The 144,179-nt window shown below is 38.8% G+C and overlaps 1 protein-coding gene and 1 pseudogene across 1 annotated transcript; one reads left to right on the top strand and one right to left on the bottom strand.

Moving 5' to 3' along the window:
• Positions 1 to 22,717: 22,717 nt before the first annotated feature.
• On the bottom strand, positions 22,718 to 88,582 carry Tmem200a (transmembrane protein 200A). Its single transcript, XM_048354070.1, has 3 exons — positions 88,356 to 88,582; positions 40,089 to 40,231; positions 22,718 to 25,577 (listed from the first exon to the last, which is right to left on the bottom strand). The coding sequence occupies exon 3, from the start codon at positions 25,559 to 25,561 to the stop codon at positions 24,089 to 24,091; it is 1,473 nt and encodes a 490-aa protein (XP_048210027.1). The 5' UTR covers positions 25,562 to 25,577; positions 40,089 to 40,231; positions 88,356 to 88,582; the 3' UTR covers positions 22,718 to 24,088.
• On the top strand, positions 78,916 to 79,564 carry LOC125357584 (annotated as a pseudogene).
• Positions 88,583 to 144,179: the final 55,597 nt, after the last annotated feature.

Here is a 144,179-nt window from a genome sequence, read left to right as displayed (position 1 = left end):
TCAAGGTCTGCTCTCTGTGAGTATGGGACTCTATTGGTAAGTAGTTACAGTCTTAATTATTTAAAGCTAGGGCTCCTGAATATCTCTTCTTGAGTGTGATAGGGAAGTTTGGAAATGAAAGTCCACTTTATAAATTTACATCTTCTTTTTCTCTTATTTTTTATTATGTCTTCATCTTTTGAGGATATTGTGATTGCAGTTTATTATAATCTTTCAAATTTTAAATGATTATGGCTTTTGCAGAAATTGTCATGCTTGACAGAGCCTTGCCAAACCATCAAATCCATGATACTGTTATCAAAAAAGTCTATTACTGGATAAGAAGAAAGTGTTAGTGCTCCAACAAAAGAGTTCTTAGTGGAATGTAGAGACAATACAATAATCTTGTTACATGGCATAACTGGGAAAAGATTAAGCTGTACTGGTTTTAAGAGACAATAAGATCATCAATAAAGACACTTTCCCAATCATAGACTTCTCTGGGAAATATTAACATCAGAGGGAGACATAATAGTAGAAATATCTATGCTTTTCAGGTAAAAAAGAATTAGGGTATAAAAATACTCTAGAAAATTGAACAATTTCAGGCTGGGGCATAGCTCAAGTAGGAGAACACTAGCCTGCCATGATGTGAGGATCTGGGTTCAATTTCCAGTACTGAAAAACAATGAAAATGAAGAATGTCAGAGATGATTGTTCTGATGCCTATAATTCACTCTGCAATACTTCCACCTGGCCAAAGTGATGTTAGTATAGGTGGTCTGGTAATGAGTAATTTGACTGCTGTCACAGGAAGCCCTAGAAATCTTAAACATTTAATTAAATAAAGTGCCTTTTTCAATTCCAACACAAGCTATGTTGACATTCCACTCATCAATCTAATATCTCAGCAAGAGACCCTGGGAATCATGCACTCCCTAAGGAGATTCAGTGTGAGAATGTAATACCATCTATAAAATGCTCTCGGCAAACAACCTAACTGATCGGATAATCCATGTGCCCCACATAGGCAGCAGAGAAACTTGTCAACAAATAAATAAATAAACAGTGGGGAACTGCAATCAGCTAAACCCAGAATGTAGAAATAATATAGATCCAGTTCTTCAACAAAGAAATGGTAAGGGGGGAAGAAAAACCCACCAAAGGAGGAATTTCTAAGAGATTTAGGAGACATGTTAACCTCCTATCAGCTTTAACATGTGGACCTAAGGGACACTGATATGGAGAAAGCAACAGAAAATGATCAGAGCTGTGAAAGAACTGGGGAACTGATAATAATAAGAAATTAATGTTAAATGTTTTGTTGGAGGGCTCGTATAATGGTTAAATTTCAATGCAAGGGAATTTCTTTGTGGACACATGTTGAGATAAGTACATGTACTGTCGCTATACTTTGGATTAGTTTCAAAATAATTCAATGTTCATTAGTTGTAGAGGTGAGGACCTTCACTTTTTTATAAATATCTCTTATTAACAATGGAGACATTACTAATTAGTAGAGTGTTGTTAGAAATTAATTTTTCATGGTTAAAATTAATGCTTTCTAAACACAAACCAGACCCAAGAGACAGTTTTCCACTCCTGAAATACACATCATTTATGACAAATGGAGTGGCAAAAAGCATTTCTAATTTTCCTCTCACTTGCATAGATAGGCTTAAAGTCCTAGTATCCCTTTATCTTCTTGATTCTTATTATCTATCACGCCAAGAGAAGATGCTTAATCTATCTGTCTATCTTCCTTTTCTTTTGTCTCTTCCTTTTTTAAAATTTAATTTAAAAAGTGAAATATAGAGGAGTTACATACATACATATATACATAAGGTAGTGAGCACATTTCTTGTCAAACTTGTTACCCCTTCCCCTCATTTTTCTCCCACTTTCCTTCCCCCGCAGCCCCCCTCTCCAAGTTGTACCATTAATTTCCAACAAATTATCTTTTGTATATTGATGTTGCATTGGTTCGCCCTTTGTCCTTTGTCTCACCATTTTGTTGTTTCCCTTTCCTTCCTAAATTCAGATAAACATATATACAATGCCCAGGGTACCAACATCAAATACAGTGACAACAGGGGATAAGCCATAGGGGGGAAAAACAAGAAAAAAGAAATAACTTTACATAGTATATTAAAAACAATTGCAACAAAGAAAAACCTCTGGTTTCCATATCTTGGAGTTCATTTTGCTTAGCATCATCTTATATGATCATATGTACATAGCTATTGAGCTGTTGTGATCCTCTGCTAGGACTATGCTAGCCACATACTAATTATTACAATAGAAGGAAACCATGAAATCTATGTTTCTTTGGGTCTGTCTTACTTCACTTCCATTCCCCCTCCCTTCCATCTTTCTTTCTTCTTTTTTGTGCAGTAAATTTGCTAATTTAGCTGGCATTCTGCCACTTGAACCACGATTCCAGTCCAACATTTGCTGGACTACATCTTGGGGATGTAGTCTTTCAGACTCTTCTGCCGGGGCTTGCTTCCAACAGAGAACCATTGGATCACAGCCTTTCCCTATTAGCTAGGATTTCATGTGTGAGCTACCAGCACTCAACTCATTCTTTTTTTTTTTTTTTTTTTTTTTTTTTGGCCAGTCCTGGGCCTTGGACTCGGCCTGAGCACTGTCCCTGGCTTCTTTTTGCTCAAGGCTAGCACTCTGCCACTTGAGCCACAGCGCCACTTCTGGCCATTTTCTGTATATGTGGTGCTGGGGAATCGAGGCGAGCTCTCTTGCCACTAGGCCATATCCCCAGCCCCTCAACTCATTCTTAAACTGTTTTACATCCAGATAATGGCCCTGAGGATTCTGTTGGCCTCTGCTCATTCTTGAATAACTGAAATCAGACTGCACTGATTCTCTAAATGTAGTTTAGAGACTTCCAGGGGCTTCAAGACATGGCAGGATTCTCTGAGGTAGTTTATTTCTACTCATTTTCAGATTGTGTTTGCTTTCTACCTTCATTCCTGCATAATACACTGTGAAGTTTCACAGAGATGTGTGACATGGGACAATGTCATTCCTCTGGCAGCCAGTGAGATAAATGTTTATGTTTTTAAAAGTCCTCAGGTCAATTCCAAATTGGCTAAATATCCACAGATATGAAACATATAAATTTAATCTCTTCCTAGTGACTCCAATAAAATTTAAGAGAGTAAGGAGGTCCTGAGGCCAAAAGCTTGTCAATTACACGCCTGACTGAGTGACACTATTGAGAAAGGTTTATTAGGACCATATAAACTTTAAATGTTATTTTACTAAGAATTCAGAATATGCTTTTTCTCCTACTTCTTAATAGATTGTCTGCAGTGCTAAAAAAAGAAGTCTACATTGTCACAAATATGATAGTATCCTTGTCCTCATTATACACAACAAAAAATCAAATTACAACAATCTAATTGGCCTTTGATCCAGGAATCAGTGAAGCATCTCTTCTAGACATTCAGAACTGCTTCTTTTTATAAGCTCAAGAGAGAAGGTTGATTTCATAGGTAGAAAGAGGCTGACATTACTTTCTTTCCATAGTTAAATTAGAGGAGACCTCCTTCTAAACTTATATTGTGTGGGTTAAAACTGTCCTGTTTGAAGACTTGATTCTCTCTGTCTCTTGACTGTTCAGAAGAACAAATAATGTAGTTTCAGTGTGGTGTTATGGAAAGTTATTATGAGTGATTCCATTCTGGTTTAGTTTATTGAGACCAGTGCAAGGACTCAGTTACCTGAATGGCCTTCTATAAGATTAGTAACATGTAGAACATAAGAGACACCAGGTAAGAGACTAAGGTAAGACCCATCTTGGAACTATTAGTGAGTTTTGTAATTAGCCAAAAATAATGTAATGGTTGTGAAGAAATTGTCTAATATCAGTTTGTGCCAGTAATGAAAACATAAAGCATATGCTAAGGTGATTTGGAACAGAGGGTTAGAAAGCTTGAGGATCAAGGCTAAGGGAACAGAAAAGAGAATACAGTCCAAGTTCAGGCACAGAGGGAGGAAGAGGAATTTAGGGATGGCCTAGTATGTAGAGAATGGACAGAATCTGGAAATGTGGGACTCCTTCACTTCCAGCAGTTCCTGAAAATAGTACTCTGGCTGCTGTCCAGGCCAATGCTGACTCCTTCTTCTGGAGAAAGAAGTATAATGAGACAGAATAGAGTCTGCAGAAGTATAATTCCCCTATCACTTCTTGCAAAGCCTGCGATGATTTATTGGGAGAACAAAGACATTCATTTCACAGAGATAAGAAGCCTAAAAGTAAAATACAATCAATTAATATGCATGAACGGTCATCTTAGATCATTTCTCTTCAGGTCTGGGAGGATGGAGGTTGTTGCTCAAAGATTCAGTACACAGATGTAAAGAAGGAGAGAAAACAGACATCCATTTAAAATTTAAAATTTCCTTAGCATTTTCTCTGGGCTAGGTCAAGTCCATCTCCATGCCTGAGTTCTCCTATGTAGCTGGGAGTATATGCTACCCTACGTGTCCTAAGTTTTGGCATATTCTTTCTTTCTGTGTGTGTGTGTGTGTGTGTGTGTGTGTGTGTGTGTGTGTGTGTGTGTGTGTGTGTGTGTTGGCCTGCATGCTGTCCCTGTGCTTTTTTGATCAAGACTGGGGATGTACCACTTAAGCCACAGCTCTACTTGTGGATTTTTGGTGGTAGACTGGAGATCATTTGAACCTTGATCTTCATATCTCAACTGCCTGAGTAGCCAGGATTGTAGGCATGAGCCACTGATGTCTGACTCTTTTATTCATTTTAAATGATTCTTCTTTTCAGGTTTTTCTCTGAGAAAAAGAAAATACCTTAGAATACACTCAGAGCCATTCATTTGCAGGTGACATGACAATAATAACTGAGTTTCTCGATCATCTCACAAAACATCCTTCCGTAGCTATTCACCTCTAGTCTTCCTGCAGTTAACCTGACCTAACCTCTCCAGATTGAATCCTAATTTCACCCTCTCATTCTTCACAGTTAGCAGGGGGTTTGCGGCTCTTGTGAGACTGGAGCAGGCCACACAAAGCCACATGAAGCCACAGTGGCCATGCCTTGCAGTAGAGGAAGATTTGGTCAAGTCTCACAAGATCCTTGAAGGATAGCACAAGATCTTATTTGGTTTTATTTCTGCAACATGTTACACAATTCCTGGTGTATGAAGAGATTGTGTCAGTGGTTATCCGAGAGAAGACTGCATAGTGTATTGTACTACCTAAAGTTATGGAGTTCTGTTTCATTTTAATGTATTTTTTTTCCATTACTGGAGCTTGACCTCAGGGCCTTGCACTTTCCCTTGGATTTTTCACTCAAGACTGGACCACTTCAGCTATACCTCCACTGTGGCTTTTTACTGGTTAACTAGAAATAAACATCTCTTGAATGACTCTTACCAGGTTCGTGTTTTATGTATGCTTACACAGTGATCACATACTACTATTCCCATGACCACTAAAATCAGGCAAACATATGTTGTTATATTTGTGTATTAAGAAAGTGTCTTGCTATGGAGCCTAGGCTGGCTGTGAACTCTCACTCTTCCATGCTTCAGTTTCCTCAGTGCTGAGATCTTAAGTGTCAGCCACCATACCTGACCATAATTTAAGTGTATTTTTTTTAATTAAAGAAAGCTTTGAAAGCAGTGATGAGATAAAATCTTGGTGTGTTAAAAATAAGTCTCAGAACTTTCTGGATTTGCTAGTATATAATAATTAAGGGACATGTCTGGATGTCTTTTATGATATACTTAACACACACATGTGATATACTTAATCCTTCTCAACTATTCACCGCTTTCAGTTTCCATACCATTGCAGAATAGTCAGTACTCAATTCTAACTCACTTTTAACCCATCAATCAGAGAAAACCATTAAATTCAGTTGACAAAAGTAAATAAGAAGTTGAAAGAAAAAAATCCAGCATGGCCTAGATATTAAATACCAAGTATTTAAATGTTTTGAGATTTGGTTATACTTTTAGGACTAGATCATTTCGGCAGAATTTTGTAAACAACAATAATTTTGCATTGCTGCTCCTTGTATTTGCAGGAATCTAGAGTAAGAAGAATGGTCCATTTACTAATTGAATTGTTGGGTTTTAATTTGAGGATAGGTGAGAATGTTCAAAGGGATGACATTGATTAAGATTGTATTCATAAAGTGCTTTGTTAAATGGAGCTCCTTTAAATGTGGTACATATACACAATGGAATTTTATGCCTCTACCAGAAAGAATGACATTGCCACATTTGTAAGGAAATGGAAGGACATGGAAAAAGTTATACTAAGTGAAGTGAGCCAGACCCAAAGAAACATGGACTCTATGGTCTCCCTTACAGGGAATAATTAGCACAGGTTTAGGCAAGTCACAGCAGAGGATCACAAGAACCCAATATCTATACCCTTATGAACACATAAGATGATGCTAAGTGAAATGAACTCCATGTTATGGAAACGATTGTTATATCACAGTTGTAACTACTTTCAACGTGCCATGTGTAACTGTAGCTTCTATTACTGATGATCTTCTTGTATCACCTTCCTGTGGTTGTACCTACACTATCTCTATATCTTATTTGAGTATATTGGAAACCGTGTATACTGGTATTAGACCTAGGAATTTGAAAGGGAATACCAAAATTGATATACACAGGGTAAAAAAAGACAAACAACTACAAAAGCAATACTTGAAAAACTGTTTGGTGCAAATGAACTGAACAACTCATGGGGGGGGGAGGGAAAGGGGGAGGGGGAAGGGGAATCAGGGACGAGGTAACTAACAGTACAAGAAATGTATCCAGGGCTGGGGATATGGCCTAGTGGCAAGAGTGCTTGCCTCGTATACATGGGGCCCTGGGTTCGATTCCCCAGCACCACATATACAGAAAATGGCCAGAAGTGACGCTGTGGCTCAAGTGGCAGAGTGCTAGCCTTGAGCAAGAAGAAGCCAGGGACAGTACTCAGGCCCTGAGTCCAAGGCCCAGGACTGGCCAAAAAACAAAAACAAACAAACAAATAAAGGTGAGCATATTTAAAAAAAAAAAAAAAAGAAATGTATCCAATGCCTAATGTATGAAACTGTAACCTTTCTGTAATTCAGTTTGATAATAAAAACTTAAAATAAATTAAAAAAATGGATCTCCTTTTATAACTACTTAAAGATAGTATTTAAAAGTTAACAAAAGGAAATCATGTATCAAAAGAAGAATGGCTAGTAAGTTATTAAACTTCTCGCTAGTCAATAAAAAACACAATTCCATATTCGTATATCAAAGAGAATATGTTTTACTTTATTACTTTATAAGATAAATGTCATATTTTAAGTGGAAATGGACAAGCTGTGAAATAAAGGGTGATGGATTATATTGTATGTATAATATAATCCTGTTTCTAAATGTCCTCCATATTTTTGACCATATATACATGTATGCATATATGTATATATACATATATGTATAATACATATATGCATATATGCATATATGCATATATGTATATATACGTGTATATGTATATATACATATATACATATACATATACATATGCATATACATGTATATATGTATATATACATATATGTAAATATACGTATATGCATATAATACATACATGTATATATGTATTATACGTATATATACACATATGTGCATATATGTATATACATATGCATATACATATATGCATATATTATATATACGTATAGATATATATGCATATATGTATATATGTGCATATATATGTATATGTATGCATATATATACATCCAGTCCTGGGGCTTGAACACAGGGCCTGAGCACTGTACCTGGCTTCTTTTTGTTCAAGGCTAGCACTCTACCACTTGAGCCATAGCACCACTTCTGACTTTTTCTGTGTATGTGTTGTTAAGGAATCAAACCCAGGGCTTCATGTATATGAGGCAAGCACACTACCACTAGGCCACTACCCAGCCCTGTTCATGAATATTTTATTTGGCCCTCCTAATATCCTTGAACACAAATAGTCTTTCATAGCATGAAAGTCTCTCTCTCTCTCTCTCTCTCTTTGCCAGTCCTGGGGCTTGAACTCTAGGCCTGGGCTCTGTTCCTGAGCCGCTCTGTGCTCAAAGCTAGTGCTCTGCCACTTGAGCCACAGCACCACTTCTGGTTTTTTCTGTTTATGTGATACTGAGGAATTGAACCCAGAGCTTCATGCATGCTAGGCAAGCACTCTACCACTAAGCCACATCCCCAGCCCCAAAATGAAAGTCTTTGAAAGATTTTTCTTTGAAACTATTCAACTAATTCACTGATGCATTAATTTAGCTTCTCGGGTTATTAACATTGTAAATGACTTTAACCTTGGGACCTCAATGATGTAAAAGGAACCCATTTGGAATCTGGAAATATATTGGGTAAAAATACCTAATTAAGACACACACACACACACACACACACACACACACACTCATACACACACATACATACTCTGAGTATAGAAGTGATTTAAAAAAATAATATTCTCTGACTAATTTTTAACTACTGATGACTCATTAGCTGACAACTTCACATAAATGATTAATTGGGAAGCCCTTAGGGTGACTTCCTCAAATGAGCTGGATAATAAACATTGTTAATGCCTACTAAAATTTACTTTAAAATCAACCAAGAGCATTGTCTCACACCTCAATGATCAAAACTATGAGCCTGAGTTTATTCCAAAATAAAGTATAAATGGGATGCTTTTTGCTGCGTGCAGGTTTTCAATAAGCAGAGAAAACATATGGCATTCTCTCCTCCTCTCCTATCTTCCAAATCCCACACTCCTCTCATCTTCCTGTCTTCCTCTTATATAGTGGTTTATTGAATATGGATGGAAACATCTTTTTTTTTCTTTCTTTCTTTTTTTTTTTTTTTTGGCCAGTCCTGGGCCTTGGACTCAGGGCCTGAGCACTGTCCCTGGCTTCCTTTTGCTCAAGTCTAGCACTCTGCCACTTGAGTCACAGCGCCACTTCTGGCCATTTTCTGTATATGTGGTGCTGGGGAATCGAACCCAGGGCTTCAAGTATATGAGGCAAGCGCTCTTGCCACTAGGCCATATCCCCAGCCCGGATGGAAACATCTTATTTTAGTCCTCTAACCTTGTTGAAAAAGTGTGGAGGTATGTGAGGCTCAATGACATAATTTCAATTGCAGTATAGCCTCATTAAGACATAAAATACTAAAGTATAAAACTATATTTTCCAACCTATGCACTTTCTTTAAGATGTTGGCCTTACCATTCCAATTTAAGCCTTCAGCATATATAAAATTCATTAGAAATGTCAAAGTATTCTATCTCCCCCATGATTATGTCTTTATTGCTCTTAAGAAACTCCAAACTGAGGGAGGGAAGATGGCGCCGCCACAATAGGGAGGCACCCCAACTCGCTCCAACTGAATAGTGAGCTGGGAACTCCAGCACCCAACACCCCATCAAGAATCCAGCAAACCCAACAACCAGAAGCAACAGAGAAACACAGGAAATGAAAAAGAACAAAAAAAGAAGAGCCTATAACCTGCATAGAGCCGGAAAATCTCCGGGGTACCCCCGCCCCACCCGCCGACCCTGGCCCGAACAGGGCCAGCCTGGGAAAGGGGAACTGGTGCCGGCAAACCAACAGCTGAAAAGTCATGCCAGGAGTGCAGAGTCCAGACAGCAGGAGCTCCACAGACCCCAGACGGAGCTTAGTCTGACAGAGACAGATGGAGGCGAGGGACCGGAGGTGCAGGACCAAATGGCCGGGATCAGATGTAAGCAGCAGGGGAACCGGGTGGTGCAGAAGGGGAGAGCCAGGACCGCCACCACCAAAGGACCGATTGCCACACCCCAGCACTCCACCCCTGAACTCCACCCACAGCAGCGTGGGACATACACACAATCCAGGACCAGTAAGTTCCCCATTACCCCCCGCCCAATTGGAGACCAGCTCTAGCAGAGACCCAAAACCTACAAAGAAGCTAGAGCTCCCTCCCTCCCCCTCCCTATTCTGAGGGAAGAAAGGAGCCCCATATCTGGTGGCTATAGGACACTACAGCCTCTGGGAGGACAAGGGAGCTAGCAGAGGCGGAGCAGCGCCAAGGCATCCCTCCCCCAAAGCCCCAGCAGAGGAGCCTGAACCTGGCCACACCGGCCCTGACCCCTCCACAGCAGGGTACCGGGGACTGGTAGGCATTGGAAGCCCCACCTGAGGCGCCTGGTCCTCTCAGACTTTTTGAACAACAGTCACAGGCTTGCTGGTGTGCAATACCAGCCCAGCAGGGACACCTGGCCCAAACACACGCCCCCCCCCCACAGTGGAGGCGCAGAGAGTCTGTGGGCACCAACACACACCTGGACACTTCATCCTGCTGGGGACCACACATACCGCCCCCCACAGCAAACTTGAGAGAGGGCACAAGCACTATCCAACAACTTGGGGCAGCACGCCCCCAAAGGAAGCACTAGAGTGCACACACACGCGCCCCCTGGAGGGCCAGCGTGGGCCAGCGTACTAGCCCTCCAGCAAGAGGATCTCCTGCCCAAACCCCCACAGAACACATAAGCAGGCAAGCTGCAACACCTGCTCTGATAGGTGCACTCTGCACAGGTGGGAAGGGCCCCCCAGCGGCAGCATCCGCTCTGATAGGCACACCCCGCACAGGAGGGCAGAACCCCCCAGCGACAGTGCCTGCTCAGATAGGCGCATTCTGCACAGGTGGGTGGGCCCCTCATCAACAATACTGGCTCAAACAGGAGCAATCCACACAGGTGGGCGAGCTGCTTCTCAGTGGCAATTCTCAATCTGAGAGGTGAGCTCCTCTGACCACGGTACCGAGTGGAAAAAAGAACCAAAGAAGAGAAAAGCCTCCATGCCACGCTGAATCAGTGACCCGCAAACCCACACCAGGGACATGCTAGGGTCAGCACAACACAGCAGCAAGACACTATCCTGCAGAGAAAGACACAGACCTACCCACCCCCAAGTGCAGTGAGGGTGACCACCCCAGCAACAACCGAGATGGTCATGCTCACCCATTGGGCAGTAAGGTTCAACAGCCAAACTCAAACCCAGAGCCAGGACACAAACAAGTCTCCCACTGACAGACCAGAGAGAACCAGCACAAAGCCAACCCAAGGAAGCCACCTACAGATCTCCAGATGCAAAAATCACAAAGAAATATTACAAATTTCATGAAAGGGAAAGCCAACTCGCCAGCTCCAAAAAGCAGTACGACCGAAGAGGAGATGGAGAATAAAAAAACAACTGAGGCTATGATAGCAGAAATGATGGAAAGCCTCAGGAACGAATTTGGAAACCAATTCCAGGAGTTTAGAATGGAAGTCTCAAAGGACCTTCAGGAAGTCAAGAAAGAAATGGAAGCAAAAATGGATACAGTGCAAACCTCCTTTAAAGAAGATCTTAACATCCTGAGAAGTGAAATGCATGAAAAAATAGATTTAAAATACAACTCTTTAAAGGAAGAAATTTCTACCATCAGAGCTGATCTGGCAACCATAAATGGCTCCCTGACATCCATAAAAACCACACTGAATCCACAGCACAAAGAATTGACCATATTGAATCCCGAATCTCATCCTTGAACGATGATGCAACCGATAAGGACCAGAAAATTACCACACTCCAAAAAACGGTAAAACTCCAGGGCAGATTAATCCAGGAGCTAGTGGACAAAGACAAGAGATATAATCTGGGCATAACTGGAATAGAAGAAGGAGCCGAATAACAGAGAAGAGGGCTTCAACATATTTTCAATAAAATAATTGCAGAAAACTTGCCAATCTCACAAGGGACCTCACCCAGGTAACTGAAGCCTATAGGATGCCTGGCAGACCAGACCCTAGAAAATCCTCACCCAGGCACATAATAATCAAGACTTCAGATCTCAAGAATAAAGAGTAAATTTTGAATGCATCCAAAGTGAAGAAAGAGATTTATTACAATGGGAAAAGGATCCGAATAACAGCAGACCTCTCCACACAAACCTACCATGCATGAAGAGATTGGAAGAACACAATCCAAGTCCTACAGGCCAACAGTTGCCAACCCAGAATTAGATATCCAGTGAAACTAGAATTCATATTCGAGGGAAAAACCAGATCTTTCCAGAGAATCTAAAGGAGTATGTGACTAAAAAACCAGCCTTACAGCGAATTCTAAGAGGGGAACTCCACCCAACAGAAATCGTACAGGACACACAAACAGAAACAGAAAGAATAGCCAAACAATAGCCAGAGCCCAACAGAAAGAGCAGCTCATTAAAGACAAGGAAAAAAAAAGAGAGGAAAAACAGCCTAACAGGAAAATGGAAGGGGAAAAAACACTCTTATCCTTGATCTCTTTGAATATAAATGGTATAAACTCTCCGATAAAGAGGAGCAGACTGGCAGGGTGGATCTGCAAAGAAAAAGTTGCCATCTGTTGTCTACAAGAGACCCATCTTACAGCAAGGGATAAAAACAGGCTCCGAATGAAAGGATGGAGCAAGATCTTCCAAGCAAACGCACCTACCAAAACAACAGGAGTAGCCATCCTTATCTCAGACAAGCTGGACTTCTCATTAAAATCAACTCAAAAAGACAAAGAAGGATACTACATTTTATTTGTTTTTTGTTTTGGTTTGTTTGTTTGTTTTTTGTTTGACACTACATTTTAATACAAGGAAAAATCCAGAATCAAGACATCACAGTGATAAATGTATACTCACTGAACAAAAGAGTCCCTACATATGTCAAGCAAATTCTCACAGAACTACAGAACAAGATAGACCCAAACACAATCATAGTGGGTGACTTTAATACCCTACTCTCTCCAAGACACCCAGAGGATCCAACACCCAGAGGATTAGCAAGGGAGCTGAGGACCTAAGTAACACCATATCCCAAATGGATCTGACAGATCTATACAGAATCTTTCACCCTACAGAGACCCAATACACCTTCTTCTCAGCAGCCCATGGATCATACTCCAAAATAGACCATGTCATAGCCCACACAAAGAACCTCAGCAAATACAAGGGTATTGATGCCATCCCATGTATTATATCCGACCACAGTGGAATAAAGGTAACCCTCAATAACAATGGTTGCCACAGAGGCTATACACATTCTTGGAGGCTAAACTCCTCACTGTTATCTAACACTTGGGCCTCAGACCAAATTAAGGATGAAATTAACGAATTCATAAGCCACAATGACAATGAAAATACATCAAAAAGAAACCTAAGGGACACAGCTAAGGCAGTACTGAGGGGCAAGATCATTGCCCTCAGCACTGACATTAAAAGAATGGAAGCAGAGCAGGTGAATAACCTCACGATGAAACTAAAACAACTGGAGAAACAAGAAATGATCGAATCTAAAATGACTAGGAGGAGAGAGATCACAAAGATTAAGAAGAGATAAATCTGATTGAAAATAGAAAGACCATTCAACAAATAAGTAATACTAAAAGCTGGTTCTTTGAGAAAATAAATAAAATTGACAGACCCCTCGCAAGACTTACAAAAAAAAGAAGAAAAGAGACTCATATACGTAAAATCAAGGACTCCACCGGAAAAATTACAACAAGTACACACAATATTCAAACAATCATAAGGAGCTATTTCCAAAACCTCTACTCAGCAAAAACCAATAATTTTACAGAAATGGATCAATTCTTAGAGAAGTATAAACTGCCCAAAGAATCAAGAAGAAATAAATCAACTAAATAAACCAATAACTTACAGCAAGACACGGGGGTAATCAAGAGCCTACCAACAAAGAAAAGCCCAGGCCCAGATGGAGTCACCAACGAATTCTATAAAACCTTTAGTGATGAGCTAATACCAATACTCCTCAAACTCTTCCGCGAAATAGAAACAGAGGGAGAAATCCCAAACTCATTCTATGAAGCTAATATTATACTCATCCCCAAACCAGGCAAAGACCCAACAAAAAAAGAGAACTATAGACCAATATCACTCATGAACACAGACGCAAAGCTCCTCAATAAAATATTAGCTAACAGGATCCAGAAACTGATCAAGAAAAGTATACATCATGAACAAGTAAGCTTCATCCCAAGTCACAAGGATGGTTCAACATCTGTAAATCAATCAACGTAATTCACCACATAAACATAACTAAAATCAAGAATCACATTGTTATCTCAGTCGATACCCAAAAAGCCTTTGACAAAATACAACATCCATACTTATTAAAAGCTCTGGAGAGAACAGGAATAGATGGAACATTCCTCAAAACAGTAAAATCCATATACAACAGACCAATTGCTAATATCGTATTAAATGGGGAGAAACTAAAATCATTCCCCCTAAACTCAGGAACAAGACAAGGATGCCCACTCTCCCCACTTCTTTTCAACATAGTGATGGAATCCCTAGCCATAGCAATAAGGCAAGAGGAGGACATCAAAGGGATCCACATCAGCAAGGAAGAAATCAAGCTATCCCTATTCGCACATGACATGATCTTATATCTGAAGGACCCAAAAAACTCAGTCCCCAAACTCCTACACCTAATAAACCATTTTGGCAAAGTAGCAGGATACAAAATCAATCCAAAAAAGTCAGCAGCTTTTCTGTACACCAGCAATGTACAAGCAGAAAAGGAAATTATGGAAATAACTCCATTTACAGTAGCCAAAAAAAGAATAAAGTACCTAGGGATCAACCTAACCAAGGACATGACAGACCTATTTAATGAGAACTATAAAAATCTAATAAGGGAAATCAAAGAAGACACAAGGAGATGGAAAGACCTTCCATGCTTATGGGTAGGCAGAATCAATGTACTGAAAATGGCCATATTGCCCAAATTGTTATACAAATTCAATGCAATCCCCATCAAAATCCCAGCTATGTTCCTCACTGAAATAGAGAAAGCAACCTATAAATTCGTATGGGACAGCAAAAGACCTAGAATAGCCAAAGCAATTCTAGGCAAAAAAGCAGTGCAGGAGTTATAACAATACCAGACTTCAAGCTCTACTATAGAGCCATCATAACAAAAACAGCCTGGTATTTGTATAAAAACAGACCTGAAGACCAATGGAACAGAATTGAAGACCCAGAAATGAAACCGCACTCTTACATTCAGCTGATATTCGACAAAGGAGCTAAAGACATACAATGGAATAAACAGAGCCTCTTCAACTACTGGTGCTGGGAGAACTGGGCAGCCATATGCAGAAAACTCAAAGTAGACCCAAGCCTATCACCATGCACCAAGATCAACTCAAAATGGATCAAGGACCTCAACATCAGACCTGAATCTTTGAAACTTCTGAAGGACAGAGTAGGAAAGACGCTAGAACTTATAGGCACAGGAAAGAACTTCCTGAATAGAGTCCCAGGGGCACAACAGATAGGGGAGAGACTCGACAAATGGGACTACTACAAAATAAAAAGTTTCTGCACAGCTAAGGACTTAGCCACCACACTAGAAAGACAGCCAACCATATGGGAAAGGATCTTTACCATCACAGCAGCAGACAAAGGCCTAATAGCCATCATCTACAGAGAACTCAAAAAACTAAGCCCCTCCAAGCCCAATAAACCAATTAGGAAATGGGCAAAGGAGCTAAAGAGAGACTTTACCCAGCCAGCAGTGAAATGGGAATCCTGACTGAGGGGCAGCGAGGATTAAGGAAAAGGAAAAATAAGGCAAGAGAAAAAAAGACAAGAGACAAAGATGGGGTACGGGAGGTCTGCAGCCGTAAGGTTGAAACTCAAGACCACAGCCATGTTTATTCTTAACTTCCAGCTTATATGCAGTTTGAAAACCAGGAAACAGCATAGGCTTAAAATTCGAGAACACAAAAAGGCTTGGAGTTAGCATTACCCTCTGATAGCTAACACAGGATGGGGTTGGTTAACATAAGAATGGACTCCAGAGCAATATCTGATGGTAGCAAAGACAGGGTGAGGTTGGTTAACATAAGAATGGACTCATGGCAGACACAGTAAAGCATTTCCGATTTTCCATTAATCCATGTCTTTGCATGTCTTTGAAAACACAGCCAGAGGTCAGGAAGACTTTCGCTGCTAGCTCGGCTCCTGACACTTCACAAGAGAGGAGATAAAAATGGCAAAGAAACATGTGAGGAAATGTTCAACATCTCTGGCAGTAAAGGAAATACAAATAAAAACAACCCTGAGAGACCACCTCACTCCAGTTAGAACGGCCTATACTCTGAACTCAGGAAACAACAAATGCTGGAGGGGTTGCGGAGAAAGAGGAACCCTTCTCCATTGTTGGTGGGAGTGCAAATTAGTACAACCACTTTGGAGAACAGTACGGAGGGTCCTCAAAAAGCTCAACATAGACCTACCCTATGACCCAGCCATACCACTCCCAGGCATCTATCCTGAACAACAGGTCCCAAGATATCAAAAAGATATTTGCACTTCCATGTTTATTGCTGCACAATTCACAATAGTCAAAATATGGAAACAACCCAGATGCCCCTCCACAGATGAATGGATCAAAAAAATATGGTACCTATACAAATTGGAATACTACATAGCGACTAGAAATGGTGAAATATTGTTATTCTCAGGGAAATGGTCAGAACTTGAACAAATAATGTTGAGTGAGACAAGCCTAGAACATAGAAAACAAAGGGGCATGATCTCCCTGATATATGACTGTTAAGGTAGAGGGAGGGGGAGACAGTAGAGACCAGGTCTGTGAAACCAAAAACTTCTTGTCAAATGGTATTTCCCACAGATTTGGGTCAGCGACCCTACATTATGTAACTAAAATCAAACAACTACTCAACATATAAAGGCCAAAAATTGACCTCTCAGTGGATCACAATAGCTCAAAAGCTATGTATGTACATTCATATAAGACTATTGTCAACATATTGTCTATTGTCAACATTACATTTAAAGCCCTAGGCGAATTTTCTTGGGCGTAGGCCACGTGGCTACTGTATATGTTCTTGGTACACTGTGTATTGTATATATGTCTACCTGACCTAGGAAAGGGAAAGAAAAACAGGTGTAGGGGCTGGGGATATGGCCTAGTGGCAAGAGTGCTTGCCTTGTATACATGAGGCCCTGGGTTCGATTCCCCAGCACCACATATATGGAAAACGGCCAGAAGTGGCACTGTGGCTCAAGAGGCAGAGTGCTAACCTTGAGCAGAAAGAAGCCAGGGACAGTGCTCAAGCCCTGAGTCCAAGAACCTAGACTGGCAAAAAAACCCCCCAAAAAACAAAAAAAAACAGGGTGTAAGATATCACAAGAAATTTACACACTGCCCTACTATGTAACTGTACCCCTTTTGCACAACACCTTGTCAAAAAATTTTCATTTAATAAATTATAAAAAAAGAAACTCCAAACCAAATCACTACCACAAATTGAAGATATTTAAAGTAGTGTGAATCTTAAGATCACAGACTGTGTGTATATGTATGGGCCATTAATAATGCTCTTGCTCAGTTAGCGCGTATGAGGTCCTGCTTTCAGTCCCGTGTCTATAACAAACAAACAATTTTCAAGTATGAAGAATCGATAGTCTTTGCTGAGTGTATGTACAATGGCACATACCTGTAAGCCCAGCATTGGACAGGTAAAGGTAGGAGGACCTTAGGACAGCCTGGGTTACAACATAAAACTTTGTCTCAAAACAAAAATTAAAATAAAATCTGTCCTGCATTCAGGTTCTGGTTCTTGCTAAGAACTTGTATATTGAACTTATTGTCAGCTCAAGAATCCTCTTGTTTCTGAATTCCAGATGCTTATATTTCTATAAGCATATGGTCCTATCTTTTACATAACAAAGACTGTGGCATTGTTTACATTATCAACAACTGCACTGCCAATAAAATGTCCATATTTAATTTGTAGCTAGTAGTAAATAATATAAATTTAAAAGCCTTAAATCATGAGTCAATGAAGGAGACAAGAAATAAGCAATTTACTCAAAGATTTTTATAATACAACTAATGAACTAGTCAGAAATAAAAGGGGAAAGTAAGAATAGGAAAACCACACTGAAGGTCTCATATTCTGTCCAGTTGATTGAAAACTACTTTGAAGTTGGAAGAATGACAAGATGTACATGTAGATGTTTTACATATCCTTCTATTACTTACTTTATCTCCTCAAATACTGACAGTGTGTGCCAATGTGTGTATATTCAAATGAATTTACCCAAAATGTATTTCAGGAAGGGAATCACCTGCTGCCATTTAAAAATTGATCAACCTCATTCTGTCACTTTAATGAGTCCTGTTCTTGGGGAGATCTGTTTTTGAAGTTACCGGCCTTGTAGACTGAATTTTATTTCCACTTCCAACCCAGATATTGAAACCCCAAGCCCTAGAAGGTCAGAATGTGTTTGAATTTAGAAATAGACATGTTAACCAAGTGATTAATTTAAAATGAGTCTGTTAAGGTGGGCCTCACAGCAAACCCAACTGGTGACTTTAGGGGGAAAAGAAATCTGAATGTATACACATCAAGTGTGTACAAGACCATGTTAGGACACAGTGAGAAAAAGGTCATCTGTTAGCCAATAAGAGGAGTGTCAAGAGAACCAGCATGACCCACAAGATGATCTTGGACTCCCTCCTCCATAATTGTAAGAACTAATCCTGTTAAGCTACCTGGTTGTGGTCCTTTGCTATAAATGGCCTAGCAAACCGACACACTATCTTAAGACAGCTTCAACTATTAAAAGTCTCTTCAATCAAGAATGACATTTTTGTCTTGTGGTATGTTAGGATAAACAGTATATAGACTGAAATGAGTTACCTCAGTTTGAATTCAGATACCAAAGAACTTTAATTATCAAATGGAAAGGTAAAGATAAATATTGGATATTGGACTCCGTGGCCAATATCACAGCCATATATAAGTGCTTGTATCTAAAGTGTAAAATGGGATTCTGTGTAGGGACAGAGAAAGATAGAACGGGGCAGGGGTAATTCACTGAAAACAAGGCGCTGATAGCTTGGGTACTGTTCTAGAGGTGACTGAGATCTTGGAACAACCTGAATACCACTGTGTGTAGATATGTATCAGTGGGCAAGCCAGGACTCGAATATTTTATTTTGTTTATTTATTTATTTATTTTTTGGCCAGGCCTGGGCCGTGAACTCAGGGCCTGAGCACTGTCCCTGGCTTCTTTTTTGCTCAAGGCTAGCACTCTGCCACTTGAGCCACAGCGCCACTTCTGGCCATTTTCTGTATATGTGGTGCTGAGGAATTGAACCCAGGGCCTCATGTATACAAGGCAAGCACTCTTGCCACTAGGCCATATTCCCAGCCCAAGGACTCGAATATTTTAAATGTTACTGCTAGATATGTTAATAACCTTAAAGAAAAGCATGTTTCCTTCCTCTTAATTATCCATGGCATATTTCTGTGGTGAATTTAAAAAGATTCAATTTGAACTGCTAAAATGAGAAAGTCAAAATTTACCTTTATTAAATTCTTAAATGTTAGTTCTATATCCACTTTACTAAGAACTTTTGCTAAAGTTTTCTTTTTGGTTAAATTACCAGTTTCTTCTAAGATTGTAGAAATGGGAATGTATAGTTGAGCTTCTACAATTGATGGTTGTTCTTTAATAAACGACAGGGTTTTATATGTTTTTTTTCTCTCCAAACCATCTTCTGCTTCAGAGAAGTTGCAACTTAAAAAAAGTTATACATATAGAGATTATCAATTTTAGAAAACAAGGTTTATCTGATATTCTACTTAGAGCCTTCTGCCATAGTTGATGGCATTACAGATGATGCCTTTGATCCCATTCTAAGTTGCCGAGTATTGGTTCAATTTTCAAGAAGCTGTATATTCATTTCCAATGCCTGCTGTAACAAATCACCAAACATTACTGTATTGACTCTTCTCCTATGCTTGTTGAAGTCCAGAAGCCCAAGTCTATTCCCGGGGCTGGTTCATCTGGAGCATGGGGCTGGGGTCGGGGGCAGTATATTTTTAGTTTATAGTTCTTACCTTTCTTGGTGCTTGGTCCCTTTGTCCATCTTCAAAGTCAGGGCCTTAATAGCCGCATTTCTGCTTTGGTTGTACCACCACCTTTGTTGTCATTTCCCTTGGCTTCTCTTCTAAAGACCATTGTGATTACACAAACTCTTGTGATTAACAGTGGACTCACCTGAACAATCCAGGATACTCTCATTTCAAAACCCTACTATCGCAGCAGCAAGTCTGTTTTGTCATAAAAGGTAATATTCACAGATTCTAGGGATCAAGACAGACATGTTTTAGTGGATCATTATTAATTCTACTACAGGATGGATAAGATACTTGGGGTAAGGTGGGGATGGTGTGAGGATTGAAAAGCTGTAGGTATAATACTATTTGCATATTAATCTCATGATGTGCCCGCATGACACTATCCTGACCCTCTATCATAAAAGACCCTTTTTTCCCCTATAGAATCTGAAAGTAGGGTTGCATTGCTGGCACACATGTGTAAGTTTGCATGGGAATTAAGAAATATACTGGCACTGAGTGAGTAAGGTCTTCCTCAAGGCCACCTGGCTGGGGCGTCAGAGACATTGGGATTATATTGTGATTTTCTCACTCATCTTAAGCTAAGATTAGTCATGTTGTTCTCCACACCCATGTTACCAGCTGAATCGTACCTGCTAAAATTTGTGTTAAAGCCCTAACCTCTTGTACCTCAGAAGATAGATAATTAAAATTAAATGAGGTCTAAAGAGTAAGTTCTAATCCAGAATGTCTGGAGCCTTAGAAAAAGAAACAACAAGGATATTCACACAGGGGCTGGGGATATGGCCTAGTGGCAAGAGTGTTTGCCTTGTATACATGAAGCCCTGGGTTCAATTCCCCAGCGCCACATATACAGAAAATGGCCAGAAGTGGTGCTGTGGCTCAAGTGGCAGAGTGCTAGCCTTGAGCAAAGAGAAGCCAAGGACAGTGCTCAGGCCCTGAGTCCAAGGCCCAGGACTGGCCAAAAAAAAAAAAAGGATATTCACCCAGAGAAAAACAAAACAATAGTAATCAATGACAAGGCCAGCCATTTTGCTGGTCAACAAGAGCAATCTCAGGGGAAATGAATCTCAGTGACACCTAGGACTTGCACTCCTGCAAAAAAAATTAATTTCTATAGTTTAAGCCACCTAGTCTGTGGGATTTTATTACTGTGACCCTAAGGAATAAATAAATGGTAGGCTACAGGCTTCAGAAATGTTGGACTGGAGGTAGCCAGCCTATGGCTCAGAGTCCTGGAGTTCTTCCCAGAGGATGAAGTGAGGTTTCTAAGTTATTTTCAAAATTCATAAAAGACTGAGGGAAGTATACAATACACGATCCAATTCTAATTTCCAGTTTGGATACTTTAATGTAAAATTACACTGCAATCAGTATGGTGCATATGCTACCTTACACTCCTCTGAAACATTAAGCCACACATAGTTTTGATTAAGTGAAAATGAGAAAACTAGTCATCATTTTTTAAAAAGCAATTTTCTTGGTAAATAAAACCTCAGCCTTTTGATGAAGAGGAGGTTATGCAAGAACCACAGCTTTAGCCTGCCCTCACCCAGTCCCTTTATTTGGATCCTCTAAGATCCCTGCTGCTTAATCCTGTTCAGATTGCTAGGGCTCTTTCAGGAGGAGAGCTCAGCAAATTACAGAATCTTGGTCATTTGTCACATCAGGGTTGTTCAAAACCATTGCTTTCAAATCTGGTAGCGTTGCTGACAATCACTGAATGCTGTATATGACTATTTTCCTGAGTGCCAATGAATTTTATGTGAAAATGATCTTAACAAATGTGAGAAAACAAAGAAGAATCTAATAAAACATGTGGCTAGACCACACAGTTTAACCTAACAGAAACAAAATTAAAAAGCCAAAGCTTGTTGGTAATTGTGGGACAATTGGAGGGTTTGGCAGGGAGGTTGGGAAAGTTACAAGGTGAGCATCCGTGAATGAATATAGCAAAATGAAACACTGAAAGCTGTTGAATAATAGGGATAGTAGGGATGGAGAAAATGAGAGAGTGTTAACTTGATTAAAATACCTTATGTGTGAAATACTACAGTGAAACTCTTTTGAACTCTTAAACATACAGTAAAAATATCAAAGAAGGATAAGAATGTAAAACAGGTCCTATGATAGAGATTTTGTGTGAGGGAGGGGATAGGAAAAATGGAGATAATAAATAAAGAAAAGTGAATACAATCAAAATACTTCATCTACATGGGTGGAAATGGAATGATGGAGCTTGTTGATGTTGCTTTGTGAAGGGGTAGGGTGGATGGGAAGAGTAACAGTGGCTGATCAAGGTACGCTATATATATATTATGTGTATATATACATATATGTATATCTATTTATGTATATATGTAGTATATATATATACATATTGGGATACCTCAAAATGAAATCCCCTCAAACAATTGACTGACATGATAAAAATTTAAAAATAACTATTATACAATATAAATAAAAATGAAAGGAGAGACACATATATTGCTTTAAGATAAAGGTAAGTAAGTAAAATATGAATAAAAAAAAGAAATAAAAACACAAAAACAAAGCCCCCCAGGTGCCAGAGGATATCCATGTGCTCTCATTAGAATACATCTGAAAGCTTGAAAACCCATAGTTTAGACAGAGATGTATATTTTGTCTAAAAAATAGAAAATGTATGAAGAACACAAACTTGTATTAAGAACAGATATTTATTAAATGCTTTATAGTAAAATATTGAGCCTACTCTATGACAATACACAGGCTCCATGTTCTCATAAGAAGTGCAGGGCCTTGACTGAGGGAAGCTTGAGGTACAAACATAGATACAATTGTGGGGTGCTACACATACAAATGGGTCTTCTTGCTGCTCTTTCCCGAAACTGCAATACTCTTTTGCAGAAGTGTTTAGACTTTGGGCAAAACCTACACGTTTCCTGAGTATTTCACCAAACAGTTATTAATATTATTTCCTTTATGGAAAATATGATAATTTTCTGATGGAAACATCCATTTTAGTACTTAATATCTTCAATAATTGAGAAGAATAATCCTAAGAATTTGGTATACCACAAGAAAGTCTTTGGAGTTAGCATAAGGCTTTCTAGCACAAAGTAAATTTCAAGGCAATTTATTAAGGACTAAATATTCTTGAACCACCAAGCTGTTGGTATGGGAAGATGAAATGTCAAGGTTATCTACGTTTTCCAATTTCCAGGATCTAAACAATATCAGAGGTAAATAAGGATATGGGAGTGAGTGGGTATTGGTGGATAACCAATAATTAGAAAACAATACTAAGACTTGGTAGCATTAACTAGTAAAATCTGTATCTTCATTTGTTATTTCAAGATAGTATTTCTACAAATGATACAGGTTCATTTGTTTTCCAAGACAGTGTGCAAAGAAATTCTGGTTCTGAGTAGTTAGCATTTGTTCTAATAGTTATTTTGGATTTGTCTCTTATGTATACCTGGAATTTTTAGCCCTGGCTCTTGAATATATCATTCCTTGATAAGATATCACTAAAACAACTGACATTTAAAAAAATACTGCCTACCTAGAGCTCACAGTAAGAATCACAACCAACTTAACTAATTCATATTACATAGTCCACATATAAACTAGATCCTTCTTCTTTTAAACAATTTCTCCAGTCCTTTATAAAAGCAATCATTCACAAAATCACATCATAAGACCTTATATACAAACTTAGATTGAGAGTTGGGACTGAATGTTTGGTACCCTAAGTTTTCCCTTCTAGACATTTGCTTCTATGAATATGAAAATGAAAGAACTTAAAAGTAAAGAAAATTTTAATTTGGATGCAAGTACTTTTGTATTCATATCAATAAAGGAGATCATGCTTTTTAAAGAAATGGGGGGAAACTCATATGTGATCATCTAGAGTACTGTAATCCTCACTGACTGGAACCTATATCCATGTCCAGCATAGACTCAAGCCACCGGTTCTAATACTTTATAAACCATGTGATTGAAAAATGGTCCCAACCAATGCTCTCAGAAGGAAATCATTGGTGAAAATAGTTTTCAAGCATATACCATTGGAAAATGATCTACTTTGCCACATTAAAACCTTGTTTCAGAAGTTCCTCGCTTTAGATTGTTACTCAAAAACTCATCATGTTCAAAACTCAAGTTGTTATGAGATCTTGAAATCATAAGCAGCTTCTCCTTATTAGTGAAGTCTTTTTTTATGGCAGCGGGGGGCACCAGCAACCTATCCATCGGGTCCTCTTTGTTCTCTAGTTTCATATATCCTTTGCTGTTGCTTCGATCCAGCCGTGGCCAGCTTGGATGTTTCCGTTGCTCTGCCTGAACTGTGAGGGTGGAGCGACCTCGGTCTAAGTCTAAAGATTTTGAATGAGAAGAAAGGAAATGCAAGGATGTGTTGGATCCAAACTGTCTTCTAGCAGCCCCAGGTGATAGGAGCTGTCCAGCCCCCGGACCAAGAGCCACAGATGATTTGTACTGCATGGATAACGCCTCCCCAATGGAATTATTCCTTGGGAGCATTGTGCTGATAGGCTGGAAGGATTCGCCAGTACTGGGCAGAGGGACCACAAGGGAATCCATTGACAAGTTCTTTGATATACTTTTGAGGTTGTCAGCATCCTCAGTGATGTTATCTATACTGGGTTCATCAATTACACAGTTATTAAGTTTGATCACAGGCAGTGTAAAAGCACTAATAGATGATGACACAATTGACTTGGTTTCACATTTCTTAGAGCTGCTAGTCTTTTCCTCGTTTGTCTTGGAAGGAGGTGGGTAGAGGCCAAAGACAGAGACAGAGCTGTCAGAGAGCAAAGGGGGCATCAACCCCAAATTCTTACTTTCATTGAGCATCAGTTCATCCTCCTCCACAGAGCTGTCCATTCGAAAACTCCTCCTCAACCCTGAGAAAGAGGAGACTGTATTTGCTGCCAATCTGGAGGCACAAGAGCTCCCATTCTGCTTTACCTCAGGCTCACCCCCCAAGCCTGAGTAAATGCCATTCATCTGCTTTTGCTCCTTGATTCTCAGGGTGTGGATGTCAATGACGGTGGAGTAGATGTCCCGCATGTGAATGATTTTGGTTTCTTTGTCCCGGTTTTCATGAAGAATGGCGTTGGCACATATGAAAATGAAAATACCAATTCCCATAGTGAAGGGGCCAAGCATTTTCATTTTATCGGAGTGTAAATGCTGCTCAAAGAAGCGCACCACCACACCACCGTGGTTCCGAAGGACCTGAGTCTCATTCGTGGACAATGTTGTTTCAGCGTCGATGAAATGTTCTTTCTGAGGCCAGTAACCCAGGACAGCCATGACAATTCCTATGATGGAAATGAGCACTCCCAAGATGAGGAAGAAGCCAGAGGGAGAATAAAGGCGGATTTTTCCCCGAACCACCACAACATCAGCACGGGGCCTTCGCCTGACTGGTTTCTTTTCCTGGGTAGCAGGGGACGGGCTGAGATTGATGTGGTGCTGGGATCTGGCAGAGTCTTGTCTTTTCAAGGCGGCCAAGCCGGTGATCACACCTCCAGTGGCTATCATAGCTCGGCCTTTTGTACTGCAAAGAAAGGAGAAGACAAAGATCTCAATATGTTCCTGGGATAGGCTCATCAATTCATTTCAAACACTGATTATTCAGTGCTTTTGTTGTATTATTGTCTCACAGGGCTAAATGAGGCAGAAGAATTTCTTTTTAATTGTCACAGTTCAGGTTTTGTTGGCTGCCTGATATGAGATTTCTGGAGATTTTTGCTTTTTTTCTCTCTCTCTTTTTAATTGGATGAGTATTTCTAGTATTGATGAAGTGTGAGTTTAAAGGAATTTTTTAAATTTAATTAAAATAATGTTACTACTTATTGTATATTGCAGTTCTCTGGTTACAAGACTGTCTTTTTCACACACTGCCTGTGGGTGTACACACAGATAAACACATGGCTATCATTGATTGTGGTGTTTTTACAATGGAAAAATGAAGGATAGTTAACAAGCCAAATACAAATCCTAGACACAAAGACTATATATTCCAGAAATTGATGGTTTTAAGACCACTCTTGTGAAAGTGATAAATTTATTCTTAATTGCTACATAATCCTTCCCCTTCTCTGTCACTATTCATTTTCCTTAACCTCTCTGTTTTCATGGATACTTGAATATGCATGCTTTAATACTAGTGCTTGAACTCAGGTTCTTTTACTTTAAGCTCAGTTTCTTTTTCCTGCACTAGGCCAGCACTCTATCACTTGAACCATGCCTTCAGTCTGGCATTTTGCTGGTTAATTGGAAATCACGTCTTCAGGACTGTTTTGTCCAGGCTGGCTTTGGCCTGAGGTCCGCAGATCTCAGCCTCCTGAGCAGCTAGAGTATAGACTAAGTAAGGTCTTTTATGGTACATCCTTGGTTCTACCCCAACCTTGCCAGCTATCTCAATTTTGGCTCTTCTTTTCTTACTGAAAAGTAGACCACTAACCCCCTAGAGGCCTGTTCTTGGCCACCTTCTTTCTGCTCCTCTCCCTTGACTTTCATATCCACTCCTACAATTTCCCTTACTGCCTTTATGATGATGAGTCCCCAGTCTATGTTTCAGGTCATATCTTGTTTCAATTTCCTATGTTCAAATGTCCCCTGCTGAGCATATGTGCATCTATGCACCACTAACAAAGTTAAAGTCACATTCCACTACACCCCAGCCATCTGACCTGATTCATCTGACTTTTTCTTTTGTTGGGGGTGAGGGTCACTTCAGTCTTTATAATTGTCCTTTACACCTCCCTTTCTTCTTTCCTCTACTCTTTCTATCCACTTCTAAATCCTAGAAGTTCTCACTATACAGTTTCTGTTCATACCACTCCTCAGTTCCAATCCCTTTCTTCTCAGCATAGTGCAGCCCTTCTAATCCCTATGAGACCATTAGAATAGCCTCCCAACTTTCTTGCCAAATTCATTATCTTCCTTTACAATCAAGCTCATATGCAGATGGCAGATTATTTATCCTAAGAAACACGGTTGACATTTAAAGAGTGGGGTAATGGAGAAAATTATTTCCCACCACCCTCCAAAGTTTAATCTGGGATTTCAGACTTTCATCTCTGCTCACTTTAATTTACACACAACTAAAACTCATCCTGTATTTCTTGCTTCTCACCCATATTCTATGCTGTACTGTTTCTAAGACTGTGAGGGATATCTCAGCTTCCTGTTCGGACCTCCTCTCTGCCTCTCAGTTCCACTTTTCATATATGGACATCTGGCTAGTCATCAGAGCTCATACATCAAAGCTTTATAAAGCTTTTTCTGGAGGATTCCCAGATCCCATGCAAGATCTCATTGCTCAGAGCAAGTTTTCTATGGCACTTGACATACATTATATGTCTCAATTCTTCTAGCTCTTGAGGTCAAATGTCACATTTAATTAATGGTTTTCTTATCTGTAGTTCCTTTCACACAGCCAAGCATTCAAGAAATACTTGCTAAGGGCTGGGGATATAGCCTAGTGGCAAGAGTGCCTGCCTCGGATACACAAGGCCCTAGGTTCGATTCCCCAGCACCACATATACAGAAAACGGCCAGAAGCGGCGCTGTGGCTCAAGTGGCAGAGTGCTAGCCTTGAGCGGGAAGAAGCCAGGGACAGTGCTCAGGCCCTGAGTCCAAGGCCCAGGACTGGCCAAAAAAAAAAAAAAAAAAAAAGAAATACTTGCTAAGTTGCCAAATAAGAGAGTAATTCTTTTCCTAGCATTTGCTGAATGACCATTGTATTACTCTACTAACTCTCCTAGTTAAAATACGGACAAATAAGATTGATATCCAAACAAAAAGTTAACATTTTATGAGTTGGTAAGATGTCTGTCTTGTATAATGAATTGTTCTCAAGCTTCCAAATATGGTTCGTAGGGAAACACAAGATGTTTTAAGACCGATAAGGTCTTTGGCAAATTGCTGCAAGATATGAATTCCATCTTACAGAATCGAGTTCTCCTCTGAATTCCTATTTATGATTTTTGAACAGTGTTTAAGTAACAGGGTTGTGGAGAGCATGTGCAGCTTTAGCAAGCTAGTGAGTAAATCCAGCCCTCTGTGGAATTATAGCTAGGATTAAAATAGTTTAATGTTGGGAGAATACACTAAATGTCTCTAGTCTGAAATTTATCAAAGTATATATGCCATGGCTTAGAACCACTTCCAAATCTGGGTTTAAATGAAGCTTAGTGCCAACATTTTCTGGAACTCTAAACAGTTCCAAATGCTTAGATTAGACGGCAGCCATCTCGCCTAGTTATTTCTATATGCAGGCTAAGGATTTGATTTATGCTCATTTAAAATAGAGATTTGTGAAAGAAATCAAAAGAAGGGCAAAAACCTTTCATTTGGTTTATGAACTACCAAAGTGAATTGCATTGCATACAGATTTCCAGGCTTCCAACAATTGTGAAAATATTTCCTTCTAGCATTGCCATTTTCCATTCCTGAGGTTGGCAGAGGAAAGGAGGGGCTGGAATGGAAGAAAATATCTTAAGAAGGAAAGATGAATTTAGAAAGATTGTAGTTCGAAGTCGGCCCAGGCAGAAAAGTCCCCCTAAAGACTCTAATCTTCAGTTAACCATTCAAAACCTGTGACGCTGTGGCTCAGGTCGTAGAGCACTAGCCTGAGCAAAAAGAAGTTCAATGACAGAGCCCAGGCCTTGAGTTCAAGCCCTACAACTGACAAAAAAAAAAAAAAAGGTTAAGAAAAGATAGGGGAGGCAGAAGGTTTCTGTATGAGCAAGCAATGTAAGCAGGTGGTGGAGACAGGAAGGAAGCAGCACAGCAGAGGTCAGTTGAGACTTATAAATCACAGAAGAAGATTGAGAAAAGGGGTTCACAATTCCTTCAGCCAGTGTACTCTAGTGTGCCTTTTATAATCAACAGATGGACGTCTGAAGCCCATGTCCTCCTTTAACTTGATTCAAGACAATTCAGTACTGCAGGAGCCCCTGCCAGGACTCGAGGATCTGAACTAGGAGTGGTGCTAAAAATGCAAAGGTCAGCAGATTCAAGGCACTGCCTTCAGGAGTTTGAAACAGAATGGAGGAACTTAATTTAGCTACACAATCCGCACTCAGGAAACTCCCAGGATGAAGGTTTCCACTGAGGAGAACTTTTCTGGAAGACTGCATGTAGGAAAGTGTCTTGGCGCTTGCTGTGATAACACAATCAGCTGAGCATCATGTCAGGAGCCGTCAAGGGAAAGAAAGCAGGCTGGAGGAGAGGACCAGGCCTACCTTTGGCTCACAGCTTGGTGCTTCAAGAGGCAACTAGGCAAATAAGGCCAGGGAAGCAGGATCCAGGCCTTGGCAGATGCCAAATGACATTGCTAATTACATTGCTTTCACATTGACCTGTAAAGACCACCCAGGTAATGTGGCCAGTCTTATTCAACAGAGGAGAGCAATTCCAAGGGACTGACAGAGGAAAACCACATACACAAGCTAGAGACATATAGAATGCATTCTTGCCTGTCTTTTACTCATTGTCTCCATTCATTCTTCCACCCCTCTCCTCTTGACACCCCCCCTCCTCCATGCAATTACTCACTTCCTTGTACTCATTTTGTTAGGCTTTGACTTAGTCTTTCTAATGAATTTATACTATTTGTGCTTCTCCATAGCTTCTATTATACTTCAGCTAATTCACTTATAACCTCTAGGGTGCCACCCAGTGTGCTTACTTCTAGATTTAGAGGTTCATTCTAGTTCCCATTAATGAGGGAGACTATGTAGTCTGTGTTTCTCTGCATCTAGCTTACTTCACTTCACATAATTCATTCCATGTCTGTCCCTTTCCTTATGAATCATTCAATATCATTCTTTCTGAGTGAAGAGTAGACTTCCATTGAGAAAAATAAGGGAAGGGGTAGGTGGAAGTGGGGTGAAGATGTTGAAGGGATGATACAGATCAAGAGGCATGGTATGTATAAACTGCTTTGTTAAATGGCAGAAATTCAATACATAACCTAAAAATTATGAAAAGAGGGGGTGGGGTAGGGTACGAGGGGTGGGTGAGAAGTTTAGAAGTGGTGACATTGACCAAGAGGCACTGTATTTATAAACTACTCTGTTGAATGGCAAACTTCTTTGTACAACTACCTAAAGAAAATAAAAATATATTTTTTAAAATGTTAGAGACAGCTACACTGTTAATAAAAAACCTGAAGCAACTGTAAAAGTCAGATAAGGGAATCCATAGGTATTTTTGTACCTTTAAACTAAAGTTATTGGTCCAAAGTGCTCAATGTATGCAAAATTGGCCTAGATCTAAACTTCAAAGTCCTATTTGCTTTGCCCTACACTTTCATACCTGTTATTTCTTCCTTTTTGGGGGAGGGAGAGGGATGTTGTACTTTTTTGTGGAGGTGTTGGTGGTGTAAAGATGCTGTTAACAAACTTCGTATTGCTATAAATCATAACATTATTCTAAGTTTTAATAATAGCAACAGTAATTATGGCCACCTACTACTATTGGTCAGGCATTGTTCTAAGTACTTTATGTAGAAAACATATTTTCTCAAAATCCTGGATGTGGGTATGATAATTATGGTGTCTATTTGGCACAGAGTTTAGGTAACTTGCCTCAATCTCTATGGCGGTGGGGCATTCCACAGTCTGTGTTCTTACAAATGCTGAAGTGGGAATGTTTCTCCAAATTTTAACCTGAGATTTCCTTTATGCCTTTTCTTTTTCTGATTCCTGTCTCTACCAAAACACTATACCCAAAGAAATGCTTTCAATGTTATGATGACAGACTATATCAGTTTTCACTTCTCAAATTATAATGACCACCTGTGAAAAGCCAGTGGGGCTGCATAGGTTTAAGATTTAGCTTTATAGATGTATCCAGCCTCTCCAGTTATCAATCTGTTAGCGGCATAGATGTTTAAATAGGATTGAACTATGTGAGACATTAGGGATGAAAATTTAATCAAACTCAGTTTCTGACTGAAAGGAGAACAGAATCTTGTGGGAAAGAGGTCACAATCAATACTTAAGATGGAATGAACTATCGTGAAGGAGTTAGAAGAATGGTGTAAAAAGCTCTTCCATTCTAGCAGTTTCCAAGAAGAGGAGACAGTTTAGGGAGGCCTGGCACATCAGTGTGAGTTTGTTATGCAAACAGATCCAATTCATCTTTCTTCCTGAGTGTTTCACAAGGCTCCTTACCAGAGGATATTTCATCAGCTTTTCTCTTGTGCCTGTTATTTTAAATAAAATAAGCATTGTCTTATGTATGTATTTTATTTTTTTAATCTGTTTGCAGAGCCTTAAAAAAAACCCACCAGAAAACAAGACTATCTGCCCAAAGGAAGTAAAAATTAATTATGCCTTCAAGACAAAACAAAAACATTACATAAAACTCCATGTGGTCCCCACAAGTGTGACAGATGGAAACATTTCCTATTTAAGCTATAATAGTTTTAGGACATCCTTCTAGTAGAGGCTTTTCAAACTTTTAGAATTAGGTTTTTAATCTATAACCTTAGCTGAGTTGAAAGAGAAAATTCTTATGGGTGAGTAACAATTCTATCATATAAATAAGAATAGCATGAAAATCATCTTCTAATATATGGAATAATGGTTTTGCATATGGCCACAGAAAAAGAGGTCTTCTTGGTTCATAACTTGACAGCTAAGCACCTTGAACAAGTTATTTTAAACATTTCTTATCTGTTTGTTCATCTGCAAAATGATAAAAGACTTCTTTAATCTCTTTTATATAGACAAACATATAATATATTCTATGTACATATACACATTTATATAATGTATACTAAAGTCTCATGTAACAGGTGGCCAACAAATAATATCTATTATTAAACTATCTTCATTGCTTATATTATTCTTTGCATTGCTCAGCTAGACAAATTAAAAATATATTTAATTGTGGGAATAGTAAGTATATGAGTACTGACCTAGCATCTTGGAGGCCATGGATTGATCTCCAGCACTCATTTAAAAATACATGTATATGTATGTATGTGTGTGTACAATATATTGTAGATGTGGTTGTAGACATACACATTAAGTTAAATAACTAATGATGGCTTGCCATACTTATAGAAGTAGTTACCACTGCAAAATTGTGTAGGAACTTAAGGAGTACAAAACTGAATGGCGAATGTGTATTTTAGTGGCAGAAGCATTAATACTGGGTAGTTTCAAAAGAAAGTTGAGTTCATACGAGAGACATTCAGAAAATATGAAAGGAAAGGAATAGAGCTTGCCTTCCTTATTCATTCTACTTCTTTGAATTTTGTGAATCATCTTAAAACATTCAAGTCATAAAACAATGTAGGAAAACCCAAAGCTATTCATCTGATGCTTTTACAATGCAGGAATAATCTGTTCAATTCTGAAAACATGTTCTCTTGTTATAGGGATACATGGGCATTAGCAGACCACAAAGGAAGAAGCACAGGAGACCTCGGGAGCTGTGCCCTACAGTCAGTACCACAAAGGTGGTACAATGTGACAACTTGTAGAATACAATTCTGTGGCAAGAGGTGTAGCAAGATTACATTTTTTGAGAACTCTGTTGGTCTTCCTTGAAGACAGTATAGCTGTACTATAGCTGTGCTGGGAATGCTGGAACTAAAAGGAAATAACAAAATTCTTAATTAGCAGAATGACACGTAGGACATTAAAAATAAAATACAGCTTTGGGGTCAAGCACATTCCAAGCATTCAGACAAGGTGAGGAGTATGAAAAGCACTTGAAAATCTATAAATGTTCTTTGTTAGACATGCTTTCAAAACTTGCCAGTCTGACAAAGTAGAAAATATGGGCCCAAACCAATTACGAGCAGTGTAACAGTGACATGGAACAACTGCTCTCCAAGGACTAAAAGCCATGAAGCCCAGAACACAGACACCTTCAGGAGACCAAGCAAGAGTTCCATAATGAACTTCAAAAACACCCTGCTGGGACTTGGTGGGAGACATGTTCTGTGGGAACAGAAGAAATTAGAAGCGTATTTTCCCCAAAGTAGAAGTGTGCTTCCTGCCCCACATCCCAATTCCTCCAAATCTTAACATCTTCTTAATATCTGTCATATTCCCTATTCACTGCATCTCTTGATAGGAAGGAGACTTGAGACTTGTGTAAAGAAGCTACCACTAAAGAAATCACCCATTTACTAACAAGCAGGAAGCTGGCTGAGATGGGACTGGAGATAGAGCATTAAAAACACTCATCAGACTTGTGCTGAGACTTCTCCATGGCTGGAGGACATATATAGTAACTTCACTTAGAGGTATGGTCACCTCCATGGTTTTGGATTGCGATCATGCAAATTGAGACTCTAATAAGTATTAAAATCATTTCCAAAGATTTATTCCTGGAAAATCCAGAACACACTGTTGATATTCCCATATGACCATGGAAAAGCTGGAGGGCAATAGTAATTTCAACTCTCATCTCTCCTATCAAACATTCTGTCTAATTCTGCCAGATTTGCAAGGAACATAGCTCCGTCAGTACTGTAAGAGCTATTGAGGGGCTTATGTTCTTCTTGTTTTAAATTTTAAGTAGCTGTGCAAAGGAGTTTTAATTCAGCAAGTCTGATTGTGAGTACAATGAAGCTTGATCAATGCATCTTTTGCCAGAGCCAATTCTCACTTAAGTTAGCATTGCATTGTGCCATCTTTTAACCTAGTAACATACTATATGTTAAATTTTCATAATCTTTTCTAGATTATATCTCTATTATTAATAGTAAAACATTTTTAAAAGAATGATAAAAATGGTATGTACACATAATATATTCTTCATAATTTGGTCATAATGAAGAATGAAATACTATCATTTGGCTGGAAATGGGAGCTCATCATGTTAAGAAAAATTAGCCAGACACAAAAAAAAAACTCTTGCATGTTAGCTCTCATATGAGGATGCAACAACAGAAAAGAAGATTGTAAACTGGATGATGGACTATGAAGGGGTCAGAAATAAGGAGAAAGGGGAAAAGAGGGAGAACCAGAGAGAATAGGAAGGAAGGTGGACAATCAAAACACCATGCATACTTATATGGAAAATTGTAGTAAAGTGCTATGGTTAACTTGTACAATTAATATGTATTAATACTTATTAATTTAACAAGGGCATGCACCCATGTTCACAAAAGTATGTTTGTAGATATTAACTGCAATGCTACAAATTGATAACAAATTGAAAATGAGGTAAAGGCCCATCAGCAAAAGTTTGGCTGAATCAATTACGCTATATTTGAAATGTTATATATAGACAGGTAGAGAGACTGATGTATACTAATAAGTAAAAATGCCCTCATCATATTTTGAGATTTTAGGGCAGATATGAAAAGACCAAATGTTTATGAAATATATGGAGTTTGTTCAGATGCTCACTGGAGTAATAAAAAAGAAAGAATTAAGCTAGTAACAGGGTTACATTTAAATAGCAAGATTGTTGGTGATTTGTTACAGAACACATACTTCAAAGTATATATCTGTACTAATGAGCTACTTGCAAGGAATACACACAGATTTTATTTCATTTCCACTGGGAACTCTAATTTAATAGAGGGCAAAGAGAGACATTGAAGTCTAGAAAATAAGATTAAAAGGCAGATCAACCTGGTGCATACTGGCAAATTAAATGTGCTTCCTAATTTAAGAACAGGTATAATAAAGTCTTGGAAGCAAAAATTCAAGACTAGAAAAATTAGAATCACTAGCCAGAAAAGAAACCGATATGAAATAGAATAATACCAAAAGACAGAAAATAATGATGTCCACTTAGGCAATATCCACATTTATTGGTTAAGGATGAATGAAGAACTAAGGCTGACACTTTGTGGTGTGAAGCAATGAGAAGTGTTAAGCGTTTGGCAGGTTGATTAGATTCCTGTGCACTGGGTCACCTTGACTTCCCCATGGCTTTCAAACAGAGGTATGGTCTTACTGCCTCCAGACTATTTTTATGTCTATCTTCATCCCAGCCCATGAAGATCTTCAGTTGCTCTACCCTTACAGAGAGAAGCAGGTTTCTTTTGTAGAGCATCTTGCAGTATTAAAATAATCATTCTCATGTGCATGCAGCCAGATTCGTCCTGAGAGGAACATGAGCCGGGGCTCTGAACACAGTTCTTTCACTTAATGTGATTTGTACTCATCGCCTTATGGAGATGATGGAGCAAGACTGAATTTCATTTCATTTTCATGCTTCAAAATGAAATTGGTTCCACCTCCTCCATTGGTCCCTTTTCCTCCTTGTGTGCCATGTGGCCTTGCTTCTGCAGAGACCCACAAGCCATCCCATGTGTAAGGATCTGTGTGTCAGGACCCAAAGGCTGGGGAGGGATGGGACAAGGAAACATCATTTGGACTCAGGGGCTTCCTCACTTCAGGCTCCATCTCAACCACAAGAATGACTGCTTCCATCTGACCTTGTTTGAAGGCACAAGCTGCATGGTACTTTTTAAAAAAATGAGCTCATGTCAAGAGACCTGAAGTCTCATGTCTCATCAATTCAAATTTACTTAACATGAGGTTTGTGTTTTTTTTAAATGTCTCCAATCTCAATTTGTTTTTCAATCAAAACCAAGTATTAGTAGGATGATAAAGATGGGACTGTTTGATATGCGAATGGCATTGTTCACATTTTTCATCTTCCTTTGATATCAGCAACTTAAAATAATGCTCTAAGTATTTTTTTAGGTTTGTTAGAGTTACATGCTAAGGCCACAGATTTTATTTGTAGGTATTTGGAGATCAATTGAACTTTTGTTGGCTTACTTGCATATTGGCTCATTAAATCCTCACAACCACAATGAAAAATAGTAATATACTTTTTTTTTTGCCAGGGCCTTGAACTCAGGGCCTGAACACTTTCCTTACCTTCTTTTTGCTCAAGGCTAGCACTCTGTCACATGAGCCACAGTGCCACTTCTGGCCATTTTCCATATGTGTGGTGCTGGGGGATCGAACCCAGGGCTTCATGTATACGAGGCAAGCACTCTTTGCCACTAGGCCATATTCCCAGCCCCAGTAATATACTTTTATACAAATGGGCTAAGAGGGAAAGGGGATGTGAAATATGTATGCAAGTAACTACTCAAGCAAGTCTGACAATTCAACTTCTGACTATACAACTTTGATAGCCACTATGTTATTTCTTAACTGGCTGAATCTTTAAGATGAAAATAATGTTCAGAAGTAAGGTGATCAGCCTGCTTTTATTTTCAATTAAAATAAACACACACACACACACAATGTTGGGTTATTTTTTGAGTGGTAAAGATGACTTTCTTCGCCCCCCCCCCTTTCAATCTAAGTAAGGAATTGAAATCATCTAATGGAGTAAATCAAATAACAATCCTAATTCTTCTTTCAGAACAATACTTATAATGAATTCAGATTTCTAGCTCACTTTGATTAAAAAGCAGGGACTCCCACCCATCTTTCTGTAGCTCCGCTTGGATTGCTTCTAATCTATATCAGCAATTAGAACAATTTCTACCTTCTTTGCCTTTAGCTGAGGAATGTATGGGTTTTATCTTAAATTCTTGTAATGTTGAACACACACTAACATCTACATGCTTGCCAACTCCCAAGCCTGTGTCAGTGCTGTGTAACCGCATGCAATGGCCTCTACTTTCCTCTGGGATGAGCATCTGAAGGCAAGAAGAAAACCAGAACCCAGAAGAGCTGAAGGTAAGATAATGACAGTATTCACTGGGTACAGTGCAGGCCAGAGGCAGCAATGAGCTACCAGGACATGAAAAGTAAGGAAATGAGCAAGAGAGGTTTCATAAAAAGGATGAGCCTTTGCGGCTGCTGGTAGCTCAAACCTATAATCCTAGCTACTGTGGAAGCTGAGATCTGAGGATGACTGTTTGAACCAAGCCAAGGAGAGACTCTTATCTTTAATGAACCACCAAAAAGCCGGAAGTAGAGGTATCATTCAGGTGGCAGAATGATCTCTGTGAGCAAAAATAGCCAAGTGAGAGTATGAGATTCTGAGTTCAAAATTCAGTACCAGTACACACAGAAAGAAAAGAAGGAAGGAAAGAAGGAAGGAAGGAAGGAAGGAAGGAAGGAAGGAAGGAAGGAAGGAAGGAAGGAAGGAAGGAAGGAAGGAGAGGAAAAAAGTATACTTAAGTTCTTTTCAAAACAGGAAGAAAAGAAGAGAGGAAGAGAGGAAGAGACAGTCTCTCCCCTAACATGGAAAACAGGGAAGAGCTTCAGATGAACTTTCTAGATTCAGACTTTAGAAACATAGTCTTCTACCAGCAATCCCCAAGCAGAGGATGGAGTCCATTGATAAGTGCTGTGAGTTTTGCTTGGAGGGGATGCCAGGCACCATTAGAACCCTCTAAGCCACACCTGTGTGCTTAGTCTGTGATACCAGGAGAGTCATTTCTTTCCATCAAATGAGTTTTCTTCAGATAAGTGAGGGAGGAAAATATATCCTATCCCACTGAGGTGTAGAGACAGTTGGTAATTTCCTCAGTGTCACACACAAAGAATTGGAAGAACAGGGTTTCATATCACCTCATTCAGCTGAAAGAGCTCATGATTTCTCCTCCACTGCATTGTACATTCACGGAGATAGAGTTGAGAGAAGGAAGCGTCGTTGAAAATGTTGAGAGGAAACAGAAAGGAGGAGAAGGAGGTTTATGATTATGAATTTAGAACTCAGTGGGGGAAAATGTGTTATTTAAAGAAAGCAATCCAAAGTGTTAAAGAAAGAAATCATAAGCATCTCTAAACTGTATGGCTTCATGCCCTGCTCTCGGTAACTTGCAACAGTTGTTGGAGACCAGTCAGTCCAGATTCTCACCTTTGCAAACACTCACTGTGTTAAAACTGTATCTGAGAATTTCTCCAAAACCGTCAAAACCAAACATACATACCAATGTGCAAAGATCAGATACTGCAGAAAGCCAGTATGGCACCCAATGTGCAAAGATCAGATACCACAGAAAGCCAGTAACAGAGGCTGCACATAACCTATTTAGTTTCTTACATATGTTTTACTAATTAGAGGCATAATTTCTGCTACTTTATCCCTTTTTTTTACAACAAATTATACCATCTATTTCCAAAGCTAAGAGGATATTAAAAATAACCTTTGCCAAACTCATTCAGTTTAAAGATTTCATGTTTCTCCTAAGTTCATATAAGAAGAATATAAAAAAGAAATATAGTAGTAACAAAAAGATTTTTACTTGTTAGTCATACTTAGAATTTTTTTCTCTTTATGGTAACTTGGTGACACATTCTTGTTTTTACCCTTCAATTATGTTTGCACTATGACTTGCCACCTGGATTTAGGTACGTTCAAATAAAGAGAGAAATGTAATGACTTTGTAAATGGGGAAAATCATTTGATGACAGGAAGATATGTTAGATAAATATTTCAGATGGATATGAAATACAAGAGAGTAAGCCATCTTATTTATTTAAGATTTACACATGCACACACATATACCAATGGATATGGTTGAAGAATATATATCAAAATGTACACATACAGTCACACACACACACAAGGCTGGAGAATAGCCACCACAGCTGTCTTTACACAACAGCAAAAATGCCCTTATTGTAACCACAAGCAGACAGAGGAAAGACCTTAATCACCAGTGTGGCAGTATGAGGACATGAACCTTTAGGAGATGATAAGGTGATAAGACCTCACACTTAGGGGTACCATTTGTGTCCATGTGAAAGAGGTTTCATGCAGCATTCATCCCTTCTGCCTTGTGTCACATGAGGATCCAATGGCATGGCATCGCCTTGAAAGCCAAGACTACTCCTTTCCAGACATAAAATCTGCCAGTGCACCTTGCTCTTGGCTCTCTCTATCTCTACACATGTGAGAAATAAATTTCTGTTGTTTATAAGTCACCCATCTGTAATATTTTGTTATATCACTGGGTAAATGTCTTTTGGTTGAATATCGGATCATCTAGCTAATGATGCTAAAAGAGCCCTAAGTAGCTGATCCTACCAAGATCTCCTCTTGTGGTAGTCCCTCGAGTCCAAATACACAGTGTTATCACATGACTTGATCGGAGATTGTTTTAACGTGAAGAGATTGTCCATTGTGGCTCAGTATGAGACCAGAAAAGGGTACAATCTCAAATCTCTGTAGCTCGAAAGCCTGTCATTTTACTTAATACTTCATTGTTTCATGAACTGCCTAAAGTTCTTGTCTTAACTCTATCCTTAATTTCTGTGACCTTCAGGTAATAATTAATGTCTTCAGATTTCTACTTAGAATATAGGAATATTTGCTTTTCTTTCTTCATATGTTGCTATGAGTTAGATTGAGTTTAAAGGGTTTACAAACAGCACATCAGTAGAATTAAAATTAGCAAATAGTAAAACTTCAGCTTTCGGATACTTTCTATTTTATGATGCTTCTAGAAAACAAAGAGTACAATAAAATTTATATTCATCTCTCTTAGGAGAAAAGTCTTTTTGACTTTCCTCATTATAGATGGAACTATTTCTAAACTATAATACTTAGAATGGAGGGGGCTAGGAATTTAGCCTAGTGGCAAGAGTGCTTGCCTCCTATACATGAAGCCCTGGGTTTGATTCCTCAGCACCACATATATAGAAAAGGTCAGAAGTGGAGCTGTGGTTCAAGTGGTAGAGTGCTAGCCTTGAGCAAAAGGAAGCCAGGGACAGTGCTCAGACCGTGAGTTCAAGACCCAGGACTGGCCAAAAAATAAATATATAAATACTTGAATTGAAATAGTTTGTTCCAGATTCCTCAAGCGGTATTAAATGTTAATCTAATTTTCTCTTCATGACTCTGAGTTATTTTGCTTTGCTCTTAAACTGCATATCAATAATGACATGATTTTGTGTAATACTCTGATGGCAGTGTGTGCAAAAGGAAAAGAGTCCTGAAGAAGCTTCTGATTAAGAATGGGAAATTGGGTACAATTCAATGGTAGACCACATGCTTAGCAGGGTGATGCCCTGAGTTTAATGTCTCTAGCACAGGTGTACACATACATACACTCATGCATATAGATAGGAAATAACTTTTAAAAGCATAATCAGACCACCAAGCCAATATGGTCAGTGTGTTCCTATAAGTGAAGTTCCACAAAAGTCCAGAGGAGGCAGAGAGTTCACTAGGCCAACACCACCATCTGTACTGCAACAGATGCTCTTTGTCCAGTTCTTGTTTGAGGGTTCTGATTTTCTGGGGGCCTACAAACAATAAAAGCAAGTAGGTTTATTGAAACCATGTGCAAATTAAGAGTAAGCAAATCTGGATAGAAGCCTGAGGGAGTATATCCATCTAACCAGTGTTTTTCAGTGTATCTGCTTCCTGTTAGTTGTTTGGGGTGAGGAAAAGTCTGCAAATTATTGCTGAATATAGTTATGATGAATTAGCCTCTAAGTAATTAGAGAGCTTAGATATATGTACAGATATGTTGCAGTATTACTATAATAAAAAGATCCTAAATTTTTATTCCACACATTTTCATAAAGAATCCTTTCTTTTTCTTCAAGGCTTACTAATACTTCTAAATTTCTTCCCTTAAAAGCTATTTTCTCTGTACACTCATACATTCACAGCTCACTTTCAACCCAGGTACACAAAATTGTTGGTGACACTTTCAAACTACCTTAAAGTACACGGCTCACTTTTGCTCTAATTTTCATTATTGTTCAAACTCAGAGTAATTCAACACCCAAAATATTTGTGTGACAGTTAAGTCAATCTTTTACTTGCTTCATTTATTTTATTTTCACTCATCTAACAAGAATGTACTGAACATAGATCAAGGATTGTATTAGGGGACCAAGGATAAAATGATGAAGTGAACTCAAGATTTCAAGCTCATCCATCTCCTTGCCGCATCCCTAGAAGAGAAGACAGATGGTGAGAAAGCCATCACAATGCTACTATGTATTAAGGAGTAAAAACACAATGGCATGGAAATGAGGGTGAAGAGGGCTTAGCTCAGTGACTTTCAACTGAGGTAGGGAAGGAAGGGAGGAAGGAAGCACATATGCCAAAATTAAGTTCGTTTTTCTCAAGGAAATGAACAAATAGGGTGGCTTGGATGTGGAGAGAAGGAGGGAGAGTAAATTAAAAGTTAGTAAGGACAAGATCAATGTTCACAGATCATAATAAGTGTATTGAACAGTGTTTTAAGAGATAGCATGAATGAGCCACAAGGACAGATGCAGTAAGATGAGACCTGCTTCTTTTGCAAAACTCTTGCTGCTTTAAATATAATCTTATTCAAAGGAAGATTTGAGGAAGCCTCTACAGCAATCTAGATAAGAGAGGATGCTACCTTGAACTAGAGCTGGTAGTCATGAGGGTGAAGAGAATAGACAGAAATATTTAGGAGACGAAGTAAGAAGACTTGGACATTAAATGTGATTGGTAAGTGAGATGAAGCTATCAAGATCATGTCAGCTGCTCACCTGAATGACTGAATGGAGGACAGAACCTTTTATTGAAATAAAAATAGAGGAGGAAAAGATGCTTGTGGAAACAGTTGAGTTTTGAATGTTTTGGTCATCGTAATACTAGAGATTTTTCTATTAATTGCTTAGCAGTCCTGTAATCAAAAGCTGAACACTTAATCCATTACCCAAACAAGGATCACCCTTAATGACTATGTATTAAAATAATGCATTTTTCATCTTTGAGTCTTTACATTAGAGTCAAATGCTGACTGATGAATGTGACTTTGTAACTCATTTCTGTTCTTTTACAGTATTCTTTATGTTATGACTTTATTTTTTGACAGAGCATTGCATAACAATTAGTATGGAATAGTTGATAAATTTCATTTGTAACTGCAGAAGCATTAGTTAGAATATGACTGTTTCCAAAACAACATTCACGGAAAGCAACGTAACTATGGAGTTTAACGTGGAAACTAGAAAATGCAACAGTATCTTAAAAAGTATTCAGAAAGAGAAAAAAAATTTAGTTGGGTGTTGTTGTGCATACCTTTAACCCAGTACTGAGAAGCATGAAGCAGGAGGATCTTGAAGTTTACTTGGGCTCTATAATGAGACCCTGTCAAGCAAGAAAGGAAGAAAAGGAAAGAAAGGGAGGAAGGGAGGGAGGGAGGGAGGAAGTCCAAATATTATTGTTATATAAAATTATTTCTAGTTCAATGTCTAAATGACTGATTCAGTAAAGATGAGGGTTCACCAATGAAGCTTCTAAATGCCATGATACTTCCTTACATATACATATCACAGTAACTCGTTTATGCCTTAGATCATAGTGTTCCCACTCAATACAGTCACAACCTCAGATGCTATTCAAGAAAGGAACAGAGGGCTGGGAATATGGCCTAGTGGCAAGAGTGCTTGCCTTGTATACATGAAGCCCTGCGTTCGATTCCTTAGCACCACATATATAGAATCGGCCAGAAGAGGCACTGTGGCTTAAGTGGCAGAGTGCTAGCCTTGAGCAAAAAGAAGCCAGGGACAGTGCTCAGGCCCTGAGTCCAAGTGCCTGAACTGGCAAAAAAAAAAAAGAAAAAAAAGGAGCAGAGTCTCCATGACACCTGGGCAGAGAAAAGCACAGCTCATGAGCAGAGAAAGGATAGACAAATTTCCCATAATATAATAAGCTACATATGTAGGACTCAAAGGTATCCCAATAACTTTTCAAGATTAAGGACCCATTATGCTATGGATACATAAGTTCTTTTCTCTCCTAAAGAAATGATTTCTTCACCAAGGAGTGAAGCAATTAATTAACAATAAAGCAGGCTGTTGGCAGGTTAAACATACTGAACTGAGGAAATTTTTGTCTTTTTTGTTTTTAAAAGAAACATAGAGAAGTGTACATCCGTCTCTTTACAATTCTCCAATTTCAGTACCTTATTATATGTTTAATAAGAGAAAGAACTCTTTCTTGGGGCAAAATCTTCTCTCTTTCCATCCCCAGCTATGGTAACTCTGTGGCTCTCATTTTCAGAACAATGATGATTTTTCCTTTTGCATCTATAAAGGTGTTTCCAGGTGCCTCTGTTTCCTTGAATTGTACTCTGGCTGAGGTTGGAGGGGTAGCTTTCAGTTTTGTTAGATGACCTACAAAACAATCTTTCATACAACCCCAACTAACCTTCTACAAATGAATAGGCTAAGTCTCTGACTTTCTGTCCTTTATGGTCCAGGGGTTGGTTAAGAAATTTAGTATGTTATAGACCTCAGAAACAGTATATATGGGGTAAGGGAATATTCCTCCATCCACATGTATATTTTCTTGCTTATGTGTTAATTTTGTGTTTCCTTGATTTGATTATAAACTCCATTGAGATATTTGTGTTCGTAAATTCCTGGATAGTGTTTGACAGTATGTTGTCAGATAATATTTAGTAAAAGAGGTAGAATCCGAAGAAATGACCTTTGTTAAGTGATGTAACAAAGGTCATTGATTTCTCAGGAAGTTGGGTTTTTCCAAGGAAATAATGTACAGCATTATGTACCTGTGAGGGACTATTGTAGTACTACTGGAAAGTATCATTATTGAAAATCTATCACCTTTACTATAGTCATTTGAAAATTAAAGTAGTAATAACTTGGTAATAACAATAATAATAATATTTTGAATTATCTTTCATCCTGGGTCCAAAAATATTTCACATACCAAATATTTTCCAGACAATGTAATTGTTTTTCTTTTTATATTTTCTATGCTATAATTACATTGATTCTACTGAAACTTTTATGTAGGAAGTAGACTTTTGCTTGTTTTTTAATAGTAAATTCCGAGAAACAATTTTTTTCCATACTAATTGTCACTGAGATCCTTCTGTAAATATATAGTAAGTAATACTGTAGGAAAGCAGAGACCAGTAGTAACTCAGTTAGCTGAGTGAGATTGCAGTGTGAAGATTTCCACTCCTATTTGGAAGAGGCATGATTATGGCAGTCTACACAGATGTTCAAAAGCTTAAAGGCAGCAAAAAAGTCTTGTCTCTTCCACATATGCAAACGGTTCAGTGTGGCTGGGGTATAAATGAGTGTGGGGAGCACAGAAAAGATGAAACTGGAGAGGTAGGTGAGGGACTGCTCAGGTAGTTCACATAAAAATTGTGTGATTTGTTAACTGATTTTGAGCAAGCTAACAATAGATTTGAAACTCAATGGCAGCACTGAGAATAATAGAACACAAAGTTGGAGGCTGGAATGGAGATGAAGCCTTAACTGGGAGATGGTGGCTTCAACTAAGGTTTTGTCCAGAGGTGCTGAAGGGAACAGGATGCAGTGAAATAATTCTACAGAAAGGATCAAGGAGGAGAATGAAGGACACTTCTAGATCTTAAATAGGGGAATGGTGTGACATTCACTGGGATAGGGAAGAGGGAGAGGAAAGAGATGTGCTAGAAATGACCACAACCAATGGAGTGCAACAACAGAAATGAAAAAGTTCAGGTGTAGACTTGCCACGTGTGAGATGCCTGTAAATGGGGACATAATGATGTCACTGTCTCTAGTGCATGAAGCAGCGGTTGCCTACTTGATGTCTTCACTTTGATATCTCATGAACATCTCAATGGCAAAGGTTAGCATACAAAAGAGGGCTATCAAGTATACACACCTTTGAAGGCAGTTGCAGGTCCAAGATCTATACTGGAATACAAATTCAGGGACATCAGTGACGTTATTCCATGTATAAAATGGTAGTTACCTAAAATCTTTGGTCTGACTTTAAAAAAATAACACAGATGTGATGGAATGTAAATGAGGAGCTGTTGGTATTTGATTTTGCAGTTTCCAGTATGGATCATTCTGAAAGCTAAATCCTCTGATGACAACTCCTCCCAAGTAATTTACATGCATGTATATTTTAGAGAGGAAAAGTTATAAATATGGGTTCATTTCTCACTGAATGCAGAATTAATCAAATACCAAAGTTTTACATTATTGAGATGTGTATCTTCCCATTAAAAATAGATAGAACACTTAAAAAGATCATTTTTTCTTTGTATACTGCAGAATCTTAATGAAAAAATATGCCTCCAGCTCTTTTGAGAATGGCAAGTTATTAGGCAACTTCTGAACCAATACTCTGTAATGAACCTTACTCTCTTGCACAAACAATTCTTTCCTGAAGGTATTTGGTGGCACTGAACAAGGTTGGAATCTGCTCTTCAGCAGAAGAAGCCTGGAGATGGAGAGTAGGGTTTAAGAGCCTGGCTGGCTTGAGGAAAGTGTTAACAACCAGATTGTCAAAGTCTCAGCCAGTTAAAGGGGGAATTTGCATATGGATGGAGTCAGGCACCAGTTTTCTGAGGCCTATCTGAACAAGGAACACTGCCACATGAAGATGTGGGCCAGGACAATGTGTTAGAACCTGAGGCAAGGTTGTCTCCTCAAGACTCCTTAAGTGAATGTGAAGAAGAGGTGAGCAGGATGAGGAAAGGGTGGTCCTGCACAGTGGCCCAACACAGGGACTAATAATGAGGGCAGGGGCACGAGGTGAGAAGTGCAGTGATGAAGCAGTGTTCTCGTGTGAGGAATGCCTACGAGGAGTACAACATCCAGAAAGCAATGAGTATATCAGTCATCCAGATTTTGGTTCTAAAATACCATTAAAGGAGTCAGGCTTCTGGGAGAAACAGCTCATGTCAGAGCTAGAATAGGGAAAGTACAAGATGTGCTTGCTCCCTACTGTGCAAAAGAGAAAAGGAGGTGCTCAAGGGATGAGGTACATCCGAAGGTCATTGAGTCTAGAATCTCCACCTCGCCAAATGTGGTAGACCTGAACATTAGATAAATAATGATAGTATCAAATTTTTACCCATTAAACCACAAGAACATAACAATACAAAGTAACAAATAGGTAAATTAAAAGTTTAATAAGGAATGAGATGTTTGGGTTGATTCAAAGTACTCCCTCTCAAAATAGTAATTTATTAAAAGTAGGAAAATTATGAACCTTCTCAATGGCAATCACTCCTAAATCAAATGGTTAAAGTGACCACCTTTATTCCAAATTCATGCACTTACCAACTGAAGGGAAACATAAAGCAACTTCTGTGAAGGTCTTATCTAAACTGAATCAAACAACAAGGAAGCTTTAGACAAACCCTCATGAAGAGATATTCTAAAATTCAAAGATCTTTTAAGGTCACAAAGATTCAACTGGGGAGCTACTCTAGATCTAATGGCTGTAGGAAGAAATAACTATTAACTATGACTCTCGATTGCAGTGTTTTTCTGCAAATAACATTATTGGGGACAATTAGCAAAATTTGAATAGATGCCTTAAGATTGTATAATAGTAAGATCCAATCTCAGTGTTTGAACTTTGGAGTTTGATAGTTATAGTATAGGTATGTAGAAGATTCATTTATAAGAAATACATGCATGCTAAAGTCCTTGGCAGTAAGGGTAAGTTTCAACTTCTTCAAAACAAGTGTTTTTTATTACATTTGCAAAAGTTCTGTAAGCCTGACATTGAAATAAACCAATAAATGCTTTTTTACAAATGGCATTGAGCCAAGGACCGGTGGCTCATGCTTGTAAACTTGGCTCATGCCTGTAATCCTAGCTACTTAAGAAGCTGAGATAAGAGAATCACAGTTTGAAGCCACTTGGGCAGGAAAATCTACAGACTTATCTACAATGAACCACCAAGAAAACTAGAAGTGGGGCTGTGGCTCAAGTGGTAGAGTGCTAGCCCTGAGCAAAATAACTTAGGGACAGTGCCCATGTCCTGAATTCAAGCCCACAACTGCAACAATGCGCATGCGCACACACACACATGCACACACACACACGCGTGAACACACACACACACAAGCACACACAATGGCATTGAGTTTTACCTCAGCACTCATCTGACTCATGTGACTGTTATCATCTACCACCAGTGACCAACCTCAATGTCTCTGTGAGATGCCATATTAGTTTTCTAAAACTTCCAATTAAGGCAGAGGACCTTTCTACAATAGCTATATATACAATTCTCTGTGGTTTCTCTAGAGCTACAAGAATGCTAATAACATCCTAATTAAATAAGGTCATTGTCCCCAAATTCAATCTTATCACAATTAAGGCATAAATTCATTAACATTACACTTGAGCTCTTGAAGTAATCATTCTTGTCTGATCTTAAGAGATCCACCAATTGCACAGAAGCAAGGTTTCATTTGTGCATGGATTCTAAATACTACAAGATTATGATATCATATGAAATTCTTTCACTAAACAGACTTGTCAAGATCAGTTTTAGACATTTTCCCAGCGATCTGAGGTTTCTCTTTACACAGTTCTTTCTACATAGCAACTGCTATGGATTTCCTTTAAATGATAATGTTCTAGAAAATGGCCATGGTTACCATGAGCACATTTGTATTTAAAAGATAGCTTCTTAAATGGAAAGTTAATGTCATATCATGCTATAGATTTTTTTTAATCCATTTGAATTTTTATCAGCCTTTTACTCATCTCTTACTGGATAGTTTCTCACATGTGAGATGAGAGTAAAGCCAAAACTATGAGGTTGATCTTCAAACTCTCTCTGCACCATCTGGACCACACAGGGAATTTCTGTTCACAGAGAACTCATAAAGGGACTCTGATTACAGGAACATCCAAAAGTCTGTCCAGGAGATAAGATAAAGCTCAATTTCACAACTTCACTTAAACACATTTATTTTAGTTTCAAAATAAATGGTATTCAACCCAACATTTTATTTTAAGTAAATGTAATATATAGTTTTTTCTGTTATAGCCATATTATATAAACTGTAATAAATATGATAAAACTTCCAGAAACTAAAATTTAACTTTGCTACATCTTTGATATTTGAATATCACAATCTACTTCCAGAACAGTATCCACTGTTTCTGCTTGCATAACAGTGGGGGAAGAGGGAGGGAGGGAAGGAGGGGAAGAGTTGGGGAAGAAAGAGAATGCTTTTTACATATAAAGAATGATTCCATAGAGAAAAGCTGCATCACAAACTACATGGTGGAATTCTATAATTAATGCTGGCCTTCCAAATGCTAGGTCACCAGCTTTAAGGATGAATTATTTCCCTCTAATCACTCATGAGATATTAAAATACTTTATATCATATGAATGACAATCAAGAACATAAAAAAACTCTGCCTGAAGCATTTCTTGTCCATAAATTCTTTGAACTTGAGCTAATTTTTCCATGGGTAGAATGCAGAGATACAAGACTAAGTAGAACTTAGCAAGGGTGGTACCTTGCGTGTCCCGTTACCCTGGTGGATCCCAGTTCGCTGTCTATTGTGATAAACTAGTGTGAAGACACTTGGCAAGCTCAGGGGTCCAATCTATCTTGAGGTCATTTGTTTAAGCTATTTCTGACTTCACAAAATCATTTATTTCATGTACAGAAAAGTATGCTAGTTTGGAGGGTGAGACATAAATAACCACTTAAATAGTAAAAATTAAAAATAGACTTTGAGGCATCATGTGTCAGTTCATGCCTTATGGGAAGCAGATGTCAAGACAGAATTAGAAATAGGGGACTTTGAGAGGAAATGCCAGGGACAGATGAAGATGAGAGGGTGGAAAGAAAGCAGAGGAAAGCCCCCAAGTGCTCCGAAGGCTTGATACCTAAGGAAAGAGGAAGTGGAGAAGGAGGAGGAGAAACCTCAGCTACATGGGGCTCTGAGAATGTATCAAGCAAAAATGGGCCATTGTATTAGAAATAATAATAACTTTATATAATTTACATTAAATCAGTAGACCTAGTACAAATCATGTAAAGTGAGGTAAGCCAAGCCCAGAGAGAAAAATGGCACATCTACTCTCTTATAAGTGAAAGTTGGATCTAAAATACACTGGGAGATGTTAAATTACCCAAGATTATAGACACATACAATGAGACCAAAAGAGCATACTCTTAGGTGAAAATCACAGAGGATGTATGCTTATGTACCTCTTGATATTTATATAATATATATGTATATATCAAAATAAGCTCTAATGAATAGAAACAAGAGTTCTTTTTGTTGTTTTGTTTCTGTTTTCTTTTCTTTCTGTGTGGCTTGTATGTCTATCTTCGGCAGGGTGGAGGGCATAGAACTCAAGAGAAAAGGGAGAAAAAGTACAACCATTGAGTTCACTGGCAACTTACAAAAGTAAACCCTACAACTAGTGGATAGAGATGGGAGGGAGGGACTGGGAGAGAATAGGGAGGGGAGATACTGTACGAATGGAAATGTACTCATTATCTGACTCATATAACTGTAATACCTCTGTGCATAACCATTATAATAACAATAAAGCAAACTGAAAAAAAATGGGCCATTGGAACTATCAGCATGGGTTCCAGCGGGCTATATCTTAGTACCTCACCATTATCTGTCAGCAACTGGGAGCAGTCCAGGGATAGTGTAGCCTGTGAGAATGTGGTAGTGGGTCAGATGATAAGACACCTGGAGAAAGTGAGAGCAAGGGCCACAGAGACAATGATGGGAGAAAGATATGGAAACAAGAAGTACCCTTCAAAAACAAGCTTCAGAGATGTACTTCCTTTAACCTCCTCCCATCTGAGAACAGGCCGCTCAGATGGCAATTTACCAGCCCTCCAACCCATGAACATTTGGAGAAGGTCACTTCATATACAGATCATGCCATTGTACAAGTCTTTCATAAATCCTATTTGAGTGCCTTTCAAAGTTCTGCTATCCATAATAATATCCAAAGACTTCTGAATAACACCTGCAGTTTTTCCTGATCTGGACCTGGCTTTTCTCTCTTACCTGTTCTCCACAATGACCTATTATGCTTCCTTGACTTTTCAAATGCTCCTTTCTTTGTGTTTTCACAAAGATTCCCCAACTTACTGTAGCACCTCTCAAATCCATTTTGCCTCTGAGACTAGACAGAGGCAGTAAGGAATAGGTTAGGATCAGAGGACAGAGGGCGGAGACTAGCACAATGGTGGAACTATGTAACTGGCAACAGATTTATCACAAACATTCTAAAACCCCAGTGGTAACTGAAAAAGAACTCAGGACAGTGCTTACCTCGGCAGAAAACCTGGAATACGTCCCCAATTGAACTCCATTGACTTCTGAAGCCTGTAACATCAGCTCTGCTCAATCAAGATACATGACTGGTTCCTTTGGGCCACTACAGTGTTAAGTACTACAAACCACATAAAGTACCATCCTTGGGCAGTACTGTTTGACCATTTGCCACCATTTACCTCTGAACTCAATGATGTCTTACCAGCCTTTGTAGGCTTCATACTTTGTAGTTAGACCATAGTTAGTGAGTGAACTCTATCATGATAGGACATAGATGGTGTGCAAATGTTTTGTGAGTACAGTTATATAAAAATAAAGAGGATTGAGGACAATTGAGAGATCAGATCAGAGATGTGGTTTCTTCAACCTACTTCAAAAGAGAATAAATTTCAAAGTTTAGGAGAGTCAAGTTCTTTTTATTCCTTTATCTGGTCTGTTTTTTAAATGTTATTTGTCATGTGACTTACACAATTATTATTTATCTACTTAGTATTTTTTTTCCCTCTACATTGAAGAGTTGAAGTTGAAGGCTACCTCTCCCAATTAGTATCTGAATTTTTACCTGCACCTATCAGTGTTTTAAATATAGTAGGTATTTATGATATTGATAAAGGTATTGACCAAATCAATATCTTTATGGAATAGACATAAAAATGACATGTACACATGATGTTAAATCACTGAGATAATTATTCAGAAGAGAGATAACTAGGCAACAAAATTTTAATTCTCTTTCCTAAACTTCATAAATGCAAAGTATATCTCCTCACCATAATAATTCTGCTATAGCAAGATCCTTCCCCCAAATGAGAAGCAATTATTAATCTGACTGCTGAACATGTGTGATATTTCACATTCTTGTTCTTGCACCACATTCCAAAGTGAACTGTATCTCTGGATGAAAGAAAACATTAGGTTAGATTTCTTCCAATTAATTTTGCTTCTATCACTGACTGTATTCCAGTAGATGCTTAAAATACATTTGAGCATTTTCAGATGCCAGGTCAAGTTTCTCTGCTTTTCCCACTCCCTCATCCACACAGGCTTATTACAGCACCATGAGACTTCCAGAACACAATTATAATTGCAAGAGACTCTTTACATTATATAATGGAGTCTCCATTCTACATGAAAAGAAAAGGAGTGTTACATTAAAATCAGATACAAGGTTCTCAATACCAAAAATACCAGATTATAAATTCTTTCAGGTTTACATTTAACATTTAATAGATGGGAAAAATAAGAGCTATAAACTTTGTTAAGGAAACTACAAAAGACAGTTTTAAAACACATAGATCAGCCATCAAGTTATCAAATAAGGTTTAAGGGGTACTAAGATATACTGAGTTAGTATGATCTATTCTATGAATCTTAGAGGAAAAAAGACCATTAATTGAGATGGACAATTAAAGATTGGTTATTTCTTTAAGTCAGAGAATTTTGTTTATGGCACTAAAACAAGCAAAATAAAACTGAAAACCAAAAGAGTAAAGGGATTTTCTTGTTGTTGTTTGGAATTTAGTATATATGTACAAAGTCTATATCATGTGCTTGGAAAAAATAGAAAATGAACTGTGAGAAAGAATCAAAGCACAAAACTGCTACTGCAGGGGGATGTAAGTAATCATAATTCTAAATATTTCTAAACTGAACACTGTAAAAATACATTATCAAAGATGGTTATCATTTTAATCCAAATTCTGTAATTTTAAACATATAATTCTTTTTCCAATAACCAACTCTGTATGAATGCAGACCTCAAGGTCAAAAAAGACCTACCCCTTTGATTCTTCATAAGCCTTTTTTTCTCTCTCCCTTCCTTCCTTCTTTCCTTCCTCCCTCTCTCCTTTTCTTCCTTCTTTCTCTTTTCTTCTCTTTTTTTTTTTTTTGCCGGTCCTGGGGCTTGAACTCAGGGCCTAGGCACTGTCCCTGAGCTTCTTTTGCTCAAGGCAAGCACCCTACCACTTGAGCCACAGCACCATGTCTGGCTTTTTCTGTTTATGTAGTGCTGAGGAATTGAACCCAGGGCCTTGTGCATGCTAGGCAAACACTCTGCCAGTTAGTCATGTTCCCATCCCCTTTTTCTGTTTCTTAAATGTCCTTTGACATCTAATTTGCAATGTAAAAGATCTATTTTTTCTCTATTGATCAGAATTACTAGTGAAGAACCCATTAATGCACTATATAGAATTTACTTGGAACAAATATATTACCTTCTCTGGCCATATATTCTTTTCTGAACATCTGATAAAGAGACCTATATATAACCCACTGGCATTAAATGGCTTCTTATGAATGCCTTGTTACATTTATCAGTAGAGCTTCATTTAGCAGCTGGTTATGCTTAAGGTACATGTCAGGTACTTCTCCGGATAGAAGGGACTGTGATCATCTATCCATGTGCTTTCCCCCATGGTTTTTACTTGGTGGTGCTGCCCTTACTGATATACATAGACACAGGACTGTCAGTAGAGAAATAGCACAAAATTAAGCCACTGCAGATTCAGAGAACAGAGGGAATTAAGAGCAACATGCAGAATCTATGTTAAACAAAGACCTTGGCAATAGAGAACAAATATGACGAAGACTCTTGTGCATGTGTGTATGCATGTATGTGTTTGTATTTACAATCACAAGACATGTAAATAATATTTTACTTCGTCAAATATTATATACTTTATTGGTTTGGTTTTGGGTTTTTTTGAGACAGAGTTTCACTCTATAGTCCAAGCTGGCCTCTCACTTGTGATCCTTATCCATCAGCCTCCAGAATGGTGAGATTATAAGCATGTGCACGGATTATAAACATGTGCAATGTTCAGTCTAATATGTTTACTTCTCATAAGCTTTGCATACCAACTTTCAGAAAAATTATCTGCTTAGGAGTAAATCTCTATCAATAGGTAAAAGGATAACTTGATTGCACTCTTTTCATTTACATCTGCTGAACGTCTAGTTTTGTTTCTCTTTCTACTGAACAGACTTCTGTTTTCCATTCATAATTCTTTTTATTAGATGCAGAGAAATTCAATTTCTGTTACTTGAAAATTGTGTTTGTTTTAATCATTTTAATTATTTTAAGCATTTAAGTTTCCCCTTATTTATCCTGGAAAACATTAATTTTGCATAATGCCCCATTTGTTTATGATATGAATTCCTCTGATGGCAAATTAGAATTTTCCCATTAAAGTAGTTCAGAAATTTCTTTTGAGTTTTTATTCATAGCAATAAAACCAAAAATCATTCATATTTTTATAAAAACAAGATAGCTCTTAGTATACAAAATGTAAAATTCTTATGAAGTAAAACCTTTATAGTCAAATTTAAAACACAATAGCAGAGACGAGACTTTACGGGACAGGCAATGCAATACTATTCAAAATGTTCTTTAAAATCAGTGGCTTCTGGATGCTGGTGGTCACTCCTGTAATCCTAGCTACTCAGGAGGCTGATATCTGAGGATTTTTGCTCAAAGCCACCCCGGATGGAACATTTGTGAGACTCATACCTACAATTAACCAGAAGAAAAGCCAGAAGTGAAGCCATGGCTCAAGTAGTAGAGGAGTGACCTTGAGCAAAAAACGTTCAGGGACAATGCCTAAGCCCTGAGTTTAAGCCCCAGGACCAGCACAAAGAAGTAAATAAATTAATAAATGGTTTTAAAAAAGGAAAAGTAAGCTAGGAATATATAATGGAGAAAAAACTAAGAACGTTTATAAGGACACATATACAAAGTGTCATATTAGTAAACAAAGTCTAAGGAAAGCAGTGAACTATCAATTTTTCACTATGAAATTTAAACACTTAAAAATTGAAAAGACTGGAATGAAAATGTGTGGAATAAGTGTAAAGCTGGCAGGAGGATGGAAGAAAATTCAGAAAAGTTTTATATTGCTTACTCAAGCCTTGCAAAGGCATGGACCCTCACACTACATGGGTGTTTCTAGGCAGTTAGTATACAAACTTATTTAGACAGGCACATGAAAATATATATGTCAGGGTACTTGATTGGAAAATTATTCAATATAGTAAGAAAAATAGAATAGTGAGAATCAAATGACTTATGGTTCAGTGGAAAAATACAGTACTAAGTGGTCAATAAAATAGCAATTTATAAGTGGATAAAAATAAGAATTTATTGACAGAAAAAGATATCTGTCAGACAGGTGAGTGAAAAAGCCAGACTTTGAACACCTGGATATGGGAGATACCATTCTGATTTAAGATTGATGTCCTTGCAAGAAGTATATAGTAACAACATAAAGGTGAACCCCAACAAAAAAAAAGTCCCTATTCCTTGCTTATTTACAGAAATGAATAATAACTTACAGCAGAAAAGTTTCAATTGATGGTAAAGTTTAAGGAAATTTCAGACCTGTTATAGGTCCTATCAGTTGATAACTGGCTTTGTTTAGTCAGTTGTGTTGTCTGGGTTTTTTCTGCTTCTATAACATTATTATGAGTTAAGTGGTATGAGAGGAAGGTCACACGAGGTAAACCAACAAACTTTGTATCCTAGCATAAAATTCAGGAACTGAAAGAGCAGTCAGGCTAAAAGGTATCAGGAAAATTTTAATAGGCAAAGGGATAAGGAAGACTATCTCTACTTGGAGTTCCAACTCTTGACTAGACAGAATCCAAGTCAATTTATTCATCAAGTATATAAATCTTACAACACTAGACTAGAAAAACTGATCTGGGATTAGTAAAATCCTTACAGAAGTAAACATAAAATATGTTGTTGGAATAACCATAACTCAGGGTTCATATAATGAAAGCGTTTCAGTCAAAGATGAACTGATTCTGGAAAAAATAAAAGGCCCTGAATAGCAAAAACAATCCTTAGCAGGAAAAATGGTGCTGGAGCAATGTCAATACCAAAGTTCAAACTCAATTACAAAACTATAGTAATGAAAACAGCTTGGTACTGGTCCAAGAACAGGCCTAAGGACCAATTGAATAGAACTGAAGACCCAGAAATGAACTCACAGATCTATGGCCATCTAATCTTTGATAAGAGAGCCAAAAAAGTAGGATGGAAGAAAGACAGCCTTTTCAACAAATGGTGCTGGAAAAGCTGGTTAAATACTTGTAGAAGACTAAACTTAGATCCTTATATACCACTCTGCACCAGAATCAATTTCAAATGTATCAAAGGTCTTGAGGGAAAAGCAGGTAGCCTGAAAATATTACAAGAAGGAATGGGAGAAACCGTAGGGCTCCTTGGCACAGGTTGAAGCTTTCTTAATAAAGATCCAAAAACATAACAAATCAAAGAAAGGTTGGACAAATGGGATTGTATTAAACTGCAGAGCTTCTGCATGGCAAAGGACATAGTTTGCAAGATAAATAGAAAGCCCACAGAATGGCAGAAGATCTTCACTAGCCATATGACAGACAAGGGCCTCATATCTAAAACATACTTAGAACTCAAAACTTAAGTTCCTCCAAAACAAATTCTCAAAAAAACAACAGCCCTATTAATAAGTGGGCTAAAGACTTAAAGAAAGACTTCTCTGGAGAGGAAATGAGAATGGCCTAGAGACACATGAAAAAATGCTCAACATCTCTGGCCATAAATGAAATGCAAATTTAAAAAATTGAGATTCTACCTCATCCCAGTAAGAATGACCCTTATCAAGAAAACTAATAACAACAGGTGCTGGCTGGGATGTGGCCAAAAGGGAGTGCTACTACACTGCTGGGGGAGTGTAAACTTGTTCCACTTTGGAAAGCAGTATGGAGGTTCCTCAAAAGGCTAAACATAGAGCTCCCCTATGACCCAACAACGCTACTTCTGGGCATTTAACAAAGGTTCACAAACAAGGCCATACTAAAGCTACCAGCACAACTATGTTCACTACAGCATTATTACTATAGCTAAAACATGGAACCAACCCAGATGCCCCTCAGCAGATGAATGGATCAAGAAAATGTATATATACACACTGGAATTCTATGCTTTTATCAGAAGGAATGACATTGCCCCATTCATAAGGAAATGGAAAGACTTGGAGAAAATCATACTAAGTGAAGTGTGCTAGACCCCTTCATTGATAATTAGTATATGTCTAGGATAGTCTTAGCAGAGGATCACAATAGCTCAACAGCTATGTACATATGATCACATAAGATACAAAGCAAAATGAACTCCAAGATATGGAAATGAGATATTTTTAATTGGTTTTGTTACTTTTAACATACTATGTGAAATTATTTCTTTTTCCTTTTGTTTCTCTTCCCTATGGTTTAGCCCCTGTTGTCACTGTCTTTGATTTTGGTACCCTGGGTATTGTATATATCTTTATCTGAATTAGTGAGGGGTAGAGGAACAGCAAACTGGTGAGACAAAGGATAAAAGGCAAACCAATGCAACAGTGATACTCATAAGACAATATGTTGTACAACTCAGGGAGGTGGTTAGGAAGGGGGGAAGCTGTGAGAAAAAAATGAGAGAGAAGGTAACAAGTTGGAGAAGAAATGTACTCACTACCCTATGAATGTAACTATAACCCCTCTGCATATCACTTTGACAATAAAATTTTTTAAAAAGATGAATTGATTCTTAGAGAAAAGAAACAAAAAATATTTAAAGCAAAAAATTGAAAGACATAGTTGCTAAACTCATTCTGATGAAGTTAGATCAATCTCCAAATATTATGCTTAGTAACTCCAAGAACTAGAGGTAACACATACAGCAATAGAAAAGTAAAAATAAGTGTAAAGAAGAAAAAAAAACATAAAAAATAGGATGCATGAAAAAAGAACTGGTATTTTTAAACAAAATTTGTAGAATAGAAAAATATACACTGAAGGACAAGTGATTTGGCTTGATCTGCAGATTAATCACCACTAGGGATGAAAATCGTCATGCAATGAATAAAACTTCAGAGGAAAATACTGGAATAAAAATCTGGGAAGTAGGAAGGAGGAATAGCTAGAATCAAAAGACCTAAGTTGATCCCCTAAGACTTCTGAAAAAAGAAAAGACAAAATATGAGACAGGCAATTAGGACAGTCTGTAAACTTTTACAGAGGATAAAATAAACAAAAGGATACCAGGTTGAAGTATAGAAAATTCCAGATAAAAATTTAAAGAGGAGGAGGATTATTACTTAAAATGAAGCAAAACTACAGAACACAAGGAAAAGAACAACTCTTGAAGACAATCAGGAAAATCATAAAAAGTTAAGTAAAGAACAATGAGATTGTGGACAGACTTTCTGTAAGAAATTGTTAGAGGGGCTGGGAATATGGCCTAGTGGAAAGAGTGCTTGTCTCCTACACAAGAAGCCCTCGGTTTGATTCCCCAGCACCGCATATATGGAAAACGGCCAGAAGGGGCGCTGTGGCTCAGGTGGCAGAGTGCTAGCCTTGAGCGGGAAGAAGCCAGGGACGATGCTCAGGCCCTGAGTCCAAGGCCCAGGACTGGCCAAAAAAAAAGAAAAAGAAAAAGAAAAAGAAATTGTTAGAAAGCCAGAAGTGACAGAACATGAAAATATCAAAACATTGAGGAAAATAAGCAAGACACATTGCATGCCCAGCTGACATTCATAGACAAGCTAAGACTGAGTTTGCCCTCACAGATTTTTGTTTTTTGTCAGTTGTAGGTTTGACATCAGGACCTGGGCTCTGTCTCTGAGCTCTATTGCTCAAAGTTAGCACTCTGCCACTTGAGCCAGAGCACCACTTCTGTTTTTTGAGTCATTAATTGGAGATAGGAGTCTCATGGGGGCTTTTCTAGGGGCTTTCTGCCCAGGCTAGCTTCAAACTGCGATTCTCAGTTCTCAACCCCCTCAGTAGCTAAGATTATAGGCATGAGACACAGGTACCCAGCACGAATCTTTAATGAAATAAGTGCTTGATGTTTTATTCCATTTAAAGTAAATTGAATCATGAAAGAAAAAAATGAGACAGGAAAGGCAGCAGGGACCTACGAAAATGGCAAATGACTAAATAGAAAAATGAATTTTCTATAAAATATAATAATTCCATTTATGATGAATTCAGGACAGTAAAAGCAAGAGGGAAGAAAATAGTAGGCAACAATAATGGGAAGTCTGTGAAGACATAATCAGAATTAAATTGCTGTAAAATCATTGCATTAGTTGGAAGGAAGGTGGTAACATGGAATGACTTGAACTCAAGGCTGTTTAGCCAAGAATGCATATTTAAAGTAAAAATGTGTAAGTGTTTTTACTTTTATAATTATAAACACAAAACTTTTAAAGTAGCAACAGGAAAATCATTGAAAACATATGAAAAGGAAACCAATGCGCTGAATCAACACAGAAATGGCCCCAGTAACAGAAAATCAGATGGTGAGAATGAAGCCAAATGCGTGAATGATCATAATAAAGCCAAACAGATTAAATTTACCAGTAAAAGCCAGTGGTTTGCAGACTAAGCTTGAAAGCAGCATACATTTTGGAACAGGAATGACACAGTGTGAAAGAAAGCTCATATAACATCATTAACATCAGATAATACATTGAAGGATAATGAGGGCTATTATACAACGGCAAAAGTGACAATTCAATATAATAGTACAATAATTCTTAAACTGTATTCACCCAAAAACTAGAGTTCAATCTATAGAAAGGAAATGTATATAATATTACCAAAAAATTATTTCCTGCAAAATGGAGGTGTAAATTCCACATTTGTAATTACTGGTCAACTTAACCTAACTTTTTTTTTATTGCTATTACTAAGGAATTACACTAAGGGTTACAATTCCATAAGTCAGGTAATGAGTATAATGGGTTTAAAGTAACTTGTAATCCACAATTCTACTACTGGTAATATAAATCCCAAAGAAATATGCGTAAGCAACATCTCTGGAGCAAAAGATTGTTGCTGATTTTTATTTACCTATTTATTCTTCTTCTAAATTCTCCAGCGTGGATTTATAAAGGTATTAGTCACATAAAACCAAAAAGAAGAAAACCCACAATAACAACAAAAAGACTTCCTTTTCTTGTCTTGATAAAGTTCTATTTTTTTTATTTTTTTATTTATTTATTTTTGGCAGTCCTGGCACTTGGACTCAGGGCCTGAGCACTGTCCCTGGCTTCTTTTTGCTCAAGGCTAGCACTCTGCCACTTGAGCCACAGCGCCACTTCTGGCCATTTTCTGTATACGTGGTGCTGGGGAATCGAACCTAGGGCTTCATGTATGGGAGGCAAGCACTCTTTCCACTAGGCCGTATCCCCAGCCCCTAAAGTTCTATTATTTACAACTTTTATCTCACCAATTTGGAAATAAAATTACTCAAATCCAAAAGAAGTCTGAAGAATTTCCCAACTCTCCAATAAAAAATGTTAAGGAAAAAAGTACATAAACTATTGCAAAAGATTTTCCTTATTTTTTTTTGTATGACCAGTAACATTTGTAAAGTATCTACTACAGACAAGAAATGGCTGGCCTTGGGTACATAAAGGTAGAAAATACTAATATAATAAAATTGAAAAGACTGAAAAAAGCAGAGGGGAAATGTAAAAGTTTGTTTTTGTTTTTGCCAGTCTTGGGGCTTGAACTCGGGGCCTCAGCACTGTTCCTGGCTTCATTTTGCTGAAGGCTAGCATACTACCACTTTAACCACAGCACCTCTTCTGGCTTTTTCTATATATGTGGTGCATGTAGAATTGAACCCAGGGTTTCATATATGCGAGGCAAGCACTCTACCACTAGGCCATATTCACAGCCCAAAATTTATTTTTAAACAACAAAAATCAAACTATTGATTCTGCAGACAGGTTCATAACTAAAGTGTATCTAATGATGCTTTTGAAAATGATTTCAACATCAAATATACCTGTCCTCATGTTCATATTTATTCCAGAAAGGAAACTGAAACTGAGGAACGTGGTGAGTCTTTGAAGTGACCATGGCAGGCTGGACATCTATGCTGTAGTTTGAGCTGCCTTCAAAAAGTGAATGCCTTGGGCGCCTTGGGTGCCACTGTAATCTCAGTATTTTAAACTGTAACTAAGGATTTTAAGTGTAATGTCTGTCTTCAGGTCACTCAGGCTTCCTTCCAGCATGAGTCACCTTCTTGTGCATAAAATAGTCCGATCAGGGGAGTGTGAGGTGAGCCTGTTCTACCAGCATGGGAAAGCCTTCTCCATCCACCAGTGAATCAAAAAGCAATGGCTACCAATAGGAATTCTGTTCTCTCATATTTGATTTACTCAAAAAACAAACAAAAAACCAACCAAACAAACAAACAAAAACACTTGTTAGTATCAAGATTAGTAGGAGCTTTTTAAAAACTCACTGGAGTACTTAAAGGTTTCCAATCAAGACTACCACTATTTTGGGGGCTACTTTTATGGAAATTAGTTGTTTACACAAGTATTCCCTCTGGAGACAGTCTGTGATGCCTGTTCTTCCTGAGTGTGCCTACACAAATCTGCTATTAAGGTTTCACATTGTATAAGAGAACAAACTGTCCGCACTCTGGTGATTTGTACTACTTTTTCACAGCCTCTGAAATGACACATTGATTTTGACATGTTTCTGCTGGCAGGCATTTCAACTTGTCCACTTGGGACAGGGGAACACTACTAAAGTGAACCCCTTTTCCAGGCAACTCAAGCAAGCTGCAGGAATGAAGACCAGTCCAACCAGAATAGCTGTGTATCTTGTCACGAGTGTTTTGGAGGTGAAAAGGGGAGAGATATTTTTTTTCCTATTCTTTTCAGAAAGGGAACATGAAAATAGGTAAGGTATGGAGAAAGGATACTCATATCTCTATAAGATATGGAAAAAAAAGATATGAAGAAAGGATAGCATATATAGTTTATTCCTAATATACCTAGGTATAAGGTATTATAAGATACCTAGGTATCCTAAATATAAACTATTTGGACAAGGCATGTGGCCCAGGATCTCGGCTTTGCTCGGTGGGTGGCTTTGAACAATCATTTAGGCATTCCTAGACTCAGTTTCCTCAGCTGAGAAATAAAGGCAATAGATCACATCAACTTTAAATCCTTACCTTTTGAGCTGAGAATACGGCTTAGTGGTAGATTGCTTGCCTAGTACGCATGAAGCCCTGGGTTTGTTTCCTCAGTATCACATACACAGAAAAAGCTGGAAGTGGCGCTGTGGCTCAAGTGGTAGCATGCTAGCCTTAAGCAAAAGCAGCTCCAGGGACAGTGCCTAGGCCCTGAGTTCAAGCCCCAGGACTGACTCTCTCCCCCCACCCCCACCCAAAATCCTTACCTGTTTACAAGTTTGGGATTTTGTGATTCACTAAAAATTGTTGGCTTTCAGACTTAAAAAAAAAAAAAAAAGGCAAGTAATGCATGTCCACGCTCCCCTCTTTACCCCATATGTACCCTCTATTCTAAAGGGGGAAAAAAAGAGAGCTTCTAACATTTCCTGCCTTCTGGAAGCTCCAGAATGTAAATTTAATTTTCACTTCAATACTGTGCATGTACCTTTTGACATCTTAACAAATGCATAAAGCATGCCAAGAAAAAAAAATAATAAATTAGCAAGAGTGCTGTCAGCCAGACATGGAGAGTAGAGGAGAATCCCTGCCAAAAATCGTCCTCCCACAGATAAAGAAACTGGTAATTGGAAGTATGAGGGATCCCCCACCTCCCGGAGCAGACTGTGCAGAGGCGGGCACCCCTGCCAGTACCCAAGGCCCCTACCAGAGCAGAAGCAGCGTGGGGAGAGAAGAAAGCACTCCCATCCCAGCGACCGGGAGTATTTACAAGGATGCTTTCCAGTTCCCAGCAGGAACTCTCTAGCCGAAGTACGCTTCCCTTCTGTGGGAGGGGAAGGGAATTGCAATATGACAGTTGTAAAACAACAACAACAAAATCAGATCAATCCTTGATCAAGACTCATTTCTTTCTCATTTTCTTTCTCCAGACTACAAAGTCAAGGCCAAGTTCAGGGGGAAGAGGAAGCTGCTTTACAGAAGATCCAAGAGGTCTTTTCAAAAATGGACAACTATTGATGACAACCCCTGATGATGGAATCACAGACATATTTTATTGAATCCCTTAACACAAACAGGGTTGTGCTCCATTGCTATACTACTTCAACAGCAAAGCAGTAGAGAAACAATGGGAATGGAAACTCTAAACTAATGTAGAACCCTAGCTCATACTGCACATCAGGACAGGAAAATATGTCCTTACTCACAAGGTAGAATGAGAGTTCAACACATACATCACAGTTAGAGATGTTTTCGATGTAATTTCTGAGGCACAGTATTTGGACAGTGTAGAGCATGTTCTCTGAACCAAAGAGAACTACACGGTTCCTTTGATGAAACCCTGGCTTTTAATGATGGTGATACTTGCAAATGATATTTTGGATAACTTCTTTGAGCTGAGAAATCTGTATACTCTTTTCCTATTCATCATCACAAGCTAGGAAAAAATCTTCCTAAAGAAAGAATTCCTGATATAAATGTTTAATAGATTAATCTAAACATTACGTTTATGTAGGGAAATGACACAATAGTGACTTTTGTAGGAGAGGTAATGTGGCCTCCTGGCTGGGTTCTTACTGAGGGTACAATGACACTGGAGGCCTCTAGGTGGGTGTAACACTGGCATTTGACCTGGTCATTTTTAGTCCACAGGCAGTGGCATAATTCCATCTGTTGAGAAATTATTTCATCCCAATTACAGTAACTCTAGACATATACTTTTACAAACATAGTATTCTATTATTAGACTCATTTTTCTGTTTATTGTTTCTCCCTCAAGAGATCCTTTCTTAACAGTATGTGACAATAAAAGTAGACAGCATGACTTAGTACCAAGCCCCTGATCTTTCTCCCTCTATTAGCTATTGTAGACTACCTTACCAAGATGCCAGCCTTAGCTTCTGTTTGTGAATTTACTGAATTCCTAGTTGGGTCCAGTAGAGAGTTCATGTGGTTTCTTCATTTGGAAATGTTGCTGGTAATTTCAATCCCCTTTTTCTGCTGCCATTTTGTCCCTACAGGTTGTTGGTCTATACTGTCTGATTCCATCTAACAGGATCTTTGATTTATTCACCTGTTAGTATGAATATGCTTCTAGTGGACTGGCAATCTCAGTGGTGATCTACAATCTGTGATAAAGAGTACATGTTAGTTCAGTAAAACAGAAGAGAAGAAAGGATGAAAGGCTGCAAAGGCAAGAGAGGAAACATGAACAGGCCCAGCATGCTGGGATTTGAGTTTATGCACATGTGCACTGTTCCTGGTCCTGTGCTTTTATACTCAAGGCTAGCACTCTACCACTTGAGCCAAGGTTCCACTTCCTGTTTCTGATTACTTTTTTAAATAGTTGTTTTATTCTCTTTCCAGATGGTGTGATGGTGTGATGTGGTGTGTGTGTGTGTGTGTGTGTGTGTGTGTGTGTGTGTGTGTGTGTGTTGAAGCAGGGCTCTCCATCTTTAGATTGTGCCTAAACTTGTTTCCACTACCCAAGTTCTGGGACTATAGTAGTGTATTGCTATACCTGGTTTCCTCTTTTTCCTGTTTATTGTCATTTTCCAGTGCAGGGCACTGTGATTGCTGCCCTGTGGGCTGGCAGTGTAGTGGGAAGGGTCTGAAGATTATATCACAAAGCAGCTAGTTTATACATTGTCTCTCATCCTGGAGAAGCTTGACCCCAGAGGAAGCTAGACAATGTCAGGAAATTTTTTTTATCGTTATGACTTTGGTGACACACGACTCAAATCTAGTAGGTAGAGGTCCCAAGCAGAGCTAAACCCTTTACAATGCACAGGCCAGTCCCCTGTCAGAAGAATTACCCAGGCCTAACTGCCAGTAGCGCGAAGGTTGGGCAACCCTTCTATAATGAAGATAATCTAAGAAGACCACAGCAGGGAACCAGACTCTCAAGGCCGCCTTGGAGGATCAGAGCAGCCTCATAAATGAAGCTGATTCCAGAAAAGGCAATTTGCCAGGCTAATGAGTGGATATCTGATCCTAGTGGACATTCGCTCCTTGCTGGGCAGTACTGCTTTATAGTCTGGATCCATTATCAGTATTTATTAAGCAATAAATACTGTTCTGGGCAATGCATTCCCCTCTATGGTATGGAAGAGAAAGATCTGCGAAAAAATAGCTAGATGTTCACCTTAAAGTGTATAAAGAATGTGAATGCTTGTCAAGCTTTTCACCTGCTTCATTATTTAAGCCTCAGCAGTCCTGTGAAGAATATAGTGCTGATCCTGCTTTGGAAATTCAGAGCAGTTCGAGGAGATTAAATGATGCACTTCAGACCACGCAGAGCTGCTCTGAGCACGAGGCCCTCTCACATCCCTCCTGTGCTCTATGACCCTCACTCATCCCATGATACACTAAAAACCTAGGGTCATCTTAGCAAAATCATATGTTCAAATTGTCTATCACTACAGCTGCAGGACTCCAGAATGGGCAAACCTGATGGCAGAGCGTCATAATAAGATGACTTTTCTCTAGGATCCAAACGCAAAATTAGAAAGAAAAAAAAAAAAAGAATGTTGTGTAGAGTCCTATCTATCAGACCCTGAGATTTGTAAATCAAGGTAAAGCCACATTACTGTCAGAAACAAGGGCTATGAGCCATTTCTATACCTATGTGAAAGTTGATGAGGAATGTGGAGCAATTTAAAGTAACCAGAAGATCTAAGGAAAAGGACACATTTCTGGCCATTCTTGACCAGACTAAATATGTAAGCAATATAACTACTAATAACTTTTAGATGTCAAGATGAGTAATTCTTCACAAGGATAAACCTTCTTAAGTACATTAACAAAGAGCCGGATGGGGATTCTAGCACTCTATTACAACAATAAATAGCATGTAATGAAATGAGCCATGGAATTTTTGAGTCTCTTAAACTTAACTGACCTGGAAATTTTAATGAAAGGTTTTATTTTTTCAAGAAAGTCTAAAATTCAATAAATCAACCAGAATACCAAGAAAGTTTGAAATTTGTTGCATCTTTTAAAACCAACTGTTCATGTTAAAATCTAGCCTGCTATTTTGTCTCCAAAATTAACAGTTTCTTAAAATTTTCAAAACCTCTATCATTGCTTCTGTTTTATAAAAAAATTAGTAGAGGGCCTTGGTATTCATCTTAACTTTATAAATCACTTTGTCTTTTATGTCTCTAATTGTTTCTCTAATAGTATGACAATAGAAGTAGAGGAAAAGAGTAAGAGCTCTAGTGAGAGACACCTTACCTGGTAAGAATCAAAGGCCAGTTCCTAGAATATCCTGATATTCTAGAATATTCTCATACTGTTACCTCACACATTGCAGTGATGATCACATGAAAAGGCTGTACAAAAGCTTAGCAATATGTAGACCACACACTAAAAAGTGTTCATTGTTTTCCTTTCCTGAAAGATGCAGTAGAGCTGACCTGGGGAATGATAGCTCCTGGTCCTACCTTTGCTCGTCACTCAGTATATTACCACCACATGCCTTCACTGGTATCTTAGGCCCTACATTTGGGATTCTGGCCAGCTTATTACAGTATACCATGCTTTGAGCTGAAATTCAGGAGATCTACCATCTGTTTGCCTCCACTTACATCCTGCTTCAGGCATGTCTGTTTCAAGGAAATATATCTAAAAGTGTAGAAATGATGTCATGACCTGTCTAGAATTTCTTCTACCAGATTTGAGGCCTGTGGCCTCAACTAATGCATACCAACACTTGGGAAGTCAGGTGGGTGACCATTAGTAAAATGACCAATTAGCAACTGAATAAGTGCTGTTCACATTGAGGAATTCTATCCAAACACAAATATTAATTCTACTATGAAGGAATGATGCCAACTCTTACAGAGGCCTTGAATATGTTTTTTTCCTATAATCAAAGGAGGGTACAGGCACACAACGCTCCCATAATTTTCTCTTTAAGGACCTCAATGTGTTGTGCCATGACTTTCCTACAAGAAAGATGTATCATCACTAAATGATAAGAATTGGAAGGGATCTTCGAGTCAAGTCTTATCTAGCATTGATAATTATAGAAAAGGCCCTTTTCTGCCTTCTCACACAACTAGCATTGAAGGATTCTTTGTTACTGAATTGTGTGACTGCCCCCACCAACCAAGGCTTAAAGACTATTCTCCATAAAGAAGGTTCTGGAGTACCTCAGGGAGCCCCAAATTAACATGGCTTCAACATACTACAATTTTTAAAAATGGAATACTAATTTTGAGTCATTTTAGCCAGGTGCTGGTGGCTCATGCCTGTAATCCTAGCTACTCAGGAGGCTGAGATCTAAGAATAATGATTCAAAGTCAGCCCAGAAAGGAAAGTCCATGAGATTCTTATCTCCAATTAACCTACCAAGAAAACAAAAGTGGCACTGTGGCTCAAAGTGGTAGAATATTAACCTTGAGTGAAGGAGCTCAAAAACAGAAAAAGAATATGCAAGGCAATCTGGTTTTACTCAAAAAATAATAATGTGACATTCAGCTTGCTTCTTAGGCTTGTGAGTAATTTTTTTATGAGAAAATAAAACAAAAATTAATGCTAGTTACTTATAATAGTATTTAAAGACCCTGTAGTCTCCTCCTTGCGCATACTAGGTGTTGGTGTGTGGAATGGATCAGGATTGGGAAATTTTTCACTCATATAGGGGAAAAAGCAGACATGGAAGAAGAAACATTTGGTTTTGGTACCCTGGTATTGTATATACATTTATCTGAAATAGGGAAGGGAAGAAGGATGTCAAAATAATGAGACAAAGGACAAAGGGAGAACCAATGCAACAGTGATAATCACAAGACAGTATGTTGGAAATTAACTGTACAACTTGAGGGGTTGGGAGGGAAGGAAAGTGGGAGAAAAATTAGGGAGGGGGTAACAAGTTTGACAAGAAATGCACTCACTGTGCTGGGAATGTGGCCTAGTGGTAGAGTGCTTGCCTAGCATGCATGAAGCCCTGGGTTCGATTCCTCAGCACCACATACACAGAAAAAGCTGGAAGTGGTGCTGTGGCTCAAGTGGTAGAGTGCTAGCCTTGAGCAAAAAGAAGCTCAGAGACAGAACCCAGGCCCTGAGTTCAAGCCGCAGGACTGGCAAAAAGAAAAAAAAAAAAAAAAAAGAAATGTACTCACTACCTTACATATGTAACAGTAACCCCTCAGTACATCACTTTGACAATAAAATTAAATTTAATTAAAAAACATACAAGTGTATAAGATAATACTAGTACAGAATAATAATCAACAGTATTCATTTTACATGATCAATAAAAACAATGGCTTGCAAAGAAAAAAGAAGACGCAGTTAGAAAGCTTCCTGAACCACTTCCTGTATTCTCACTTCAGATCTAAAAAACACCATACTTCATATGTGCCGGTCTTTACGGCTGGCAATAACGCAATTGCCTTTAGTGACTCTGGCACTAGCTGATAAAGGTGCACCATTACAGCCATCATCCCTTGCAATGACAGGCAGCAGCCTGTTCCACAGCAGTTTTCAGCACTGCCCCAAGCAAACTCTGTAGCAATCTCTTTCATCACAGAGGACTTCAAAGCACCCAGGAGCAGCAGTGCTTCACCCACCTCCTCTTTCCCTGCAGTCAGCAGACAGGACTGGTTCCCATCTAAGCACCTGGGTTTATTCTATTAGAGATTGGATCTCTGTTAGTTATGGGACTCAGGTTACTGCTAAGAATAAAACCCAGAAAGGCTCTTCCAATATCGCAGATTTTTTTCTTCTAATTAAATGGTATTTGTTTTCTAAACATAATACACACCTAGTTCCACACAAGTGAAAACAATAGGTAATTCAAATTTGAGTCCCCTTTCAAATACAAAAAATTATTTTCAGAATACCAACATGATTTCAGAAAAGCATAATGTCCTTCCCCAATGGAAGGAAAATATCTTTCAGTGATCTTATATTTCAAAGCATGGACAAATGGCCAAAGGTAGCACGTAAATTCTTCTCAAAATTGTCCTGTAATTTATTTATAATAATATGAGAGACAACAGAACATTCGAGTTGGTTGCTACTCAGACTTGAGAGTTTTTCACAAGCAAAAAAGGTGTGAACGATCACAAGTCACAAGATTATAGGCCTCCTTTTATTTCAAGCAGAAAACAATGAAACTTTAAAATTACAAAAGAGCATAGAAAATTGATTCTGTCTTTAAACAATGAGCTTCTATTTTGTCTTTATTTGGGGGGAATCTACCTGGAGAAGAAAAAAACGGAGGAATGGTGAAGAATCCTGCTAAAATAGCTACTCTACAAGATAATCTATGGAGTTATTTTTGATTGAAAATAAAACATCTACTCTATTTTACCCAAGTTATTGAAAGAAATTACCTGAAAAAAAACCAATAATTCTGTTTAGAGTCTAAATGAACTCTGGTAGATTACTAGATGAATAAACAGATTATAAAAATGGTCATAAACAGCCACCATCTGGGTAGCATTTAGTCTCATAGGCCCTGATGAGTGGCTGTCACTCACTCTCCTCAGGGGTGGGATACCCCAGTAGGGATGTTTACAACAGGATTTTCATAACTGATAATCCCTCAAATGCACATGCATGAAGCATAAAGTTAACACAGTAAATCCTCTTTCTAGGCAGAGACTGCTATTCTTTACTACTTTCTTCCATATTTACAACCAAAAGACTGGATAAAAAATGACTGGGTGGTCATTTCTTGTGATTCTTCCACTGGATGAGATACTGTGACAGGAACAAATCCTTCTGCAAAAAGAGAATTAATAGCCAGGCGCCAGTGGCTCTAGCCTGTAATCCTAGCTACTCAGGAAGCTGAGATCTGAGGATTGTGGTTTGAAGCCAGTCTAAGCTGGAAAGTCTGTGAGATGCTTATCTCCAATTACTACTAAAAAGTGGAATTAAAGCTATGGTTTAAGTGGTAGGAACACCAGTGATGAGTGAAAAAGCACACCCTGAATTCAAGCCCTAGGATCAGCATGTATATACACACATGCCGTGTGCGCGCGTGCCTCCCCAGAGATAATCAACAGATGTGTTCTAAGTATAAACTCTTGAAATTGTACAGGAAAAACAAAAACAGTCCCAAATTAATAATGCAAAACTTTGAAAGAAAGGAAAAAAAGAACTCATCACAAAATTTTACAGGTCAGTCCACTGCCAATTTTACTGACTGTAATCATTAAAGTTAAGCTTGATTAAAAAAAAAACCACAAAGTATCTAATGCTCCATATAGAAGCATGTGAATTAAGGAAATTATAATAAAGTTTATCACTACCATAAAAACTAATACTTGTTTTTTATTAAATAAACTCACAGATAATAAAACATCCTCTGGCCTTTAGACAGATATGCTTACAAAACTTTCCATAATATGAGAAATGCCTATACCTTAATAAATTATTTCTAAAGGATAAATTTCTCTATTGTTTGGCAATACTGGAGTTTGAACCCAGGTCCTCAATCTTGCTAGACAGGTGCTCTGTGGCTGAGACTCACCTCCAGCCTTGATTTTTGCTGTTTATTTTGGAGCTAGTTCAATTCCTCGCTGGCTCACACCTGAGCATCATCCACCCATCTTAGGCTTCTCATATGGCTTATACATTGCATCCAGCTTTTGTTGAGAAGGGGTCTCATGAACAGAAAATCTTCTGCCTTTCTGGTCTTGAGCCTTGAAAGTCTCAGCCTCCCAAATAGCTAGGATTATAGATACAAGCCACTGTCAACAGCTGTAAGTTCATTTCTTATAAAATGCTGAGTAAAGCCAATCTATATCGTTGAGAAAGTCCCTACAAAGTGTTTTTTTATATCTCAAATTATGTGAATAAGTTATTCTTATGAACTTTTTGAATATTATCAGAATGATTCAGAAAATTAAAAAGGGAAAAATAACCCTGTGTACTCTTAATGAAGACAGTATTTACCACTTCTTGATATTCATTTGTATCTCTATGCCAACCAAATGTGTTTTTTTTTTGAAATGCTGAGAATTAAAGGAAAATTGAAAATACAGAGTTGAAAGCGTGATGCCTCAGAATTTATTGATTAGTATTTTCAGAGGGGCCTAGAAAGCAATATCTGGATACATAGTTGAATTATAATGGCTATAGAGCTAGATTATTTGCTGCTCCCAGACCTTCAAATACTCAATCACCAACTGATAAAGATGGATTCAATGATGTTTCAGAGCATCAAAATGACTAAGGTCAAGAAAAGGTCTGGTTTTTCAGTGGGTGTTTTAGTGTTCCCCAGCCTGCTCTGGTGCGTGTTCCGGCATGCCCAGGCTTGCCTCGCTGGGCTTCATTCTCTTCAGGATGCTGCTGCTCACTTTTGCTAAGAAGAGGCCAACAATTTTTTCATCCTTTAGTGGCTCTTCTTCTGAACTAGGTAATGCTTTTGGTTGACATGATTTGTTTTTCAGTTGAAGTTGTCTTACAGTATGTATGTTGCAGGCACCTAATGAATCTCATAGAGATACCATTCTAATTCAATTCAACCCAACAAATTCAATAACTACTGAGGAAGCGAATGAGGGCCATCAGAGAGGTCAGAAACACAACAGTGTCGCATCTGGCTATGAGGAGCTGGGCAACTCCTCAGGTGAGATGTCTTGCTTCCAGGTGCAGAATCACTTGGAGGCCAAGGCAGAAGCTTGGCAATAGCAAAATGACTTGACAATACACCACTGCTCCACTGCAGCCCGTTCTCCAGGAAGATGGAAGTGAGGGGGTCAGGGGAGAAGTTACTGGAGGAAGAAGTGGGAGGTATTATTTGAGAGGCCACCATTCTTCTGGTCCCTAAAGACCAAGCACTCATCTTGTATTAATAGAGCTGATGTGGGGTTTATTTCTTGGTAACATTGCTAGTCATAGCATCCCTGAACTAAAATCATTCATTTCCACTTTCTGTTTCTCTCTGTTTGTTGTCCTGAGGGACATGTTAAGTCCATTTGTTGTTCCTTATCCTTCAGGATGGGTGATAAAGGCAAAAAGTAGACAAGACCTGGTCACTGAATACAGACTTTCCTGCTGACATAAGCATGACTCCTGAAAACTATAACCAAACTCCTCCCAAAGAGCTAGAAAACTCCATAGAAGAGAGTCTGGAAGTCTGTCCACTAGAAAAGTAAAAGGATGCTTCCCCACACAAGGATTGCCCATCCAGGCAGAGCTAACAGCTGCTATACATAGAACATGTGTACAGAGCCAGTCATTCACACGGGGGTGAGTGGAGAAAAGCCAGGGAGCTGGAAGGGATGGATCCTATACTGGCTATCACCCACTTCATGCAACACACTGCGCCAGATCCTTTACTTACATGCTCCCACCACATCCCAACAGCACTGCTAAGCAGGTCATGGTGTTCTATTCAACTAGGGCTCAGGCTGGTAATGTGTCCATTCACTCACAACTCTTGGGTAGTAGGTCTCAAAATCTCTGCCAATTTCCAAATTATCCCTGGCAATGAATTATTTTCTCAAACACAATCTCACATATTTCTAAAGCCATCTCTGATGGAGAGCCCTTTTGACCAGGCAGCCAGATAATGGTAAACTCTGGAAATGGAAGAAACAAGTCAAGAGAAGGTTGAGGCAGCTGAACAAACAGCTTTCAAAGATTAACCTGCAGTTAACAATTCCTCAGTTCTCCCTAGATAAGATAGAGAATTCAAGGGTAAAAGCCAAAGTAAACTGTCTGGTCCCTGTACTTAAGGTGTTAAATGACACAACTGTTACCAATTTTATATATGCATCAACAGGAAAGAATTGTTCCCACTCCAATTGTTCCCACCAATTGTTCCCACTCCAGGTATGATATTGTACTGTCATATGTCTGGTGTAGGACAAGACATCTTTAAAACTGGCCCTCGACTTTCTGCAGTTGCTGCAGAAAGGCAGCTGACATTCTCAAAGGTCTGCATTTGGAGGAAAGTTAGTGGGTTTTCCAGGTTAGAAACCCATAGTTGTCCTTTACATAATTTCAACAAGACGTATGTGTCCAAGGAAAAATCAACTTCCACAAACACATAGACCCTTTCTGATGAGGGAAATGGCTCCAACTCCCCTCCTCCCAGGTCATCCAATGGTTCAGTCAAAAGGACAGATTGTGGAGCAAAGAAGTCTGCATGGTAGATAGGTGCAGGCAAGGGGATAGAACAGCAAAAGAGCAAGTGGCATCTGACAGTGCTTCTTACAATACCTCTCTGATGAGGGTCTTTCATAAATGGCTGATGCTTTAGTCAGGATAGACAAGACCATTGGTCAATTTCCCTCCTAAGTATTCAAGTAATAGAAAGGAGCCATCAGGATCCACTGAACAAGAGACCCCAAGCAGAACAGCAAGTACTAACTTTCACAGGCCTCAAAGTTCAAGAGGGTACCTGCTTTCCACTTTAAACCATAACTTAAAAGGTTGCCATGAGCATAATGAGCCACTACAAAGTGCTTTGATAGTTTCATTTTATCAAAGAAGTAATTTCTGAAACTTAAATCCTTTCATATTAGGAAAAACATTTTGAAAAATGAAAAGATTCTATTCGAAGATTAGGGTAAATGCAAAGTAAGTGCAGTTAATCAGCTCTAATTTGACAGTGCTCACACCAGGCTGCTTTTCGATTCTTGCATATTAGGCACATGTACTACACCTGGGACATCCCACTGTGTCTTTTCCTGCAGGAAATAAGAATGTGCTGAGCCCTCAGGGCCCACTAGCACATACAGAATGGCCTAAGAAAAGCTCCCAGATGGAGAGACTAAATAAACCCCACCTCCAATAACAGGTTGCGTTTCAATTTTAATGAGCTCAAATGCATTTGGTAATAAAAGCCAGGGTAATCCTCAGAGTCTCCTAGCTGTTCAAATGTTCTCTTTTAAATTATATACTTTCCTTACAGTGTCCCAGAAAATGAATTCCCTACTTAGGCAAGCTTATGCTTCTATATGTGGTTTAAAAAAAAAAAAAAACCTATCACAAACATATATAGGAACCAGAAAATGCTTTGGAAAGCACAAAGATCTACTAAATTAGAAGGCAGGAGAGGTGATGAGAAAAATAGATTACTAATCAGAGTGACAGTGAAATTGGCCTTCCAATGTGGTATTCTATGATTATTTTATTGTGAAGATGGGGCTGGTGTACTGTTTTAATAGACAGGAATTGTGGCATGATCTCCCCCACATGATTTTTCTAATTCCATCTTATCCAAAAGTTTGAAGGCTAGACTACATCTGGGTGACACTGATAGGTTAAACTGGAGAAAGAAATTGAGCCCAGTTTTCAGAAAGGACACAGAAGAACCACGTGGGATCAAAGCTTGTCTGTTCATATAATGAATCTTCTGTCAACCATGGCAAACGTGGAGGTCCCCTACCTCTCAGGCTGTCACTTTTTCATGTTTCCTCAGCTACTATGAGCTGTGGAAACCCTCACAGCATGTCCCCACACCACCTTCTCTGCTTAGTCTCTAGCCTGTCTGTGGCTTTATTGCCACCTACAAACTGAATCATATTTATACCTCCATTCCAAATTTCTCATTTGATCTCTAACCCATCTGTTCAAACTTCTACTTGCTCTTTCCTCAGAAATGTCTCACAGGCATTTCAAATTCAGTGTGTCCCAAGGTGAACCCATGAACTGAACATAGGAAAAGTGTTCCTTATCAACCCAAATGTTACTTACATACATCTATGTCTCATACCAAAATCATGAAGTCCCTCTGATCACAATGTCCTATGAGCTATTAGCTACCAATTTCTGCTAACGCTGCTTTCAAAACCGGCCTTTATTCTGTCTACTTTTTTATAACATCCCAGCCCCTACCCTGTCTAAAGTCATATTATCACTTCCTTCCTTTATTTTTGCCTCCCCCAGTTCCTGTGGCACAAAACCTCTATCATTGTGTGCCACTCTTCCTTTGCTCTTTGGATCATGAATCACATGTTGCATTGTCCATGAAATACGATATGAGGGATACTTCCTCCCACATGATTGTTCTGTTCAATATAATGCAGTAACAGAGTTTCCTTCCTTGTCCTCAGAAACATTAAGCTCCTTTGCTTACCCTTATGTATGGATCATCTCTGCACCTGGCTCTTATCTTCCTCAAACAAGCTGCCCTGGTCCCTAGTGAAAGTTGGGAAGATATTTCTTAGCATGGCATCCCTAGCCATCTCTGTAGCACAAATCATATAATCACAACACTGAAGATCATGTAGATTTTTTTCTACCCCATTACAAAATGGTAGCCCCGTGCTCAACATTATTCATAGATTATTGCAAGCATCATGCACAACCTGTGCCTGAAAGACAGGAGGACACCATGGGTATCTCCTGGCCAAATGTGACTTGAAAGATGATCTCCAGGCATTCTTCAAGTCTTCCATTCTTCCTTCCTTTAGACACCCACATTATGCAAGGGCCATGATTTTGAGGAGAAAGTCCTGGATTGCTGTTCTGGTATCAGAATCTCATTTAGTAAACAGACTTTTAGAACAATGAACTATGTCCCTAGACTTTTAGATATTTCACTCTTATTTGAAAATCCTCCTTTATGGTTCTCACACTCTAATTCTAACCATCACCTATAACAAAATTTTATTCACCAGAGAATTAAAGCATCTCCCATCTGGGAAATTCTTGTTTCAGGGTCTTGATCATCACTTTCAGTTGACCACAGTTTTGAGGAACCTTGGTTTAGAGTTCCAGTGCATTTGGCAAGCACCTCCAGAGCAGACATGTCGGCCTCTACTCACTGTGGATTTCGTCCTGAGACTTGTCATGGTGGCAAGGATGGGCCCTGGCAAAGCCTCCACTGTAGGTTAGGATTCTGGTAGCTGCTATCCGTGGTCCTCAGAGTAGTGTTCCTAGTTCTCTCATGGGCCCATTGCTCGCCATGAGTCCCCACAGTCTAATCACACTGGGATCCAGCCACTCATGCTCCCGTGCTCCACCTCACAGTTTCTTCAGGCCTCACACTTTGTGCCCCCTTTGCCTGACACATTCCTCCGTACAACATTCTAATGACCTCTCCCTCACTCTGATTTCCACTCCATGTCAGACATTTCCAGAGAGCTCCTTTTGGCCTGTGTTTACACTATCTTCCTCCCAACAGTCTTCTGTCTCTGGATCCTGCTTTAGTTTTCTTTCTATTGTCACCAATAAATTACATGTGTCTTATCTGCCTCCTCCAGAAAGAATATAAGGGTCATAAGGACAGGAACTTTATTTTGTTCCCAATTACATTTCCAGGGCCCAAAGTAGTCATCATAGGTGCTCAGGAAGTATTTACTGAATGAATAAATAAAAGGATAGATGAGTAATCAACTAGTTGAGAACAAGAAGCCACCTAGATTGGGACTTTCGACTCAAAGCCGCAGGGCATGTGAGAGAACCAGGGAAAGAGGAAGCCAATGAAGATGTGCTGGCGCAGCTGGGGTCACTAAACCCCAGGGCAGGAGAGCAGAACTACAGCCTTATATGCAGGAGTTGAAGAAGGGAAGGGGGAGGGGGAGTAGGTATGGATGGGTCCCTGGAGTCCACCCAGCAAGCAGGAACTGGATCTCCTGCCAAATGAGCAGACGCATCTCTGGCAGGTGGAACAGAGCAAGGACTCCCTGGTGTGGTATCCGAGGAAATGAGAACCAGGACACAGGTGGCCTCATTACCTGGAGATGGATGTGATGTGCTGCCATTTTCATCTCTCTTCTTTTAGTATAAATGTGCCTCTAAAATTCATTTAACCAAATTCAAAATTCTTAAGTTATCTGTGCATAGATTTGCCACTTCACCATCTCCTACTCCTCTTGTCCAAACTTATGTCTCTGAGTGTCCTGTGCTGCATCTTATCTTAAAACTCTGTACTGGAAGTACTTAAGAGTCGTATTGAGTGGTGCTCTAGCCTTTGAGTTGCTTGAGCAAAGCATCTAACGCTCCTTGAACTGAACACATGGCAAACACTTAGTCTGCTTTCAATAAGTACCTTATGACTCAATAAGTATATTTTTAAAATAGATCCCTAAAAGACACTGAACTAGCTGGGTACTCATTGCTCACAGCTATAATGTAGCTATGCCCAGAGTAAAGGCTCAGATTGGAGGATTGAGATTCAAGCCACCCTGTGCAAAAAAAAAAAAAAGGCCTGAAGATCCTTATCTCCAAAAAAAGCCAGTTAAAAAGTAAAAAAGTCACGACATCAGTTATTTTGACTTTCCTCATACAACTTTCTACTACTAGCAACTGCCTATTTGTGTGCTTACTGTTTGTTTCCTCTATCTACTATGAAATCATCAACTTTGTTTTTTTTAAAAATAATAACTACTGGGACTGGGGATATGGCCTAGTGGCAAGAGTGCTTGCCTCCCTAGGTTCGATTCCCCAGCACCACGTATACAGAAAATGGCCAGAAGTGGCGCTGTGGCTCAAGTGGCAGAGTGCTAGCCTTGAGCAAAAAGAAGCCAGGGACAGTGCTCAGGCCCTGAGTCCAAGGCCCAGGACCAGACACACACACACAAATAATAATAATAATAATAATAACAACTACTACTTATTTATTGTCAAAGTGATGTACAGAGGGGTTTCAGTTTCATATGTAAAGCCTTGGGTACACTTCTTGTACTAAGTATTACCTCCTCCATCACTCGCCCCTTTCCTCCCCCTTGCCCTCTCCCCCCATGAATTGTTCAGTTGGTTTATACCAAATGGTTTTGCAAGTATTGCTTTTGGAGTCCTTTGTCTTTTTATCCTTTGTCTCTCGATTTTGATATTCCCTTTCACTTCCCTACTTTCACTATATACAGTATCCAGTGTACTCAGATGAGATACAGTGATAGCACCGGGACAACCACAGGAAGGGGATACTAGAGGATCATCAACAAAAGAAGCTACGGTTTCACATGGCATGTTGAAAGTAATTAAAACAGTGATATAACACTCATTTCCATAAAATGGAGTTCATTTCTCTTAGCATCATCTTATGTGTTCATAAGGGCATAGTTATTGGGCTCTTGTGATCCTCTGTTGTGACTAGCCTAAACCTGTGCTAATTATTCCCTATGAGGGAGACCATAGAGTCCATATTTCTTTGGGTCTGGTTCACTTCACTTAGTATAATTTTTTCCAAATTCTTCCATTTCCTTGCGAATGGGGCAATGTCATTCTTTCTGATAGAGGCCTAGAATTCCATTGTGTATATGTACCACATTTTCCTGATCCATTCATCTACTGAGGGGTATCTGGGTTGGTTCCATATTTAAGCTATGACAAATTGTGCTGCTGTTTTTAATCTCTAAATTGACTCCCAACTACCAACTAACAGTATTTATTGAATCATGTATTAATGGTTAATATACTTCCTGTCAACTCTTTTATATGTGCTATCAAAATTTTACATATCTTATCAGTAAGTTAATAGCAATTTCTATGAGGCATGTCTTCCTTCACATTTTTCTACATTATTGATAAGTAAGACACATCTCATATTTAATGAAAATTAGTTGTTAAATGAATATAAATAACTTGGCCCAAAATTATTGACTGGCTTTTCTCTCCCTTCTCTCCCTTCACTTCCTTTGCTTCCCTTCTCTCCCTTCTCTCTGGCCATGGATCACCTCAGCCACTGGCCAGCTGTTCGGTAGTAAACTTTTCTCTCCTGCCTGAATACCACGTGGCGTTATCCTTTACTGGCTACCTACTTTAAAAAACCTAACAACAACCTTGGTTCTAACCTTTAGGGAAGAAAAGGAAACTAGGGAGCCAGGCTGCTTAGGAGGCTGAGATCTGAGGATCAAGGTTTGGAGTCAGCCCTAGCAGAGAAATCAATCTGTGAGATTCTGATCGCCAATTAACTAGAAAAAAGAAAAAAAAAAGCCAGAAGTGGAACTATGGCTCAAGTGGTAGAGTGTCAACCTTGAGCGAAAAATCTAAGGGAGAGCAACCTGCCCTGAGTTCAAGCCCCAGCCCCTATGTAGAAATGAAAAAGAGAAAAGAAAAGGAAGTTGGGGAAATACCAGAAGGTAGAGGGAAGGTGAATATTGTGGGCTCCAAAGGAAAAGAAGTTTGGATAGGGATTAGGGTTTGTGTATTGAAAATTATAAGAAAACCAGTGATCACCATAAAGGAACTGTCCCTAGGCTCGTCCCTGTGGAAGAGGTATCATCTGCTTTGGAAATAGCTTGTCCACCTCTAGCCCTGTGTGGAAGCAGGGGGTTTCTGTGGTAGCCCAGGCCTCAGGTTCCGGCCTTTTCCCTCACATCAGCATTTGGAAAGCAGATTAGGGGATGTACCTCCAGGAAAATCTCCTCACCCCCAACTTCCTTCCTATATAGAATGTTCAGATCCTGAGGTTCGTGCTGGGAGGGGACTTCCAGTCAGCCGGGGATTTAACTAGACCCTCAGAGACAGTCTTTCTGATACAGGAAGTGCTAGCTTGGTACTAAGAATCGGAACCATATCTGTGTTTTTATTGGCCTCGGTGAGTGGCAATTTGGCTGGAAAAATGAAGAGCCATGAAAGCTAGCAGAGAAGAGAGAAACCAGAGATTGATATTCTCTCTCTCTCTCTCTCTCTGACTCTTCCCTGCCTCTCTGATTCTCTCTGTCTACCTATCTTTTTGTCATCTATCTATCTGTCTATCTATCTATCTATCTATCTATCTATCTATCTATCTATCTATCTATCTTTTCTCTCTCTTTCTCTCTCTCTGTGTGTGTGTGTGTGTGTGTGTGTGTGTGTGTGTGTAAGGGACTAAGTGGTGACTTGAGCAGTAATGACCTGAAGAATGCATTGTTGCAAAGCCTACAGCAGCCACCTCTGTGGGACTTTCCATAAAGATTCCACAGAGATTTCTGGAACCTAGGAATTTCCCAAGGTGACTAAGGCACCGACCTTGGTAGCTTTCAATAACCTCAACTGGCCCCAAGAGAGCCATGTGAGGTCACATGGGGCTGAGCACTCTGTCTCAGTGCATCCATGCTGCCGCTGCTGCACTGCTCTACCCCTTCAGCTGGGCACACACCTACATTCCCGTCGTCCCAGGGAGTCTTCTGGCCACTGTCTGCTGCCCCACCCCTTCATGGTTGGAGTCCAAATGGGCTTTCAGCAGGAGGTAATGGACAGCCCCATGGAAGAGGTGCTGCTGGTGGATCTTTGTGAAGGAGTCTTCTTATTGTCAGTTGGTGATGAAAAAGACATCCTACCACCGAAGCTTCAGGATGACATCTTAGCCTCCTTTGGTCAGGGGAATCAATGAGTTAAAGACTTCAGAACAAATCAGTGAACATGTTTTGGGCTCTTTTGTGCAGTTCTTTGTCAAAACTGTCAGTCACTATGCTTCCTACATCAAGCGGGAGGCCAATGGGCAAGGCCACTTCCAAGAACGGGCCTTCTATAAGGCTCTGACTTCCAAGACAAACGGTGACTTATGAAGAAATTTGTGAAGATTCAGCTCTTCTTTCTTTTCATTCAGGAAGCTGCGAAGAGCAGGCATCCTCCTGCAGGTTATTTCCAACAGAAAATACTTGAATATGAAGAACAAAAGAAACAGAAGAAATCCAGGGGAAAGATGTGAAATAACAGCTGTGGTGAGCAAGAGAGACTAGACCTGCAGGCTCTTTCTGCACTTAGGTCCTGCTAGTGTGGTAGAAATGGTGGAGCTCTCAGGCCCCAGAACCCACAGCCTCCTTCTGAGTCCTAGTGACCAGTTCTTGCTGTAAATTGGTGTGTAGAGTTTGGGATCTCTGTTGTCAGCTTTGGAAGGACTTTGAAGGCCTGAGCTCAAGTTCATAGAACTGGCCCAAAGCTGCTTTTAAAAGTTTTTGTGGGGGCTGGGGATATAGCCTAGTGGCAAGAGTGCCTGCCTTGGATACACGAGGCCCTAGGTTCGATTCCCCAGCACCACTTATACAGAAAAAACGGCCAGAAGCGGTGCTGTGGCTCACGTGGCAGAGTGCTAGCCTTGAGCGGGAAGAAGCCAGGGACAGTGCTCAGGCCCTGAGTCCAAGGCCCAGGACTGGCCAAAAAAAAAAAAAAAGTTTTTGCGGAGGTGATAGTGAGAAACAGTAATTACAGGTGTTGTAGGTGCTTGGTTAGAAGCTGCTACAACTGCCATCTCCTAGGAACCACTATTAAAAAATTCTCAACAGAGAAAGCTGTTGGGACCCAAGGCTTAAGTCTATAGACATTCAAGATGACTAATAAAGATGAAAATGTTACTGTTAAAAAAATTATTGACTGATTTCTATGTAAGAAAATGGAGCTACAATATTTTCCTTTAAGTTAGAAAAGAACGCCAATTATTTTTTATTTCAGTTTCAAATTTCTCTTGTAGAAAAATAATGTTTGTAGAAATGTTGAAATGGGCACACTCACAAACCATCTAAGTGACCACTACAGGGAGATTCATCATCCCATTGTGGTCTCAAGCAGTGTTTTGAGATACCAAAAGTTTCTATGGAGATTTAAGTATGGTCTAAATTCCTCCTGTTTATGAAGTAAATCAAAGTTAATCTTTATGAAAACTCAATACTCTCCTGTGGGTGGCTCTTCTTTGAAAAAGAATAAACTCAGAAAGTTTGAAATTCTTTTGTTTGTTTTAGAGGAATTGGTGATTAAGAGGCCGGTGGTTCTCTGGGTGGGAGGGCTCAGTAAAGTATTTTTACATCCTGCTTCCCAGCACAGCCTTGCTTGGGTCACCTGCTGAGGATTCAACTAGGAAGAAGATACACAAAGAAGGATCTGCCCTTGCCTGGGGTACAGGTCCATGGGACCATACAGGGCCATGAAGACAGCACAGGCTGCAGTCAGAGCACACCACAATCCCAAGACTTGCCTACCACATACATAATCAGGGTTGTCAGAGGAGTTTTGAAAAATGGGACTCCTGTTCTGCACTCCCTCTCTCAAAGGTTGATGAGGGAAGAGTTCCTTCACTATAAGCTAATCTTCTCTCCATCATAGGACCATTGTCTGAATTTTCAGGAATACTTCTAAATAATTTATTGAAGGTAGAGTGAGTGCTTCATCACAATATTTTACCAGCCTGCATTCTGGAGGAGAGTTTTTCATAACAGAAGAGTTAAATTTTAATTCATAAACTAGCTCAAGCTTGCAATCATTTGGAAATCATAGCTTTTCTTATTTCAAAACAATGAATAAAACCCACCTGAGAGAATAGTGAGGGTTATTTCCATATGCTGTCAATTCAATCACAACTTCACTTTTTCTATCAGTTTGGCACTAAGTATCAAGAGTCTTAAACAGTTAGTTATGTCCTTTAACCAAGGAATAGTTAGCTTTTCATTCATCTTGCTAAACAAACAATTTAATAAAAATGTATAAAATAAATGTACTAAAGTGTACAAAAACAATGTACAAAAAAATGTACACATAATTCTGCAACCCTTATCTAAAAACAGAAGGTAACAAAAATATGACCAATTATTTAATCAAAATGCTTTTCATAATACCAAGTATTTGGAAATGGCTCAGAATTCCAATTTTAAGGGACTAAGTAATAAATTATATATCCAGATAATCTAGTACAGACAAAAGTACAGTTGCCTTGAATTTGGAAAGTATTTAAAACATAAGGTTAAGCAAAATGAGAAGATTGTAATATGAACCATGGAAAAAAATCATTAAAAGTAAGAAAAACAGAAGTCCAAAATATAAAGGTGACTTTGGGTTGATTACAAGCAAATTCTCTATGAATATGTTCCCAAATTTCTATTGGGAGCATGTATTGCTTTTATAGTTAGAAATAATAACACTTGTTCAGAAACTACCTATCATTTATCTATTACCTATCTATCTATAATATCTATTGATCTTATTCATGTTGCCAAGGGAGCCAAAATGTGTCTCTCCTATGCCATTAGCAGTTAAGGGAGAATGCTGAGTTTCTTTGTATTTGCCCAACATTTCACCTCAAAGATGCTGATTTTTAAAAAGAAAATACTTTATTTTCAGCACCTCTGTGATTAGCTCTCACTATTGTAAAAGAGCTTGCATCATTTTTTGTTTCATAAGACTCCAATATTCTTGCACATTTCTACAAACTTAGTTCTACATTGCAATTATTCATTACTATCTGGCTCTCCTTTTTCCAGGGCTCTCATCATCAATAGGAAGCAAAACATGAACATTGCTCCCGGAATGATCCAACATTCCTTGAATCTGACTAATGTGGGTGATTACTGCTTCTTCCTTAATTATAGCATTAGCTTCTCTACTCTTGCCTTCTTCTCAATAAGCTATATTAGCACACCTGGGAGCAAAAGCACTCCCAGGAACCACTGAATTCTGTCAGGGATTTCTACCTTTGTCTTACTGAGACTCTCACCTTCCCCTATAGTGTACATTCTCTATCACTGTAATGAGCAGCAAATAGAACACGTTTATTAGGAGATGCTCTCTGGCTGGAGGGCACTGAATGTCCTCTCCATTCTTATTCATCAAATTTAATAGCAACACCAGTTCAGCATAAACGTTTCTGTGACTCAAAGGTATGGAGCCATCTAAAATGTAGGACAATCACCAGAGGCTCTTAACAAAAGGTGAGCTCTGATGACTATACATGAGCAGGGAGAAATGTTATGCGCGCGCGCACACACACACACACAGAGTTTGATGTACATACATCTGGTCACACATCTAAGGAGATACAAACTTGCCTTTGGCTTTGTTGCTGAATAAACACATCATCCATTTTTCATTAACAAATCATTCCATTTAAAGCATCTTTGAATGTAGATCTTTATAATTAGAGTACACTCAACATACCTACCACATTTGGCATGTACTAGGTCCTGCTCCTCTGTACCTCTCTTTCCTTCTATGGATTAATTTCTTATTTTTCATATACGGAAGTTTTTGGATGTAGAGAGGTGACTTCAGGCCATAGTAGCTGGCCAAGGCTGCCTTATATTCAACTGAAATCAGTTGTAAAGTTTAGCTTTCCAAATATCTGACTTGCTGATGTGCCTATCCTGTAAAATGATATTCTACACCAAGAGTGACAAACCCTACAAGATTATTAAATTTCCTACCAAAGCTGAATATAATCCTGGTAGACAACTCTCTTCAGATGGTCTACTCTCACCTCACACTCAGAGGTCTTAAGAACTGGTCACCATCTTCCTTCACAACCGGATCCTCCTACTGAGGTTCCCCATTTTTAGCACTCAAGCTGGACATTGACCTTGCCCTGTTACGACTGGCATAACTCCCCTGAAGATTTAGATGAATTCTGAATTCAGACAGATCTCAGATTTTGTGCCAGCTCTTTTATATTCCAGTCTGGCTCTAGGAGTTCAGACAAGCAATTTAACCTTTCTGTGCCTTCATTGCCTGGCTCAAAAAAAAAAGGCCTATTTACCCTTATGAGACTATAATGAAGATTTAGTGAGATTATATATCATATGTACATGGCAGATGCTCCACAAAGTGAGCCCTTCTTTCCCTCCTTGTACCTAACAAATAATAAACTCTTGTCTCCCCCTGAGGATCTGCCCATTTCATATTCTTATTGACTTGCCCTAGGAAGGGCTTTTAAAGCCAGGGCAGATGGCAGAATTACTAGCCTGAAATCAACAATCAAATCTTAGTTGTTCTATTCATCTGCCCACCTGTTCAACTTCCTGTTCCTATCCCTTTTCCTTGCTTTATGTTCCAAGCCCCAGGCTAAGAATCTATGAATGCAATATCCATGCCTGGTTTGACCTCGGTACTTTGTTCCCGTATGTTTCTGAGCATGTACATTGTTCATCTTTACATACTTGCTTGTATTTGGTGCTCTTTGTCCTGGACTTCTGGTCCTCTGGTTGCCTATTTGAAAGCTACTGATCAGTTTGACCTGATACCATAGGTTCCGACCTTGAGTGTAAAAGATAGCATTGTATTGTGGCTAAATCATAGACTGTGTTGGTGATCTGTGGGTTTAAATTCTAACTTTGCCAACTAATGACTGCATAACCTTAAGGAAGTCATTTAGCTCTTCCAGTTTTAGGGAGGGCTCATGAGGTTTAAATAACATAATGAATTTAAGGCAAGTTACATGGGACCTCCAATACCAGATGGATTTTCAAATAAAGTCCTGCCCCTGGAATGGATGCATGGTGACCACAGCCCTTCTTTCTACACAGTCCAGTAATTCTTACTCTGTCACATGCGACTGTTTCACCTACTGTTTCACCTACTGGCCTAGGCTATCTTCCTGGTGCAGGAGTCTCTTCCAGTCCTTTTCATGCCACAAATGAACTTTAACATTTTTGAATATTCTAAAGTGTTCTTTAAGGAACATGGAATCTCCATCCTGTCATGCAACTTCCCCAGACTTTAACAGTGTTGCCCATACATTGCTTCTGCCAATACTCTAACTTGGAATATATCATTTTATGCCTCCCAGTGCCAGCTGTGCCCCTCTGCCCATCACTCCTTTCAGCAAAGTCTAGACAGGATGGTATCATTTCACTCCTGGGGTCTACCTTGGCTGGGAAAAGAAGTCCTACTTCTGAAATCTGTGCATAGAGACAACTCTTTAAGTACACACGTCATATCATTGTATAGGAGAAAGCAGACATATTTTTTTTATTGGCAGCAACATTTCCTTGAAGGATCCATATCTCTGTTTGATCTTGAGAGAACTATCTACCAGTCTCTTCTTCACCGCTCAGGCCACAACCAAGATCACATATACATACGCATTGGGCATATTATCAGTACAAGACTCTCGTAGTAGCATACTCTGTTGGATATGGAGACTGATTCAGTGACTACCAAGCCAGGCCACTCAGAACACTTCCAAGAAATTTATATAGATGGAGTTTGGAAGAGACAGGATTTGGCTTTCTTACAGATCCCTACCCAAGACTGTAGGTTTAGAATTACCAACGGCGATCTTCCTATGTACACAAAAAGAGGGCCTCAGATTAAAGATGGCACAGAGAAAAATGGATCTGAGAAACAAGTTCAGAAGAACAACCCTGATAAAGTACTGTGAGTCTCTGGTTCCAATGTCACTGAAGCAAGAGCTACCTTTAAACTTCCTACTCACATCAGCTAATAAATGACCTAGTGAAATGAGTCTTCCTTGTGCATAGAAGCAAGTGAATCCTGAAACTCTCCTTCTTCCATAAGAACCCAGGGTGGGCTGGAGGGAGAGGGGTACTCACTATAATTACCATTCAGAACAGATAGAGTACCAAGGATACTATACTATAAGATGGAATGGGTAGATCCACATAGTCACACCTATAGTCACACCTATTGTCCCTGTGTAATTTCACCAGTGGAAATTGTCGCAAAGTTTCCAAGGCACAGCTGCATCCACTTAATAATACAATGACCCACGAATCTTTATATAAATTGTACATGTTTTCTTTCTTTCCAGTGGCAAGTGAGTCTTATCAAGGACTTTAGAACTCCCCAGAATTCCTGATGGGGAAAGGGAAGGACATTAAGTGGAAAGGAGACACAATACAGGAGCCATCAGACTTTACATCGATAATCAGACTATAAAGCACCTCAAGATGTCTCAATTTCATAAACTGGAGACTTGTCTTTCAGAATGGAAACTAAGTTGTCTTCAGAAACTCAGCCTCCACTCAAATCTGATGCCAAGCTGTCTCTTTATTCCATTTATTCAAAGTTTCCAAAACACTGCTTTAGCTTCTCCCCTCCCCACCCCTTGATTCTACAGAAACTCTGGGGAGCAGATTGTGCAAATGTGCTTTGCAGTGCTCTTGGCTTTATCACCTTTATGTTCTAATTACCTCTGAGAGTTGTTAGTAAAATCAATGGCTATTATTGGTGAAAAATCATTTAAAAAAATATCATGTACTAAGGGAAAAGTTGGCATTTATTATTTTCTTTTGTAATGTCAACTTGGATAATCAATAAAGAGCCAGATGCCCTCAAGCCAGCACTCTTTGGCTTCCCAACCATTCCTCTTTCCCTGTATTAGCACATCCATCTGACAAATCATATCCTCACCTCCACTGATTAATTCCTCTCTTTAACTACACTGGAACTTGGTCTCATCATTAGAGAAGGATAAGGTAGCCAACCCTGAGTCCTCAGAAAAGTCAATGAATTTATTCATGGCCATGACATTGGTGGCTTGGTCAAAACAGCAACTTCCTACCTTTTGCAATCCACCATACTGCTTGCTCCCCCAGTCTGTACAATTTCTCTTGTATTTGAGATGTTTCTTAGCACTGGATGATGTTTCCAGACCCCTTTCCACCAGTCTAGACTTCGTTAGGGGTGTTCCCTGGCACCTCAGCAAGTGCTCATCCGTGTTTTCTCAGTGCCTGGGCACATATCAGATTTCAGTGGGCAAAGCCTTTCAGAAGTCCAGAGCAAGTAGATACACTTGATAACACCAGAACTCACGAATGCCTTAACAAAATGAAGGATCATCACAGGTTTGTTTTTCTGTCCCTACACAAGTTCTTTCTCCAGATATATTTTGCTGGACAAAGACCCTCCATGCAGTCACCTGTTTAAGGAGAATAACACTATGTGAAATTTATTTTTAAACAGCCTCCTCTTTTAAAATGTATACTCCATGTGATAAGTAATGTAAGAGTGTATTACCTGCTATTTTTTAAATTTTGCTTAAAGATGTAAAAAGTGGCCTTTCCTTTGGTCTTTATTCTTATTGATTTATATAAGCTAAATGTGAATTTCCTCCCCTTTATGTCAAGTTCTCAGAGGAGGAGACTTTTAACTACTGGATTCAGAGTAATTCTCTCTGCCACTAATTATCTTTTTTGGTGTGCAATGAATTACTGTCAAAATTCTGAAACTACACAAGTCCAAATATAGCAATCTAACTCAGAACATCCAAAAGCCGTTACTAGAAATTCTAACAAGTTGCATTGCTAGGTGCAGCCAGCCATCCCTCTTTCTATTGGCAGTTCCTGATCTTTCAGATCTTTCTGATTATGGATGCTTTTAGGATACTCTACATTTACCTAGACCTGCCTCAGAAGCAACAGGCGTCATCTCTGTGCAAGTGCTTGTGCGTAGACTTCCTACGCACAAGGAAAGCTTTCCCAGACTAGATACAAAGATAATTATAACCAGGGTTACAAATTATAGTTAAATTACTCATAATTATGAGCTAGCTATTAGAACTTTGTTTGGGAAAAAAATCATTTTAACACCTTCATATAGCTTTTGAAGAGTAAAAGTGAAAACTGATCACATTTAATTGCTGAAGCATTCAACTATAGTTTCCACGAAATGGTGGAAGGGTTATTTTCTGTTCAAAAGGACTCCTAGTCCTCACTTGAACTGTTTGAAAGGCCTCGAAGTACAATCATATGATCAGGTACTTCAGATGAGTAAACAACCTTGGGAAAGTAAGGTAAGGTTGAAAAGTTTCCAGATCAAGTCTACCTTCCACAAATTGTTCATCTGGTATCAGTAACCAAATAATACAATGAAGGTCATTATATGTTTGTATAGCATGCAAGAAATGACAAACCAAAGAAGCAGCATTCACAGGCAGTGGGAATGGCTGTGTCAACCTCCGAACTTTGGTTTGGCTGTCAAGTAAGAAGAGTCCGAACAGACCAATAAGAATGTTTATCGAAGCCCAAAACGCTTTCTACGTTGTTGTTCACAACTTGTAAATGTGTTCAGAAGAAAAGGTAAGCATGTGTATTTTTGAAATACACCATACCAAGATGTACAGAGACTGATTTCAAAGACTCAATTACATGTACATTGTGAAGCCTCAGCCTTTGTTTCTAACATTTCCAACGTCGAGCTGGGAACAATGAACTGTCTTTATTGCACATATACACACGCACACTTCTCCAAATCAGAGCGCGGTAAATACACCACGCCTGTGCCTACGCAATGTGAAGTGTTGGCTTGCACGATTAATGATCACGGAATGATTTATGAGGCAAATCTTGCACGTCCTTTCTCTTCAGGACAGGCTACCCCAGGGAGGACAATAGCGCTGACTCGACCTATCCTTGTAGCCTTTTTGAGTACCAGTGCACCCCGATAACCTCTTTGGGAAGCCCTGCCCGCACTCTCAGGGACCCCCTATTAACGCCGAGGACATCGTTGCAGACTAGGCTGGCTCTGTCTCGGGCACCAAGACAAAGGAGGGTGTAGCTCGGAGAAGCTAGCCGGGCGCTCGGAGACCCCGGGACCTCCGCGATCGCTCACAAGTCCCGAAGTCCAAAACTGATGGCGGACTTGCTTTATTCCCCAAACTTCGGGAATCACCGTTTACCCTGACTCTGGAGGCTGAGGCAGAAGGGAGGGGGAGGCGTTGGAGAAGCGCCCGGTTAGCGCCGCTGGGCTGGCCCACCCACCCGCCTTCCCCCGCCCCACATCACCCTTCCCTTCCCCTCACCTGTCCGGGAGTGCGGGGCGTCGGGCGTCCTCTCTGGACCCTCGCTCCAGGAGCCCCGTGCTGTGGGCGCCTCGGGAGAGCGGCGAAGGCGGCGGCAGGGTCGGGGGCGTCAGCGGGAATCTGGGCGTCCGCCTGCAGCTGCGGTCTGTCTCCCCATCCTGGCGGGGCTCGGGCAGCGGACGCGGTGCGGTCACCGTGGGCGGATGAGTCAGGCGGAGGGGGGCGGGCGGCGGGGAGGGGGCGCCCCTACCCCAGTACCGGGAGATCGCGGGCTGCCTCGGGCCGGGGGCCGCGCCGCTGCTTGTGCCCGCACGGAGCTGGAGGGCTGCTGGCCGCCTCCATGGGGCGCGTAGGGTCCGGGCGCGCGGGTCCCCCGAAGGCTCAAGGCGCGGGGCGCGGGGTGCGGGGCTGGGCGACCGAGTGGAACGCACGCACCTCAGTCGCCGCCGCAGCTACAGAGAAAGACAAAAGGGCCCCGAGGGCTGGCAGGGAAAGTTTTCTCCCGGGCTCTAGACGGATCCCAGCCCCGAATCTCTTGCTTTATACCCCAAAAGAAGAGGTTGGGGAGGGCGGGGCGGGTTGCCGGGAGCGTCCCCGAGCCGGGACCTGGACGCGGGATGATGCTAACCCCCGCCAACCGTGCCACCGCCGTCCACGCCTGGAGGGAACTCCTCGGATCCTGCCGCCCCCTTCTCCTGAAAGACGCGAGAGATCCGCTCCTCCCCTTCCGGGACCCCCCAATCGCTAGGGTGCACGCGCCCGGCCACAAAGTTGCACTCGGAGAACGGGGATCCCCCTCCCCCCCAAAATCCCCTGGCTGGGAACAAAGTAAGTCGGGGGAGGGGAGGAGAGAGAGGGCTCGGCGTGGAAGCGGACACACCCACTCGCGCCCGGCTGCCGCGGGACCGCCGCGCCTCTTCCAGCGATCTCCGCCCGCCGCTCCCCGGCAGCACCGAGGATCCCCCGGGCGATCGGGGTTTCTCGGATTCGGCACTGCGGGGTCCTAGGCTGCACAGCCCTCAGATGCTTTCTTCTCTGATGCCGCCTGCGAGGGTCGGGGTCCCCCTGGCGGCTGCGCGGGTGATGCGCGGACAGAGCCGAGCCTGGTCCTCTACTGATCTCAGCGCGCGCGGGAATTGGCTGCTTCGCCCATCCTGGGAAGGACCTGGCAGCCGCGCCCCGGGGAGATGACTGACATGACCGGTGGTCCTGGGCGCGGGGTGGGGGCGAACTGGATGCTAAGAGCTCAAATGAGCAATGCAGAGGTTCAACGATGGCTTCAGATTATTCCTCCTTGTCCCCAAATACCAGTGGATGGAGACCTGTGCCCTGTCATAGAGTAAAATAATAATGGCAGTTCACCTAACCTGCCATCCGGTCGACAATCGTCAGGACAATAGAGGAAGGCCAGTTCTCTAAGCTAAGTTGGGAGTCTAACTCTAGGGAACCTCATCTTCTGTTCACCACATTGGAGTGTACAGAGCACTCAACCCTGTGAGACCCCTGGGTGATTAAAGCGGTGAATGGGAAGGCAAATACAGAATTCTGGGGGTGGTGTATGTGTGTGTGTTTCCTCATATGATCTGTTGACCTTGCTTTTCAAGAAAGTATGTTTCCCGGAAGAGTGGAGAATGTACCTAGTGAGAGAAATTTCATGAAATACAATCCTCTCATTAGAAGGAAATGTTGGAAATCAGAGATAGCAGTGAAGAGAAGCTGTAAAATACGTTCGCTGTGGTTAAATACTGTTTTGACTCAAGCAGTTTGGGCACTGAGTACTTTCACAAGCAAAAAAAAATTTTTTTAAAGGAAGAAAACTAACGTCTGAGAGGAGGGAAAATGAGTCACTCCTGCACACCATCTGTAGTTTTATGTCTGCCTCACCTGCATCTTACAGTCTATCCCACAGTTACCTGCTCCATGTTCTTAGGTGTTCATCTGCATTTGTCAAAGAACGCCTTGAAAGTAGCGTGAGTCTCCTGGACGTTCCTCCTGGTTACTGCTTCTGTGTTTTATATCCAACCCCTCTTCCCCCACCTCCAAGACACATTTCTCTGTAAAGACCCTGAAAGTAGTCACCGCTGATAACTTTCACTAGCTTTCCAAGGAATAAATATTATCTTCTGGTGTCCAGAGAGATTTATTTAACATGACACTCTAAATTCTGCACGGGAACATTTTAAAGAGTCTTCTAGTTATTTTACCATAGAGTAGATAAGCATCCTTCAATAACACACTGATGAGGACCATGACATATGAGAAGCACATTCTTATTTCCCTAACTCTTGTAAAAAATAATGGGACTAATTATGATATTTCACACACATGTGCAATGTAATCTGATCATATGCACATCCTCCTTACCCTCCAGTTCCCCCTCCCCTCCCACTAATCTTCTTCCTTTTCCAAATGGTCCCCATTCTTTCATTTATTTCTCTTTTTTCTTGTTACTACAGGTGATGTACAAGCGGATTAGAGTTACAGAAGTCGACTCATGAGTACATTTCTTTTTGGACAATGTCACCCCTTCCCTCACTCTCTTCCAGCTTTCTCTCAGGCTATGAGAGCAAGCAGGAGATGTTTCTCTTTCTGAGATTGGCTTAAAAATAAGCATATTCTTGTTATCACTGACAATAATCCCTCATTTCTGGACTTAGATTTCAGTGATTCAATAAAAAGAAAGAAAGAGAGAGTGAGTGAGACTGCCAAAATGAGATTATATAAGTTTCTGTAAAAAATAATTACTATTTGGTGGTGGCTTATGTTGTAATCATAGCAACTGAGGAGGATGAGATATGAGGAATGCGGTTCAAAGACAGCCTGGACAGAAAAGCCCATGAGACTCTGATCTCCAATTAGCCAGCAGAAAGGTAGAAGTAGAAGTGTGATTTGATTTGTAGAAAACCACCCTTGAGTGAATAGGCTGAAGGACAGAATCCAGGCCCTGAGTTCATGCTCAGTACACACACACACACACACACACACACACACACACACACACACTAATAATTACTGTTGGTCTGAGGAAAGGCCATGTGCCATAAATAGAGGCTTTTCTGCACTTCAGTAGTCCAAGCAAACTCCCAAGATACCAGTTACAAAGTCTTCTCAAGCACTGAGTGCTTAAGGCAAGCAAGTTCAGGTAAATTATTTAATCTTTGTTAATGGCCAATATTTTCCATCTGAGAAGAGCCCAGTGACTACACCGTGTCAGTAATGGACTTTGAATTTAGCTTCACTTCCACTTTTAAAATGATAGATGAGAATCAACAATTTCCTCCTTTTCCTCATAAGAGTCACTATGCATTTCACACCTAATACCCTCTCTTGTGTTTTTCTGAGGTATAAGTTTCCACTATAACTTAAGCCCATCTAAACCAAGTATACCATATACTCACGTTTAACCACATGTGAATAGAATGACTGTAAATGTCATTTCTCTTATTCTCTGCATACAAAGGTTGGCTCCAATGTTTCTATGAACCCGATCGAAATAATATATATATGTATATATATATAGATAGATAGATAGATTCATTGTACCTGCAACACATTTTGTTGAACACACAAAAAACTTGTTTTAATGATATAATATAGTAAAAAGAAAAAAAAGTTTCTTCTCTTGGAATCAAGAATTAACTTGATCAATTCTTGATTAATCAACAAGAATTAATCCAAAAATGTCCAAATTAGGATGATCAACATCTTCACCTTTGGGACCCTATAAATGTAAGCTTAATTAATGGCAACAAATCTTTAATGAATTATGGATACATGCATTGGAATGAAAAATGGTAAGCATTCTAAAGCAACAAGACTAAGAGAAAGACTATGAGAAAGTTCAAGTATAGCCATCTTTTTGCTACCAATTTAAACTTTAGTACCATCAGACCAGAGAAGGGATCTTCAACCAGAAAATAAAAATGCCACCAATAGAAAACAAGTGGAACTTTTTGCCAGACTTTTCTCTGAATTATTTCATTCCAGCTGTGAAACAGATTGATAGCCTGAAAGCCTCAGAACTACCTCTGCTGGCAGCCATTGTTGATGTCTCAAAGTAGGGGGAATGAAGAACAAAGTCAAAAGAGAAAATGATCTTTCTGAGTTTATCTTTAAAATAACAAAATAAGTAGAAGAAATGTAGGGGGGAGAAAAAGATGGCAGAAAAATATATTAAAAGAAATTAAGGTCATTTGTTTCATTATGAGCTAGAGTGACACTTGGTCATTTGTAAATTTTTCATTATATCTTATTGAAAGTTCAGTGCTGTTGCAAATTTTTAAAGTATCAAGTAGCAGCATTTATTTGAAAAGGACCAACACTCTGGTATAATGTTGAGGCTGAACTATTACTTAAATATTTTATAAATTCCTTATTAACTTCCTTATTAGATAATAAAGCTGGTTAGCTTCCTTTAGACTGATGAACACTGGCAGCATATCATTTTAAAATGCTAGAGGCAACTTACTGTCTTCTTTCTAAAGCCCCAATTCTTTCCCCAAATAGAATTGTGTAAATGAAAAGAATGCCACGTGGCTTATGGCAACCCAAGAAGTGCTTTCTTAAAACACTCTGACAAAGTGTTTTGGAAGTCTACTCATAGAAAACTAGACTCAAAACTAGAAACTCAAATGCCTGCTAAGCTGGCAGCAGTGCCCCACCTGTTCTACTGTCCATGGTACTGAAGCAGGCTTGCCCATTCGTGTCTGGAATCTTTGGGATCCAAGGATGGGCACCATCAACTCCATGGGAGAGCTGTTTTAGGACAGCAAGAACTTGAGTTCTGGCTCCAATTCTACTAAATCAGATTCTGCCATTCCACTTTTTCAAAGAGTGATTCATTTGTATATCAAAATTTAAGGAGCACTGTACTAGAGCAATTTATGTTGCACTGTCATGTACTTCCTGTTTATATCATCTTTCACTTCAGTCCCCTCCAGAAGTGCAGCCAAATGGCAAATGACAGCCAAGTGGCAGCCAAATTCTGGCATTTCAGCTACCGCTACATTTCATTTGGCAATGGCAGTGAGCTGTTACATTGAGAGCACAGCCCTCCAATCCAACAGTTAAGTAGAAATCCCAACTTGTATCAACTGTTTTGACCTGTATTGTACTTATCCAAAAAGTGTCATAAATATCATACATTTTATAATGAGATTTTAAAGAGTTAATAGTAGTTAAAGACACCTAGTCTTGCACATAATAGATGTTCAGGAAGTCTGTGTAAGAACAACATTCTTAATCAAGGCATGGTATGCCCTCAGAATGTAACACACTCAGGCAAAGTGAAATTGTATTATTAAACAATTTAGTTTTCAATTTCTGCTGAAAACAGCAGTAGGGTTTTAATTAGTAATAAATAAATAAATAAAACCCACCATTTTCAACTGCATCAAATCTTTCAGTTTGGGTTTTTTTCTACCTATAATTATGAACCAGAATAGAGAAATATAAGGTCTTTAAAGATCATTACATGAGATGTTTTATTACATTATAACAAGATGAGTTGGAAGTTTGAGCTCTACAATGTTTACAAGTATCCGAATATCTTAATTCTTAAACCAGAAGAGAGCTGTAGGCATATGTAGCTGACTTTTTAAACAGTAATTATTTATAGGTTTGTATAGACCCTGATTAAGCTGGTAAAATAGCATTTGCAATTATGCCACTTAGGGTATCCAGGAACATCCTTTCACACATTTACTTCAGAGTATGAGGAAATGTTGACACATCCATTTTTCCAAACAAACTTCAGACTTGAGAGTCTATTCAAGTATAAGCCATTCAGTGACTTGACACTAGAGATCATTGTTAATTATGCAATCACTATCTGGAAACACCCGTTCCTTTAAGGGAAAGAGCCACAAGTGAACAGGTCATGTCTCCCTTTAGGCACTTAAAAATAAACTCAATATTATTGGAGTATACCTTATATAACTTTTTTCTGCTTCCTCATCATTTAAGAACACAAGTTATGTGTGCCTGGCTCAGGATATACAGACAGAGAATGGTAGAGCATAACTGGAATCCAGTTCTTCTTATTGAATATCCAGTTCTCATTTAACATTCTTAAAATATGAATCATTTGGGTGATTGTTTTAGACTCCAGATGATAGAAAGATGATTGCATAGCCCTAGAGGCAAGCACATTTCTCCAATCTGACCACACCTCCCAGAGAAAAGAGACAGCTTTGTGGTAAAAATCTGTACTGAAATTTTGTGTTCACTTGCTCATTTATTAATTAAAAGAACATTCACATGATATAGATGGTATTATATTCACTCATCCCATATAAAAGAGAAAAAATCAGAACCTTTTTCCTTATAAGTATTCTCACAGTGTGGTGTAAACATCTAGAAGGACATAATTAAAAATATGAAGAGTAATCTAATCATTGTACAGAATGGTGATACAGGGCATCAGCAATTGTTTGGGGAACTATAGTTCAAAGGAGGAATGTTTGTGCATTTTCCGGAAGAGAAAACAGTGAGGCACATTCCTAAAAGTGAAGATGAATACAGTATGGCTCACGTGTGGGAGCTCAAGTAAGAGCTAAGAAAAGGAGCTGGGAGAGAAAGGCAGGGTCTTGCTGCCAGAGGGCTTTCTGGTTAAGAAACACAGGTATTTTGCTGGAGGAACTAACACTGGAAGATGGTGGATGGACACAGTGGAGAACACAGGGACAGATAGACAAAGATGGTAGGAGACTTTTGTAATAGCCCAGATGAACCAAGATAAGGAAGTGACATGGAACACTGGAAGTCAGGGGTAAGGAGGAGAAGTACATACAAGAATTATTTTAGCATTTGGTAATTCTTAAGAGTATGGACACTGGGAAGTATGAGGAAAATTATATTTTTTCTTCTGTATGCCAGCAAACCACTCCAACACTTCTACAAAGTAAGTGGAATCAAGTGACAATGTAGAAAAGTAGAGTAGAGTAGTTTCATGGACCATATATTATAATGGTTATGTTTATATATGTGTATATATATATATATATATACTGTATTATACTATGTATGATTGGTGGTTTAAGACATCTAGTTGAAAATTCCCAGGTTGATTCCATTTTCCTCTGACCTACACACTGACCTCCTTTCAAGTGCACCATCCGGGTATGGGAATATGGCTTAGTGATAGAGTGCTTGCCTTGTATACATGAAACCCTGGTTCAATTCCTCAGCACTACATATATAGAAAAAGCCAGAAGTGGCACTGTGGCTCATGTGATAGATTGCTAGCCTTGAGAAAAAAAACAACAAGATGCACCATCCCTGAATCTGAAGAATTTCTTAGGCTTCCATTGTTGGAGCACAGTGTGTACAGTCACTATCATACTCAATTGTAAATTCTAGGTTTCCTCTGTGGAATATAATCCTTGTGTCTTCTTCCCACATAACTAAACCCCCTGTCTATTGATTGTCCTCACTCTGTGTTTACACTTTATTGTACACCTGGGCTATCAAGCTACTGTAATCAATTGTTAACACAGCAGTTTGTACACATACATCTAACCAAATCTAGAAAAAGGAAGAAGAGGAGCTGTGACTCAACATTGTAGAGCACTAGCTTTGAGCAAAAGAGCTCAGGGGACAGTGTCCAGGCCCTGAGTTCAAACCCTACAGCTGATAGGGGAAAAAAAGATTGTATTAGAAAAAGGAGAGCAAAAGTATAATAAAAGCACAAAAACTTTAGTCTTTTGGAACCACCATTGCATCTGTTGCCTGTGGATGAGACACTTTATAAACAGTACACACCTGGGCTATGTGAAATCATTTTAATTAATTGTTTAAGAATAAATTAATGTTGGGTTACTGTAACTACCTTATAAAATTGAGTCACACCCACCACAATGTTTTGCCTTGGGTTTTTTTTTTTTTTCAGATTTAGCTCTTCTGTTTCTGCACAGTGGGTGGTCTATGATCTTAGTGTTTATACCTCCTGTGTGCACCACCACACCCAACCCTAGCATAATTTCTTTCTTTCTATCTTTATAGCTTCATTCTACAAGTATTATTCTGGACTTTTTTTTAAGTTTTTCATTATTTTTACTTTTTAAACTTTCTGGTTAAAAACAAGGATGAAAACACACATTAGCCCAGGACACATGGCATTTGAATTAACCAATATCAGTTTTCCACCCTCACCTCTCACCCACTGAAGGTTTTCAAGGGCAGTCACTGTATGTAGCTGTCAAGTCCTGTGATAGCAAGGACTTCTCTGGTCTCCACGGAGGTCCTGCCAGAGGCTCTTCTTAGGGAACTGGAAATCCTTTCAGAAATATGTTCATCATAGTTTGCTTGCTTTATTTCTTTTTTTATTATTATTATCATTGTAGATGTTCTGGCAAGCAGATAATGCAGCATCAGTATTTCTGTTGATAGAAACATTTCAGTATTGGGGGTCTGTGTTCACTTAAAGAGCTTTTATTGAAGTCTGCAAAGCTTCTGCTAAACCTTTTGCTGTAAATTTTCTTGGGGCTCTCCTGTTTCTTCTCCTGAACTTGCATTGCCTCTTGCTTCTTCTCAGACACACAGTCCATGGGCAAAATGGGATTTTTTTTTTAAGCTCTACTTTAGTCTTCTGGAACCCCCATCCCATCTGTTGTCTGTGGCTCTCTGAAACATTGCTATAATGTATGACTTAGTTATTTACATCTCCAGCACTGGTACTCAGTGCACAGAGAAATGTACTCCCTACTTAGCCATTCCACTTCTGCTAATCAAGCAGTGAAGACTGAGCTGGGATCGAGCTCAGGGATGGAGTATTTATCTAATGTGCTTGAAATCCTTGGCTTAACTTCCATATTGAAAATAAAAAGAAAGAAAGAAAGGAAAAGATAGACAAGATAAGTGAAGAGAAGAGAGAATGGAAGTAAAAAGAAGAGAAGAAGAACAAAATGTATTGGTCATTTTCACCAGTCTTACTCACAGTATTTTCAAAAATATCTGACCCATTTAAAAGTTAAAATTAAATCGATTTCCCTGTTGACTACTGTAGCAAAATGTCAGTGCTTACTCTGAAATAAGTATTCTAAGCAGTTTATATATTTATTAAGTCTCCTTAACAGTCATCTATAATAAAGTATGATTTGTTTCTCATTTGAGAACTAAGGAAGATTAACTTACACAGCTGTAAAAGTGGAGAAACTGGACTGAGGAGCCAATGTGTTAGTGTTAATAGAGTGTCTGAAACTAAGTAATTTATAATGAATTGAAAAGTATTGTTTCATCATTTTGGAGCCTGGGAAATCCAAGATGAAGTCACTGGCACCTGTTTAAGGCCTTCCTGCATCAACATCTGAAGGAAGAAAAGCAAACTCCCCCAGAGGAGCCTTCTTCTATTCATGAAAACAGAACCCTTGTGACCCACACACCTCTCTTTAAGTCCCATCTCCTTAGGGTTCTGCTTTGGGGATTAAGTTCCAGTATTAATTTTTAGAGGAGACAAAAACATTCAAAGTATAAATCACACCCAAGTTTTAAAATATAATATGGAAAATTGCTAAAATAATTTTTTTTTGGTTGTTATTTTTTTTCTCAAATTTTTATTATCAAACTGATGTACAGAGAGGTTACAGTATCATACGTTGGGCATTGGATACATTTCTTGTACTGTTTGTACTTACAAAGTCTTAATATCTGTATCCCACTCACATTGATTCCCCCTTCCTTACATAAATTAACTGTATTAATTTTTCCATTCTAGAGAATAATGAATTTATTTGAGAGTAGGCAGGACCCATGGCTGATTTGCTTCTGAGGCAGGCAGGAGAACAGGGTGGAGCACACCATATTAATTTTTAATGAAGTCATTTTCTGGCTTGAAAACTTCGGAGGCTCCAGATTGCAATAAGATAAAGTGAAAAATATTCAGCTTTTTATAGCAACTTCCAATTTTTCTTTTACCTTTCTGGCTTAATCTATAATCCGTCTGATGACTCTGATAGACTGTCCTAACAGGTAGTTTTAAGAACAAGGCACAACCAAAAATTGGGGATCCAAGCTGACAATTTTCTTGTCTTCATTATGAGAGTTTGATTTCCTTTTCATCTTCAGCTCCGTGTTCATATGTGAAATCAAGAAGCTGGATTTCTTTGGTACCACTTGGAAACAGCTGATAAATTTTCATCTCCCTGCTGTAAGAGGTGGCTTATAAACACTGAGTTTTCCCATTCAATAAACAAGTGCCAAGAGCCTGTCCGGTGCCAGGTTCTGACTCAAAGGCATTCCAAATCCTGCTATTTCTCTGGGGGTGTTTTAGGAATCTTGGAGGCTCTCCCTGTCCTATATTCCCCAAACCAATCTTGTTGATAATTTTGTCTGGGGCTTGTCTTAATCTGGGGAATTCTTATTCTCCAACACAGATACACTTCTATCCAGATCTGCACAGCCTCTCCCATTCCACCCCCATCACTCCTCTGGTCTGAGGAACATTCTCACAGGCAGAAGAGCTGAAGAGTTGTTGACACAGCTGCCTGACAAGAAGTAACTCCGTGAGTACACTGGCTTCAGCTTGTTTGTGCTTGATTGAAGAAAAGGACAAGTGAGATTTTTGAAGTTTGCCTTTTTTTCATCCCTAGGTTCCTTTTTCTAACATCTCTTTTCTCCTGAGTGAGAGTACCTTAGCGGGCGCTAATACCCTCTGGCTCTGTGAATATGACATGTCTGTGGTTTGCTGGACTGGCTGTGATGTGTTATGGTTTGAAAGTTCGTGTGGACACTTCACCTTCAGTGAAACAGAAGGGAGGCAAGTGCACCCTCATGGATAGAATTAATCTCTTATGAAATGGCTAGAGGGACGAGTTGCTTGCCCCTTTGCCCCTTGACTCTTCCACCATGTGAAATCAGAGTTCATCTTCTCTAGAGGAGGTAGCAGGAAGAAGCCATCTTGCAAGCAGAGGTCAGCCCTCACCAGATACCCAGCCTGACAACGCCTTGAAATCGCGATTTCCAGAACCCAAGATTGGCGGGGGGGGGGGGGGGGGGGGGGGGGGGGACATGCAAATTAACTAGACAAAAATATTTCATTATAGCATCAGGAATGTCCTAAGATATGGCAATTAGGGGAGAGTTTTATATAATAGGTAACTTTTTTCCACAACTAGTATTCATTGTGGAAGAACTAGGAGTTAATAAAAGAAAAATAAACAGAAAAGCCTTCATACTTGGGAGTTGCCTATTGTCTGAAGGGGTTTTGGAGATCCTTCAGAGTAAAAATGTATTTGTATCTCTGTCAGTGATTTCTTCCAAGGCTGGGATATTTCTTTGCTCCTTCCTTCACTCATGACCACTTCCCAGAACTCCCAGCTCCTCACATGACCTGTCCATAAGAGGTTATATGATCTTGGCCCCTGTGTCTGGAGTTTGGGATTGACTTAGGAGACAAAGGAAGGAAATTTCAGTAAAATGAACCCTTTAGAAGTTAAAAGGCTTACATATTTGAAAAAGATTTAAAGTACTATTAATAATAAAAATTTAAAACTGCCTTCTATGCCAGATTTAATGTAAAACATACACAATTGTACACAAAATAGAAAATACACAATAGTACACAAAAATCAATAACAATAATCATTGGAGTGATTGAATCCCATTTTCATTTCCAAAATGCTTTCTTCTCTAGGAAGTTTTCTAAAAATGAGTTACCTCATTTTAGAAAGGTCAAGTTTTATTCCTAGTACCTTTGAATCAAGGCCCCACAATATCAAGGTTCATCATCTCACATTGCTTACCAAATCATGATCAATATTTTCTTTCATATTTTATAAAGACTTTAACACTTAGATAAGATTTGAATATTTCTTATTTTTACCATTGAATAAAGCTATTTAGTATTATTATAGATCAAGAACACTGAAAATCGGGCTGGGGATATGGCCTAGTGGCAAGAGTGCCTGCCTCATATACATGAGGCCCTGGGTTCGATTCCCCAGCACCACATATACAGAAAATGGCCAGAAGTGGCACTGTGGCTCAAGTGGCAGAGTGCTAGCCTTGAGCAAAAAGAAGCCAGGGACAGTGCTCAGGCCCTGAGTCCAAGCCCCAGGACTGGCCAAAAAAAAAAAAAAAAAGAACACTGAAAATCAACAAAATGTTGGGTCACATGTGAAATTTACTATGCAACTAATACTGGCTTAGAGAATTTCTTTTCTTTTTTCTTTGAATAATAGACTCTTGCTTGTTCAGCAATCTTTTAAAAATAAAGGTGTTTATTTCCAATATTATGGAAGCCTTTCTAGATGATATCATATTTCTAAAAGAAGAGAAATTCTAGAAAAAAAACTAAAAATGTACTACTATACTTTATAGTACCACAAAGGTAAGTTTCAGAATTAGCTTTAGTTATAAATGCGATTGTGCAACATTAAAATTAGTAGCCAAATTCTCAGTAAAAAAAAATTTAATTGAAAGTGATGCTTAATGCATAGGTTGCTTAGCAATTACATTTCCATGTTTTATATTAATTTCTCCAAAATCTCAGTTTAATGCATGATAGATAAAAAAAAATAGCTCATTATGATTCCAAAACAGTTTTTCTCCCCTACGGGTTGTAAGCATCATTTTGCTTATTTTTTTAAGGAGTTCTAAATCTCTCATCCTGAACTCTTCTCTCAGCTCCTTATTTATTAGGAACAAGGTCCTTTGACTAGTTGGTAAAATCTATGGAAGCTCATCCCAGAAAAAGGCAGGTGTGAAAACATACAGGTATTTTCCTATTCTTACAGAAGGCTCACTGTTGACCTGGTATTCTTCCTTGGATCATTTGTCTGTGGCTTAAAAATGCCTGGTCCAAAATTACACATCAATAATATAAATTAAGGGGCTGGGGATATAGCCTAGTGGCAAGAGTGCCTGCCTCGGATACACGAGGCCCTAGGTTCGATTCCCCAGCACCACATATACAGAAAACGGCCAGAAGCGGCGCTGTGGCTCAAGTGGCAGAGTGCTAGCCTTGAGCGGGAAGAAGCCAGGGACAGTGCTCAGGCCCTGAGTTCAAGGCCCAGGACTGGCCAAAAAAAAATAATAAAAAAAAATAATAATAATATAAATTAAGTTAAGCCTGGCACTGGTGGCTCATACCTGTAATCCTAGCTATTTAGGGGACTGGAATTTGAAGATTGTGGTTCAAAGCCAGCGCAGGCAGAAAAATACCTGAGACTCTTACCTCCAATTAACCACCAGAAGACTGGACTCAGAATGGAAGTGGCTCAAATGATAGAGCACTAGGCTGGAGCAAAAGAGCTCAGGGACCGCTCACCCAAACCCTGAGTCCAAGCCCCATGACTGGCAAAACTTAAAAAGAATAATAATGTAAGTTAAGGTTTTTGACTTGTTTTCTTACCAAGTTTAATACTTGGGATAATAGGAATAGTTTATAAATAGATGAAGTTAATTGAGCTAAGTTCATAAAGGTGTTTGAATGCAAAAGCACATTTCAATAGTTTCATATTTTTATCCAGTTAGCAGATCAGAGAAAGGAGAGAGGACACAACATTGTGTCCATTGATTGGCCATTTGTTTTCTGAAAGACACCTCAAACGTGGACCTAATAATCTGCTACATGAGCTAAAAGAAATCTTCCCATTTACAAGTTCTGCCATCAACACTGCTTGTCATGCTTCACTTCCAAAATCCACTGCAGGTCTTGTACAGCAATAGATGGAAGCAGCTCTTCACTGACAATCGTCTGAATCGTCTGACCACAAACAAACCCCGTGTGTGTGTGTGTGTGTGTGTGTGTGTGTGTGTGTGTTGGTATGTCTTGGGCTTCACAATACCTACCACACTATGCTAGTTAATTTCGGTATAATGGAAACATTGCCAGAACTGCGACCAAAGCAAGCTTGAACCAGATAGAACAGGTTTCATTTACTTCTGAGGCAACTAAAGCCTTATTTTATTTCATTCTTATTCAGTAAGCTTAATCAGTAGGTTCTTCAGTGAGAGAAATTAGAAAAAGAGCTCAAATAAAATGAATTAAAAATAAAAAAACAAAGATGAGACTTCACTCTGCATCTTAATCTAACTCATTGGCTTTTTAAAAATCATATTTTAAAAGAGACTCTCCTTAATATAATAAAAAAAAACCGGGGCTGGGGATATAGCCTAGTGGCAAGAGTGCCTGCCTCGGATACAGGAGGCCCTAGGTTCGATTCCCCAGCACCACATACACAGAAAACGGCCAGAAGCGGCGCTGTGGCTCAAGTGGCAGAGTGCTAGCCTTGAGCGGGAAGAAGCCAGGGACAGTGCTCAGGCCCTGAGTCCAAGGCCCAGGACTGGCCAAAAAAAAAAAAAAACCCTTAATGTGAGTTAATATAATGACAATTAGTCTGAATGCTTTTCTCTATTGATCTGAAGCACTCATTTACATTTAATAAGAATGCCAACTCTAATAGCCCCCTCATCAAGTGGGCTAGAGACTTAAAAAGAGACTTCTCTGATGAGGAAATGAGAATGGCCAAGAGGCATATGAAAAAGTGTTCTACATCACTGGCCATAAAAGAAATGCAAATCAAAACAACATTGAGATTCCATCTCACCCCAGTAAGTATGTCCTATATTAAGAAAACTAACAATAACTGTTGGAGGGGATGTGGCCAAAAGGGAACCCTACTTCATTGTTGGCGGGAATGTAAACTGGTCCAGCCACTCTGGCAAGTGGTATGGAGATTCCTCAGAAGGCTAAACATAGAACTCCCCTATGACCCAGCAGCCCCACTTTTGGGTATCTATCCAAAAGACCGCAAGCATAATCACACTAAAGACACCAGCACAACAATGTTCATCACAGCACAATTTGTCATAGCTAGACTCTGGAACCAACCCAGATGCCCCTCAGTAGATGAGTGGATCAGGAAAATGTGGTACATATACACAACAGAATTTTATGCCTCTATCAGAAAGAATGACATTGCCCCATTTGTAAGAAAATGGAAGGACTTGGAAAAAGTTATACTAAGTGAAGTGAGCCAGACCAAAGAAACATGGACTCTATGGTCTCCCTTATAGGGAATAATTAGCACAGGTTTAGGCAAGTCACAGCAGAGGATCACAAGAGCCCAATAGCTATACCCTTATGAACACATAAGATAATGCTAAGTGAAATGAACTCCATGTTATGGAAACGATTGTTATATCACAGTTGTAAATACTTTCAACGTGCCATAAGTTACTGTTGCCTCTATTATTGATGATATTCCTCTATCACCTTCCCATGGTTGTACCTACACTATCTCTGTATCTTATCTGAGTACATTGGAAACCGTGTATACTGGTATTAGAACCAGGAAATTGGAAGGGAATACCAAAATTGAGAGACACAGGGTAAAAAAAGACAAACAACTACAAAAGCAATACTTACAAACTGTTTGGTGAAAATGAACTGAACAACAGAACAACTCGTTGGGGGGAGGGGAAAGGGAAAGAGGAAGGGGGGAGGGGGGAATGAGGGACAAGGTAACAGTACAAGAAATGTATCCAATTCCTAATGTATGAAACTGTAACCTCTCTGTAATTCAGTTTGATAATTTAAAAAAAAAGAAGGCCAACTCTTTCTTTTTTTAATTTCCATTCCTCACTTCCCTCCCCACCACTTTTCAAACATTGCTTGATGGGCTTATTTACACCATGTACTTTGATCCTCGCACACCACCATTTTCTTTTTTTTTTTTCTCTGCTTCACTCTTAGACACCCCACATACATGGTCGCCTTTAACATTCATGTATCATTATTACTGTCATCACTCTCACCTTCATCTTAGGTCTTCATTTTGCTAACAAATGAGCAAAAACATGTGATATTTGACTTTCTGAGGTTGGCTTATCTTGTTCAATATGATGATCTATTTTCCTGGGAAAAATGACATAATTTCATTTGTGTGTGCATGCATGTGGATGTCATACTTTACCCATGTATCAGTTATTGGCCATGAATGACAGATTAGGTGTCCAGCGCAAGTACTGGACAATGAATGCTATTGACCTTGGAAGTCCACATCCCCCTACTAGTGATTTGTGTCAGGCTGGCCTTATAGCCTTGGCTTGTGGAGTTAGGCCTTGGCTGGTGGGGTTAGGCATCTGACTGGTCTAGTTAAGGTTTGGTTGGAATTTACTTTATAGCTAAGTCATAAATGTTCATGTAACCTGATCATGAATATAAGCCCTACCTTATGTGTAGGGATTATGTAAGAAAAAAATCAATGTTATGTAAGATCCTCACAAAATTGTCTCATAAATTGCAAATTCTCCATCTCTCATGGAGGGGTTGAAATTTGAAAAAGTGTTTCACATATTCAAATCCTGACATGTGGACAAAGCATCCACAAATTTGTCCCTTCATAGCTCACAACTATGGCAACAAAACAATCTTGCCCTTCCAGCTTGGAGATCGAGATATAACCAAGCAGCTTCTATGTGGCTTTCAGGCATGGGACACAATGATGACAGATGCTCCCCCACTACTAATGGCAGCAGGTGACTTTTGACAATAACAAGTGTCATGGATAAAGAGGGTCTCTGCCTAGGGTCCAATCCATTTGCATTTTAGATCTCTTTTGGACCATCACCTACTGAAGCAAGATTGATGACTATGTTTTCAGAGTGCAAATGGCAATGCCATAATAGTCTCTGTGTATTTGTATTATCCAGGAGCAGTTTTGAATAGGAATCCCTATGAGATGCCCATTTAGCCTCCAGAAAACTGGAAGTAGCACTGTGGCTCAAAGTGGTAGAGCACTTGAGGAAAAAACAAAAAGCTCAGGAACAGAACCCAGTTCCTGTGATCAAAGCCCCATGATAGACCATTGTGTGTGTGTGTGTGTGTGTGTGTGTGTGTGTGTGTTATACATGTAGTGCTGGATTGTGCTTAAACACAAACAATCCTAGATTCAAATGCTGGCTCTGCCACTGTGTCACTCTACTAATCTGAGCCTTGTATGTGTGTGGGCAGGGGGGTTATTTGTTTTTATTTTTTTGTCATCTGCAAAGCAGGGATACTAGAAAATATCCCATAAGTGTTTTTCATAATTAAAGAGATAATCCATATAAAGTGCTTAGTGCAGAGGATTAATATATGTTAGCTCTCATTTAATAGTTGGAGCATAATAATCTGCTAAATAGAGTATATGCTTGATAATGTTTATTTACAAACTCTACATTTGATAATGCTGCTTGGGTGAATAAAGGAACAAGTGGACATCCAGTTTTTCTGACATATAATAAATACACAGCAGTTTTTCTGACATGTATACACAGCAGAGCCAGGTGGGCTTCCCTTGGGAAGGTTCTCAAATAAATTGTCTCTTTGGTGATAACAAGACTGGGCACCTCCATCCCATTTCTTAGTATGTTTGTCCTGGTGATGGGTCATATGCAATGGACAGTTGGTTGGATAGCATCAGATCTGGCCTTGGCCATCACAGTACATTCTTTCCTGCTTTGGGAATGTAGCTCCCCATAAGGGAAGAGAACCCATAATCTTGTCCTTGTTTCCATTCTCTTTGGCACATGGAGAAGCTGCTAATGGAGGGCCTGCTGACCATTTGGCTCATCTTTGGCACTCGGAAAGCCAGCTTGAGAAAAAGAGCAGCTGGTAGCTGACCCTGTGCTACTGCCAGGGCCTTAGCCCAACCCCTGCAGCTCAGACACAAAGACCAATGTGGTTGCCAAGTGTTTTTGCAAATGTTATAAATCTCTCCAATGAAAAGAATGATCAATAAATGGCATGTTATCCTTTCCACCCTGAGCATACATGCTGCCTGTCTCCTGGTAACAGATGGGTCTACTGTAAATACAGCTTGTCTTCCATGTTTCATTGCCTTTTTCAGATGACCACACTGATAGTGCAATGTGCCTTTCTCTGGATGGAGCGAGCTGGGCTTTGGTTCTGGACCTACCAGTTATCTCATACATGGTTTGGAGCTATGAGGAAGTAACTGTATTGTTGAATGTTTTCTCTGCACAAATATTTGGGTAGGACTCCATATTCATGTGATTCCTTGATAACACCCTACATGGCCCTGAATAGCAAGTATAATGTCCCCATTTTACAGATGAAGTTGAATCTCAAACTGAACTGTGTGACTTGCCAATGATCATAGAACTAATAAGTAACACAACTGAGAAGCTAAGTTAGTTCTGCTACTTCTGGTGCCTTTGCTGTTTGTTAGACCATGCTGACCCCAAATGTGATGACCTCATCTGAAAAATGAAATAGATGAGCAATGGGCAGGAACCTAAACAGAGATATGAGGAGGACCCCAGGGAAGTAGCAATGTACAGTGAGTCTACCTGTCTTCTAAGTCCCAAATATAGACACTGCAGCCTTAGGAAAGACTCCTGGGAGCCAGGAACCGGTGGCTCATGCCTGTAATCCTAGCTACTCAGGAGGCTGAGGGTTGAGGATAACCATTTGAAGCCAGACTGAGCAGGAAAATCCGAGAGAGTCTTATCTCCAATTAACCACCAGAAAACCAGAAGTGATGCTGTGGTTCAAAGTGGTAGAGCACTAGCCTTGAGCAAAAGAGCTCAGGGATAGTGCCCAAGGCCTGAATTCAAACTGCATGACTGACTCCCCCCCCCCACCACCACCGAAAAAAAAAAAAGACTCCTGAGTTTTGGTTTCACAAGGACATGTGTAAGGGAGAAGCAGCAAAACCCTAGAAAAGCCCCATGAACCACTAAAGAAATGCTCTACCTTCCATGTATCAATAATCGGGAACACTTCCTTGATGTTTATGCCACTTTAATGACTAAGATTGAATTTCTCACTTGTCTCCCAATGTAACAGCCTACAGCAGGTTTTATATTGATTTAAAATAATAAATAAATGTGATATTTCCTGCCAGCAGAGTTTGTAGACTGAATCACACCTGCTGTATAATACTGGATGTGACTCACGCCTGTGCCTGCTACATATGGAAGCTTTATTGAAAGCTAGTTTCCTTCTGTTTATAATCACTTGCAGGCTTCCTTTTCGAAAGGTGTAATTTTAAAGGAATTAAATATGGGTTGTTCAAAATTTGATATTAAATTAGTCTCAGCTTCCTGTTGAATTGCTAATGGCTCCAAGTCTATGTAATCATATAATTGCTAGTAGTCACTCATGAAAGCACCATGCAGAAAAGCTTAAGATATACTAGAACATTACTTTGTCCTTAGATTGCTGTTTACTTAAGGGTCTTGCTAATTAGGTGGAGGAATGGGACATCAATGGCTCAGGTGAAGTTTTAAGTCTAGATCTTAGGAGTGAGGAGGGCATTGATCTTCCTTTGATCATATAAGACATCAAGGCAAGTACATAAAAAGTACACGTTAGCATGAGTCAAATGTTAAAAAAAACATGTTTTTAAATTATCTTTAAGTAGTTGTACAAAAGACATGTCATCTAACAAAGCAATTTATGAAAACAGTGCATCTTTATCAATGTCATTCCTTTCAACATTCTCACCCATTCCTCCCATCTACCCCTTCCTTCATTCTTCTTAGGTTGTAGGACATACACTGGATTCGTGTCTGCATTTTTCACATCTTCTTCATTCATTTACCCCTTCCCCCTTGATGTCATCCTACCCCCTTCAAATACTTGCTTCCTAGTGTTTCATTTTGCTGAACTTTGATTTGGGCTTCTTAACGAATTACAGTATTCGAGATCTCCTTGAATCTACTGTATTTCAGTTAGTACATTTGTATACATTTACACACCATTTATGAGTTTGTAAGCTAAATCTAATTTCTACATATAAGAGAAAACATTGATCCTTTATGTCTCAGACCCAGAGAGATAAAATATGTTTTAATGCAAGAACTTCTAGACTCAGGCTACAATCCTACAACGAGTCATACATACCTCCAACACATATGTTTTCCTACATTACCAAAAAGTAAAATCACACATTCTTTACACTCTTCAGACCTATTCCCATCACACACACACACATACACACACATCTTCAACTTTAATGAAGAAACAAGTAAAAACCAGCACAATGATTATGTTATAATTGCTGAGTCTACCAAAATTCTTTACCTGCTTCATTCTTCTGCAACAGTGGAAGAAAAATTGTAGCACTTCTTTCCTGAGTTTGCCACCCTCAGGCACATCAAGATTCTTCTTCAATATCCTCTTGCAGCCGTGCTGTAGTACCCTTCTCCAACCAAAACAACCACAGACTCCCAGGACCTCAGGCTCCCTCCAGCTAAAAATTTCTTTTGTTTCACACTAAAACATCTTGCTGAAAATCAACCCATCTCCCAGCTTCTCTTCAGCCCCATTGGCTGTCTTTATACAAACCAATTTAGTAACTAACAATGCCCCTGTGTTGTTACAACAAGTAGCCACTTCTTTGTGCTCTGGCATCTACTCAATGCACTGGAGTATGCTTTTCAACACCCCCTTCCATGGGTTTCCAGTCACCTCAACTGATATCAGCTTTAGTCTCTTCTCTAGTGCCTTCATTGGCTAGTCCCAAAGGTTGGACAAGCCTAGACACTTCCTCTGGTTCTACCTCTCACTTCTCCCTTTGCTTCAGACTCATTTACATAGATGCCTTTGTATCTGGGCTTACATTCTTACAGCTGAAAATTGCTGTCATTGTCTGGATCCAACTGGGCACCACCAATGCTCAGGGGACTTGAGAAGGGAGGGGGCATATATTCTTGTTACAGTCTAGTAATGAGAGATCTGTGCCACCCCCCAGACCTACAGGGCACTGAGGGCACAGCTTTCCTCTGTGGCCCATGATGCGGTAATGGGCACATTTATTTACTTATAATTTATAAATTATTTAGCAATACTAAACTTCAATGCCATCCAAATAACTGTTCATTTTACAAAAGGGAAAAAATACAAATAGTTGTGCATGGCCTTCAGAATTATTACAATGGCCAAAAAAAAAATTCCCAACAAAAAGGAGTCTAGAGGAAACACAAGATTAACAGCAAAATAGAAGATGATCTCGACAATTAAGTCAGGGAAATGCACAGGGTGCGATGGGAAATAAGAAATGGAACATTTAATCCAACTTGGGATTTTAGAAAACAATTACTGGAAAAAATGTGCCACTTTGGCTGAGCAATAGAATGGGCAGGAGTTTACAAATTAATACAAATGGGTTGATATTTCTACAGTAGGAAATGTCATCATAGTAAGAAATATTAGAATGTATGCTAAGAGATACAGTCTGCTCAACATGGTTTAAAGAGGCAAACTTAAGGAGAGTATAAAGAAAAAAATGAGGCTATATCTCAAGCTAGTAGAGAAAATCCAAATTGCAAGCTACTGCAATTCAGGTGAGTGGTGTCAAATGCCTTATCTAGGGCTGGGCTGGCAAGTAAGACAGGAGGGGATAGATGAAGGAAATATTAACACTCCTTCATTCCTCAGGCATTTGCTGAACTTTGGGGAGTATACTTGCCTCTGAGTTTATAAACAAAGTCCTTTCTGAACATGGCAGATCACACACACAGCAGGCAGATCCGAGGACTGGTAGGTGTCGCAAGTGATCAAGTGATATGGTCAGCTTCCAAACTTCTGGATGGGCTGCTGAGTAGACGGGACTCACTCCCTGAAATCAGTATAATTGGGGACAGACACCAGTGGCTCACATCTGTAATCCTAGCTACTCAGAGACTGAGATCTGAGGATCATGATTTGAAGCCAGCTCAGGCAGATAAATCTGAAAAACTTACCTCCAATGAACCATCAAAAAGATGGATATGGGGGCTAGGGATATGGCCTAGTGGCAAGAGTGCTTGCCTCGTATACATGAAGCCCTGGGTTCGATTCCCCAGCACCACATATACAGAAAACAGCCAGAAGTGGAGCTGTGGCTCAAGTGGTAGAGTCCTAGCCTTGAGCAAAAAGAAGCCAGGGACAGTGCTCAGGCCCTGAGTCCAAGGCCCAGGACTGGCAAAAAAAAAAAAAAAAGATGGATATGAAGTCATAGCTCAAGTGGTAGAGCACCATTTGCCAGTGAATATGGTGAGTGAGAGGATGAGGTTCTGAATTCAAGCCTGACTGAAGAAAGAAAATAAGATGATAAAGTGATAGGATTACACATGCAAGACTTAAAAGACTTACATAACAGAGAATATTTTTTCAGCACCGAGTTGTGCCAAAGCATAAAGAAATACGTAAACCATGCATCATATGCTGTTTAATTTTAGATATCCACTCGACTGGATTAAAGGTGTTACCAAGGTAGCTGGTAAAATACCATTTCTGAGTGAGTCTGTGTGGTTATTTCTAGAAGAGATTAACATTTGAATCTGTGAACTATAAAGATGACCCTCATCAACATCCAATCAGTTGAGGATGAACTAGGCAGAAGAAGGGCTCATCCTCTCCTTTTAGAGCTCCCATCTTCTCCTGAGTCCATGCATTGTGCCCAGAACATGAGAAGATTTAGCAAGGTCTGTGAATGAAGTAACATTTTTTATCTATTGTGAATTTTTTTTCCACATGATTGATTTTCTCCTTGTAGTCCCAGATCTTTTTGAAGATGGTATTGAGGTCTTTTAAACCTGGGGATTTACTTGGCACATGTAATAGATTATTTGCCTTCCTGAGTCTGATTTTCCCAATGACCTGAGTTTTAACCAACTTCCCTCAAGAAAAGAGAAATAATTTCAAAAAGAAAGGAAACACAATCAACCGGTCAAACAGCCCAGAAAACGCTTCCTAATTTGAAAAAAAAATTGAAAAATATTTTACATGTTGATGATAAAGAAACTAAATTTTGTAAGTAGTTATACTTTAATATTATATAAATTGATACAATCATACAAAAATTGAAAATGCCAAAAATTTTCCTCAAATCATTTAAAATTCAACATTATTATTATTATTATTATTATTTTTTTTTTTTTTTTTTTTTGGCCAGTTGTGGGCCTTGGACTCAGGGCCTGAGCACTGTCCCTGGCTTCTTCCCGCTCAAGGCTAGCACTCTGCCACTTGAGCCACAGCGCCGCTTCTGGCCGTTTTCTGTATATGTGGTGCTGGGGAATCGAACCTAGGGCCTCGTGTATCCGAGGCAGGCACTCTTGCCACTAGGCTATATCCCCAGCCCTCAACATTATTTTTAAAGTATACATATTTATAGGGTACAGCATGATCATTTGATACAAGCATATAATGTATAATGATTAATTCAGGCTAATTAACGTTTCTGTTTCTTTAAGCATTTACAATGTCTTTATATTGAGAAACTTTGAACTACTCTTCTATAGTTAGTTATAATAAATGCAATATGTTGTAAGCCCTCGTCATGTTTTCTGGGCTCCTCATGCCTCTCTGTGCTCTTTCTTCCCTGCCTTTCTGGTCCTAGGGACTGCCAGTCCATACTCCATTCAAGTCAATGGCTTCAGATTCTCCTTATGACCACACATATAGAAACTAATACAACCACACACAAATATATAAAATACCAAGAGTTTAGCTTTCAATCATCATAAACTACAGTAACAAAATCAACCTCTATAAACAAAATCATCAACTCATGTCTTTTGCCCAATTGAGGCAACAATATATTTAAAAGGAAAGCAAGTACTGGATTTGCAGGTTTGGTTTTCTAGCCTACAGGTAAGATGATTAATGTAATTATCTCAAAGGTAACTTCTATTTGAAATCAGCAGGGGGGTTTTGTTGTTATTGTTTTGTTTTGTTTTTGCAGTCCTGAGGCTTGGACTCAGGGCCCTGGCTTCTTTTTGCTCAAGGCTAGCACTCTACTTCTTGAGCCACAGCACCACTTCTGGCTTTTCCTTGTTTATGTGATGCTGAGGAATCGAACCCAGGGCTTCATGCATGATAGGCAAGCACTCTATGGCTAGCCCACATTCCCAGCGAAATCAGCATTTTGAGATGCAACCAATCATTCTGAACTCTTATCCTAATATTTAATTTCATTTTCTGTGTTTTAAATGTTGACAGATTTTGAAGGCTTATTCATAACTTGTAATGCTCTGCTTTTTTTAATCAAGCAAAGTTAATATGTTCATAATAACACTCCAAGATGTTAAATGCCAGAACATATTTATTAATTCATCCTTTGTGTATCTAATGTGTGTCATCATTTTTCAGCCGTTCATTTATGCATGCCTGGATTTAACTATTTATGGAACAGAGGCTGTGTCTCCAGCACTTAGAAGGCACCAATGAAAGGGAACAAGAATTTACATTTTCTTCCCTTCCTTCCTACAGTTTGGTTGAAGAGCTAACTATTAACACAGTGATTACCATGTACAGCAACAGTCGAAGAACTCTTCCTACACTAACTCCTGAACTCCTGCGGTAACCCTAAAGTTTAGATGGCTGCTATCCCATTGTACAGATGGAAGAAATGAAGTACAGAGGAATCAAGAAACCTGTCCAATATTGCACAGCTCTTAAGTATCACCCCAAAAACAAAAAGAGAAGGGGGACATTTTCCATGCAAGATACTAGTGTATATTTATAAGTAAGTTCTAGAAAATAGAAATAGGAGAGGAAGATAGTTGGTTGAGATGATTGTTAGGGGTCTGTTTTAAATAACATCTAACAACTACAACAAAAACCACCAGCATCTGTTGACAGATGTTAGATTATTAGCAAGCAAAGAGTGGGGTTGTGGACTGAAAACCCTAAGGAATAGGGTTCTTAGGGTGCCTGGCTTTTGTAAGATCTGGAAAACAGATATCTAATGTCTTATTCTCTCCCCTGCCTATATTTTATGTGTATCATGAACAGCAGGCTTTATTTGACTTTTTATAAATGCTCCATTGTTCGTGCTTGTAAAAACAGGTTTATTTTATGTCAATACTTGTTCTCATGATTGTCATTGTTTGACTTCCCATCTCTTGTTCCAGGAACATTTTCTATTGTAAACTTCAAAATGTCACGGGGAAAATGGGTAGCTTGAGATTGACTCATTAGTTCACTTTCTTTCACCAGCAAATAACTACCATACTGCCACCTAGCGGTGCTTCACTGAAGCAGTCTCTATAAGGGAGGTAACTTGGATTTCAAGGTTTAAGATTCTTTAAAATATCTGGTTATGCCACAATTACTTAGAACACACAACTCATTTTGCCAAAGAAATGACATTCTGAATGGGTGTGAGGTCTAAATTTGTTCACAGAATCATTCATATATCCCACTCTGTACTGTGAATTCACACTTGCCATTTGTGTTAACCATCTTCGGTCAGTTTCACAGTCTTCTCAAATCACCTCACTGTGTGTGTGTGTGTGTGTGTGTGTGTGTGTGTGTGTGTGTGTGTGTGTGTGTGTGCCATCTATTCTTACACTTCCCATAGCCTAAAGAAAACATCTGACCCCAGCCTTCCTCTCCAGCTCTGTTCTATATACCTGTATTCAGTTCCTGAAATGGGACTTCACTGGGGTCAGTATCTTCCTCAGCCTGCTCCTGGTTCCTGATGCTGGGACTCCACAGGGGTAGTCCTAGGCTTTGAGCCACATTCGATGACATTCCCTGTGTATCCCACTCCCCTCCCCATGTGCTCTTTACTAGCCCACTGGGGCACCTCTCTGAGCCTTGCCTTATGAGATCCAGTGAATCCTCCACCGAGGAGTTCTGTTAGTGGCTCTTACCAGGTTGTGTCTTCTGGCTCCCCAGGACAGAGAGGTAATTTCTCTCCTGTTTATTCTTATACTTTAGCTATCTGTTCATAATTGGAAAAAGAAGCTTAGTGGCTTTAAGGAATTTCTCCTTTTTCTGGCTACCTGAAAGAATTCTACCATTAATATAGATGCTAATCAGCATAACTATTTCATGATTCACCCATGTTATTGAGCATACTAAAAATTCACTCTTGTGCTGCTCTCCAATGGCTCACACCTGTAATCCTAGGTACTCGAACTGAAGTAGAGCTGTGGATCAAGTGATAGAACATTGTCCGTGAGCAAGAAAACTAAGGGATAGTGCCCATGCTCTGAATTCAAACCCCTGGACAACACACACACACACACACACACACACACTCACACACACATGCACGCACGCACACATCATTCCTCTTATTTTGTTGTACCACAGCCTGTTCAACCATTCAGGCTGAGGCTACACGTGGATTGTCTCTAGTTCTTGGCTATCATAAGTAACAATTTTTGCTGTTACAAGTATTCATGTACAAATATTTTTGTGGATGTGCTCTCATTTACCTTGGATGGTTGCACAGGAATGAAATGGCTAGATCAAATAACAGGTATGTTTATATATGTAGAATCTGAAAAGCTGGTTTTCACAGTGACAGGGCGATAGTAAATTGTCACCATTAATGTGTGGGAGTTTCAGTTGCTCCACATTCTCTCCTAACTTTTGATATGCTCATTATTTTTAATTTAAGCTATTTTCATAGGTACGTGGATGTTATTTTGTAGCTGTTTCTTGCATGTCCTTCTTAATTGGTGCTGTTTAGTGGTGTGGCATATGCTTATTTTTCATCGATATATGTACTTTGGGAAAGTTTCCATTAAAGTTTTTCCTTATATCCCTTTGAAGAAAAGACAGTTTTTTAATTTGAGAGCACTATGTGCATTCTAGATTTAAGTTATCAGACACATATCCTTATACTTGTTTTTCATATCCATTTTTTTCTTTATTGCATTTTCTCATTTACTTTTTTCTTTTAGATTGATTAAATTCATTAGGATGTTTTGGTACTTTCCCTCCATTTTTAAATACATGGTGCTGTTTCTCTCTCTCTCTCTCTTTCTTTCTCTCTCTCTCTCTCTGTGTGTGTGTGTGTGTGTGTGTGTGTGTGTGTGTGTGTGTGTGTCTTTGTATATGCCTGGGTTTAAGAGCTGATATGTATGTAGTTTTTTCTCTCTTTGCACTTCAGTTTGGGAAGTTTCTTATCTAAATAAAGATCACTGATGATTTCCTAATCATTTAATGTCACAAATGCTTCTGTCTTCCATTCTGAAGCTTTTTTTTTTACCTTTTTTGTATATTTTATTTCCTCAGATTTTAATCCCACCATATTTTGTTAATTTTGCTTTAAGAGGTTGATTGTATTTTAAAGAAAAAAACTCCATACTTACCTACAGAGTTCCCATTGAAGTTCACTTCTTTACTTTGTATATTGACCTACTTCTATTGGATATCATTTGTCTTCTGCTTAAAACACTTTCTTCAACATTTCTTATAGCAAAGGTATTTAACTCTTACATAGAATATATGCTTCTTTTTCAAGATTTTTTCTGGTTAATAAGTTCTAGGTTGACAGCTTTGTTTTTCAATTTTAGTGCTGTCGATGTTGCTCCACTTTCTTCTAGTTTGCATCGTTTCATCAAGAATTTTGCTGTCATCCTTGTCTTTGTTCTGTATGTAGTGGTCTTTTATCTCTGACTGTCTCTTAAATTTTCCCTTGTTCATTGGTTCTAAGTAATTTAATTATGATGTGTTAATGTATAGTTTTCTTCATCTTTCTTCTGTTAGAGTCCTTTAAGATTTTTAGACTTGAGTTGTATAGAGTTCATCAAATTTAGAAACTTTTCAGCGACATCCTTTAAATACCTTTTGGATCATTCTCCTCTCCTTCGGGCACTCCAGATTCTCCTGTGTTACAGTGGTTGAGGTTACCCACCATCCACCAATTTATTCAAGATTTTTTATCTGTTGAATAGTTTCACTCTGGGCTATTTGGATTAGCACATAATTGAGCTCACTAATTTTTCCTGTAATGCCTAAACTGCTACTGTTCCTGCCTTGTCTTTTTAACCCATACATTCTACTTCTCACTTCCAAAAATTAGATTTAGGTATTTATTTTTTCAACTTGCATTTATTAATTCATTGCCAGTACTGGGGCTTGAACTCAGTGCCTTATATGCTGTCTCTTAGCTTTTACTGCTCAATGTTGGCACTCTACCACTTGAGCCACACCTCTACTTCCCGGTTCTTTCCTGGCTAATTGGAGATAAAAGTCTCTCAGATTATGTCTGCCTGGATAGGCTTTGAGTGATGACCTTCATATCTCACTCTCCTGAGAAGCTAGGATTTTAAGTGTGAGCCACCAGCACCCAGCTCAGGTCTTTTCTATCTTCTGCATCTATACCCAACTTTTCCCCTAATGCTTTAAACACACAGGATGTACATCATATGTTCTGATGCCAGTATTAACAAACCATACTAATGTCTCTCATTACTAATAATTTTTATTTCTGGGCTAATTTCAAATGTTTGTTTGTTTTACCGCTATGCATTATATTTTCCTGTGTCTTTCCATATGCAGCAATTTTGGTCATATGCCAAAAAAAATTTAATTTACCTTTGAGGGCAGTGCATACTTTTTCAATTCTATGAATATTCTTAAACTGTATTCTAGAAGATGCTAATGGAAGCCATATGATCCTTTTGAGTCCTGCTCTTATGCCTTGTTAGGCGGAACAAAACAGTGATTAGATCTAATTTGGGTTCTAATTTCAGTGAGGCAAAATTGTGAGTACTTTATGCAAGTGCCTCATAAATTATGAGTCTTTCCACTTGGGCTGGTAGAAGCACATTCAATTTGTGGCTCTGGATGAGCTCTAAGGAGTTTCCTCTCTATCCTACGAGATGCTCCCTAGCCCCCATCCTTAAGTAGTTTCCTGTGCTGTTCAATTCTCAGCTGCTCATTCAAAAAATATTTCTATTATAGTACTTATATATCTAATGATGTGGTTTTATGTGTATCTTTTCTATAAAGGAACAGTCTTGCAAATTTTATTACATCACCAGTGCCTGGACAAAACACCTAACATGTGATAGAAATTCAGGAAATACTTGATGGAAGTTCAATGAGCTTTTCCTGATTCTTCATAGGGGATGCGCATGGACTCGCAGGTGCAAGCTCCATCCCTCACAGGCATTTCGGGATTCTATGAAAGTGTCAGACTCGGACAGTTTACCCCTCCCACTTGCTTGCCGCATAGTTGTTGGGGAAAGTGATAACCCACAGTAACCATAAGGCAGATAGCTGGTGGTATCCACGAAGTAGAACCAAATAGTGTCTCTTAGGGTTTCACCTTAGTCCATCTGTACTGAATTCTGAAAATATCATAGCCCAGGAGTCAGAAAACCCCGCTGTGCAGTCTGTTCTGCCACCTGCTGGCTGTATAAGCTAAGTCTGTTAACTCGCCTCCTGAAGCTATTTTTCTCATTTGTAAATTGGCAACATTAATGTAGGTTTCCATTTCTTATCTGAAATTCCAATATCCTCAAAGTTAGGAAAACCAAATGCTTTCTCATAACTTGTTTGATATTGAACCTAACCTGTATGGAATGAACTAATGTGAAGTTGTTAAAAAAAACTTTATTGATCCCATTATTGTTGCTCAGACTTCTTAGTCTATCATATAAAAGATTAAGTAAACTCATAAAATAAACTTACCTTTGTAAAATCTGAAAGGTTCTGAATGTCCAAATTTGGCCGCATGGATCACAACTTAATGTAGTATGCATTTGGGCCAAGCATTTCGTATGGGCCTTTCCTGAACTTTTGAGATTGTGGTGTAAGGAATCACAAATGAACTATCATGGTCCTTAGGTTCATTAAATCCTCAGGGGATATACATTATGCATGTTTTAATTATGGATCCTTTTACCCTGAAATAAAAACATTTCCTTAATCCTTCAGAAAAAGCACAATCTGTCACACACTTTTCCCAGCAACATGCTTATGTGTTTCTATTTCCTTTAGCACAATATTTTATCATGGCTTCTTCTTCTCCTGATGTCCCATTCTTTCAATGTCTTTGAGAATGTGATGAGAACCTCTGGATTTTTTTCCCAAGTAAATCAGCTCCTGTAACACTGTTATGTGCACTTTGGGGAAGTCACATATTCCCCCAAGCCCTTCAGGGAATCCTTCTTTGGGCACTCATTTTTACGGGATTAAATAATGTCATACATCTCAGAAAGTTATCATTTCATAAAGTATTACTGTTCATTAATGTACTAAAATTATTTTGTGTTTTGAAAACCTTGGCCAGGTGCTGGTGGCCCACCCATGTAATCCTAGCTACTCAGGAGGGAATCTGAGGACCATAGTTTGAAAAGTTTATGAGACTCCTATTTAATTAACCACCAAAAAGTCTTAATTAGAATGTGGTTCAAGTGGTAGAATGCAGCTTTGAGCAAAAACAGCTCAGGGACAGCACTAAGGCCCTGAGTTCAAGCTCCAGGATCAACATTAAAAGAAAAAAATAGTGTTTTCTATTTTTTTTTCTTTTACCATCCAGAATATTTACTTGTAGATCTATAGGAAATTCTGGTACCACAAATGAGGGAAAACATGCAACCTAGGTTTCTTTGGGTCTGACTTACTTTGCTTAATATAATATTTTCCAAGTCTTTCTATTTCCTTATGAATGGTACAACATCATTCTTTCTGATGGATGAGTAGAATTCCACTGTGCATATATATCACATTTTCTTGATTCATTCTTCTACTCAGGGATAGCTAGGTTGATGCAATATCTTAACTACGGTAAACAATGCTGCAGTAAACTTGGTTGTGCTAGTAGATTTAGTATGGCCTGATTTGTGGTCTGTTGGATAAATGTCCAATGGGGTTTCTGGGTCATAGGGTGACCCTATGGGTCATAGGGTTTTCTGTTTAGTCTTTTGAGGAACCACCACACTGCTTTCTAGAGTGGTTGAACAAGTTTACATTCCCAACAATAGTGTTGTAGTGCAAAAATGTTAAATGAATAAAAATCTGAGATCAGGGGCTGGGGATATGGCCTAGTGGCAAGAGTGCCTGCCTCGGATACACGAGGCCCTAGGTTCGATTCCCCAGCACCACATATACAGAAAACAGCCAGAAGCGGCGCTGTGGCTCAAGTGGCAGAGTGCTAGCCTTGAGCGGGAAGAAGCCAGGGACAGTGCTCAGGCCCTGAGTCCAAGGCCCAGGACTGGCAAAAAAAAAAAAAAAAAAAAAAAAAAAAAAAAAAAAAAAATCTGAGATCAGTTACTCTCTGGAATGGCTTAGGCAAGCAAATGAATTTTTAAAATATAGCCATTACCAATTCTATATTAGTCTTCTCTTAATACTAACTGAAATTCATATACCATATACAGTTTAATGAAGTGTTTACCAGCATATGAGTAAGTCCTCCCAAACTTCTTCTCAGAGCTAGGAAAAAAAACAGATACTATCTTTCCTTTGCAAATTAAAAAATGCCAATGACTCTTATCTAAGATCACCTAACTTGGTCTCCAAATGTTTAATTCAAGGATTATGCCAACATATTTCACTGGTTCTGAAGACAATTACTCTACTACATATTCCTCCTACATTCCAAGTTTTCAATCACTCTAAACTATGTTGCCCTTGGGCTTTACATAAATGTATTTTATATGTAAGTTCATATTATAGTGTTCTGACACTCTAAGATGATAACTGCAACTTCTACTTTCTTTTGTCACATTTCCTATTGATTTTCTACCTCATTTTGGGTGTCATGACATATATGTGTAAGCCAATACTTATTACTGAGAAAGCCTCCAAGACCAAATGCAGTCTACATAAGTACAAGAATATCATATTATTCTCAATGCTCAATGCTTAAAAGCACATGTACCTTGTGGTCACTTCATATACTGGAATTCAAATAAGTCATAATATAATGGAAACATTAACTTAATAAGAGGTCATAACCAATAATTTCTAATGGGATAGTATTTTTTAAAAGCCCTGATTATTATTAGAAGTAGCTAGAGGGCATATTATTTATTTATTTATTTATTTATTTATTTATTTATTTATTTATTCATTGCCAGTCCTGGGCCTTGGATTCAGGGCTTGAGCACTGTCCCTGGCTTCTTTTTGGGCTAGCCCTCTGCCACTTGAGCCACAGAGCCACTTCTGGCCATTTTCTATATACGTGGTGCTGGGGAATTGAACCCAGGGCTTCATATATATGAGGCAAGCACTCTTGCCTCTAGGCCATATTCCCAGCCCCTAGAGGGCATTTTAAAAATGACAAATAACTATACTTGTAGAAAGTTGAAAAGAAGTCATGCCATATCAAGTTTTCATTCATATAAAACTTGGCTCATTTCAGCTGTGATATGTTTATAAATCACCCCACCTCCAACTCTTTGAGGGAGTTTTACCCGTAGAGATGTGGTGATTTTCCCAGAGCTCGGTATTTATCTCAGAAGAACGTTGACTTGTCATTTTACTAATTATGGAATATGAATTCAATATCCTATCGGGTTTCTTGTTGTGACTAAATCCCACCTGATCCACTAAAGTCACGAGTTGGGAATCTCTTGACAATAACAGAAGTTATACAAGCTCAAGTATGACTAATACCTAAACAACACTTTCAGATGGCATCTAAGGGAAAATAGTTTACATTCAGGAGAAGCAGTCAAGTGATGACCCTGACTGGGACCTTATTAACAACAATAAAGAATACCTCTAAATTCCTCTAGGGGTTTCAGACTCGCTTTTAAGCTACTTGGGTTAATGCCAGTATTATTTTCCAAGTAGAGAAGAAATCCAATTGCAAGACTATCTGCCTTTGATTTTGTAGTTAAGACCTATAATCTTTTTGCTTTTAGGTGAGGATTCATAACCAAACATAAGTATATATTTGAAAGGGTTTTCAGACTGCATTGCTCAAGAATACCTGACTTAGAGGCACCTGTTATGGGCTATACCTTCAGTTCCAAATGTTGTTTTTATTGAACAGAGGAAAATTGTAGAACAATCAGGGCTTTCAGGGGGAAAAAAGAAACATAAAAAGAATGTATGTTGTTCTTCTACTTTTTCATTCAACATTCTAACCAAGACCATTACAAAGTCTCCAGGGAATACTCTTTTATGCTCTTTATGTCTCCCTTCTTACGAAAATCCCATGCCAAAGATGAATGTGGGGACTCTGACTATTCACAGCACATTAAACACAAATGTTTATTGTTACTCATTTGTGATACTCCAAAATGAAAATAGATGCCTGAAAAGGCACAAATCTCTCAGAATGTGAGAGGAGATCACAGCAGATGAGATACACCAACAACACTTTGGACTTAGGAAAGCAGATGGATAACTAATAATAGATTTAGTGAATTAGAGCACACAGAACTGTAAGATGCTGGAGATGAGGCTGCTTAGCCCTGCTGAACCTCAGAAAGACTCAAATCTTTGAGATCAGAGATACAGCTAAAAGCAGGACTTTCAGGTAGAGTTGCCAACTGGAGGATCTGTTGAAAGTATACAGATTGTCTGGTCTGATCTGGTCTATGAGACTCACAGCCTTCCCCCAGGAACCTGGCCTTTCTGCCTCCGTGGAAGAGATTTACCACTGAAAATGAGGCAATGGTATTATCGGTGAATGGCAGTATAACAATAAAAGAAAGTGAAAGGTGAAGCTCCTAGATTGCTTGCAGCAAGATATTTACTGTCCGCAAGAACCTGTTCAGTGCAGAGATATTTGTCAGCTGTGAGTTTTCTTCACTATTTTATCCTTCTCTCCTATCTTTAACTGTGGTTTAGCTGCTCAGGTTTGAGAGGTGGAGAGGAGAGAGGAGGAAGGATGCTCCCTGGGTTTGATGCATGCTCTGCGCAGGCTCGTCCATCCCCTGGGGGCACTCCTGTGCTCATCACAGACACCTATCTGATGAGAATTGCAACCTAGTCTTCTTGTTGCCACTCTGCCAGGGCCTGTCAGTTCTCTGGCTGTCCAGCCAAATAGAAACTTTATCCTTTGGAAGTTCCTCTAGGTTAGAATTTAAAACACTCCAGTTGAATCTTGCTCTTCTTCCAAAATGGCTGTCAGCTTTTTCATGTCCTTTTCTTTATATAAACTTTGAGTGCACAGTACAGTCACTTCTGTTCTGGTGCACAGGACAATTAACTTTCTCAGTCTTAACCACCAAGCCAAGCTCTCCCATTGGTCCTATCCCTCACTAATGATGGATCCTGGAGTCCTGTGCCTCTCATTTTACAGAGGGATGAGAAACATGGTCTAAGTACTCTCTCAAATCTTTATTTATTTATTTTTTGCCAGTCCTGGGGCTTGGGACTCAGGGCCTGAGCACTGTCTCTGGCTTCTTTTTGCTCAAGGCTAGTACTCTACCTCTTGAGCCACAGTGACACTTCTAGCTTTTTCTGTTTATGTGGTGCTGAGGAATCAAACCCAGGGCTTCATACATGTTCTACCACTAAGCCACATCCCCAGCCTCAAATCTTGTTTTTAGACACCCTTCCTGCTCTTGATCTTGTGACATCTGGAGTTGTCAAGGAATTTCAAAGATGAACGCAGTTCTTAAATACTTGCGTGGCAAATTCTACACATGATTTAACTCATGCTCATTTTAGTATCTGACAGCTATTTTTATTGAGGTTTGAATTAAAATGAGCTCCTCTTTCAGAAATGTAGGAAGTTCAAATAAGGAAATGTATGCTATGCCAGTTAATAAAAGGAAAAAGATTACTTTCCCAAAGTCCAGCTTATAACCACTAAACATTTTCCTTGACTAAAGATTAAGTCATTTTCTTATAGAAGTTCAGCTATTGTTGGGGGAGAAAAACGACTCAGAGCTGGAGGTTCCATAAGCAGAGTCAGCCCAGCTGGTTGATCAAGCCTACATCTTAATATGGAAAATTGATATTCAACAATTGTGTGTGTGTTTGTGTGTGTGTGTGTGTGTGTGTGTGTGTGTGTGTGTGCTTGTACTCGGGCCTAAACTCTGGGCCTGTGTTCTGTTCCTCAGCCTCTCTTATTCAAAGCTAGCACTTTACCACTTGAGCCACAACACCACTTCTGGCTTTTCTGAGTAGTTTATTTGAGATAAGAGTCTCATAGACTTTCTTGCCTGGGCTGGCTTCAAACCATAATCCTTAAATCTCAGCCTCCTGAGTAGCTAGGATTACAGGCCTGAGACACAGCATCCAGCTCAACACATTTCTTTTTATGTATATTTTATCCTGCTTAACATGATGCTTCCAGAATTGAATTGGAAAGAAAAACCAAGAAAAATATTTTAAAAACACACAAATAAACAATGGTCACACAGATGACCTGACAAATTTTACTTTTAACAACTTTTCTTCTTGCTCTAAGTCTCTGGCTGTTCCTGTCCAGCCTTTGCAAGACATGATTTTAGGAAAACTCAAATACTGCTCTTATGGGTGCATAATACTACAAGAATGGCTAAAACAGCTTTTAGAGACGGACCTTGAGCGGTCAGGACCTGCCCTTGCTTCTGGCTTTAGGACACATAACCTCCCTAGAGCCCAATTCCTTCATGATAAACAATATAAAAACGATTGTAGGCATGCTAATACTAATTACACGGAATATAATATGTTGTGATTTTTTTGCCCATGAACATAAAATCTTGTTAGGAAGGGTGAATGAAGACGGTATGCAGAATGTGGGGCTCTTCCTCAGGGTTGCCTAGCTCAGTCACTGATTCTCTCTCCCCGTCTACCAGGCAGTGTGCCCTTAGCATGGTGCTAACTCTCACTTTTCCTCCTTACTTCGTAAGGGGAAAGTATTAGTTATGATATTAGTTTATTGCTTTGACAGTCTAAACCTTCCAAATCTTACTGATTTCTTCTGGTTAGTGAATGTGTCACACTGGCAAATGCATCTATTCAAGGCAGTGGAATAAAAGTAGCAGCTAGGTTAATAAATATGCATTTGCAATCAGTCTTCAGCTCATTATTTTTTCAATATAATTCAGGTCCCTAAACCTCTGAGATATGCAATCTACAATCACAGGGCATGGGAATTCACAGGTGTGAAATTATCTGCATAGAGCACATTTACTGTAATTTTGGATTCAATAGAAGTACATTACATATTGCCAGGAAAAAATTAGAGCACCGAAATAGAATATAAAAACGACAATGTTCAAGGAAATTGTGCTCCCCAGCTTATAACCAGAGCTGTATCTATGCACAATGCACTGAGATTTTGTTATAATGTAGAATATTGTGCCTTGCTATTTTTAAACAAAAAGAAGTTAAATTTTTTTATTAATCAGAAATACAGAGAAACCTTGGGAAGGAAATCATTCCTTTGGTTAATGATGAAATCAAATATATGAAGCATTTTAACAACAAAAATTCTATTCATGGAGGGGGTTGGAAACTCAGTATAAATGAAATGGAATCTTCGCTAAAGGTAATAAAGGTTTTACTAAGATTCCATTTGGGTTACAGATGTTGCAATGTTCATCTGCTTTGAAGGAAGTTATTGTGATGATACTTTCCAGTTTTTTGAAACAATTGGAACTAGTTCTGTGACCCAAAATGGATAAGCACACCAGAAAATTCTAAAAGAATATTATCCCTAATGTCTGAATAGAGAAACCATGAGTGCTTTTAGGCATCTGCAGCCATTTAGGGTTTGATTTTAGGATGGAAGGTTTTGTTCAGAAACAGGTATTACCTTAATTGAAAACAGAATTACCTGCAATTTGGTAAATTGGACAGTTTTCTGCCTTTCATATGATGTTATTATGTGATGGTTTTCTCTCTGAAGGAGGAAAGAGTAAGACTGAAGTAGTCAATTAAAAGGGTGTCAGGGATGGAGCTTTGCGCCCCATCCCACCCCTGCCTCAGGAACTTAGTGAAGGACAGGTAAGGACAAATGTAATGACAGTGAAAATAAACTGCAACTCCCCAAATCCCTCAAGACTCTTGTTTTCCCCAGGCAGAGCAGAGCAGGGGTTCATTCTTCCTGAAGACTTCCAGGCTTCTTGCTGCTCTAAGCTCTGCAGCTGGGTGACCTTGAGAACTATCTCAAGTATTTTCATAGCATCATTCTTACCCTTGCTGGTCTAATTTGTTGACTATGTAGCTTTGGTGCTGGTAATTTTTGGAGATATATTTCGAAGAACTAAATCATTGCAAAAGTTAAGTCAAATCCTTGGAATTAAATGCAAAACAAGAGTAGAATAAAATAATGTTTTTTTTTTCTTGGTTCTTAATCACAAATTCTCCTTCCTGGAGTGTCTGAAAAGGTTTGCAAATAAGATATTATTCATAACTGGAGTCTGAGTAGACTCCTTTAAAAAATATACAGAGAAACTGTTCAGAATAAGTTCCATTAGATTGGTCTAAAATTAGGCTTGGTGAAGTCAAGCTTATTTAAAAACTCCCTGAAGTGATTGTCACATTTGGAGTAGAATTGCTTAAAGCCGTTGGAAGTCTTAGTGTGCACGTGGCCTAATATCACCAGGATAAATCCCAAATGAATAAACAAACAACAAAAATAAAGAATTATTGGGCTGGGGATATGGCCTAGTGGCAAGAGAGCTTGCCTCATATACATGAGGCCCTGGGTTCGATTCCCCAGCACCACATATACAGAAAGCGGCCAGAAGTGGCGCTGTGGCTCAAGTGGCAGAGTGCTAGCCTTGAGCAAAAGGAAGCCAGGGACAGTGCTCAGGCCCTGAGTCCAAGGCCCAGGACTGGCCAAAAAAAAAAAAAAAAACCCTAAATAAATAAATAAATAAATAAATAAATAAAATAAAGAATTATTGTCCCAACTAAACAATTCCTTTAAAATATGAGGCTATGATTTTAAAAAGTAGTATTTTACTTTTGTTTACAAGCTCTTTAAATGCTCTTTCTCAGTGTTTCCTGATACAAGCAAGTGTGGAAATGACATCTGTGTATTCATGGATTTTAATAAAAGTAACTTAAGAGTTTATCTGTTCTCTGTTCTCTTCCAGTCATTCTTTTTTTTTTTTTTTGCCAGTCCTGGGCCTTGGACTCAGGGCCTGAGCACTGTCCCTGGCTTCTTTTTTGCTGAAAGCTAGCACTTTGCCACTTGACCCACAGTGCCACTTCAGGCCATTTTCTATATATGTGGTGCTGGGGAATCAAACCCAGGGCTTCATGTATATGAGGCAAGCACTCTTGCCAGTAAGCCATATTCCCAGCCTCTTCCAGTCAGTCTTTAAGAACAACCAGGTTCTGTTCTCTGCTGAAGCCCTGTGACAATTAAGCTGTAGCTATGAGCACCAGCTCACGTGGTAGCTGTGTCTGCCTCGCAGGCATTTGAGTCTGGAACATCAAAAGTCAAATGACAAGAGTTCAGAGACCAAAGGAAATTTTTCGTAGTGTGTAACACTAACACCAAGTCTTCAGCACAAAGTGTCATGGAGTGTCCCTGTACATGAATGCACAGTCAACTCATTCTGGCAACAAAAGTGAATCCTTACGAAATTAATAACTCATGAATGTCAGAAATTAACCCTTCAGCATTAGGGAAATATTTTTAAAACATCACAATTCTTGAAGTATTAGATGGTAACTAAAGAAAGTTATATCCTACTTAAGAACAGTATCATCTTCCAGAAAAATAAGGTCATAAAAAAGGTGCCTCTCTGAAGAAAAAAATTTAATTAGCTGGATAATAAGATTTTTTTTAGTTCCTGTCTATGGGAATGGGGAAATCTATTTAAGACATCTGTATTCTAGTGGTCAGAGTGATACCAAAAGAGCTTTCCAATTTAGTTTGGGTCAGCAATAGACTTGATCCAAGATTTCAGAAACACTAGCAATCTTGGGGAGAAGTAAGATGCTGTCATTCAATCACAGTATTCTTTTGCACTGGAAAAATGACTCAGATATCATCTCAAAATACTCTTCAACCCAGAATCCCAAGCCAAGAGTTGGCTCATAACATTAAACAAAGTTTCTTCTCTAGCATAGAAGTAACTATTCAGTTTCTTTTATCTGTAATGCCAACTCAGTAAATATAGTTTTAAATACAAACTGAAAATTTCTGAGACTTTGACAGGCAGAAGAGGCAGCACCCTCAGTTAGTATTTGGATAGAATCAGTCTTCAGAGAAAAGGAATACATTCTGAATTAATTTCTGAAAATGATAAATAAGAGTTGTCTTTGAAAAGCTGAATTGTCTTAGAAGCCTGGACCTGGGCTAGGAATGTGGCTTTAGTGGTAGAGTGCTTGCCTAGCATGCATGAAGCCCTGGATTCAATTCCTCAGTACCACATAAGCAGAAAAAACCAGAAGTGGTGCTGTGGTTCTCAAGTGGTAGAGTGCTAACCTTGAGCAAAAGAAGCTCAGGGAAAGTGCCCAAGCCCTAAGTCCAAGCCCCAGGACTAGCAGGAAAAAAGAAAAGAGAAAGAAGTCAGGATCCACAGCCTGGTCAGAACCTGCCAGCTTCCTGCCAATTTAGGGAGTCTTTCTCAGTGGCCAGTTTACCTCATTTCCACAAGTGCAACAAAAATCAGCTTCTTATTCATCATTTAGTAAATCCATGCTAACATTTTGTCTCAAAAATAGATGACAGGAGGACTGGGAATGTGGCTTAGAGGTAGAGTGCTTGCCGAGCATGCAGGAAGCCCTGGGTTCCATTCCTCAGCCCCACATAAACAGAAAAAGTCAGAAGTGGTGCTGTGGCTCAAGTGGCAGAGTGCTAGCCTTGAGCAAAAAGAAGCCAGGGACAATTCTCAGGCCCTGAGTTCAAGCCCCAGGACTGGCAAAAAAAAAAAAAAAAAGATGACATGAAAATAGTTTTAGCATTAGAGGTCATCTAACTAATCTATAGAATTTTAATTCCTTTTTAAATTCCTGATTTCTTTTCCTAGGCTGAATTAATTTTGTTTAGCTAAAGAGACTTAGTATGGAAACACATTAAGAACCCACAGATCTACCCACATGCAGTTACTCTAATGAAACTGGGAAGTTATTCAATATGCAATTATGTGCCCAAAGGAAAACTCAGTTAATCAAGGAATTCTGGAAAATAAAACAGTAAGTTTGAAATGGGAAAGTCCTGTGAGTACTAACAAAGAAGATCACATATCAACATTAATTGGTGCTGAAGTATTTAGATACTGAAAAATAAATGGAATTATAGCACACATGCACACACATACACATGAAAACCTAATGAATAACTTCCTATCACCAAGATAGTGCCTGCAAGCAGCATGTCTTCTCAGCTGACATATGGTTAACTAATTTGCTGATTTACTATCAAACTACAGTGTAAACAATAAGCCTGAATAGGAAATCTTAACAACTGTCTTGAAAAGGTCCACCGCCTTCAGTGTTTATAACATGTGTCTTTTGTGAACCAAACATTAGAATGAAAATTCTCAGGAACAGAATGTGCCAATAGGAACACTAGGGCAGCATATTGGGATTGTGACTGTACCAATAAATCCAGGATTATTCATCACTATCTCTGCACCCAAACAATGAAGGGCAGGAAAACAGTGAAACTAACACAATATTTTTGGATTGTTCTATTAATATTTAATATTTGACAATATTTGATCATTTTGTCAATAGCTATGATGGATGGTGCATGTATTCTTTCCTACTGTTCTGCACATACTACGTGTATCATCTTATCTCACAACAACTTTGTAAGGCACGTTGACAGAAGAAGAGGATAAGAGACTCAATATCAACTCTTTCTTGAATTTCTGTCTTACAGATTTCAAACTTGTCAATCCCCATAATTACAAGTCAATTATTTAAAATAAACGTGTGTGTGTGTGTGTGTGTGTGTGTGTGTGTATGGAGAATCCTGACTAATACATGTATATTTGTATCCCCTCAGCATTCTGTTTTATAACATTATTTTATTTAGTCCTTATTATAATTTTATGCTCCAGGTAAAACAAATATTGTTAATATTTTAAAGGTAAAAAAAGCCATCACAAATGGGTTATTTATCCAGATTCTAGGTCTAGTATATAACAAACCTGAACAACAATACAGGTCCAAGATACAGGATATGCCAGCACATGAGCTGTGCTTGGCTCCTGCAGACATGTTCTATTTCTGTAGGAATTTGAGTTGGCTACCATCTACCTAGGTCTTATGACTCTGTGGTTTCATTTTTTTCTTTACCTCTTATTACTTGCCAGCTAATTCAAATGGAGGAACAGAACAGCACAGAACTGAAAGCTGTAGATAAATTCTACTCCCTAGCCAGTTTCTGTGTCTAAGATATCATGAAAATAAACACAGATGTCAAAAAGAGAACCAAGAAAACCAACATTTTCATCTGTTTGCTCAAGTGTGTGTAGAGATTCTATTGCATGGTGTATAAGCTTGCTCTTTTAAAGGTACCAAAGGCGTATGTGATTACAGGGTCACAGAGCAGTGGGGCCATGCCAAAGACCTACAAAGGTCTTTCAGCACTCAAAGTAGTCTCAACAATGAGATCCTCCTCCACAAGTTGATTTTCCATGTTACCAGGGCCACACTCGAAACTTTTTTTCTTTTCCTTCATGTATGAGGTTAGAACAATAGTGTCTCCCTAAAGCACACCACAGTTAACAGTCCTGGATATGAGATTGTATGAGAGTACACAATTAAATAGAGAGCAGCATTTGCTGGCAGAAGGGCTCTACAAACACTTGTAAAGATTCTTAAATAAAGTGAAGCAACTGCATAATGAGCATTTATTAACAGGATTGTACACTCCTAAGATCATAATCATCAGCTCAGCAATTGGATTGTTTCACTTGGCAACTCATTCTCCCACCCACCTCAAACAATTCTGCCACAGTATCTTTATGGTTCAACCTCCAGTCTTCTCATCTACTCACAGACAAAATGGACACATGACGGGAGAACCCCCTCACCACCCATCCTCACTAGCCCTGATGGAGCTGACCTTCCTCCACTCTAAAACCAAACAATCTCCTGGTTCTTGGCTTCTAACCAAATGTTGATTCATGTGTTGACTAGGCTAGGCATGGTATCCAGTTGTTTGTCAAATGCCAGATTTGATGTTCCAGTGAATAATATTTTAGATGTAGTTAACGTTTGAATCAGTAGACTTAAACACATAATGTGATCTCATCTAACCACTTGAAGACTATTAGAGAAAAGGAGGAAATCCCCAGATAAGTAAGTATTTACTGACAGGTTCTCTTTTGGTGGAAAGACTGACTCTGGGGAAATTTCCAGTCTGCCAGTATCCTCTCCATCAAAATTCAGACTTGTCAGCCTCTGTAATCATCTAAACTAACTCCTAAAAATTGACTCTATAGAGATAGGCCTAAAGATAGATAATGCATAGAAGGACTGATGTATAGATGGATGAATAAATCTATAGATAGGTAGATGATGATAATGAAAATAGATAATGATAACAGATAGATGATAGATAGATAGATAGATAGATAGTGATAGATCACTTGGTAGATCCTAGTAGTTCTGTTTCTCTGGAAAACTCTAATGCACATCCTTATCTACTTCCTTGGGAACTTCACATTAAGACTTCCTAATATATTCCACAAAATAGACCACAATCTTTTGTGAATATGAGCACATATGTGTAATCCCAGCTGTTTGGGAGCCAAAAGTGGGGGGATCACCCATTGGTGCCCAATCTGGGCACCCTATGGAGAACTTGGGGCCTGGTCTGTTGAGATGGAGTATCCAGGTTTACCTCAAGCCTTCTTCCTCTTGTTCTATGCCTCTAAGTAGTTAGGATTACAGGTGTCAGCCATGCTCTCATACCCTTTGCTGACTTCCTTCCCTTGTATGTTTCATAGTTTCTTGAATTTTAAATCAGGCCAAGGTTAACAGGTTAAAAAAATAAAAAAGAATACAATAGAGATTTCTACATATTTCTGAAATTGTCTTTCCGTGCTTCCCATTCGCATATTTGTTGAAGATGGAAGAATATTAGGAAATATGTGGGAACAATCAAGGGAACTAAAAATTACTTTTTTAAAAAGGAACTAAAAAAGAATTGTGTGTAGCTCAAGGCCAGCCAGGGTAAAAGATTTAACAAGATTTATCTCAAAGAACAAGGTGGCAGGACGAGGTAACAAACAGTACAAGGAATGTATCCAATGCCTAACATATGAAACTGTAACCTCTCTGTACATCAGTTTGATAATAAAAAATTGAAAAAAGGAAGACAAGGAGGCAGGTAATTCATATATGTAATCTCTTCTACATGGGAGGTAAATGTAGGAGAACAGCAGACCCTGGGGCAGATGAGACCTTATCTGAAAAATAACCAAAGCAAAAAAAGGATGGGAGAGGGAGGTACGGCTCAGGTGTTAAGAGTGCTTGCCTAGCAAGTGTGAGGTCCTAAGTTTGAACCCTGGGACTGCAAGAAAATAAAAACATAAAAGGCATCCATTGGTACAAAGAAACTGCATTAAATATTGCTTGAGTGAAAGGGAAATGATGGAAGAGGGAATCCAAGAACAGAGATTCTTGTAAAAATTTCTGAGGAGATAAAGTTTAAAGATTAGCAAAGAACCCTAAGGAGAGAGGGGGAAAAAAATAAAACATAAGTAAGAACATAGGTGTGAAGTGAAGCATCCAAAGATAATTCTGGAAGTAGGCAAACTGCTGGGGAGAGAGAAATCACTGTGCCTTCCGGAATGTCTGCCATCTTCCCACACTTCCGCCCTACTGCCTTCATTGGTCTCCTAGACAACCATTGCTCCTCCCTCCAGTCCTTCCTGTGTTGTTGGTTCAATGGATGAAGGCAGCAGATGCGCAGGAGGGACCTTCTAGCAGGAAGAGCCTGGCCTCTAGAATTAAACAATCTGGAGTCAATCCTATTGCTGTCTGCCCTTGGGCAATTAAAACTCCATGAATGACGATTCTTCACCTAGAAAGTATGGTATCTTCCTTATTGATTTGTTATAAGATTCAAATGAAATTAAATGTTATATTGACAGACATAGACAATCAAGGTAACCAATAATTTTTATTGTGATATCAAACTGAATCTTGCTGCCTTTATTATCTCATATCTATGATCAAATATCTATAAGGACCTACCGTTTCTTATTACTTTAAATGTGTGTTTCTCTCCTAAGCCATGAGTTCTCAGTCAGGGACTTTATCTGTTCACTGTTTTAAATTGTTTTAAAACAATGCCAGGAAGCAGTTTAATACACTTCTTTGATGCAACTTTTCTCACCTAGAAAATAAATGGACTTGTTAAGATGTCATTAGGACAGATTAAGATGTGTCAAATGATATAGAAACCTAGCCATGACTTTAGGAAAACATCACTTATATTATGTAACAAAACTGTGGAAGTAGTGAGTTTGAAGCCACATAGTCAAGTGATTCAATAACATTAAGTATTCTACTTACAGCAAATTATCTTCTACATGGTGGCTTTTCATTTCCAGTTTGCTCTCTCATCATTCCAAAATGATGGCTGTAGCTTTGGGTACTCTATGGCCTCCTGAGACTTTATCCAAAGCAGAAAGCACCAAGGACAGGAACATGAGCTCTCTTTCCTCCTTCCCTCCCTTCCTCCCCTCTCTCTTTTCTCCCATTTCCATTTAAAATATTTTTATCTTGCCCTGTTTTCTTTAAAATTTCCAAAGGTATCTTTATTCCATTATATTCTCCAGTTATTTACATCCTGCAAAATGTATATTATTTAAGGGATTTTGCTGAAGTGATTTAATAATATACCTATATTTTATTAGATAGGAATCAAAATTAGTCAATAATTCTAACCTTCTTGTTGGATATATATATATATATACATATTTATATAATTATATATATATATATCCTGCTATCCTTGTCCAGTACTACAGATGTTTATTATACCAATTTTTAATTACCCGAATGAATAACAATTAATGTTACTGTTATATGTAGAAAGTTATTTATCTGGACTGCCGTCCATGTTTAGTAGTTTCTTCGTTCACCATCACAACTCAAAATCTGTTCTTCCTGACTAGTCCCTGACTTTCATGCTTTGACTTCTTCTGTAGAGTGCCAGTATGGAGACAAGATGCAGGACTTGGCCATTACTCTAAGCCACATATCTGATTGTCCAAACCATAAAGGGTCTGTGGAGTGGATGATGTCAGAGCAGAATAAAGTACTGAGGCAGAAACATGGTTCTAGGATATCTGACACCAAGGGCAGAAAAAGCAAAGAAAGAATCATGTGGAAAGTTGGCCAACAGAGAGGTTCAAAAGACCCAGAAGACCACTGATCATTTTGGCTTGTATTCAAGTCTGGTTATTGATGGAAAAAAAAAAATCTATGCTGAAAAGAAGCAGAACAACCTAAATAAATGAGAGGGGGAGGGGAATATAGTCTGCTCATTATAGTGTGATGTAGCCAGAAATGGTAAAGATTTATATCTGTCTATTTTCATTTATACAAACATGGCTCTTGTCTATTGATATTTTTTGTTTTTTAATTTACTTTATTGTTATGACAGAGGTGATGTACTGAGGGATGACAATTATACAAGTCAAGTAATGACTAGCACTTTTACTCTGGTACAGTGTTTTCTGTCCCCTCATTCTCCCAGGCTCTCCCTCTGATCCGATCTGTTGGATCCATTAGAATTACTGGAAATCCATTCCAAAATACAATCAACCATAAAAAAGATAAACACACACAGAGTGCAGTATAAATAACACATCCCAGCGCACTTTGACATGACAGAAATAACTCTAATTCAGCCATAGCTGTGTCTGTATGGGTACAGAGATAGACCTATCCTGTGAAGCAATGCTACTCTTTTCCTTCCAGAAAGAGCAATGTAGGCTGTCTTGATTCCCCACATTCTTTGTAAGAGGAATCTGGCAAACCACTAGTTGCCCAGCAGGTGTTTATCACTCTATTCTTACTCCAAAGGTGGGGGGTGGGGGAACAGCATGATGATGTGTTGCTCCAAATTTAAAATAAAACCTACTTCCTCGCAGATGATGAGCTGTACTGGGTGATGTTCCAAGAAAGAGACTGCTGCTCTTGAGTGTTTGTGTTCTTTTGAGACGTGCTAGCTGTGCCATTCCCCCTCTTGGCAGCCGTGTTGCTCTGATCCTGATGAAGTACCTATAGCAGAATCTGCCCCATGGCCCTAAAACTTAAATAACGAGAAAAACAACTTAATGCTCCAAGTTATTAAGCCAATATTAAGTTATTCACCCAATAAACAAGATTTTTCTCTTTTTTTCCACCACCAGTTTGAGCACTGGTGACTCCTACTGGATTCAAATATACCACACTTTTCTTGTGAATAGTTATTTGATGTATATATTGCCCATGTTATAATTATCAATTAGACACACTTGATGTCTGTTGAGATAAATGATTACTGAATTTTAATACAAAAATACATCAAACCTGGAGGGGAAAGATAGCCTCTCCACCTACTTTCTGAAAGAGACTGTGAACTGCAATAATATGTCCTAAATAGTACATTTCAAGGCACTGGGCTTATGTGCCAAATAAGAAGATGGACAATTGCCAGATAGGTACTGAGTCTGATTTGGGAGGCACTAAACTAGAAATGCAGGAACAAAAATTCATGTGAAAATTTGATTAGTCACCCTTTCTCCTCCCCTCTGTCAGTTGTGGAGGAAGCCATACATTCAGATGGAAGCACAAGAGACACGAGCAGATGAGATAGTTGAGACACTCTGGAAGAAATGAGTTCTGAGGAGCCGAGGACTTGCAGTGGATTTTGTGTGAGCAAAATCTTGCATTAAGTCATTAATATTGGGGGATTGCTTGTTACATAAACCAAGCCTGTGTCTAGCAGAGCAAATTGGAGAAGAAATATCTAATCTATCCTTGGACATTCAGGAAAAGATCACTGAAAAACAGGGCAAATAAGTTTTGCCTAAGAAGGAAAAAACTAAATAAACTAAAAAAAGGAAAAAAATCTGATGTTCATAGATTAGAAGATTTAATATTGTTAAAATAATATTTAAGCAGGGCACTAGTAGCTCATGTCTGTTATCCTAACTACTCAAGAGGCTGAGATCTGAGGACTGAGGCTTGAAGTTAGCCCCAGCAGGAAAGTCCATGAGACTCTTCTTCCAATTATTCACAGATAGAGCCAGAACTGGTGGTGTGGCTCAAGTGGTAGAGTGCTAGCCTCAAGCAAAAAGAGCTCAGGGACAGCGCCCAGGCCCAGAGGTCCAGCCACAGCACTGGAAAAAATATTTCAAAATAGTAAATGTCTCCATCAAAATTCTAATAACTTGTTTTACAAAATTGAGAAAACAATCCTAAAATTTGTACTGAAATACAAAAGATCCTGAGTAGCAATGTGATTTTGAGAAAGAACCCTAGAATGGGAAATGTCAAAATTCCTGATTTCAAAACATAATGAAACACTATAATACTGTCATAAAAACAGAGACAATGAAAAAAAATGAAGAGTCCAGAAATAAGTCTATGCTTCATAAGAAGCTTTTGATCCTCAAAAAAGATACCAACCGTAAACAAAGAGAAATAATAGTCATTTCAATAAATATACTAGAAAATGAATGTCCCCGGGGGAAGGGGGGTGGCGAAAAGCAATTAAACCACCGAACCCTGATCTTACGCCAAACACAAAATTCATCTCAAAATGGATTAAAGTCTTAAAACACTGGAAAGTCTCCTTAACACTACTTTGAATGATGATTTCTTGGATATGAAGTCAAAAACACTGCAACAAAAGCAAAATTACACAAGTGGGATTATAACCTAAAAGGCTTCTGTGTAGCAAAAGGCACAACCCATAGGATTAAATGCAGCCCACAGAGTTGAGTAAACACAAAGCATATTAATTTCCGAACTCTGTAAAGAATTCTTAAATAAATAACTTGATTTAACTTAATTGCTCATTTTTATGGTTTTTGTTTTGTTTATTTGCTTGTTTTTGCCAGTCCTAGGACTTGAACTCAGGAACTGGGCACTGTACTGAGCTTCTTTTTGCTAAAGGCTAGCATTCTACCACTTGAGCCACAGCATCTCTCCCAGCTTTCTCTATTTATGTGGTACTGAAGAATCGAACCCAGGGCTTCATGCATGCTAGGCAAGCTCTCTACCACTAATCCACATTCCCAGCCCCCTTAATTGCTCAAGTAATTTCCCAGAAGAAACTTTGGAAGTATTCAATTACCTCAATTGTGATAATGATGTCATATGTGTATGCATATGTTTAAACTTATCAAATTGTACTCATTAGGACTTGGGATGAAGCTCAGTGATAATGTGCTTAGCATGCGTGAAGCCATGCATACTATTCCTAACACCACACCAAAACTGTGCACATTAAATATGTGAAGTGCTTCGTTTACAAATTATACGTTGATAAAGCTGTAAGACAAATGAAAAAAGGAAATATGATGAGTAATGTTTATCTGGATTCTTCTTTATAAGCATGAATTATATAAATGAAAACCTTTTCCTAGAAATGTGTCACAGAGGCACCAAAGCTCAGGTCTCATCATGTCTCATTCTGAAAAACTAAGTATGACGCCCTGTGGAATAAAGAATTCTGGGAGTTCTGAGAAAATACCAATGGAGGTTCATCTTGTAAAAACAATGACACTCATGAAGACAATAAAGATCTGAGATGTTCAGAGGAAGATTTTTTTTTTTTAAGAAAAGGGTCTGGTTGTTGATAAGTGTGGGAAGAAAAGGTCCTTTGGAGGAATAATTGAAGAATTTGAAAAAATTGAAATATAGAATATATAGAAATATAGAATATGTTTGAAATTTTTGAGGATGGCATTAGTAACCCTCTTGCCAAAAGGAAAAGACTAGAAATAGGAGGCTTCTTTCAAGACCAGCATCAAAAAAAAAAATGGAACAAATTTGGAAAACCGTTAAAGCAGAAGCTTAAACAAGCAATTTCTGATTATTTTAGAAGTGGAATTTAGAGACAAAGAAAGCCGAGGAACAATAAGAAACACCAAATGAAATTGACAATAACAGTCTTTCAACAACCCAGAGTGGATCAAAACCAAACTGAGAACACTTGGACAGTTACCTGAACAGCTCATGAAGAGTTTGAAGAACTTTGAGAGAAATGATGACAAGCTCCTGGCTGGTACTCAAAAGTGAACTGAGAAAAGAAATATCGATAGCACAAAAAAAATTGATGAGAATTAACTTGTGTGTTTTATTTCGATTTGAGAAGATGAAAATTAGTATAAGCCCAGTTGTATTTGCTGAAATATATGTGGCACTTAGGGAAAAATTCATCAAATGTTGAATGTCTCCTCCGGAGACAGCAGAACGATGGCAAGTGTTTGGGAGTCTCTATGGCTGGTATTATTCTGATGAACTTGAACCTTAGTAATAGAGTGATAACATTAGCTATGTTATGATATTATGATGACATTGGCTAAGAGACATGTGAGTCCTTAGGGATGCTAATTGAAATTATAACAACTTTGAATATTAGCCTGTTTAAATGCAAGACCTCTCCTCCCTAGAAACTTCCAAACAAAATTTACGTATAAAGGTATGTGAATAGCATCAATTCTGAAATTGTATAGATCAAGCTTTTTAGCTCACTAGCTGTAATAGCAATTTTTCTCTCTCTAAGAAATGATTAACTTTTACCAAGAGAAATGATTTATATGACACATGATTGGATACTTAGGTTTTATGTTGGACTTTTCATATTACAAAGGAATGTGTTCTTTATGCTAAATTGCATAATTACTTGTGGTATGTAAGATAAATGCATGCTGATGTACACAGGATATTTTAAAGTATGTCAATAAAAATAAGAAAAAATGGAATAAAAATAGAGAATTGGGCTGGGAATATGCCCTAGTGGTAGAGTGCGTGAAGCCCTGGATTCGATTCCTCTGCACCACATATATAGAAAAAAAAGGCGGAAGTGATGCTGTGGCTCAAGAGGTAGAGTGCTAGCCTTGAGCAAAAAGAAGCCAGGGACAGTGCTCAGGCCCTGAGTCCACGGCCCAGGACTGGCAACAAAAACAAAAATATTGAGAATTGTTCAATTTGAGTGATGTAAAAATGGGAGATTGTTCCATTTTTCTATCATTACATAAAAATAATTAAAATAATTTTATGAAGAAATTCTAAGCATATACAGCACCTAAGGATGAGTGTACAAATGTCTATCTTTAAGTTTTCCTCTGAATTCCACCTCTTCTGATTCTTTGGGTCAATTATAAGTGAGTGGTTCATAATTAAAATTTTCAGATAATTCTGTAATCCAAGTGAAGAAATAAAAACTAATTTTAGTCTATATTTTCACAAAGCACAATAGTATTTAATTATTTAAATAAATCTGAAGATTTATTTAAATGGCCCAAACTGACATTTAGTCCCATGTGATTTGTGTAGTTCTATCTCATTAAACTCATCACTAGCCAATTACTATCCTGGTAACTTAAGGGAATGAATTCCTAGATAGCTAGCTATTTCTTTATTGCTTACATGATTGAGAAGTATTACACCTGTTCCTAGGGAGATTGCAATTTGGGACACAATAAATCTACAAGTTAGATGTGAAACAATTTTTAATAATAAGTAGACAAGTAAATAAATAACTTTAGAGAGTAGTTTCCTGATCTCACTAATTTTAAGAAAACCTCAAGAAAGTGATTGATTTTATATATGTCCAGTTTTAATCTATTAAATGAAGATCAATAAACCGTTGTTTATATATTGTTATTGAGCATATGATAAAGGTGGCCTTTTCAAACAAAGAAAAGATGGGTTCTCTAACAAATGGAGATGTGATAAGGGCTAGCAATTTGAAAAGTAAATGTAACTGGCCTTTTCTCTACTGTTTCATAAAAAAAATGCAGAGCATCAAAATTTTAGACATAAAAGCACAAGAGATTTATTTATCATCTTGGAAACGGTAAAAAAAAAAAATTAAAGCCAACCATGAAACTCATAAGCCATGAAGAAAAGGATGAAAAAAGTTTTCCATATGAAAATTTAAAATTCTTGCTGGGTGCCAGTGGCTCATACCTGTAATTCTAGCTGGAAGTGGCTCTGCAGCTCAAGTGGTAGAGCACTAGCCTTGAACACCGAGAAGCTCAGAGACAGAGCCCAGGCCCTGAGTTCAAGCCCCAGGCCTGCGAGAGAGAGAGAGAGAGAGAGAGACAGAGACAGAGAGAGACAGAGAGAGACAGAGAGAGAGACAGAGAGAGAGAGACAGAGAGAGAAACAAAAAGAAAAAAATTAAAATTTTGTGGAGTGAATAACAAACATCAAAAAGTGTCAACCACAAATTCCAAAAACTGAAATGGAATATATGCACATATGCAGACTATGCACATATGACAGACTATAGATGACTTTCTAGATGTGTGGAAAGCATTTAAAAATAAAGTCATAGAAAGCAAAGAATCTAGCAAAATGAGCAAAAGATGTAGACATTAAAATTTTTAAACACAAGGGAAATTGATAATTTATGGGCATAAAATAATGCAATGAGAAAGGCAATTAAAGTTGTCAATATCAAAGAGTTTAAGTGCACATCAGTTTGTAAGTATTAAATAATTTGATAGCACACATCCTTGGAGAGGTTCAGGCACAAGAGAAAGTCTTATAAAATATTAAGTGGTTACAACATCATGATTTGAATATATAGGGCAACCCAGGATCTCATGATGGTTTCTGGGACTTCATTAGCCTGAATCAGTCTTTTTTTCTCTTTCTGGGTTCACTTGAACTAGACTTTCACCTTCCATAGATTTTAGATAAGGACATTAATGAGTAAGAATTCATGTCTGTAAGCAAAACTAAACACAGATGTGATCATTCAAATCAAATAGGACAAATGGAAGACCTACATGAAACAAAATGTTAGCTTTTTTGGAAAAAAAAAAGGGGGGGAATGAGGGACGAGGTAACAAACAGTACAAGAAATGTATCCAATGCCTAATATATGAAACTGTAACCTCTCTGTAATTCAGTTTGATAATATATATATATATATAAACTATCAATAGAATTGACAAACTACTTTGCATCAAGGCTGACAAAAATAGGACATGAGTTTTACCAATAGCAGGATGGAAAGCAGGGGTAATACTAAGCATCCTGTACCATTGAAAGGATAGTAAAGAAAACTACAAATGGCTTTGTGTAAATCAACATAACCATTAGGAAAATGTTCCAAGTTCTCAGAGCTCACAAAACTACTAGAATATAGCTAAAATGAAATAGATAATACACAGTCCTATAACCACAAAAGAAATTGAAACCATTTCTGAAAGTTCTTAGAAAAAAAGATCCTACCAAAGAATAACTTCTCTTGAGATGTCTACCAAGCACTTTTGAAAGGATAACATATTTAAAAGTATACCCACACCCCTATCCAGCTGATTCAATGGAGGAAGGAAAGCTTTTGAAACTAAAGACACAGGAGCAATGAAATATATGAATACATGCAAAACAGGGCTCATGGTCAGTGTTCAGTCCCTGAGTTCAAACCCCAGAACCTGCATATGATCTTATAAAATGATGCTCATCAAAGTGAACTCCAAGAAATGGAAATGAGATTTTTTATTTTACTTTTTGTGATTTTTTTTCCCTTTATGGTTTTCCCCTTTTGTCACTGTTTTTGATTCTATACCTTTTGGCTTGTATGTAAGTTTATCTGATTTGGAGAGGGGAAAAGGAAGCACAGAAACCGTGGGAAAGTGATGAACTAATGCAGCAATGATACTTACTAGACACTATGTTGGAAATGAACTATACAGGAGAGAGGAGGGTGAGGAAGGAAAAAACTGGGAGAAAATAAGGGAGGGGGTAACACTGTTCAAAAGGAAATGTATTCAATACCTGACTTATAGAACTATAACCCCTCTGGGCATCACCTTTACAAAAAATATTTTAATAAAATAATGTTCAGAAATAACTGGAAAAAATACTTCACACCTAGTGCAATGATTAATTCAAAGCAGATCACTGATAATGTACAACACAAAAGTATAAAAAAAAAAACACCTAAAGAAACAAAATCTCAGGACACTGTCAGTGAGCTGAGTCATTGTAACAAAACACCTAAAATAAACAATTTAAAAGGAAGAAAATGTTTATATTGGCTCACAGTTCCGGAAATTGCAGTCCTTGGATACTTAGCCCATTTGTGCCTCTGCCAGTAGAGTACCTCATGATGGGAATCTATGACAAAGGATACTTGTTTACCTCATAATGCTGAAGAGCTGAGAGTGAGAGTGAGACTGAATATCGTTTTCAAGGACGTGCCTGCCTGAAGACCTAACTTTCCCTAAAGTGCCACAGGTTAGCAACAAACCTTTAATGAATGAATCTTTCCTTGGGGTACATCTTATATCCAAACCAAAAAGGAAACTAGGGCTAAGGAACAAATTCCCGAGATGGTGAAAGCATAAGAAGTAAAACAATGACAAGGAGTTCACAAAATGTAAGATTTTAGGTCTGTGAAATGCTTTATTTATGAAATGATAATAGGCAACCTCCAGCATGGTAAATAGTTGTAAACCGCACACCTGAGAAAGATGAGTTATGGAGGTGGTAGGAAACATCTGGTCTGTGGACCATAAAAGACCCAGGAAATTTTGTGATCTGCCTTTGGCCAAGACAACCACAGGTGAGACTCTAAATTCAATAAATCTCAGAGCTTTTTTGAAAGCAAAATTTAATAAATCTAAGCCCACAGACCATCTTATAAATATCCAAATGCCTTTGGCAGAAAAAAATGGTCCCCTATTTCTGAAAGGACTCTCAACAATTTAAAAAAATACAGTGAATTTAGAAAACAGATGAAAAGCAGACATTTCAACAAAGAGGATGTACATCTGATGGCAGACAGAAAATGATCTCCTTCTATAGGGAAAATGCAAATGATACACACAATGAAGAGCTGTCTTTATCTTCCTATCATATTGATCAAAATTTAAAATGGTGACATCAAAAGCTAGTGAGCATTTACAAAGAAATGGATGGCCCTAGAACAAATGTGGTGAGGTAAAGCCAAGCTCAGTGGCACAAAAGGCACATGCTTTCTCTCGTATGCCCAAGTTATATCTAAAATACACTCTAAAACACATGATACATTACACAGAACTCTGAGCAATCACATACAGTGAGACCAAAGGAGGATATTCTCAGAAGAACAAAAAGGTGCAATGTCTTTGTGAATCTGATCATAGAAAATATCATTTCTCAAAGCAAACTCCAGGAAATAGAAAGGAGACATTTTTCCATGCTGCTGTTTTTGTTTTCTTTCCCTTTTGTCTCTGTCTTTATTTACCTGCCATTGGGAGCAGAAGGGGGATACAGAAATGGAGGGACAAAAGGTGAGCAAATGCAACAGTGGACTAACTAGGCACTAGGTTAAAAAGGAACTATACAACCTGTGGGAAGAGAGGGGAGGGAAAAACTGGGAGAGAGAGAGGAAAGGAGTGACATTTTCCATAAAGAAATTGATTCTTATGTAGTTGTAACCCCTCTGTACATCACCTTTATAATGACAATACAGTATTTAAAATAAGTCAGTGAGGCTCAAGTTGTGGCTCAGTGATACCATACCTGCGTAGCAATCACGAGGCTGTCGAGTTCAAATACCAGTATTATTGAAAAGTAATGTTTTAGGATGAAGTCTAGCTTACATGGTAATGTACTTACACACTCATTTTTACTTAATTTACTCAAAATGTTATAAAATTTATGTAATTCTTGAAGGGTTTAAAGTTTATTTATTCATTTACCTACTCATTTTATTAGTTGACTGAGACAGGGTCTTGATTGCATTCACAACTGGCCTTGAACACAGAGTTCTCCTGCCTCTACTCCCCAGGTCTTTGCATTACAGTACTGCATCACTGCAGTACTGCTTGCTCATGTTAACACATTATATTTTACTTTAGTGACACATGGGGAAACATTTCTACATGTTAAGTGTACGTATTGGTTAATTTTAACATGAATATATGAATTCAGTGATTGTCTTGAGTTTCTTCTTCCAGATAATGCTGAAGGTAACTGCTGTTTCATATTTTATCATTGTATATATTAGTCTTGCTTCTTCTTGTACATTATATAATTATTCTTCAAGTCTTTCATTCATATCTGTGACACTATATGATTGCTTGTTATTTGTCTTTATCCATGTTACTATGTATTGTATGTTAATCTTTGTTCTTATTTAGTCTTTCTTATTATTGTGAGTGTTCTACTGACAGAATTAATAACAATTTGTTCTTTTACCTTACTATTAATGGTATGTCTTATGTATTAGAAATAAATCTGCTTTCAGCACTCTTAACATCTTTTGATATTCCACATCTGGAATTAATCCAGTTACATATTAGTTTTCTTATGGCTTCCACCATGTATTCTCTTTTAGCCTTTCACTTTTCACCTATCTCTCCTTGAATATTTAAAGTTGGTTTTATTTTTTTAACCTCCTCTCACAATTTCTAGCCTTTTGTTGGTGTGTCTAGTACCCTGTGTAATTATTGTATAATTTAAATCTGACTTTGCTATGGTTTTCTACTTGTTCCTTTGGATTTTGTTTACTTTTTGTTTCTTTTGAATAAATTAGCTATCTAAATATAACTTGATAGAAAATCACAGCAGGTATTTGTGAAATAGAGACTCAAATAACATTACAAAGAACCAATGAAACAGAATTGGTTCTTTGAAAGATCAACAAAATAAATTAGCTCTTATTCAAATTGACTAACAGGAAGAATAAGAAGACACAAATTAATAAAATTAGAGATGAACAAAGAGATGTAAAAATAGGTAACAATGAAATTGATCAAGCACTAGATATTGAGTTAAAAAATAAAAACCAAAATGAATTGAATTCAAAAAGTAAAAATAAAAGCTACTAATTTGCACAATTAAAAGGCAAAGATTGTCGTTTGTTGGGTGCCTATATATGTATGTATTTATATATATATATACCTATACATGTATAGGTATATATACATATATATGTTAAAGCTGATCAAACTGTGTAAAATTTTTTCTGTGTATAACTTCAAGAAAAAAAATTTCAGTGGCTATGGGCATGGTGGTTCATAAGGATAACCTCAGCAATTGGGGAGTGGAGACAGGATGACTGTGTATTTAAAGCCAGCCTCGACTACATAACAAAA

The sequence above is a fragment of the Perognathus longimembris genome, chromosome 9, assembly GCF_023159225.1.
Source record: "Perognathus longimembris pacificus isolate PPM17 chromosome 9, ASM2315922v1, whole genome shotgun sequence".
Taxonomy (NCBI): Eukaryota; Metazoa; Chordata; class Mammalia; order Rodentia; family Heteromyidae; genus Perognathus; species Perognathus longimembris.
This window is presented reverse-complemented; position numbering and strand designations above follow the sequence as displayed.

Excerpts from the sequence above, each read along its gene's own strand:
- Tmem200a (XM_048354070.1), bottom strand. The coding sequence starts at position 25,561 with ATGATAGCCACTGGAGGTGTGATCACCGGCTTGGCCGCCTTGAAAAGA.